This window comes from Anolis carolinensis, chromosome 1 (genome assembly GCF_035594765.1).
Source record: "Anolis carolinensis isolate JA03-04 chromosome 1, rAnoCar3.1.pri, whole genome shotgun sequence".
In the NCBI taxonomy this organism is placed as follows: Eukaryota; Metazoa; Chordata; class Lepidosauria; order Squamata; family Dactyloidae; genus Anolis; species Anolis carolinensis.
In genome coordinates, this window is record NC_085841.1 from 96,153,100 (window position 1) to 96,297,278 (window position 144,179).

Below are 144,179 nucleotides of genomic sequence, written 5' to 3' on the forward strand. Positions count from 1 at the left end.
GATTCTTTTCTGCAACACTGAATGCAGTGTAGACTTTAAAAACTGTATTTTTCAATGACATAAAGAAGAGGCAACATTCAAAGGAATTTATAGGGCCAGAAACTGGAGGAGAAGCATAGTGAAATCATCTGTTGACAAGTGAGATCAGCAAGACCCTGCTTGAAAGCAGAAGGAAGGAAGGACTCTCAGGAAGAGAAATGGGATATGGACTGGAGTAGGAGTGAAAAGGAGAAGGCATAGCCTCAGTATAAAAATCCAGGATGCAGCCATAATTATTATTATAATTATTATTATAAAGATTTATTTATTTATTTATTTACAGTATTTATATTCCGCCCTTCTCACCCCGAAGGGGACTCAGGGCAGATCACATTACACATATAAGGCAAACATTCAATGCCTTTAACATAGAACAAAGACAAGACAAACATAGGCTCTGAGCTGGTCTCGAACTCATGACCTCTCAGTCAGAGTGATTTGTTGCAGCTGGCTGCAGCTGGCTGGCTGTTCACCAGCCTGCGCCACAGCCCGGGCCTACCTCTTCCTGCAGCTTTTAATAAAACAGTATTAAAATACATACAACAAGGTACACAGAGTTGAAATAGAAGCTAAAATCCACTGATAAAGTGCAGATGAAAATTCACAACTTAAAATTGATCGGGTGTGCCTACCAGGAGGGATAAATCTTCAATTGAGACTTATTAACTGATTTAGTTATCAAATTTCTTCTGGCAGGTTGTTCCACAGTCTTGGGGCAAACGATGAAAAGATCCTCTGAGTGACTGTTGCCAGAGGACAACATGGACTCAGTTTAGAATGTTTTAGATAGGATGAAGGCGATAAGAGATAAGCATGTGCTTTATTATAACCTTCTCTATCCATAGAGGCTGTCTGGGCAAGGTCAAGCTCTGAGTTTACAGCAACATAAATGGCAAGGAGAGCCGCCTACAGGAAGCTCCCTGCTCCACAGTCAACCTCCACATTTGGGGAGGGACAAGGATGCAGTGGAAGAGGAGTGAGTTATCTTGCTCTGCCTCCTTATTTGCAGAGAAACCATATTAAATACATTTGAAATTCAATGTTCAATGACTGTAAATTCCATCTTTTCCACCACTGGCTATGTGGGTTAGGGATAATGGATGGGCCACCAATTGCCCAATCCAGGGAACAGGGCCATTAGAATGCTAGCAATTAAACTGCCATCATGCCATAATGTCTTGTTTCATACCAGTAAATGACAATATTCTAGAGCTGAATCTGTACTACACATTAGATGCAACTTCATAGGGCATCTCTGATTTCATACCATTTTGTAAACTTTCTCCAACTTTTTTCTATATATACAATTTTTTAACTACAAGAGCTTTAATTTTTTCCTTAAATTTTCTATACAATGACTCAAGATAACATGGGATAATTTTCCCCAACTTTCAGAGATTTTCATACATTTACTGATTTTAGGGATTTTTAAAATATTTTGATAAAAACATTTGTTAAGCCACAACAGCTATCTCATTGAATGTCTCTCATTTTATTATATAATATTATATGGTACATGATAGAATCATAGAACTGGAAGGGACCACAAAGGCCATCCAATCCAACCTCCTTCTTTCTGCCATGCAGTAAAAGCACAGAGCACTCCCAACAGATGTCCATCCAGCTTCTAAATAATAATAATAATAATAATAATAATAATAATAATAATAATAATAAATAAACTTAATAATAAACTTTATTTATACCCCGCCACCATCTCCCCAATGGGGACTCGGGGTGGCTTACATGGGGCCATGCCCAGAACAATGCAATATAACAAAATATAAATAAAACAACAAATCATAACGCATTAAACAATACAATAAAAAATATACACTACAGTAAACAAAATCAAAAGAACAGTAGAACAATAAAACCAAGGGCGGGCCACATGAACACTAAGTTAAAACTCGGGGTGAGAAAGGAAGTAGGAGTAAAAACCACAGAGAACAGGGTTATAGAGTGGTGGGGCAATCTGGAGGACAGATATTGGAGGAGAACAGCAAAAGGGATATATGTAGCAATTACTCTCCAAAAGCACAGCGGAAGAGCCATGTTTTCAGGTCTTTCTTAAAGGCTGCTAGTGTGGGGGCTTGCCTAATCTCACCGGGCAGTGAGTTCCACAATCGGGGGGCCACAGCAGAGAAGGCGCTCTCCCTTGTTCCCACAAGGCGGGCCTGAGACATCGGCAATGGTAACAGGACAGCCTCCCCTGACGATCGAAGGGATCGCGCAGGTTTATAAAGAAAATATGTTCCTAGTTTAAAATGTTATTTCCTGTTTAATTGTGTAGTTCTTACTTTGAAAGTTGTTGTTAAACTCCAGAAACTTTTTTGTGTGCCAAAACTTATGTTAAATTGGTGGAGACTCAAGATACTAGAGCAAAATGTGCTATAGCAGGATGCCCCTTCTGCAAAGACAAAGGTTTTGCAGTTTAATAAACTTTCCCCATGTTTTTATGATAGAATAAATTAGGAAATGACATTTATAACCCAGGAACAAAAATCATAGTGTAGAATATTAACCAATTTATTGGAACTCTGGCTGGCTACGGAGTGCCAAATCTCTCTCTGCCCTATCCTGATTGGGGCTTTCTGATGCTGACCACCGCATTCTGCAAAATGAAGTTTAGGGCAGGGCCTTTTGAATTCTCTGCCATAGGGCTCTTCACCCTTCCAAACGACATTTCCCAAAGTTCTGTGCTTCTTCACGGGGAACTCTACTTTCTCCCTCAATTAAATTAATGGTGAGAGGCCATTAATTTACAGGGGAAAAGCAACCTTTTTGGCTTTACTTCCTTGTACTGAATATGAAACTGCCTTTGGGAGTCTTCCAAAATTTACAAAACTAAAACGAAAAAGTATGGGGTACGTTTCAATTCTTAAGTTTTGGGAAGGGGGATTCCCACGCTTCATAAATAGCATCGTAAGTATTAATCATTACCAAACTGATCCAACTTACAAAGCTTTACGATTTTTTTGCGCAAGCCTAGTGACCATCACAGGAGGTACCTTGGAAGGAGCGAGTTCATGCTTGAACGGTAATGCCAGTGGTCCTCACCTCACCCATCTTCAGGGTCAGCCTCCATGGCATCACTTCTGCTCCTGCTGTTTCTGCAGCTTTACACTGTGCAGGTTGGCATCACCTCCTACAGTAATTTCCTGCTCTTCCCTTCACCCTACCTGTTTGGTGCTCAGGAAAAGCTAGAAAAGGCTACATATCCTAAAAGTATCAGTTCCTGTCTGATTTTGGAAACTTGGTAGAGCAAACTCTGCTTAGTTCATGGTTGAGAGACTACAAAGGAATACCAAGTACTGTAGGCTATATTCCAGAGGAAGGAATTGACAGAACCTCTGAGTATTACTTGTCCAAGAAAGCTCCACAAAGTTCATGGAGTCATTATAAGTTGATGGGTAAGTTGAAGGCATATAGAGACATATGTATACATGGGACCAGAACTGAGTTAAGTTACCATAAATACAAAACAGTATTGCTCTGAAAGACAGCAGCGCTAAACAAACTCACAAAAGTTGTTTAATGATGCCCTCCTGTGGCCATGGATAGTAGCTGCTATTGCTTTGGGCATGCCATGTACCATTAAAAGGACCTTGTCGTTTTCACTGACCATCATTCCCCCCCCCCTTTTTTTTTCCTACAAACACATTTGGTCCAGAACCAAGGGAGCACTAGAAGTACATATCAGGTGGTATACAATGTCTATTTCCTACTATGTTAGGCTAATCCGTTTATCAAGATGCAGTGGCAGTCTCAACCTGAACACTTGTAAAAGGGTATCAGACAGATTTGTAGAAGGTAATACTATTGAGGGCTACTAGTTACAAAAATTATATACTATCTACAGTAGCCCGTTACCTGAGAAACATGAGTAAGAGGGTAAGATAGCCCTTATGTCCTGCTTGTGGGTTTCCCAAAGGTATCTGGTTGATCACAATGCAAACACAATCATAAAGTTAGACAGGTCTTTGGTCTGATCTGAAACATTTCCTCTCTGTGTGCTCTTAATGCATCTTCAATGAAAGACAGACAGACAGAAACATTATATACAGCTCAAATGAAATTTCAGAATACAGATCTTTAGATATATCAATTAGTACATCTGTTTAGTTTGTGAAACATAGGACAGGCCAGTGTAAAATCGGAGGATTTGGGATCAAGTCTCTACTACTATCTTCCTTCCAGTATTCTTGGAGTGGGGCAAAACCTTTCTGTTTTTGACAAATGGATAGGTTCCTAATAATTGTTTGAAGAACTGAACATCCCTTCCTAACTATCCCATACCTTCCAAATGAAAACAAGAACATGTATAGGTAAGTGACTTCAGAGTGTGGTCCAAATGTCAAAAGTTATCACTGATGAAGAACACAAAAGTTTGGAGAGGCTGCAGACATTTGCTTTTGGCTGAACTTACTGCCAAGGGCAGATTTCTGCTCCATCCTCTCCTCTCCCCATTGCTGAGCAAATTGAGTGCAAAGTATTTCTGCATAGTGAACTTAGTTGACAGCAATCAAAGCACAATGAAGCAGGGGAAGATGGTGATGGAGAGAGAAACTGGGACATTTTAAAAGCTGAATAAGTGGGACAACAGAGGAGATTAATTTGGACAGCCCCTTCTAAATCAAGACAGCATGCTATCTGGACCTCTGAAGAAGAGAAACTCCTTTTCCCTCTCCAATGTTGTACACAGTAGCAGGCCATCTTGGAGTGGGAGCAACATAATCAAAACCATCTTTCTTCTCTATTTCCATATTTAAATTAACAGTGAAATCCTATGCATTCCTCCTCTGAAGTAAATGCCAATACTCTGTATTGTGTGCTCCACACTGCAATCAGAGCAGAGGGGATTCAGTGCAACAGAAAAAGAAAAAGGCAGGGGAAAGTGGCTTCTTTCTGAGGTGGATAAGGAATCACATAAAATCCCACATTCCAAAAGCATAGCAAAACAGTGGATGAGATTGTTTCAGTTTGTGAACTGGGAATAAGGGTGGCTGAAAGGAAATCATAAGAGATCAGGCCTCTGGTGGCCTAGGAAAGATGTGTGGTTTAATAAATTTACAAGGAGGAGGAGACCCAGACAAGAAGGGGGAGTGAGGGAAAAGGCTGGCAAATGATCAAGGCAACTGGAAAGAGCTGTTGCTGTTCCCAGGCCTGGAAAGGCAGACACAGTCAATAGAGGCAGAAAAGTGCAGGGCTGGAAGATATAACCTTCTGCAGTTTGAACACCAGTTGGCTGTGGGTTTACTTACTGTTCTTTGGCACCCAACGCTGCTCCTGCCATGCTGGCTGCAAGTGGGGCACGTATCCGTCTCCAGTTTGGGCGCCTCCTGGCTGAAGGGCAACTTGACTTTCCTCCACGATGGCCTCCTCTTGTACACAGAAGCCTGGGTCCCACATCACTATTCTGTACTGGACAAAACTCAAACCCAAAGAACTCAGGTGAGTAGCTTGAAAGAATTTTTTTTTGAAAGAAAGAGGAAAAGAGGGGACCTCCCTTGATTTGGAGATGCCTGCCATAGATGTGGGCGAAACGTCAGGAGAAAATACTTCTGGAACATGGCCATACAGCCCGGAAAACATACAACAACCCTGTGATCCCGGCCATGAAAGCCTTCGACAACACATCTTCTCCCAAATGCCACCCATGTCTGCCGTAGAGCTAGTGGATACAACTCCCCCCCCCCTCAACTTGGGCAAACAGAGGGCTGTTCTGGAAGCTATCATACTCCCATAAGAAACTTTTCAAAGTTTAGGTTTATCAAGCATGACCCTCAGGAGCAATCCACTACCTACCACCTAATTCCAAAATATGTTTTCTTATTTGTTTTTGCTGTGTGTCTTCAAGTTGTTTTCATCTTATGGGGACCCTTAGGTGAACCTACCACAGGGCTTCTTGGCAAGATTTTTTTTTATAGTGGGGCTTGCTATTTCTTTTTACTAAGGCTAAGCCAGTGTACCTTGCCCAAGATCTCCCAGTGAGTTTCCATGGCTGAGCAGGGAATTGTGTCCTGGTTTTGCAGAGCAAGTCACAGGCAAGTTGCACTTTCTTACCTTCAGAGGAAGACAAAAGCACCCCATTTCTGAACAAATCTCACCAAGAAACGTCTGTGATAGAGTTGCCTTAGAGTCACCATAAGTTGGCACACAATAACATGATCAGAAGTGGGGAACTGATCTTCCAAATGTTTTGGATGACAGCTCCCCAAATCCCTTGCCATTTACCACATTAATATACAACTCATTTTAAGGGACAAAGTTACCTTCTATTATAAGGTTTGAAATTGTGAACCAATGTCTGTAATTCTGTTCTGGGGAGAAAAAGCCAATCACTGGGGTGGTTTTCTTGCCATGTTATTTGACTTACAGTTTAATTCAGAACTCAAGAAAACTTTATTACATTGATTATGACTCTCAAGCATGAATTTCTTTGCTTATTCACAACTAAAGTAGTCATACTGAATCAACTATTGAATGACAAACTAGCACCTAAATACATTCCATTGACTGATGTCTATTTTAAAATGTATATCCCCCTCCTCCTTACACAGGATCTAAAGCAGGTACTAAACACTAAAAACATGGTACATTCAAAAAAAAATAGTGATATAAAGATTTGGCCTTCACAAAAAACCCCATTAGGTTGAAAGAACCCAAATTAAAACACTTTAAAATAAAACAAATTAAAAACACCATCCTATTAAAATACTTTATGTCATATAATTTATCAGGCAAAAACCTGCCTAAATTAAAAGGTCTTAACTAATGAGTTCACTGTGTTTGGGGCTGTGAGTATGATTTAAGTCCCCCTGCCATGTTTGCTGAAAATATTTGGTAGATGACAGCCAAAAAGTTCTATTTCTAGATTAATCACAACAGATAATAGATGTTAGTCACTTAGAAAGTGAAATTATTTTTGTCCTAAAGATTTCACAACATTTCCCAACAAAGACAGAATCCTAGTGGTTCCTACACTGTTGTAGTGATCCAGTATGAAATTAAAGCACTTTGAGAAGGGTTATATAATGTGGGGAGCAGAGAAAGCTGTCACCATCTCTAGAAAAAAGCTGCCCTGGGAGTTACCTGTCCGTTTGGGAGTAGATCAGCTTTTTCCCCTTCCAGAAGCAGGTTTGGCAGCAATCCATCCATCCTGTTGTTGCAACATACATAGTTATTTTACCCTTGTTGCCATATTGCCACCTATGTTGATGTTGTGGGAATCAGTGGCATCACTAGGGTTAGAGTCACTTAAATGGACCTCCCATACCACAATATTGTAGCTAAAATGCCCACCAAACTGACCAAATTGGACACTATTTAAAAAATCCCTAACAGAAACAAAATAAGAGTTCATGCTTGTAGCACATGCAGAGAAAACCACATGATTAAAGGTATCATTGTAATTAATTAGCTAGTAGTGATAGCTGTGATCAGAGCACATGCACATTTGAAGGATCAAAAAGTAAGAAATAATAGAGAGCATTACCCTTGTAGGCATATTAATACAGTGCATGTAAGCTGAGCTTGAGAAAAGTGTTGTTGTGCAGGAATATTTGAATAAAAATATCTGCTAGTAAAACATTGTACAATAATTCTATAGACAGTCATTTTGGTGTGTGCCCATCTGATGGTGTCACCTGGTGTGGTTGCACACACACACTAACACCACTGACCTGAGGAAAAAATGAAGGGGCTGCTGTACATTTCATAGTGCTTAATCTTAAATAGCATAAAAAGTAAAACATTCTGAAATGCCGTCTTCTGCACAACCATAGACGGTTCAGGAGCCAACTCCAGTTTTCAGCCTTGCAACCCTAAGTGCAGTCTAAGGAGTATAAACAAAGAGGAGAAGTAGGACTACACTTTGATGCTGCAACATTAACCCTAAACCTTCCCCTTTCCTCCACTACTCTCAGTACACAAACTGATGTGATGCTTTGTCTACTGGATCTTTAAGCTGAGAAGACGTACAAAGTGCCCGGTGGCCACAAACCTTCCACGTTTGACAAGAAAATTCTTCTGTGGACTGGGCGCTTCAAGAGAGAAGATGAGATTCCTCTGAGGATCCCGTAAGTATTTCATTTTATCCAGCAGTAGATGCTAATTAGGGGAGAAACAGCCACCACATTTAAAATTTATCATGATTGTATTTTTTTTTCAAAATTAGGAGGAAAACAATGAATCAAACGCTTTTACTGAGGAAGCAGTGCTATCTCACTAGCTCAAGTCACTTGTCTCACTTATTTCTGTAAGTCTTGAGATTCAATTTGGAGGCAAGAGTAGACACTAGAATATCAATTTTAAAAAGAAATGTTAGAAAATAACCAACATAACTGGGGAAGAAAATCACAGAATCATAGAATCATAGAATCATAGAGTTGGAAGAGACCTCATGGGCCATCCAGTCCAACCCCCTGCAAGAAGCAGGAAAATCTCATTCAAAGCACCCCTGACGGAGATTTTGGAGATTTTGTTGAAGAAAGGGAGTTGAAGCCATGGGGAGAGGGAGAAAAAGAACCGAGCAGGAGAAAAGTGAAGAAAGACCATGCTGAAAAATATAAGTACCTGACTAATATCCTACAACTAAGAAGGTCAAGAAAATCATGGAGTGCTATTGAAGCAAAATTGTTTACAAAGTTTAAATGTTACATCTGTGTCAGGATTTACTTGCCGCTCTCAAACATGTCTGCCCCCACTCCACTCCTCTACACAATTAACTTTTTATTCAATTAACTCTGTACAAGATAGTGTCCTGTTTTGTTAGGAACTGTTTTTGAATAGTAAGAAACACATGCACACAAACACGTGACCTGTGGCCTAAATCCAATTGCTAGTCTCAGCTAGAGTCAGTTTATTGAATGAAATGGATTACAGATTGCAAGTGTTGACTTAACATACAATAGTTGATTTAAATAGGTCTGCTCTAATTCGAACTGACAACTTGAATCAGGTTTATTTCTTAAAGTTCAGAATGGCAAACTGCTCAGCATTTCTAGAAGATGCATCTTTGGAGTTAAGACTAAGAGCGCATAGATTAAAGACCAAGACAATTGTTGGCTTTTATTCTTGAGTCACACTATGACTGGCATTCTGTTAGTGACATAGGTAAGCATAAGTCCACCTGCACTTGACTTGATATTTTCTTCCTTTCTGTACAGTAATCAAATCCCCTTCATTGGTGTTACTACAGAGTTGCTGCAAGCCTGTCCTTTTTATTCAGTACCTGGTGGAAAGCAGGGTGTGAAGGTTAGAAAACCGTTTAGCTATATCCTTGTAGCCAGACTAAAAATGATTACATCATCTGCTAGGACATCAAGAGGACCTCAACTGGACAAACACCTGGCTGTGTCCTGTAGCCATTTTGCAATTGGCTACAGCAGTGGTTCCCAACCTTTAGGCCTCCAGGTGTTTTGGACTTCAGCTCCCACAATTCCTAACAGCTGATAAGATGACTGGGATTTCTGGGAGTTGAAGTCCAAAACACCTGGAGGCCCAAAGGTTTTGAACTACAGAGCCACAGCCAGATGTTTGCCCAGTACCTTCTTAAAGTCCTTGGAATGGCCCGGGGGGGGGGGGGGGAACTCTTCATTAAGTCATGGGATCCGGGAATGGCCACTGTAGCTTAGCTCTGCATGTTGAACTATTACACTACACAGTCATGTAGGATGCCAACCTATGTTTCTCCTTTGTAGATGCACCCCAAGGTTTGTGCATATGTGTATGTGTGTGTGTATCTCAGAGTGCAAGGGGGAGATTAAAAATCTCCATGTACTAATAGTTCCTTACAACAAAATAATAAAAACAACAACTGGGATTGCAACACATAGCTCTCCAGATACCCATAAGGAAAATGTAAGTTTCACTCAGAGAAAGACAGGATGTTGATGTTTGACTGCACATTTAAAGTTTTGTTGGGGTGGGAGAGAAGGAATTAAATCAAAACAGACATTAAAAACAATGGCAATCTTTTTTTTAAAAAAAGAAAGAAGTAAATGTGTATGAGTTTGTGGAGAGAAAAAAACAACTAGCAAACATCTATGGCTGCTTTGATCAACCCAACGCTTAAGATAATGTTTAGGTTTCCTCTATCACACTTCATGTTCTGTAGAGGCAATTGATTACTTTCATAATGATAATATAGTATACTAGAACAGTTTTGCAGATAAGAAATGTTATTTTGAATACAGAGTAAAAGCCAAATATATATTTACACAAAGCATGGAGCAATTTAGCAATGATACACTAAAGCACAATGGAACCATCCTTTTACTCTGCTTTTTTTAGCATGAGTGCCCATTGTTTACAGTGGATCCTTGTTATCTACTAGAGGTTTGGTTCCAGGATGCTACATGGATAACAAAGCCAGTGGATCCTCAACTCCCATTATATACAAGGGCATAGTAAAATGGTGTGCCTTCTATAAAATGGGAAAAGCAAAGTTTCTTCTTCAGAATGCCTTGAGCTCCAGAACCATATGAGATGCACAAGATAATCTCTACTGGTTTCTAGTTAGTTGGAATAATAGTATCAGAATGTCCCATTGTCATATAACTGTAATTTCAAAGCTGTCCCCATTACCTGTCACTTCTGAATAGCAGCAGGTTGTGGAACAAATATAGCCCATTTGATACTGTTGAACTGCAACTTTCACTGACTGATAGGAGTTGTAATGCAGCAATATCTGGAGGATGACAAGCTTTCCAGCCTTGCAAATCAAAAGACAAAAGGGTTAAACAGTGGTACTCAACCTGGGGTCCCCAGATGTTTTTGGCCTACAACTCCCAGAAATCCTGTTATGATTTCTGGGAGTTGAAGGCCAAAAACATCTGGAGACCCCAGGTTGAGAACCACTGGATTAAAGGAAGAGTAGGAAACAGTGCCAGGTAAGCCATCTGCATGTTAGCTTAAAGACAGATATAACTGAGTTTCTGATGCCTGAGAATATCAGTACATTGCATCTCTAGGACCTGTATTCATGTACTAATCATCAATTCCATCATTAATTTCCTTGAAAAAAAATGTTTCTATCCTGTAGTTAAACATTACAAAAATGTTCTAAACTCTTGTAACATTTGCTGTTGCTCATTCCTAACTGAAGAGAACTGTATTTGTTTTGTCTCTTTGTGTTCCTGTTTGCACGAGAAGATCATCATCTGTAACATTCTGAACTTAAACAACAAAAATGGTTCTAGCACAGTATTTCCCATGACCTTAAAAAAAGTTAAATAGGGTTTCTTTCCTAACAAAACCAGTGAGAGTTATACCACTTGTATTTTTATGGACAGACTCAATTCCATTTATTACTAGATGTCATGCATAAAATTGGTCTGTGCTGTCCTAATTTAAGTGTTTTGATCATCCACACCCCAATAAAGAAAAAAAGTTGTTTAGCAGCAAATGTCTTTTGAAACAAGAATTTGGAATTTGCTGTCTCAGTACCATCAGGACAAGAGCACAGCTGTGTGAACCTTTTATGAGAATGACAGTGCTAGAGCTCTTCCACAGAGAATTATTTCCCGCATCAAATTACAAATCCCAAGACACTAGAAGACAAAACAATGACTGTTAAAACTGTATCCAATTATTATTACTATGTAGTTTATATAAAACTCCTCTGAGAGCTTATCTACACAAATAAACTCACATCAAATCCAGTACAGATTGCCTCCATGGCACATGATGACTATAAGGAAGTTTCCCAAGTCATTTGCCCTTATTGCTATAACCTTGCTCCACTTTAAGCAAATTCAGGGAATGCTCTGGAGTTTACAGAAAATTCTAGCATATCTGTGGGTTTTGCAGTTATCTGGACCACAGAATCAGGTTATAAATTTGTAATAAATACTATTGATTAGCCCTTAGGCCATATCGCAATACCAAACCAAACAACAAGGCTTGATAGGACTTGATTACATGCTATATAGAAAGTTAAAATAAGACACTTGTACAATAAATAAATATGATGAAACTGAATATATACATCATATTTCCTTATGATCCCAACAATTTCCCCTGATCAGTCCCACATATGTGGATCTCAAATGTGGATCAGGTCTGTTTTGACCCAATTCACTGTCCAAATCAACAGCAGCAGCACCATTCCTAACCAGCACACAAGAAGATAATGGGTCATCCCTGTATCAACATCCTGGCTTCCTGATGGCCAAGGAACACCCTGCCATTAGCTGGTGCTCACAACCACATCTGCTGATGTCAGAATGAGACACCTGCATGATAAGCAAGAAGGAGGCTGTCACTTTACCTCCTCCTTTCTGGTTTCATGGGTGCCCCATTTAGACACCAGCAGACAGAAGCACTATATTGAGGTGCTCCAATACATAGAAGGTCACAGATTCACTGTCCCTACTCTTATTTTCTCCTCAAATACCGTGAAAATCAGGTAGTTAATTATACCCGCCCCCTCGCTGAGGAATTAATATTTCTGGCAGAAAATTCTATTTTATCTATAAGGAAATATTTTTCTGCATGGAAAAGGATGCTTTCTGTACAAGCATCCTTTTTGTTTCCTGAATTGTGGATAGTCTTCAAAAGCTGCCCAGTTTTTTATATTTTTTTCCTGCAGCAAGAAAAATTGGAAAATCATTTGTTCTTGCCTGTAATAGATTTACATTCCAAAAGGACAAACTAGTTTCTCAGTGAACAATAACTTCCTAGAAGTTTTTGGTATCTGTGAACCAAATGTCCAGGCCTTGGTGCAGGATAATGATGATGAGTCAATGTGGTGTAGTGGTTTTAGCACTGGAGTATGTCTCTGGAGACCAGGGTTAAGTCTTTGCTTGGCCATGGAAACTCACTGTGATCTTGGGCAAGTTACACTCTCATCATTGAAGGAAGCCAAATGTAAACATTTTCTGAACAAAGTTTGCTAAGAAAGATGCTAGAGTTGCCTTAGGATCTTTGTAAATTGGAAATGGCTTGAAATGGCCATCTATAAGAGGCGGTCTTGATGCTTTTCAGACTGAGATAAAGTAAAATAAGTTCAGACTCCCAAACTACAGGAAATAAAAATAGAATTGCAAATTCAGTATTTTACTCCCCAGAACAAAATGGGGGATGGAGGGCACCTAATCTACAAGACTATTTTGAAGCCTGCCAATTAACAAGATTGTTAGAATTAGATTTTGATGACTCAAAAAGATGGGTCAGAAATGAAAAAACAATGAACGGATGGCATAATTGCCTGTGTTTAAGAGGATGGGTGGACAATAAAACTCTAAAAGAAATCAAAGGAGTACCAATGATCTCATCCATGGAGTGCTGGAAAAATTGGCAAGGTAACTTACCAATACATAAAGTAGATATACTTCCAATAGGGCTTTTAGATAATAAGAAGGACCAGATATTTGGTAAAGTAATAACAAATTTACAACAAAATGGAATGAAATTGATATTAGACCTCCTAAACCCAGATGGGACAATTAAGGATTGAGAAACGATAAAAGACAATTGTGGTCAAAGTAACTGGCTTCTTTGGAATTGACTGAAACAAAAGATTATGAATTGGAAGAAAAAGGAAGGTCAGAAACAGATTTTGATCAAATTTTAAAGTGGAAATTAGAAAAGGAGAAAGGCCTGATGGGTTTTATATATAAGAAAATAGTCAAAAACAATATGAATTGAAACAAACATTGGCTGAGATATGGAAAGGGGACTTGAATATCAATGACTCAGACATTGAATACTGGATCAATTCAATAAAATTCGAGCACATAAGGATTAGAGAAACACAAAGGAAAATACTGACTAAATGGTATAGAACCCCAAATAAATTAGCTCATATAACTAAATCAATCACAAAATTGTGTTGGCATAGATGTGGAAAAATTGGCTCATATATGCATTTGTGGTGAGAAAAGTACAAAATTTTATAACAAGGTAAAGAAGGAAATGGAAGATTTAATAGGTCACAAATGGTATTGAAAAATAAAGAATTCTTCACCCAGATATTAGACAAGAATGAAAACACTAAGGATTGGGGGAAATTATAAAATACATGATAGTTGCCTCTCAAGCAACTGTTGCCTTGGGTTGGAAAGAGTTAAGAAAGTAGGAAGTTAAAAAATGGTATGGCTACTTAGCTGATTTTATGCTTTAGGATTACATCCTTGAAAGGAGAACCAAATATACATCAGGCCGAATCAAAAAGAACTGGGATCTGAAATGGGGAAGATTGATAGATAAAGTCAATAGACAAAGAAAATATAAAGAACATAATAATAATAATAATAATAATAATAATAATAATAATAATAATAATTTTATTTATACTTCAATTGGGATGGTTAAATCTAATTACGAAGACTCAATCCCGACGCTGCCACCAATTGTGATGGTGCTAAAGCCAATTGGGAAGACTCAAGCCAATTGTAATGGTGTCAAAGCAAATTGTAAATGCTGTTTCCACTGCTGAGGGGATTATTGAATCTTTTAATCCCTCTAGATTATATATATATCACCTTTATATGAGGGGAAGGATTACAGGGGGTGATCTTTATATCAAGATCCCAGCCTCTGTCTCTGTAGTTAGGGATTTCTGTGTTGTTGTTCCCTTTCTGAGGTAACTGTGACTATTACTCTTCCCCAATTAGGTGATTTATTAAGGTAACTGCCACCAACGTGAGGCTTTTGAATTATCACCGACGAAATTTGGCTCCACAGACACAGATGAGATGAAATGAATCAGTTGTTAACAAAAAAAACAAGTTTATTGCGTACAAAGCTTATGGTTGCAGGTTGATTGATTTACTTATGGAACTTTAGATAAACAAGTGGTTTAATAACTCTTATAACCACCACAACAGTAGTCTCTGGTGTAATTCCACTCTCATTCTCCTACTGATGATATAAATTGTAGCGAACTCTAACCTCAGCTGAGCTCCTTAGTGAACAATGTCCCAACTACAATAAAAGCCTTTAATTTGATCTACTACCGATCAAATTCCTGATCACTAGTCCTTCCCAACTAGACATCTTGACTAGGCTCCCTTTAGTCTGCCTTGACTAAAGATTTTGGCCAGGCCTGTCTCCTCAGCCCTTCTTGACTGAAAAGCCTCCAGCCACGCACTCCTGGCTTCTTTTAAAACTCCCCCTTTTTCCTTTTTGTGGCTCCGCCCACTTCTCCCTCTGTTGAGCTAGCCAGCTCCATCTTCTTGGTAACAGCACTACTGTGGATTGAAACAAGATGGCTTCTGTTTCAGCTACTGTGTCAACTAAACACAAATACATACTCTAACAGTTAAAATTAAACATAATAACTATGACTTCTCCACACCCCGCCACCATCTCCCCACAGGGACTTGGAGCGGCTTACATGGGGTGAAGCCCAACCAACATAATTAAGCAGAGAGACAACAACATAAATGTAATTCACAGTATAAAAGATAAAAACAGTAATACAATATAAAACAGGAGTATTATAACAGTTAATAATATCAGTCAACCACCAGGCACAATTCTGTCGACTACATCGGTGAAGAGAATGAAGCAGCTATACAAGAATAAAATGATAAGTTAATGTGCATAGATAATAAGGATCTAATAAATACAGGTGCCAGGTTCAAATCCCTGAGTGCCCGCTGTTAGCCCCAGCTCCTGCCAACCTAGCAGTTTGAAAACATGGAAATGTGAGTAGATCAATAGGTACCGCTCCGGCGGGTAGGTAACGGCGCTCCATGCAGTCATGCCGGCCACATGACCTTGGAGGTGTCTATGGACAATGCCGGCTCTTCGGCTTAGAAATGGAGATGAGCACCAACCCCCAGAGTCAGTCATGACTGGACTTAACGTCAGGGGAAAACCTTTACCTTTACCTTAAAATACAGGGTAGGGGTATTATACCATCTAGGGCAAATTATCCAATGGTTGTCTCACCAAAGGCCAACCAAAACATCCAGATCTTAAGTTGTTTCCTGAAGGAGGATAGAGAGGGAGCTAACTTAATCTCCCTGGGGAGGGAGTTCCAGATTGATCAATTAAAATAATATCTGAATGAAAGAAAGTACTGTTCCCAGAGAGTGGGGGGAGGGGGTGAAAAACGAATAGACACAAGTGGGAGATAAAGGTGGAATTAGCAAGGATAATGTTATTAAGAATATATAATTTGAAATGTATATTGAAATGGTGATGGATTTTGATATTACTCTATCTGTGTTTACAATAAAAAACATATTAAAAAAAGGAATTTGGAATTACAGCAGAATCAAAATAGTTCTGAAATATGTTGCAGATGTGCTTCTCCAAGTACGTAAGACATCAGTTTGGTATAGCGTATGACTTGCTTCACTTATATACCTTTTCTTATATGTCACTTATATGTCATTGGAAGATAATTTGCATTTCTGATTGCTAGTGCAAACATCTCTGGGGAAATCCCATTGTGTGGTAAGGGTGATGGAATGGGTCAATCGTGTGGAATATTTGTTTGCCTTATCTTCAAATTTTGTCCAAAGAGATTTCTTTTTAAAATATATAGGGACATTCACAAACAGAAAGAACTGTGCTTATCTTCTGAGTGAACAATATTTATATGTTCTAGTGATGCATATACTGTGACACTGTTTACAAAAAGGCTTCTATTTGATTAAAGCCCTTAGGAGCAAATGAATTGTATTCAATTTGCAAAAGTGCCATAGTTGGCATTCCTTTAAATTGTTTTATCTGGTTTTAAGTGAAAAGATTTCATACATTTTTAGTATTTTAAATTATTAGTATTGTTATGTATTGTCTTTAAACGGAACTGCCTGAGATCTTCATGTATAGAATAAGAGGCAGACAGACAGAATAATTGTTTGATTCTGTCAATGGATTTTGGAGGGGAAGAAGGGGGATTGGCTGAGAAATCTGAAGGAGGAGGCAAAGAAGCTTACATCTCTTTCCCATAAGATTGGCTAAGCAAACTGAGCTTTCCCAGGGATTTATTAGGCCAAAAAGATGTTGGCGTAAAATCTAACCAATGAAAAGGGAAGGGGGATGCATCTCGTTTTCCACAATCAAACAAGCCTTGCTCGTTGTACCTTGGAAGCAAAATGCAGCTATGACAGGAGTAAGGCTGAGTTGAGATCTAAATGGGAGGCAATGGAAAGAGATAAAGATTAGGGCGAAGAGGCTGAGCACTGTACAATGGGATAGATTTTCTGTTCCTCTATGGTATTATTGAATTGTCTTTTCATTGAATGATTAAAATAAATTATATTATAAACATTTAATTAAATTTAAATTCCACTGTTGAATATTGGAAACCCTTGAACATCCCTGCCTGAGTTCCCCTGGGACTTGGCAGATCCTACACTCAGCAAAAAAATTACAAGGGATGATAAGGTCTGTTTTGCAGCTTGCTGTTTCTCTGGTTAAAAGTACTGATCTGTGGCGTCAGATCTGTTCTAATTAGTGTGTCATGAAATATCATTAGCAGACTTAAGCCAACAACCTCAATGTTTTGTTTCACTTACTTCGAGTGACTTCCAGATTAATTGGTTTAATGTGCTTTGCCTGGTTTAGATTTGTTCATGTCTAAACGCATTAAGTCCTAATGCTGTGAACTCCAGCTGCCTAATTTCCTTACCTGTGTAAGAGAGAAACTTTGATTCTTCTGTCTCAGTATTCTTTCTGAATTTGCATTTTTGAGGTAATGAAAAGGATAGAAGACTACAAAACCAAAACTTTGAGAATGTGACCTAAACAATAGAGTACCCACTGTCTTGTATGCCGAATTTCAGTAAGAAACATTTGAAAGTAGTCCACCACCTCTGAATAAAAATTGCCTAGATTTACCTTATGGTTGCTATAATTCATAGCTAAATATAAAGTAAAGTAAAGGTAAAGGTTTCCCCTGACGTTAAGTCGTCATGTCTGACTCTGGGGGTTGGTAGTCATCTCAATTTCTAAGCCGAAGAGCCGGCGTTGTCTGTAGACACCTCCAAGGTCATGTGACCAGCATGACTGCATGGAGCGCCGTTACCTTCTCGCTTGAGCGGTACCTATTGATCTACTCACATTGGCTAAATATACATACATTTATATAATAGAGAATTCTGGTCAATATGCTCATGCTCCAAAAAAGTTTGCTGTGAGCTAAAATACTGTTTTAAGCTAGAGAGTCAGAGTGGTATAACAATTTGAATATTGCACTATGATTTCCAAGGCCAGGGTTTGAATCCTCACTCAGCCATGGGAACTTAGAAGATGACAAAGGCAATCTGCCATTGAAGAAATCTTGGCAAGAAAACCCTGTGATCTTAAGTTGGAAATGACTTCAAGGCAGTTTTTAAGCCTAACATGGTTATCAAAAGCCTAAAACAAATGAAGATATCATTCAGATGCATATTGTATTTCTGCTTTAAGCAAGTACATTGAAACCCTGCCAAGCTATCTCAACTAAAATGGGCCCAATCATATTTTTATTACAGGCCAGAGATGCTGGATGCTGCAAGGAACAAAGCTCGAGTCAAGGCTTGTTACATCATGATTGGCCTTACAATTGTGGGTTGCTTTGCAGTGATCGTCTCGGCTAAAAGAGTACGTACTGCTTCATGGTGACTTCCTCTCCATGCTGGTGGGGGAATTTTGAAAGTTGTGATCTATACATTTTATTTTTTCCAAGCACAGACAGCACAGGATTCACATCTTAAAGTAAGCAGTATTATGGCCAGAGCTGAGGAAAGTTACTGGTTTGGATTAGACCTTTCACAACTTCCTAGCAAATGTGGCCACTGCCCATAATAAGGCATTCTCAAGTTGTAATCCTAAAAAGGATGTTTTCCCAACTGTGTTTCAGGTGTACTGATCTGACCAAACTGCTTCCCTTCAGCAGAGGAATTGAACTAGCCCTTCTTCAGTCCTTAACACAATAAAGGGCCATCTAAGGGTGCATCAACCCTATAGAAGAGAAGCCACTTCAAGTCTTCTTAGTGGAGAGAAAAGGCGGTGTATAAACATAATAGATTTAATGCAGTTTGACACTTAAACTGCTGTGGCAAAATGCTATGGAGTCACAGATGCATTTTTAATCTCCGTCTTCTAGATGTCATTGGGCTCCTATAGGACAATCAATATAGCTGATGGTGAGGAATGCTGGGAGTTGCAATCCAACACCTGGAGAGGTTGATGGAGAGACTATGGGACATTTGCTAGTGACAACTTACCTTAGGATTTCCTAGAATATAAGGAAATATATTTTCAAGGCAAAGCAAGTTAGTAGGCTCACCATTTGTTTGTGCATTTTGTGTACAATACTGTTTTCAAAGAGTTCAGAGACCATGAATTGTCTTTTCCAGTTATCCTCACATTTCTTTAGCTGGAGAGCAGCAATCCTAAAGTGTGTTTTCTACAATTTTGACCCCATCTTCCTCCGACTCTTTTAACTACTGTACAACACTGACCCTATATATTGACAAATCTATCCCCTTAATCTTTTCAAGGATGCAACACTAGGAACATTACCACAGAATGGCATTGTGTGTAGAATAATGCCATCTAGCCACTCTTAGCTTTGAAATCAAACTGTGTGACTGAAGTGGTTGCTCCATTTTTACAGGCTGTTGAACGCCACGAGTCCCTTACAAGCTGGAACTTAGCAAAAAAAGCCAAATGGCGTCAAGAAGCTGCATCAGAGGCAGAGACAAAGACTAAATAGTCATGTATGCTGTTGAAATTGGAAGTGTGCTTGGAAGAAGGAATGTTTTCCAGCAAAATGGATGAAATTCTACCCCTGGTGAAAAGGATAAGGAGAAATTAAATTCAATTTATTACTAGCAACCTTCATTTGCACTAGCGAGAGAGGATGTTTCCATGTCACAAGTAGCAAATAAACAGACTTCATCTGCTATCTGACACAATCTGATTCGTTAATAACTATGAATATATTAGTGGGGCAAAGAACATCTAGTATAACTGATAAAGTGAGTCTTGATAGAACAGACAGGTGGTATTAGATCTTCAGAGTGAAAAATGGAAATATGTGTTTTAACAAAGATGAAGAACTATTCAATTTCTGAAACAAAGCAGAACACATGCAAGCCAGTTCTATTTTCTACTATAATTCAAGCAAATGTTTGTAAAGTATCAGGTAAACAAAATGCCCTGGATTTTCCAGGGTCATTGCCCCACATTAATCTGTCTGGGTTGTACCAAAATCATCTATGAGCAAAGTTCCTTCTATGTTATGAGAATATGGAGGATTTATTTTTTACAAACACTCCTGTACTAACTGCATGCAACACTAGAAAGTGGGATTTTTTAAAAAAATAAATGGTGTTTCAAATACTTTACACCTTTTATTCAATTCCATTTCAAAAACTGCATTACTTCTGAAGACATACTGTAAGTAATAAATTGAGAAGACACATGCCACACTTTTGTAAAATGCCTTTATTAGTTTTGTATTGTAACAGTTGTTATATTTGAAGTAATAACATTCCTTAATATTGCATACTGTTCATATTTGTAGATTTGTTTAGTTAAAGCCTTCAAATGCAACAAATTACAGAGAATCATTTGCAAACACAACAAAAATAAGTAATAACCATTCTTAAAGTATATGCCAATCTTTTGTTAGTTTCATAAGATGTATTTTATTTTCCAAATAAATGTAAGGGGCTTCAACGTATAAATAAGGCTCAAGCAAATAAAAGCAAGTCAGATAATGTAAAAGTAATTGTTTTCTTTTAAGACATTAACCCATCTAAAAATGTTTTCTGAATGTAAACCTGTTTGGGGAAAAAAAGCTCAGCATGGTTTTGTATCGGAAATACATACTTGGCATGATTGCATAGATTAAAGTCATGTCATGTGCAGGCAATTATGTAAGAATCTTACAACCTGTGCTAGGAAAACATGAATTAAGTTGAACACTCTAAAACTTTTTTAAAAAATCCCCAAATATCTAGCTTGGTCTTCATTACTTTGCTGTAGACTCCTATACAGATTGTGATGCCATTAATATTAAGAAGAGAAACCTGTTTCTATAAGCGTGCAAGTCTTCTCAATTTTATATGTTATTTGAATGTAAATCAAATACTGTTCTTGAAATGAAAAAGTAACCACACCAACATTACATTCTAAGAAACAGAATGAGCATTCTGAAGCTTTCATTTTCATGGTACCGAAGATACCATTCAGAATGTTTACATACTTTAAAAATTCTACTTCTTTTTGATGTTTTACTAAAGCTTATCCAAAAATGGCTTATGGAAACAAGGATTGGTTGGAAAGCTTCAACTGAGACCCCTTTTTCCCCCATGATAACTCTTTTCGGGACTGAATTTCGTTTCTGAGGGAGATTTATCTCACTTCCTGTTGTCTCACACCTGTCCTTAACTATGCGTTAACTATAAGTCGGATGTTTGTAACTCGAGGACTGCCTGTACAACTAATGCTTGGATTTCTCTCAAATGAAAATATTTAGATATCATCACTCATTAGATAGTCAAACGAAGAGCAGGCACAACTGGTAATTTCTCTAAAACAACAATGGAATACCCTGTCAACCCTGAATGTTTTTGTTCTATTAAAATCATTCTGATCATTATAATTTTCTTCAAGGTATATCTTGGAGGGAACTACATAAAACCTATTAGTAAGAGGTAAAGCATGTATTACCACAATATATAAATAAATAAGGAGGGTGGGGAATGCTTAACACACTGAGGGTTATGTAATCCACTGTGCTTTTGTGTATTCCTTCACTCTAAGAAATATCTAACTGCCAGAAATTGAGGATGCATTTTCCTTAGTTATATTTCCCTATTTATTAATGCATAAGCTACAGTTCACTATTCATCCTTCAAAGTCAAGCCTGAACTTCATAAAGTTTAGTTTGTGGAAAACTAAAAGCTGCTCTTATGACACTTTTGTAAAAACTAAGCCCATGTTTCACAGCTGAATATACAAAGCAAGGGCCTTCCAGTCACAACTCGTTTGAGGCTGAATCAGGCAACCTCTGAACTCTGATTGGGAGCTCATTCCCTTGTTGCTGATCTATTCTCCTTGTGCTGATCTGGCACTGGGAATATATTGGATTATGTATTATAATATCCAGGATTCACCAGCACATTGCCAGCTGTGCCTCTCTTCTCTACACTAGAACAGGCTTGCACAGCTCTGAGATTTCAAAAATCAGTAATTTTGAACTTGTTTGCAGATACAAGATAATTTGCTCCTTTCAAAGATTTCAGAGTGCATCGGTTTTTAATAGCTGTACAATACTATGAAAAAGGCAAAAAACCTGCTACTATTACACACAACTTTTTTAAAAAGTTACACAACTCAAGACATTTCTGGTAAGCAAAATTAATCAGAGTACATTAATTGTGCTACCAAAAAATGGGGGAAGAAGGGAAAACAATGTTAGGTTAAAAAAGGAGCAACAATGTGGCCTTAAAAAAATTCTGAACATTATATAAACTTAAACATTTTGCATACATTATCAAAGATAACTCTATACAAGACCTTACTACAGTATATACAACAAAATCATTTCCTTTTTCCTAGAATTATCAGGAAAAATATTTTCTCAATTCAGTACTATTATAAAGTCAGAGCAAGAAATGCCTTAGTAACCTGTTTCAAATAAAGTTTGCTTGGTTTTTTTAAAAGACAAATCCTGCAGCCAAAGTCAGTTGCAATGCCTAATGTATTTGGTCAAAACTGAATACAGGAACTGCATGAATAAAACCAATCATCAGTGTTTCAAGAAAGTGGGATATTGCAATTTTACACACTTTGATGCATTTAAGTTAAACATAGAAATCTCTACTCACAGTCCTTGGCATGCAATTATAGAAATCTTCCATTGCCCTCACAAGAATCAAATGGTCACTACAAAATCGTAAACACATCCCTCAATTCATAATCTGGTTTGCAACAGACCAGGGAAAACAGCAGCTCTTGTGCCTTTCACAGCAGTCTGACACAGAAAAACCACACGTTTGCAACTTGAACATAATTCTCTTACTGCAAATGAAATTACTGTCAAAGGCACAGCTACAATGGCTAACGGAAAAGGTGGCAACCTCATTTGCAATACTGCTGAAGAAATAAAGAGGGAGAAGGATCCTTCCTAGTATACTTTTGCAGCAAGGCTCTACATAAATTATAAATCTGAACTAGCAACCATCACTTTTCACACAGCGGAAAAATGTTTTGTCTATATTTTAATGTTATGGCGTGTACAAGTGCACCCCAATGTGTTATGCTTTTAAATATAAATATATTTCAACAGTGTATCGCAAAATTTCACGCATAAAACTATACTTTCACTATTTAAATAAATAATTTTCACATTCTATGTTTAGCGTTTACTAGGAGCTCATATGCATTACCCTTCAATTCTGAAATGTCTATTTTTTTTTTTTGCTCCTTGGTAAAGAGGTAGTTTTAGTGGGCTCATGAACCCTACTGCCAAAATTCAAAGTATCAACAGTTGTGTATGCATAATGATGCACTAATGTCTGACTGAGGTCATTTCTTCAAGCTTTGTAACATTTTTTAGCTGTGATTAGTCAGTATTTTTGAACACATGACAATGGAAATGCACATATAAGAAGAATGAAAATACAGAAGTGCAGGAGCTGCTTCCTTATCTGTCTTCAGGAAAACCTTCCCTCCTTTCCCGAGGCTGGCCAGCTACAACTGGAATCCTTCCATTGGAGCCTCCTGTTGCTGAAACAGAAACTGCTGCTCATTTTCATCCACTTGTGGTACAATATTTGCATCCTCCTCTTCCACGCCAAAATAATGTTCAATCAAATCGAAAGCTTTTTGGTAGATTTCTTGGTTTTCATGACTTTGAAGGATTTCAATTTTATCTAGTCCTGAATTAATGAGAGAACGTATGCAATTTAAAATCTGTACTCAATCAGGAACAAGTAATAATGCATTGAATTGGCTGTACTATAGCTCTTACCCCACAAAAAAAAGACATAGGAAGAAATACCAAATATATTCTTTTCTATATGTTGGACTCTAGGCTTCAATCCATAACTGACTTCTGCCAAAAAAAATTCTAGCAATGTTAGCCAGATTACTCAAGAGGATTGTGGTTTTTGTTTTTTTAAATTTCTTTGAATACAAAATATCAATCTAACTAAAGCTTTAATGGCTGCTTGCATAATAAGAAAATGAATGAAAACTCAGCCACCAAAAATAGCAAAATTCTTAAATCTGAACTATTAAGAGTGCTTAGAATCACAAGGCTTTCACGTTTTTATGAATGACAATGAACACACTGGCGCTTGCTGTCACACTTCGCTAAAAGTAGCAACCAGCCTTTGGAACTGCAGAGGTCCAAACTAGATCCCTGCAGGTATGTTACATTCCTTTTTCCTTCTCCAGTTATCAGGCAGGAAAGGGGGGACTGTCTAATCAACTGTGGAATAAACAAACTTGCAACTCCATGTCAAACTTTTCTACTGGGAGGGCTGCTATGTGCTTCCTAGACTGCTCCTAGGGGGTGCGCTAGAAATAGCTTCTTTTACAATAGCCGTACTGGCTCCACAGCTTTCCTTGGAACAAAAGTTGGCCGGGGGGGGGGGGGGTGTGAAACAGTGCTGAACCAGGTCTCAGCAATCTAAAATTCTGGCTTGGGCCAGTAAGTCTTCTCACTGTATTATGTCAGTCACACATGAGTTCCCATATAAGCCAATAAAGAATTTCAGAGTCTTTTAGTAAATTAGCAGTCCTTACAAAACATAATGGCTCAGAACACTCCAGTTTAGCAATGCTTCTAAATTCAGAGACAGACTTCCTTCTGCCTGCAGTTCTATCACCCAATAGCAAATACCAACGAAGCATCACTATAACATCTGTATGAATAAACCTTTGCAGATTCTACCAAGTAATACCACAATTTGGAAAAGGCAAACAGAGCAGGGACTTTCTTATGTTATTTAAAATTAATTTTGGGCCATAAATGTAGAACATTTTCCCTCTAGTAACACATTAGAAGCCTAACAACTTAATGTTATACATATTTATTCATAAGTAACCTTCACTGTGTGTTTAATGGGGCTTGATTGAGATCTCAGACCTATTTCTAAACAAGAACAATTCTTGTGCTACAACAGTAACTTAAGATTTTGGTACATAGTAGCATTTCACAATATCAATTTACATAAATAACAGAGCTTCTTACCATATGCTTCCTCTATACGAGCACAGTAAGGATTAACACCAATTCCGTTTTGCTTGGATTCTTGTTCTCCATGTCGTAGAATGTTTTCCAGTCCATTTAAGGCCACCTGGACTATTTTAGAATCCATCACAGTCAGAAGATCACAAAGAGGCTTGGTACAACCTAACGCAACCAAGTAACTTTGAAAGAATGGGAGAAAAGAAGGCAGAAAGACATCTTATCAACATACACTCATTTAATCCAAGCCCCATTTTGATCCTTTTCTTTGCTACTTTTCTGATACCAGTTTTCCCTCCCAGGTATTGTGTGATCCTAGCTAATCAGGAACCACTTGACAGGAGGATGTCTTGCAAGTATGCAGAATGCAATGACTTATAGTAGAGTTTTTCAAACTGTGCTTCTCCAGATGTTATGGACTTCAGCTCCCACAATTCCTAACAGCTGGTAAGTCCAAAACACCTGGAGGGAGCATTTTGAGAAACACTGATTTATAGAATACAGTAGAAGTGCGAGCTAGGCAAGAAAAAAGAACTAGAATTGACCTGAATTTACAGTGTGCCCACTGAACTTCTTAATATTTCAGTAGGACAAAGGTATAAGCACATAATGCATTGAGCTTTCATCTCTCTACATCATCACTGAGAACTACCATCTGTAGTACTACAGTCACCAGTCTAGAAGATTTTTAACTGGCTGGCTACTGACTGAAGCAACTTAAAAAAAACTAGCTTAGTAAATGAAAAAAAAACTCAGTATCTTCACTAGCATAATACCTATTAACCAATTTCAATTTATTACCTAATTTGTTCAGGAGTCCCCCCAGACGTTGCGTTAGTGATGGCCCATGCTGCTTCCTTTATAGTACGAAATTCAGCTTTCTGAAGAATTTCAATCAACACTGGAAATATATTTGCATCTATAACAGCCTAGGAGGGGAAAAGAAATGTAAACAACACTAAAATCTAATTTAGGTCAACCAACCTTAACTGAAATGTAAATTTTCGAAGTTATTACAAAAAAAGAAACAATATTCCTGAAAATAGTGAAATAAGATCAGCAAGTGGTTACTTCTCTAAGGAATCTGAAAAATTCAAAATGGGCTTTATGGACCTATGAGTAGAAGACAGCTGACTCTGCAGTAAAGGCTAGTGCCAAAATAGACAATGGGGTATCAAATGTTTTCCTTCATGCCTTGGTGCAGAACTAACAGAAGCCTTAGCCATAATATATTGGTTCCATTTTGGAACTATGAAAGAACTTCGTAAAACTATAAGAAACCACTTTGCTGACTGCTGAGTTTTAACTGAGCCATCAAAAGCCATTAAACACAACACACTTTACCATCTCATCCTTACAAAGCACAGTACAAGATAAGCCAGCTCTCACAGGTCATAGAGGAATAACTGCAATACAGGCCAGCTAGTAACAGGATGAAAGTATGGTCTCCCAGCCTGGGCATAGCTGTAGGAAGTCTCTGACTTAGTTCATGCTGGGAAAGCCTGAAAGAAACACCCCCAAACCTGAAAGGCATAACAGAGCTGCCACTGTTGCCATTTATTGAACGGATGTTTCAAAGGGCCAGAAGTGGTGCCATAGTGATGTATAAATCAAACCAAGTTCTTTGGTACTTCAATACCTTTACTGCAAAGATGATTTAATAACACGAAGATGTTGATTTTTTTTACATTTCACATTAACAGAGAAGTTTCAGGTACACAAAAGATGGCTTGTTCCCACTTGAAGCCCTCACTTTGCCAATCTCTTCAACATGTACGAACAGAAGTAGCACCACAATGCTGAACTATGAAGGACAGGAAGTACAAACATTTTACCTGTATTTGGGCTCTATTTCCTGCAGTAATATTGGAAACTGTCCAACATGCTTCTTTCCGAACAGATTCCTTGGGACTACTCAGCAAATGTAAGAGACAGGGTAATGCAGAGCAATTTAGAATTACCTAAAATAATTTGAAAGATGAAAAGTTCTGCCTAAACAATGCAAAATAAAGCACAATCCATACATCTAAAAGAAATATTTCCACATTCACATATATAGTTATTTTTTCAGTCAAATTTACATATTCTTTCATGCTACAGTAGAGTCCAACATAAACGGGCCGGCAAAACATTGGATAAGTGAAAATGTTGGATAATAAGAAGGGATTAAGGAAAAGCCTATTAAACATCAAACTGTGTTATGATTTTACAAATTAAGGACCAAAACATCATGTTTTACAACAAATTGACAGAAAAAGCAGTTCAATACACAGTAATGTTATGCAGTAATTACTGTATTTATTAATTTAGCACCAAAATATAGCAATGTATTGAAAACACTGACTACAAAAACATTGATTACTAAAAGGCAGGCTGTGCTGGATAATCCAGGACGTTGGATAAGCGAAAGTTGGATAAGCGAGACTCTACTGTACTTTCAAGCAGCTATATGTAATTGTTACCTGCAATTAAAGTAGATCCATTGAATCAAAATGATTCACACAACTGTTAACGTATTGTTTAAAATTTGATTTAGTAAGTCTGCTATAGTTAGGATCAACAATGGATTTTATCCAGTGTCTTTATAGTAATAAGATGCCATTTTAGTGTTACACAAATTGATTGCCTATAAAATTAATGAGATCGACTTAAGCTGACAGGCAGCTCAAAGACACAAACATACATAATGACGTTAATTATTCTATCTTATGCTTCTCATTTTGCAAGGCCACTACTATCTTTATAGGAGTTACAGCAGTTTCTTTTCCCTCATAAAATACTGTATTAACAAACCATGGGGAGCAGAAGAGACAACTTACATGCAAAAGGGAACCTCACTTCAAAATATTATTTGAAATACAGAGAAGACAAAATCAGATCTTTATTGCTACCACAATTCTAAAGAAGTAGCAGTATAGAATGTGTATTTGAATTGTCAAAAATATTATAGATTGGACAACACGAAAAAACAGCAAGTTCTAGCTTTAAAAGGGTTCAGACATTCAGACAGAAGGAGGGATGCATAAGGACAGATGGAGATCAAGTCACTGCATAATGTAGACATCTTCCAGCTTAAAAAATTATATTTTGCTCAGATATTAAATCTTTAATTCACACATAACCAATGAACATAATGGCAGGCTTTTAAGTATAGTTAGAAGGCTGAGGGGACTTGAGTCTTTGGTCAAAATCAACTTGGTATATGAATGTGCAATTAATTTGCTGCCTTTTAATTACAAATTCAGTAAAGCGGGGGAAGTATTACTTTACTTCAAGAAGCTCTTTTCATAGTCTCTGAACTGTCTTTTTAGGTGTAGAAATATAATCATATTTTCCTCGGCTGTACACCAGCCTGGTAAACAAAGACACTGGAATCAATGTAGTTTTGAATAATTTATAGCCAATCCTTTTAGATTTAACAGGACAATGCTTACCAGTTTGGTCTTTTGTCTCTCTCAAACAACATCACTACCAGTAACATTAATAAAAAATGTGGTTACTGAAGTTTTGAAAAATAAAGAACTCTTACCTGTGTTTGGATATCATCACCAGTCACAATATTTCCAACTGCTCTTAAGGCAGGCGATACCACTTTGTAGTCATTGTGCCTTAGAAAAAATAAAACAGTATGAGGTTCAAACTCGTGAATTATGGTTGGAAAACTGATGCACTGTTCTTGGTGCAAGAATCACTTTACAGAATCAAATGCGTTTGCTTATGTGTAGTATTGCTATTAAGCATTTATATTATATAAATCAATAGGTACCACTCCCGCGGGAAGGTAATGGCACTCCATGCAGTCAAGCTGGCTACATGGCCTTGGGGGTTTCTACGGACAACGCTGGCTCTTCTGCTTAGAAACTGAGATGAGCACCAACCCTCAGAGTTGGACACAATTAGACTTAATGACCTTTACTCTTACCTACTAGAAGTGTTTGTTTTAGATATTGCAAAATACCTCTGAAAGGTAATCTATTATAATCCTCATACTGGGGAAGTAAGGCTGAACTGAGTGAAATAATGGCTGCCTTACTTTTTCCTTCTATGCTGCTTGCAAAAGAAGCAAACACAGAAAGCAGAGTTTCAGTTTCCTCAGAAAGTTCCATGAAATGCCTGAACACAAACTGTGGGAATTGTCTATGAACATTATCATCTTGCATAAAAAAACATTACATCATGGTACTGGAGTAGGAAAGCTTTTTTTAGCCACCTTAGAATTTGGCAGAACATCTACTGATCAAAGACCTAACATACATACATTGGCATCATTTGAAAGAATGATCTGACAGATTAGAGAACCGTATGGGGCATCAGAGGAGACTTTGCCTGCAAGAGCCACTACAACAGCCAAGTGATCCGCTCTGGCAGCTGGTACAAAGAATGCTCCGTCAACCCCATTTTGTTACTGGGGTAGAAAGCTGTCCCTCAAAGCATTAACATGCTTCCTGCAACTAAAGAACAGTAGCTGTTTAACTTCAAGGTTTACATTTGTTTCTTAATTTTGAGGTGGGGGAGAGGATCAGAAATGCTGTTTTGAATTAGAAATAGCAGTAATAGTTTTAAGGCATGGGTATTTTGTTGGTTACTTTTTTGGTAAAGGAGGACCAAGAGCTATTCAAAACAAGTATTCAACCTCATGTTTTTGTGGCTTTGAATATTTGCATATTGTGCAACTACAAACCCTGGAAATCACATGACATCAAAATATCACAGAAGTCACTTCATACAAGCAGCTTAAAATATCTGGATAAGAGTTAAACAGAACGTACATCAGAAGTTCTACCAATCTTCGACAGACTCCAGAATCAATAACTGCTTGTATTTTATCATTTGGTCCATCTGAAAGGTAAGAGAGGGCCCAGCAAGCATCGGCTAATACATCTGGGTCACTGCTAAATAACAGTCGTGACAGAACACCTAAGCAAGGTCGAACCTTAAGAAGGTAAAAGAAGAGAGAGTCATTGTCAGCAATGTCCTCTTTTTTAGAAGTTCCACTTTTACTGCAAGACATTTTCTAAAGAGCAAAAACCACATAAATATCTGAAAATTAACTGAATACAATCATTTTTTTTTTACAAATCCTGTGCAACATTTACAATGCAATGAGGATGTGAACCTCTAGACTTTAAGATCAAATCTGAGGATTTTGAATAGAATACAAAGAATGAGGTTCACATTACAAAAGTAACCAATTTCTGGTCAGAAATGAACCAAACAACTAAGACTCCTGAAAAAATTGTCTTTATATCAGTGTTTATATATGTGCTTGGTCAAAACACAGCATACATTTTACTACTATGGCATTTTTGCATAGTGAAATATAAGAGTTTACCTTGCTGAAATCTGGAGGTGGATTCTTGCCTCTACAGAGGTTTGAGAGTGCCCACACTGCATTTCTAGTTGTTGTGAGTCTGTTACAATGTGTTAGTAGTCTGCCAAGATATTAAATTGAAACAGATTTTTTTCTTTCCTTTAGGTAAGACAACCTTCACTTTGCATCACATGGAAATTACTAATTTTCTTTATGCTACCAACATTTTATTACGATTTGATTTAAAAACAGAGCTCATAATAGCAAATAACTGCTTTTATCTGTATGGCCTCATCTATCTATATATATATATATATATAAAAGGGTAATGAAATTTCAGCCTAGGAAAAAACAACAAAACTACACATCCTAGAAACACTAAACTTGGCAGCACAACCCCTCATCCATGACTCTACGTTCATACAACAAAAAGAAAAGAAATATAAAGTCCTACTTAGAGGGAGAGGAATAATTGTTTTTATCCAATTGCTGCCAGTTAGAAAGCTAAGCTCCACCCACTTGGTCTGCTGTCAGTTAGAAGGCTAAGCTCCACCCACTTGGTCTCCTAGCAACCCACTCAACCCAGGGCCACTTCAATTAGGCCTCTTCCACACTGCATATAAAATACAGATTATCTGATATCAATTGGATTATATGGCAGTGTAGACTCAAGATAAGCACCAACCCCCAGAGTCAGACACGACTGAACTTAATGTCAGGGGAAAACCTTTACCCTTCACCTTAACTACCACCAATTCCTCAATACTTTATTTCCCATACCACCATACTTTGCCACAGCAATGCGTGGCTGGGCACAGCTAGTATTATATATATCACAAAACTATGCACATCTATACCCAGAAATATGTTTTAGTGAGTTTACTGAGGATCAGTTCTTGGAAAGGGTACATAAGATTATTTTACTAATAACCAAATTTTAAAGTTCTTAATCACATGTAGATATTGCAAAAGTTTAAATATGAATACAATTTGATTTACTGTTAGGTATTATCGATACTTACTGCAAGAGTGGGGGAAGTATTCCGCAGCTTAGCACATAATCCCTACATTCCGCATTGTCTCCAGCAATATTACCAAGAGCCCACACTGCCTTAGAAACAAAGAGAAATCCATCTTATATTTTTCTACAAAGCTCTTGATCCACACCATCTGCACCCCTTGTACACTACACTCCTCACATAATGAAACTAGTACATTTTGTCAAATAAATTAAATGTATAAGAGTAAAAAAAAGTATAAGGTGATGCTAGTATATAATGAACTCTGTCTGTATGAAACAATGAAAAACACACTGTGATTCATTTTTTAAACCTGCTGTAATATTACAACAGGACTTGACAGTCAGAAAGAAAACTGACATAGTCATGTACCAACACAAAATGTAAGTCTACGGATGGCACTCATCCGTAGCAGTCATTGAAAGAAACATATAATAATAACAATAATAATAATTTCTTTAAAAAAGTTATTTATATCTCGCTACCATCTACCCAAAGAGACTCAGGGTGGCTTACAAGGCACATTGTATATTATTGCCAGGTACAAAGGTTTCATTAAAAAAACCTTAAGTTAGTCATCAATATTATATCCTAAGCAGTCAGTATAATAGTCCAGCATATGCCTATTTTAATTAGAGTGATCCCAATGACCAGTGGCTAAAACTCTATGAACAATGATACAAGAAATGCTGCTTATACCAAGTAAGAATCATATTATTAATACAGCAGAATCTGACTTATCCCTCAGTAAATTGCCAATAATAAAATCATAACATTCAAGGAGAGGTCAACAGCTGTGATTTCAATAGGATTTGCTTCCAAGTAAACAAGCATAGAGGCTTAAATGAACAAAATAACATTTCTAAAATATGTAAAAGAATAAATTGGCCTCATGTGAGTATACTTAACATTTTAGTTAAGTATTATGTCAACGAGGCATGGGCTTGTGAACTATTTCCTACCCTCTACTCCTTTCTCATGGCTACAAGGAAGACCTAAAAGCTGTTACCATAATAGACTATCCATTATGTCCTAACCCAGGCAAACCTCAGTTAACTATCATTAAGGGGAAATTTTAGCCTCCAAGTGTGTCAAATAACAGCTCCTACAATCTCTCACCATGGTCATGCTGGTTGGGGCTTTTGGAAATTGACAGCAAGATTCCCAACTCCTAATTTAGACGAACAAGCTGGCTGTGTACCAGAGTTTACAATTCCAGGTATTTTCCACAACGATTTAACACATTTTCAGTTAAATGAAACAAAAATTTCAGATATGAACATAATAAACAGTAAACTGAAAAATCTTTTCCTTTTGACTGTTCTGGATGAGAAGGAAAGAAATAGGTATGCACACATAGTACTGAACCCAAGTTTAAAGTTATGTTCAAGCTAGATCTGCATGTTGACATTAGACTTCTTACAACTATATCCTATTTTTCCTGCTGTTCTTTAAAGTTTAAAACAATCACATTGACAAAGGTCCACAAAAAGTTACCTGCTCCTGGACATCTTCATGTTCAGAATTTAACAACTTAATGAAAATTGGGACAGCTCCAGTCTCAATCACTACTTTGGTGTGCAAAAATGTTCCAGATGCTATATTTGTAAGAGCCCATGCTGCTTCAAACTAGGAGACGAAAAAATTGTTAGATAAAGCACTGTGCAATATACTCTACATATTTATTTTTAAGTAGTTTACATCTCATTTATACACTTTTCATTGTTTGGGAAAAAACCCTCTGCAAAACACCATCATCTCCCAACACATGGATCTGAACTGTTAAGAGTGTTGATGTTTCCTAAATAATAGCAAATTATAATGTGAACTCACCTGAAGGGTGCAATTGTCATTTGTTTCTAGAAATTTCACAAATCTTTGCACAACGCCTGGTCTTTGTATGACTTCATCTATTGGAGGATTGGGTTCTGAAAATAAAGTTTATTCAACTTATGAAAACAAAACTTACGTCAAAGTTAAATTCAGGTAAAAGTTTAAGCAGAGGGCAAATACAGAGAAGAGGTAATATGGCACAGTTTCAAGAAATGTTGGACCTGTTATGAAGAAATTCAAGTTTATTTATTATTTAAACTTATATGCCGCCACTCCCCTAGGGCTCGGGGCGGCTTACAAGAAAGGCTAAAATCTAACAATTTAAAAACATCTTTAAAATATCTTTAAAAAACATATTAAAAACACTCCCCCCGGGCTCGGAGTGGCTTACAAAAACAGCTAAAATCAATTTAAAAACAGCAATAGTGGAGATCAAAAGCCTGTAAGACAGGTGTGTCTTACATGCCCTGCGGAAGACTGATAAGTCCCGCAAGGCACGAACTTCAGGCGGCAGAGTGCTCCAGAGTGATGGCGCCCCTGATGTAAAAGCTCTACGTCTAGTTTAAACTTATATTAACCTACAGAACCCACGGAACGTTCTTAAACAAGTTGTTCTTAGTCTAACATATCTCAGAGAAACACATGAGGTTAAATGTTACTATGCAGTCCCTTAAAAGGTTAAATATAACAGATATTCTGTATTTTTCTATTTAGTGTAAGAAATGCATCAACATAGGGAATTACATAAACCAAGAAAATCTGGTTGATTAATCAATTAATCCACCAGCTGAAAAATAATTTGTAATTTAAGTTATTGTATGCCTTACTGTCTATATGCAGTCTGAGGACTAAAAATGTAAGAGCCCAGGTAGATTGAATGAAAAAGGCATCTAAACCAGCATGCTGTTTCTTGTGACTAGACAAACACTTCCAGGAAGCCGATATGCAAAAACTCTTCTTCATTCCTGCCCCTCACTGTCTGTGAAGATGGATTGCCTATTACAGCTAACAAGCACAGCTAAACCTTCCACTAAAGCAGTGGTTCTCAACCTGTGGGTCTTCAGATGTTTTGGCCTTCAACTCCCAGAAACCCTAACAGCTGGTAAACTGGCTGGGATTTCTGGGAGTTGTAGGCCAAAACACAGGTTGAGAACCACTGCACTAAAGTATCTAATACTCCTTTAATTAATCTATATATATAAAAGAGTGATGGCATCACGGCGACCCACAAAACAACAAAAGTACAGGCCCCCCAACCTCGAAATTTGACAACACAACCCATCACCCACGCCTCAGGGTTGATACAACAAAAAGAAAAGAAAAATAAAGTCCTAATTAGAGGGAGAGCAATAATTGTTTTTATCCAATTGCTGCCAGTTTAGAGGGCTAATCTCTGCCCACTTGGTCGCCTAGCAACCAATTCAGCCAAAGGACAGCCAGGATTCAGTTAGGGGACAGGCAGATTTAGGCCTCACTTAGGCTTCTTCCACAGATTATCTAATTTGCACTGGATTATATGGCAGTGTAGATTCAAGGCCCTTCTACACAGCTATATAACCCATTTATAATCTTATATTATCTGCTTTGCACTGGATTATCTTGACTCCACACTGCCATATAATCCGCTTCAGTGTGCATTTTATACAGCTGTGAAGAAGGGGCCTCATATAATCCAGTTCTAAGCAGATAATTTAAGATTATCAATATACAGTAGAGTCTCACTTATCCAACATAAACAGGCCGGCAGGATAAGTGAATATGTTGGATAATAAGAAGGGATTCAGGAAAAGCCGATTAAACATCAAATTAGGTAATCGTTATACAAATTAAGCACCAAAACATCATATTATACAACAAATTTGACAGAAAAGGTAGTTCCACGCGCAGTAATGTTATGTAGTAATTACAGTAGACTCTCACTTATCCAACACTCGCTTATCCAATGTTCTGGATTATCCAACGCATTTTTGTAGTCAATGTTTTCAATATATCGTGATATTTTGGTGTTAAATTCATAAATACAGTAATTACTACATAGCATTACTGCGTATTGAACTACTTTTTCTGTCAAATTTGTTGTATAACATGATGTTTTGGTGTTTCATTTGTAAAATCATAACCTAATTTGATATTTAATAGGCTTTTCCTCAATGCCTCCTTATTATCCAACATATTCGCTTATCCAACATTCTGCCGGCCCGTTTATGTTGGATAAGTGAGACTCTACTGTACTGTATTTACAAATTTACCACTAAAATATCACAATGAATTTAAAACACCGACTACAAAAACATTATGAAAAGGCAGACTGCGTTGGATAATCCAGAACATTGTATAAGCAAATGTTGGATAAGTGAGATTCTACTTTGATATGAAATAATTTCTGGGATAGAATAATGCAGAACAATATAATCTCGAAAACCAGGACAGTAAATAAAGACCCAACAGTCTGAAAGCGGGGAAATTGGAAATTCCACAAAGGAAACAATCAGGGCCAGCTAACACCTCCCAAGAAAGGATTCTTCCAGAAAGGAAGCTGAGAAGGGAGTGAAGCACTGTGTATTACCAAAGTCATTATTATTACTATCATTACTATCATTACTATTATTATTATTATTATTATTATTATTATTATTGTGTTGCGGTCAACCGTGAAAATGAATACAATCTGGCTCCAAGTATTCAAAAACACTAAAATCAGAATATATAAAAATTAATGTGGTATAATAAAACAGAACAATACAATCTCTAAAATCAGAACACTAAATAAAGAACAACACTCTGAAAACAGGGGAAATCCACACAGGAAACAATCAGGGCCAGCTAACACCTCCCAACAAAGTATTCCCATCATCAAAGACTGGCAAATCCTCTGTTTTCTTAGGGCCACAGACATTAGAAGCACATAAAATATCGCAAACAACACCACTCTGAAAACAAGGGAATTCCAGACAGGAAACAATCAGGGCCAGCTAACACCTCCCAACAAAAAAATCACTCAGAGGAAACAGTCAGGCTTTAAAGCTGCAAGGCCATTACATCCTAATCATTTTTCCTAATTGCAGCATTCATACTTGCCTCCAAGAGACAAAAAAAACAAAAAAACAATCAGAAATATTGTATATTCACAACTTTTAGGAAATAATATCCCCTGATGGCGCAGCGTGTTAAAGCGCTGAGCTGCTGAACTTCTGGACCGAAAGGCCGTAGGTTTGAATTGGCGGAGCGGAGAGAGTCCCCATTGTTAGCCCCAGCTTCTGCCAACCCAGAAGTTCAAAAACATGCAAATGTGAGTGCATCAATAGGCACTGCTCCGGTGGGAAGGTAACGCCGCTCCATGCAGTCCTCCCACATGACCTTGGAGGAGTTTACGGACAACGCCGGCTCTTCGGCTTAGAAATGGAGATGAGCACCAACCCCCAGAATCAGACATGACTGGACTTAACGTCAGGGGAAAATGTTTACCCTTTACCTTAACTACCACCAATTCCTCAATACTTTATTTCCCATACCACCATACTTCACCACAGCAACGCGTGGCCGGGCACAGCTAGTGTAATCTAAATGTGCATCCATATCGTAAAATTAATTCAGTTTGATAACACTAACTACTATAGCTCAATGCTATGGAACCATGGAAAATGTAATTTATAAGGTCTTTAGGCTACTCTGACAGTGTTGGTGCCTAACCAAACTACAACTTCCAGGATTCCATAGCACTGAGCAGGCATTAAAAGTGGTTTAAAACTGCATTAATACTACAGAAAAGGTGCATCCTAAAACAGCAATTAAAAAATCGCTTTCTAGGTGCTTTGGACTGCAACTTCAATAGTCTTCATTCCTGAGCTATTCGTTTACAGCACAATTTTATTTGGGAATCCAAGTCCTTTGGGGTTGACTTTGGCCTTCCAAGGGTCCCAATACTGCCTAGGTTGCCCAGACCAATACCCTATTTCTCACTATACTACGTATAATGTGGTGGTTTTGAAGTATTTTATATTGATTTCTTCACTAAACATTTCGAGCTATTGATATTAAAATATGTTAACATTTCTGAAACCGTGCTCCCCACCTCTCAATTGCAGCCTCTAAGAACTTTCAAAAAATAGAATTTGGCCCCATGGCTGCAAAGTGTTCCCTGCCTTTGCTATATATTTACGTAGAATAAATACCAGTGAACTGAACAGGAGTCAGTGCCACATAGTAGTTACAGGAGTCCAGTCTTAGTTGTTATTTTATCATCAAAAGCATTTAATCCTAGAATACACTGCAAAGAGGTATGCATCTCATAGAATTGCTCATTGTCTTAAATAACAAAGTTCTTCATAACAAAGCAGTTTAGCATTGTCAACACATTCCAAATACCTACTGTCCTTGAAACAAGGACATTAAGTCCTTTCCCTAAAATAAATTAGCCAATAAATGTACTATTATTCTCAAACAACAGTTAGCAGCCTCTTTACAAAGCATAGTTCAGTTAGCTCTCTTCCTAAATATCGTTTCACAAGCGTTGAAGCAAAGAAATTTACAACAGTAACAGAATACTCATTTTCTTCTGAAACTTAAAAGCAAATCCCAAAGAGGATATTTAATATCAAGTCATTTCACAACTTACAGTAGATCAGGGAATAACAATCCAACACAAGAGATGTATGCACTTACGATGATACTATTCAGTTTGCTTTTGTCTATTCGAGTGTTTTTTTACAAAGTGAGTTTTGACACCCAGCCATTATTACAATATCAATGTGACCACTCATGTCAGGAAAAAAACAGATGAAACAATACAACAAACTGTTTTGAACACAGATCTCTTTTTTCCAAAAGTATCCTGAATGTGAATGTGTGGAAATAACACACAAAACATCCATTTAAAAAGACAAATCACACAGTATCCATTCACCTTTTGAAAGCAGTTTTCTAAATCTCTGGGTTGCAGCAAGCTGTTGGTTGGGATCATCAGAGAAAACCATCTGTACCATGTCACATGTAATTACATCTTCCTAAAAATGAAAAGTCATTGTCACTGTCTGAATTTTTAGTCACCTTCATCAAGATATTTCCAGTCAAGGTGGTGTTTTTACCTCAGGAATAGGTACAGTAGAGCTCACGTCAGGATCCTGGATTGGACTTTCTTGCATTGACTCTTCATTAACCAACAGAGCAACATTTCGCCGTTTAAATAACTAAAAGAAAAAAGTGAAAGAACTCACATCAGGGATGTGTATATAGGTAACAAAATTCTGTTTGCAATTTGTTTATTTGAAAAACACAAAATGATCTTTATGAGCTCCTCATTTATAAAGTCCATTTGAACAACCTCCCTCCCATATCTGTTTTAAACATGAAACCAAGTTATGCTCTGAAATTCCATTTAAAATCCCTTTCACAATCAGGGTTTTTAATGCAAGCATAACTAATTGCATTTTAACACACTCTGGTAACAATCATATACGATGCTGACAGTTCTTAAAGAAGAGTAGAATTGACTTTGTGTAGAAGAAGAAAAGCATCATATATGATCTAGCAACCTGTACCTCATTTCTAAATCCTTGCTTCCATAGGTCTGAACTATGCCTAAGAGATCTTCCAATTTAGAAGCATCAAGGTGCAATATGTCACCACAAATCACATAATTTAGCTGTGGATTGTGAAGTTGTTTAAGCAGTACAGCATAATAGCTGAAGTTTCTCAATCTCTGGAAAATTTCCCAAAAATCCAAGTATGTCAAATTTATTTATCGTGTCAGAAGCGAATTGCGGATACAGTTACGATGTATCTCTGTAGATCTTAGGAAGCTGTTTCTTGATTTAAGATGTTGGCATGCTGGTTGATATCCGAACAGAGGATGGGCCAGAGATGTCAATGCCTTGGCCCTTTTATTACTGGCTGCTACTTTTCAGTGAATATCAGGTGGTGCAATATCGGCTAAACAGCATAATTTCTCCAGCTGTGTAGGGTGTAGACATCCTGTGATAATGCGGCATGTCTCATTAAGAGCCACATCCACTGTTTTAGCGTGGTCAGATGTATTCCACACTGAACATGCATATTCAGCAGCAGAGTAGCAAAGCACAAGAGCATGTCTTCACGGTATCTGGCTGTGATCCACAAGTTGTGCCAATCAGCTTTCATATGATATTATTTCTAGCAATCACTTTTTGCTTAATAGTCAAGCAGTACTTCTTGTAGGAGCAGTCCACAATAACTCCCAGGTATTTTCGTGTGCTGCAATACTCCAGTGGGATTCCTAATATGTCAGATTTATTGTGGGGAAAAACTGCTGTCTTTACAGGTATTCTCAAATCTCTCAATATTCATTAAACAACAAATACTATATACATCACTACACCTGATGCTGATAACATAATATTCAGAGGAAATGAGTGGGAGGGAACCAGCCTACCAACCAGGCACTCTCCAACAGCTGTTGAGAGACCCTCCTGCCATCTTTAACTGCCATTCCACCGGCCGCTGAGTGGGAAGGAACGTTTACAAACCAGGCACTCTTCAGCAGCCACTGAGAGACCCTTCTACTGTATTTACCGTGCCATGACCTCACCACTAGCTAGCCATAGCCTGAAGTTACTTCAAGTCACGGATACCTTATCAGATGACAGTACTGGGGAATTTTACCAACCAGCCCATCTTTGACCATCAACTTAGTACTCAAACCAAGTTTGGCTTGGGGTCACTGCCGACATTCACCATTCAACTCTGTTCCTCCTAAGCTTTAGTGGGGACTTTTGTTTTTGCTTTCAGATTTCATTTATTTATTTATTTGGTGGAGACTTCTCTTAATATTCTTGTTGGCTCATGTTTATCACTGATGATTGAGCTTAGTGACATATAATATTTAACTGATGAGTCTCCATAATCATTGTAATTGGGTTTAAATGTTTTTTTTTTTGGGGGGGGGGGGGTTTAGTATGCTCGAAACCAACTTTTATTGAAACAGACAAACCAAGAACTCTTTGCAATTCATTAGGCACACATTTCCTTTACTTTTCCCCCATTTGCCAAAGTTTTTTGTCAGGCACAGGTTGGACTCTCTTTGTCATCTTGTTGTAAAGTCTCTCCAAAAATTCATCTGTTTTTAATGCTTAATATTTTATTTATATCTTATTTTTGGACATTATTATGCCTTGTATGATTTGTCTTGTATTTTATGTTAAATGTGCTTTGATTTGGTATTGTATTATATTTATACACTGGCCACTTCAGTGCCACATTGCAAATGCGTTGAGTTCCCTTCAGGGTGAGAAGAGCACGACAGAAATATAGTAAATAAATAAATAAATAGGCTGGTCACTGGTAAATTAAAATGCTGGGCTTCATGAATCTGAGCTTGATCTAAGAAGACAATCCTTAAATATCCTTGTACTCTAAAACTAAAATTCCTACATTCAAAAAAGAGCTAAAGTCACTGATTCAAAATAATCAGTTACTGTTAACACTGTATACAAAAGTTGAGAAATATTTTAACCATAACTCAAATAAAAACCCCTTGAATGCTAGAAGATAAGGGCTCAGAAACAATTATGACTATACATTTTAAAATGTATCATCACAACATTTTTCCAACTGTTATTAGTTTAGCAGGCCACATGTACCCAGCCATATCTGTGCGCACATGCCTTTAAGGTGCCTGTTGACTTATAGCAACCCAACACATTCCATCAGCTTTTCGTAGGCAAGGATACTCAGAAGTAGTTTTGCCAATTCCATCCTCTGAAATGTAGCCTACAGCATCCATTCATATACAAGTGCGCAAAGCGGTCTCTTAATCTGCTTTATTAAAGTCAATTATATGTATGTCTACTGAGAAATGAGTGTACTGATTTAATCGAAGCTTATTCCCAGATATGTGACTGTGGTCTGAACCTTAAAGACTTACTTGTTCTTCTCTCTTCTGTTTCCGTAGCTGAATACCTTCCTCTTCTCTTCGTCGCCGCATTTCTTGTGGATTGAGGGCATTGTTTTTATAACTTTTCATTCTGTAATGATCTTTTTCTGGGCTTGCCATGGTATCTAGAAAAAAAACAAGAAAGATTACACCAAACCTTTTCTTTTCTGGATTGCCAGGAAGTTTGAGAAAACAAGTCAAAATAACTGATAGATGAATAAATACAGTGGTTCCTCAGTATCCACTGGGACTTGGATCCAGGATACCTGTTGGATAGGATACTAAAACTGTGGATGTTCAAGTCTCATTACATACAACGATATATACATTATATACAACTTCGCTATAAAAGAGCAAAATCAAGATTTGCTTTAAAGGATTTTTCTGTATTTGGAAGTTGTGGATTCCTGAATGAATGCAGAATCTGTAGATATAGAGGGTTGATTTTATGAATATTTACTGTGAATGTATACATAGATTTTCCTGTCACATAGTTTTTGTCAAATATAATTCTGCAAAATTTCTAAAATTCTCTAAATTCTCTAAAACTTTTAACTGTTGTAATCTAATATTGGAGTCACATTAGGCTATACAACAGGCATCTCTTTTATCACTATTAGTAACTTCCTAGTTGCAATTACATCTGCTACACCTTTTCCTGTATTTATTGAAATATCAGTATCAGAAGAAACAAATCTTTCAACTATTCCATTCACTATATGGACTAAAGATCAGATGCATTCTTATCAATCCATTTTTCTCCAAGCTGAAATACATGAGGCATATAGTCACTCTACTATTATTCATTTACATAGCACTTTTTATATCCAGAGCACTTCAGTCTTTATGTTTCTTTTTGCAATAACCATTATGCAATCTGAAAACTAGCATTTCCATTAGTACAACAAACTGAACACTTGGATGTTTACAAAAATTACATCACAGGGGTTTGATAAAAAAGAAAAGAAAATAGGTTTGATAAAAAAAATGCCCATACAAACAATTCTTACAACATAATCACATGCCTACTTAGAATGAATATATTTCCCATGGGCTTAATTTCAGACAAATGGTTTTTATTTGTAACAAAATAATCCATCCAATCAGCATAATAGAAACTGGCAGCTGCACCTCAAAACAGGAAACATCAACAGCAGTAGGAAACGCATAATGAAATGCAGCCAGTTATGGCAGCTCTAAAACTTAAAAGGAAAATACCATCATGTGCTATACCCAATCACATACAAACAGCAAGGAAGGTAAAGGATTATGAGCGCATCTACTCTGTAGAATTAATGCAGTTTGATGCCACTTTATCTGCCATTGCTCACTACTATGTAATCTTGGGAGTTGCACTTTCAGAAGGTCTTTAGCCTTTGCTGCCAAAGAGTGCTAGTGCTTCAACAAAGTACAAATCTCATGATTCCATAGCACTAAGCCATGGCAATTAACATGGTGTCAAGCTACAGTATAAATGCACCCTACATTCCCTTGGAGCAAGTTCCATTTGCACATGTAGCCACTAATAACGGGGAGGACTTGTGCAGCAGGTTTGTCAAGCAAGGTGTCAACCCTGATGTTACAATGCAACACCTTGTGTAGGAAAATACAAACAGTACATTTTTTACATTCTTCCCTATATAAATGCAAATAATTTAATACTGTTTATATTATTGAGAACATTATGGTCAGATGATTATGCCCTTGCCCTCAACTTTTATTATTTTGTCAATGTAAACATTCACATGATGGTTCCAGCATGTCCTACTGTGGTCAAAACAAGATAAAACAGGCCAGCCTACTCATATGCTTTTAGCAATAGCTTAATGCAAAATAGCATCCTTCATCTGGAATTTAAGCAGAGCCTGCCCAGGAGGGTCCTTGGAAGAGAGACCACCAATTACCAGGTTCTATATTTGAAAGAAAAGAGCTGCCAAGACCAGCTCTGAATATTCCTTGCCTAAGAAAACACCATGAAGAAGAAACCATGAGCATAAACACAATCTAGCAACCAGTATTCAAAAAAACTCTAAAATCAGGACAGTAAATAAAGAACAACACTCTGAAAACAGGGGAATTCCAGACAGTAAACAATCAGGGATTGCTAACACCTCCCAACAAAGAATTCCCACAGGCAGGAATCAGCCAGGCCTTGAAGCTGCAAGGCTTGTCAGTGCTAAGCAGGTTGATTAATTGCAACATTCACACTTGCTTCCAACAGACAAGAGTTCTTTCTCCCACTCTGGACCTTCCACAGACATATAAACCTCTCTAGTGCTATATACCTCACAACCTCTGATTATGCCTATCATAGTTGTGGGCGAAACATCAGGAGAGAAGGCTTCTTGAACATGGCCATACAGCCCGGAAAACTCAAAGTAACCCAGTGATTCCATCAATGAAAGCCTTCAACAACACACCATGAAGTACTTGTGGGGTTGCCACAATCCAGAATCTATTGGTTTGGAGTGGGCTATTTATTCAATGTCTTTGGGTGCATCTACATTGTAGTTTGAGATCATTTTAGCCACTATGATTCAGTGCTATGGAATCCTTAGAGTTGTAGTTTTACAGGTTTATAGCCTTTTCTGTGAAAAAGTGATGGTGTCTCACCAGAGTACAAATCCCAAGGTTCCTTTGATAAGAATCTCTAAGTGCACTTACACTGTAAGACTAACGCAGTTTGACACCGCTTGACCTGCCATGGTTCAATACTATAGAATCCAGGGAGTTTTAGTTTTACATGTTTTTTTATTCTTCTCTCTCAATGAGTGCTGGAGCCTCGCCAAAGTACACACCCCGGCATTCCCCGTGCAGCCTTGGCCCGCCATGGCTCAGTGATATGGAATCCTGAGATGTATAGTTTGGGAAGACGTCAGCGCACTTGGGCAGGCCTGATTTTTTTCCGTGTCAGGAGCAACCTGAGTCGCTTCTGATGTGAGAGAACTGGCCGTCTGCAAGGACGTTACCCAGGGGACGCCCGGATGTTTTGGTATTTTCCCATCCTTGTGGGAGGCTTCTCTCATGTCCCCGCATAGAGCATCCGCGCTCTCCCCGGGTGGGATTCGAACCTGGCAGCCTTCAGGTCAGCAACCCAACCTTCAAGTCACAAGGCTTTAGCCCACTCCGCCACCGGGGCAGGCCTGATAAAACTACGACTCCCACGATTCCGCAGCACTGAGCCATCGCAAAGTGTTGCCAAGCTGCATTCAATATGCACCCACAGAGCAGTTGTCAATTCAGATGAAGCGAAACCCCGGGGTCCCGTTCTGCAGGCGAAAACGGCGAGGGGGAGAACTTGCAAAGAAAGACGGAACACCTGTCCCCACAACTCCCTCCATTGAAAGCGGGAGCAAAGGCCCTCGGGGGCCGGAGAAAGACGAAAGAGATGTCAACACAGGCTTTGCAGGCCAGTCTCGCTGCCCAGCACCTCTCGAGGCCTCCTTCGGGCCAGGGGCCTTACCCTCCCTCCCCTCAGGCTCGCTCGCTCGCTCGCTGGCTCACCCATCGGGCCCGCCCCAGCCGGGCAGCCGCTTCGCCCCTCCGAGTTGTCAGCTTCGCAATCCAAGATGGCGGCCCCAAGACCACCGTGTCCCCGCCCCTTTTCCCAACAGCCCCCCGCGCGCCACAGAGATAGATGCGGTTGAAAAGGGAAGAGTGACACGCAGCGATCAGTTTCCGAGTGCAGTTAAAAAACACAACTCTTTCTCTCCGGAAACGTATCATTCTAAATCAGACATGGGCAAACTTCCGCCCTTCGGGTATTTTGGACTTCAACAGCCGGTAGGCTCTTAGGAATTGTGGGAGTTGAAGTCCAAAACACCTGGAGGGCCGAAGTTTACCCATGCCTGTTCTAAACGCATTAGGAATTTGCTGGCTAATCAAATCCCTTAACACAGTCAAATAACTTGACTTCTGTCATGTGTTCTAATCGCAGCCTACTTGACAATGGCAAAACATTTTCTAATATTTACTATTTAAAACTGTAATTAAAGTCTGTAATCCGAATGCAAATATAAGCATTATCTTTTGATTAAAGGTAAAGGTTTCCCCTGACGTTAAGTCCAGTCATTGTCTGACTCCGAGGGTTGGTGCTCATCTCTATTTCTAAGCCGAAGAGCCGGCGTTGTCCGTTGACACCTCCAAGGTCATGTGGCCGGCATGACTGCATGGCGCGCCGTTACCTTTCCGCCATAGCGGTACCTATTGATTGGCATGTTTTCGAAGTGCTAGGTTGGCAGAAGCTGGAACTAACAGCGGGCGCTCACTCCACTCCCGGAATTTGAACCTGGGACCTTTCAGTCTGCAAGTTCAGCAGCTCAGTGCTTTAACACACTTCTCCACCGGGGCTCCAATTAAAGCTTGCTTGATTATAAAAATCCTGGGGAGGAAATAAATTGTTGGCTATGTTCAGATTGACTCCTTTCTGTATTGGTAGTAAAGATCCTACTAGGGGGGGAAAAAGGAATTTGCAGGTTTACTTGAATTTCTGAGTTGCTGTGAGTTTTCTGAGCTGTATAGCCATGGTCCAGAAGCATTCTCTCCTGACGTTTCGCCCACATCTATGGCAGGCATCCTCAGAGGTTCGGAATTGCATGCCAGGACACTCAGCTCACCCCACATCTGCCTTTAAAACCCTCAGCTATCAGCACTTAATCAATGTGATTAATTGCAACATTTACAATTACCTCCAACAGTCAAGAGTTCTTTCTCCCACCCTGGACCTTCCACAGATATATAAACCCCACTTGCCTAGTTTCCAATATACCTCACAACCTTTGAGGATGCCTGCCATAGATGTGGGCAAACATCAGGAGAGAATGCTTCTGGGACATGGCCATACAGTTCGGAAAACTCACAGCAACCCAGTGATTCCTGCCATGAAAGCCTTCGACAATACTTGAATTTCGCCTTGAATTTCATATGGAACCCAAACACATTCCACTCTGAATCAGGACAGTTTCTGACTAATTCTAACTCATTTTTTTATTTCGTGTCAAAAGCATTGCATACATAATAAGTAAGTTTAAAGGTGATAAAATAAGAGTCACAAGCAGCTAAAATAAAGGAGTCATAAGTCCCCTCGGGTGAGGAGGGAGGGGTACAAATGCTGTAAATAAGTGAATTTCGGACACGACTAGACTTAATATCAGGTGAAATCCTTTACCTTTACCTCATTTCCAAAATATCTTATTATGAACATACAGGAAAATATAGGTACAGTATTCCAAAAATTCAGAACACTTCGGATCTCAAGATACTCGTAAGAGAAACTGGAAGCTGCTACGGAGCTACGGAGGGAGCGCCGGGACAAATTGGAAACTATAGTGTTGCGGTCCTTCTTTCTACGTCACGAGAGAGCGCAGAAGCGAGTACGCATGCTCAGTGGTCCCTGTTGGCACATACTGTATATAGGGTTCTCTTTTCCTCCCGCTCTCGAATTTGAGTTCTCAGAGTTACGCATGCGCGGTGAGTGAGGCGCTGGGTCCTTGGTCTTCAAGCGGAGGGCGTACGGCGCTCCCGTTGTTTGGCCGGCGGAAGATGGAACGGGCGGCCAGCAAGGACTGGAAGGCAGCACCGCGGCTTCTCCCCTCCGCCGCCCGCCCCTCCCCTCCGGCCTGCGGTGAGTGAGAGAGAGGACGAGCCCCCACGCCCCTTAGCCGCGTCCTCACGTGACGCCGAGACCTGCAAATCCCTCTAGGGCGAGGAGGGTGGGCTACTCCTTAGGCCTTGCAGGAAGATTCCCCATGACAAGTCTCTAGTTCAGGCATGGGCGAACTTGGGCCCTCAAGGTGTTTTAAGCGGCTGAGGGGGAAAAGGAAGGGGCCTGAGTCTGTCTCAGGAATGGTAGGAGCTGAAGTCCAAAACACCTTGAGGGCCCAAGTTTTCCCATGCCTGCTTTAGGTGCTTCCCCATTTAGAATTAACGTAGTTTGACGACACTTTAAGTGTCAGAGCTTAAGGCTATGGAATCCTCGCAGCTGTCATTTAATGAGGCACCAGCATTCATTCATTGCCAGAGAAGGATAAAGCCCTGTTCAAACTATAACTCCCAGGATTCCATAGCAGTTAAGGGGGCATCAAACAGCACTCATTCTCCAGTGTAGATGCACGCTTGTAAGGGTGTCTTGTGTGAATGTTTTCCATTGGAAAACCAGTCACACTGCTAAAATCCTGGCCTTGTCGTCTCTAAGAGGATGTCACATCATCTTAAGCCCTCCTTTACTGGTACCATTTCCCCACTTATACGCATATATACATACATACACATATGCTTATATTCATACCTATATTACACCTAAACATTATAATTTCTCCAGCAATGTAGGGCATAGACATCCTGTGATAATGCGACATGTCTCATTAAGGTCCACTTCCATTGTCAGATGTATTCCACACTGGGCAGGCTTACTCAGCAGCAGAGTAGCAAAGCGCAAGGGCAGATGTCTTCCCAGTGTCTGGTTGTGATCCCCAGGTAGTGCCAGTTAGCTTTCATATGATATTAATTCTAGTGTCCACTTTTTGCTTGATAGTCAAGCAGTGCTTCTTGTAAGTCATTGCATGGTCCAGGGTAACTCCCAAGTATTTTGGTGTGCTGCAATGCTCCAGTAGAGTTCCTTCCCAGATAATCCTTAGAGCTCAAGATGCTTGTCTGTTCTTAAGATGAAAAGCACACATCTGTGTTTTAGATGGATTAGGAATCAGCTGGTTTTCCCTGCAATAGGCAGTAATAGCACCTAAAGCTTCAGACAGCTCCTGTTCAACCATGTCAAAGCTCCCTGTTTGGGCAGTGATGGAACGATCGTCAGCATAGATTACACTCTCTGTCCTTTCTGGGTCTACACCCCGCACCACTGGAGAAATTATACTGTTTAGCCACTATTGCATCACCTGACATACGCTGGGAAGTAGTAGCCAGTAATGAAAGGACCAAGACAATGGCACCTCTGGCCCATCCCGTTCAGATATCAGTCAGCAAGCCAATGCCTTAAATCAAGAAATAGTTTTCTAAGATTTTCAGAGACACTCTCTGGAACACCTCAGCAAGCAAGAGTCCAAAGTGACAGGCTAAAACTCGAAACATCAATTCATGGCTGATACTGAATGAGAGACTCCCTTCTGGGCTCACAGAAGACTGGGTGACTTGGAAGGTGCTGAACAGACTGTGCTCTAACACCACGAGATGAGGAGCCAAACTTAAGAAATGGGGCCACAAAGTGGAGTCCACAGCATGCGAGTGCTTCTTATAGCAACACTAGAGGCACTTCACGTGGCCAACTACTGCTCAAAAGACATTTAGTATAATGCCAAGTTCTTAAACTTTGTTTGTGTTTTTAAATACATTACAACTGTACCCTTGGATCCCTTCTGACACGACAAATAAATACCTATACATACACACACACACACATATACATATACACATATGCACACACACACACATATGCCCAAATATATACACATATTTACATACATACACATGTGTACACATACACACACACGTGTACTCATATGCTTATTATATATACACACATATACACATACTCATACAGAAAGAAGACAGAGCTTTGTGGTTGGTAATTGCCTTTAAGACGACTTACGGACACCCCATGAATGAGAGACCGACTAACCACCCTATCATCAGCAGCCCTCCTCAGATCTTGCAGACTCAGGGCTGTGGTTTCTTTGGCTGAGGCCATTCATCTGGAATGTGACCTTCCTCTTTTCCATGTTCATTGTTACTGTGTGCCTTCAAGTTATTTCCAACTTATGGCGATCCCAAGGGGTTTTCTGGTGCTGAGAGAGTGACTCACTCAAAAGATGCTGGGGTTTCCCAAGGTGGAGCAGAGATTGAACCCTGGTCTACAGACTCATAGCCTAGTACTCAAACCACCACTACGCCTTCTATCTTGCCAAGCGTTATTGCTTTTTCTAGCGGGTCATTGTTTTCTCATTATAAGTTTGACAGTCTCCATTTAGCCATCTTGGCTTCAGGTTTCATTTGCTCTAGAACCCATTTACTGGTCTCTTCAGAAGTCTACAGTATCTGAAGAACTCCTCTCCAACACCACATTTCAAATAAAGTGGTTATCTTCCTATCTGCTTTCTCCACTGTCCAGCTTTCGCAACCGTACATATTCATAGAAATTGGAAATATGATGACATGGACAATTCTATAAATACCACCCCATTTCTTCTTTTATTTTCAGTTCCTGAGTAAGACACTGCATAATGATCTTACTTAGAATTTCTCATTCCCATCTATTTTAGCTTGTTCACCCCAAGTATTGCATTGTTTACACCAGGGGTCCTCAAACTTTTAAAGCAGAGGGCCGGTCCACAATCCTTCAGACTGTTGAGGGGCCGAATTATCACTTGGGGAAAAAAACCAAACCAATTCCTATGCACACTGCACATATCTTATATGTAGTGCAAAACAACAACAATACCAATGAAAAAACAATACAATATTTAAAAATGAAAATAATTTTAACCAACATAAACCTATCAGGATTTCAATAGGAAGTGTGGGCCTCCTTCTGGCCAATGATATAGTCAGGTTAATTAGGATTGTTGTTGTTGTGTGTCTTAATTAGGATTGTTGTTGTTGTGTGTTGTTGTGTGTCTTTGGGTGACCCTAAGTCCAAAATTATTTATTTATTCATTTACTACATTTATTTACTACATTTATATCCCACCCTTCTCACCCTGAAGGGGACTCTGAGCAGCTGTATGCACATACAATATATTATATTATTAGCATAGCACAATATTAGCATTATATGTTACTATTGAACTATACCACTATACTGTAATATTATATGTAATATATATCATACAATTAATATTATTATATATTACTAGTATTATATTGTATAACATTATATTATTATCAATATTATATGTGTATACAATATATTATTTAAAATGATATAAAATATTATATGATAAAACTGAGGGCGGGGGCCAGGTAAATTACCTTGGAGGGCCGCATCCGGCCCCCGGGCCTTAGTTTGGGGACCCCTGGTTTACACCTTCCATTTAAAAAAAATTCCTGTCTCTAGTTTTCCCTTCTCACAATCGTTGTTCCCATATGTGTTTATAGCTTCGGACTTTCCTTTAGAGTCTGAGTACATCAAAAGCTAAACATCTTTTTGACTTGAGCCCATTTGAATCATTAGCCACAGCAGTACTCATGGTTGTCCTCAGTTGTAACACATTCTCTCAGAAGTCAGAGTCCCAGCTTCAAAAGAAGGCAAAGGCAATTCCTATCTGACTAAATCTTGCCAAGACAGTCACCTGCTAAGCTTCCATAAGCCAGAAACTACTTGAAGGCACACAACAATAGCTTATGGGGACCTAAGCCTTTCCTTTTTGTGTCACTGACCCTAACAATATAAACAATATAAACAGGGTCTTCCAACAGAAAATGATGAGAGTCATATAAGTTCAACAGAAGCATTTCTTTGTGAGAGAAAGGCATTTATTTATTTATTTCCATCATTTCTATGCCGCCCTTCTCACCCGAAGGGACTCAGGGCGGCTCACAATCTGGCAAAATCCAATGCCGATATACTGTACAAAAGATAAAACATAAGCAATTAAAACAATCAATTTAGCATAATACAAGAAATACATTTAAAACATTACGTTTTTTCAGTAAGTTCTAAGTTATATGGTGTGGTGATGTGGGTATATGATGGAGGACTGTTGAATGATGGACCTTATGATTTATCCTGAATACTTCTTCATACAGGAAATGGTCAGCAGCTCTATGAATGCCCAATATGCCAGCTCATTTGCACAGATTACCCAGTTCTACAAGAACACGTTGAACTCCATTTGGAGGAATGCAGCTTTTTAGAAGGTAACTATAAAAGGATTTGCAAAGAGAATTATTCTTTTTCTACTGATTGGAAATGTTTGTTAGAATTGACAAGGCGTTGGATCCTACACAAGTATATGCTTTTCTTGACTTTTTCACTGTCATGCCAGTGGAAGAGGAAATCTTCATATGTCATGACATATGTCTCAAGTTTAGGGGTGGGGGGTGGGAAAATGACCTTGGAGGCTTAGTTTGGTGACCCCTGGTTTAAAGCATTTGTTATTGTAGGTGCCCAGGGGTGAAAAGCTGAATATCCTGAAATAGGTTGCTAATGAGTCTAATGAGTGAGAAAACTTAGCTCTGACCCAAGAATGGAGAGAAATCTCCCCTTCCTCTGTTTACCCCAGTGTAATCTGCAGTGGTTCCAAACATTTTGGGGGCGGGGGTCCTCTGTGGAAATCATGCAAAATCTAGGGAGGAAATGAAGAGGATTTTTATTTTATTTATTTATTTACATCACTTTTACCCCGCCTTTCTCTCCGAAGAGACTCAAAGTGGCTTTCCGTAAATGGCAAAAATTCAATACCTAAAAACAATGTAAAAACAACAATTCATATAAAACAATCTACAAACAACAGTTCATATAAAACAGATACCATTATAAAATAAAATCACATTATATAAAATTTTAAGAATGTCCAAGAGTAAAATCCATTCATCCAGAATCCTCAAGTCTTCGTACGGGTCATGTAAAGTCCATGTTCTCATTCATTAACAGCTTGTGTGCACAACCATGTCTTTAAGGCTTTCCTGAAGCCTAGGAGAGTTGGTATCTGCCTTATGTTGCTGGGGAGGGTGTTCCACAGCCGAGGAGCCACCACCGAGAAGGCCCTGTCCCTCGTTCCCACCAGCCTTACCTGCGAGGCTGGTGGGACCGAGAGCAGGGCCTCCCCCGATGATTTAAGAGTTCTAGAAGGCTCATAGGGGGAGATACATTCAGACAGGTAAGATGGGCCAGAACCATTTAGGGCTTTGTAGGTCAAAACCAGCACTTTGAATTGGGCTCGGTATCATATCGGCAGCCAGTGGAGCTGACTCAGCATGGGAGTAGTACGCTCCCTGTAAGCCGCTCCTGTTATTAGTCTAGCTGCCGCCCATTGTACTAGTTGGAGCATCCGAGCCGTCTTCAAAGGCAGCCCCACGTAAAGCAGTAGTCCAAACGAGCTGTAACCAGAGTGTGGACCACCGTGGCCAAGTCAGACCTCCCAAGGTATGGGCGCAGCTGCATTGGTTCATGGTACAGACTATCTCTTATGTCCTGGGGTGGAGTTAGCGCTTTCCCTTCTTCAGTGAATAGCCCTCTACTTGTCCATAGGTCATATCAAAATCCATAATTTTGACCCCAAAACCTGCCCTCAACAAAAAATGACAGTGACTTACACAAATATATGGTAATTGTTTAAGAAATACAACCAGAAAATGTGGTTTTAATCTGTCATTGAGCAACAACTAATTTAAACTGAATTAATCAGTTCTGCCTGGATCATGCAAAAGTAATGTACATTGCTGCAGTTCTGTGAATTAACAAGATATGTACTATTTATTCCTGAGTAAACATGAATATGATTATACTGCAAGCTTAGAGCAGTACACTACTGAGATGTGTTGAAATATTTGGGGGATAATTAGATTATCTAACATTTTCCAAGATGGTGAATTGTTTCTATTTTTTTTTTAATGTGGCTTAACAATAGGAAGAAACTTGGGTGACTTGGAATTGGCACAACAGCTGCAGAATGAGGAAGACAGGCAAAGAAAAGAAGAAACAGCAAGACAAGAAAGACAAGAGTTTCAAAAGCTACAGGTAAGATGTTGGGGATCTTACAGTTAACATTTCTGCCATCGTACTTTATTAATGAATCTAGATAAACACGCAAAAAGTGCCATAAAATATATGGTAAATGTGCACACTTGTATCTAGTAAACACTTTTGCTTGGCACAAATATATGTTGTGTCGTTGTTTCAGGCTTGTCCCTGTTGTGAGCCGCCTCGAGTCCCTTCGGGGAGATGGGGTGGAATATAAAAATAAAGTATTATTATTATTATTATTATTATTATTATTATTATTATTATTATTATTATTATGTAATATGAACAGATTGAGCAGAGAGGTTTTTTTTCCTTTCATCAAGATCTGTTTTATAAATTGCTGTATTGCAGTTTCGTTTCTTCAGCATTCCATCAGTAGCAGTTCCTCTTGCTGCATACTTGTCAATATGCACAAGGCTGAATGGATTGCGACCAAACATCCTGTTTGGTTTCATTTAATACATATAAGTATTTCCTGTCCCTGTTATCTGTGTGCAGCTGTTATGCTCAATTTCTGTTGCTGGCTCTTCAGGAAATGATAGTAAGTTGCAACCCTCCCACATTTCTCACTGCCTCCCCTTTTTTTCACCAAAGAGTCATTACAGCTATTTCCCACAAGGTGGAATCACTACACAGTACCTCTGTTTGGAAGCACCTGAGTCTTGCTTTATGAGCAATGGAGTACAGTACTTAGTCTAGTAAAGTATCATCCACTGGGTTATAGTAGTTATGTGGTTACAACCAACAGCCAAAATAAAGTTGGTTACTCCTACTGCTTTAGATAACACTTGCCTTTAGTCTCAAGTTTTGTTTTGTAATGAAGGAGGTATGGTGGGCCTGGCTCATGAAGATCCCGCTTTACAAAGCTGTGTCATGTTCCAGACTTCCCATATCCAACTTTCTGCATCAGATTATGGTCAGCTCTGATTTATAATATTGCTCAGGCAACTAGTTTCTCTCTAATCAATTCACATTTCTCTTTGACAGAAACAGTATGGGTTGGATGGCTCTGGAGGATACAAGCAACAGTCACTAAAGAACATGGAAAAAGATGTGGCTTTGGGAAGAATGCAACCATCTGAATATCACACAAAGAAAGTTGATATGATGGAATCTTTGGCTTTTGGCATTGATGATGGAAAGACGAAGACTTCAGGTCAGTAACTATAACATGAGGCCTAAATGTGATATCTAAAAATAATTATGGTTCAATGCGAGATGGACAACTTTTGTTGTTATGGGGTCACAGTGTTCCCCAGGGTGCATAGAAGGCTGCATGCATCCCCAAAATGTTTATATTCTTCTTGGCCCTTTTTGGATCATTCATTAATCTTGCTCTAATTGCAGATTCCTTTCAACAACAATGGGGTGAATTGCAGCCCTCCAGAGCAGGGGTCCCCAAACTAAGACCCGCGGGCCACATGTGGCCCGCCAAAGCCATTTATCCCCCCCCCCCCGGGGGTTACTCGTTCTGGGTGGGGTACGGGCAGCCAAGAGGAGGAAGGCTGCCGCCGCTGCTGCTGCTTCTGAAGGCTGTTGGCAGCGAGTGGGCGGGCAGGCGGGGGGGGGGGACTTCAGGAGCCCCCTCGTGTTCTTCTCCTTTCCTTCCTTCCTCTTCTTCTGAAGTAGCAGGCAGGGGAAGGACGTTAGGAGCCTGTGTGTCGTGTCGTCCTTCTCCTCTTCCTCTCCTTCCCTCTCTTCCAAAGTGGTAACATGACTGCAGGCTGGGTGGCGTACTTTCCTCTCCTTCCTTCTTTTCTTCCAAAGCAGTGCTTTCACCATGGCTTTGGATGAGGAAGAAGACCACGCGATGTCTCTTTTGCCCATTTGGAAGAGGAGAGGAAAAACAGGAGACCGGTGAGCAGGCTCCTAAATTCTCTCCCCCGCCCATGCTTTGGTAGTAGAGGAAGGAAGGAGAGCTGGGTCCTAAAGTCCCTCACCCTACGCTGCTTCAGTAATAAAGACAAACATTATTTTTGAAGGCTTTCATTCGTGGAATCACTGTGTTGCTGTGAGTTTTCCAGGCTGTATGGCTATGCTCCAGAAGCATTCTCTCCTGACATTTCACCCACATCTATGCCAGGCATCCTTAGAGGCTGTGAGGTCTGTTGGAAACTAGGCAAGTGAGGTTTATATATCTGTGAAAGCCTCTGGTGCCTGGGATTCCTTGGCAGACCTTTGGGGATTGATTGGGGAAGGGTCTTCTTTTTGGACTGCCATTCCCAGAATCCCCCAACCAGCTGTGCACCTTTTTGAGCAGTTCTAATCTACAGCATTGAGGGGAAAGATCTGCATGTATGGACTTATGGCAACCCTATATATTTCATAGGGTTCCTTAGGCTAGGAATCCCTTGTGTACAAAGCAAACATTTCTCTTTTGAGTTGTGGAAAGCTTTCATGGCCAGAATCACTGGGTTGCTGTGAGTTTTCCAGGCTGCATGGGCATGTTCCAGAAGCATTCTTTCCTGACATTCGCCCACATCTATGCCAGGCATCCTCAGAGGCTGTGAGGTCTGTTGGAAACTAGGCAAGGAAGGTTTATATATCTGTGAAAGGTCCAGGGTGGGAGAAATAACTCTTCTCTGTTAGAGGCCAGTGAGAATGTTGCAATTAATCACCTTGATTAATATTGAAAAGCCTTGCAGCTTCAAGGCCTGGCTGCTTCCTGCTTGGGGGAACAAATATGGAACCAGACGTTGAGCATCTTATTAGCCAAAAGCAGTGTCATAAGATATGTGCATAGGAATTTGTTTATGGTTTTTTTTAACTATAGTCCGGCCCTCCAACGGTCTGAGGGACAGTGAACTGGCCCCCGGTTTAAAAAGTTTGTGGACCCCTGCTCCAGAGGTTATTGGAAAACAACTCTTTTCAGCCTTCGCAGTTTGTTGTGATGGGAGTTGCAGTTTAGCAATTCTTGAAGAGCTGCACCACCTTTGTAGGATCCTTTCAGACAGCGCCAAAATCCGCATTTTATAACGGAGGCAAAAAATCTCGGGACCTGACAGCAGGTCCACACACAGACCTGTCAGTCCCAGGAAATGGTCCCTCACCATCCTCATAGTCTTCTTTTGAAGCAGATCAAGATGGAGGGCAGATGGGAGACATCCGGCCAAAGTTTTTTTAAAAATTCACTCCGTTATGCACTTGACCTCGTATGCGCTCATGTGAATATCTTAAAGTAAACACAAGCAGATTCTCATGTGTGCATATGAGGTCCAGTATATAATGGAGTGGTTTTAAAAAAAAATTCTGTCCGATCTCTCTTTTTCCCAATTGTTAATTCAAGCTCTCTTTAATATTATAAAGTTGAAAAGACTTTCAGAGTTCTAATTGCTTTCCCATTTTGCTTCCTTTGAGCCACCTGTGTGTCCGTGGCCCAATCATCTGTTTCAGGCCTTTAAAAAGCGCACGTGTGCTGGATCAGTCCACATGGAAGGGAAGGAAAGTGCCTGTTTTGCGTGACTGCAAGGTTATACGGTCATGAGGAGGTACACATTTTTGGGTGGAATCAGGTTTTAAGTACAGCTTTTTAACAAATGCTTTTTAGCTGTTAATCTGATTTCGCCCACACTTTGGCTAAATGTTGTTTAGCCATCCCACCCCCCTTTTAGCCCGGTTAATTGCAGATTTTTGGCCATGTGTATAAGGGCTCCCAGTCTTATTTGGAGCAAACCCTGAGACTATTTGCCCGAAGTAATATACTGCACTCACAGCTGAAGAGTACACTAATGTCTCCAAAGTTAACATCTTAACGGGTTATCCAGTAAATCATGCTGGCTCTGTGCTCTCTTCAGAATCCAGGAATTTCTTGTTGCCTAGAATATTTGTTCCATCTTTCTTCATCATATAAGCCGTGTGACAACTGTTGTATTATAACCAGTGTCTCTTTCTCCCCCTCTCCCTGCACTTTCTTTTCATCACTTAGGAATTACTGAAGCATTATTTCAGTACTACCAGAATGAATGTAAAGACATAAAACATGTATGGCTTTCCACAGGAGTGGATCACTTCCACTTTTGTTCTGGAGACAAAGGCTGGGGTTGTGGTTACAGGAACTTTCAAATGTTGCTTTCTTCTCTCTTGAGAAACAGCATCTATAAAGACTACTTAAAAGGTTTGTATTTTAAAACATTGCATTGCCGGTGCCACATTTGCCAGTGGCACCGGCACTGTATAATGTACTCTGTTGTTGGCGTATACTGCATTCTCATCTTTATCTCTGTGCAATGTGATCTGAATAATAAGCAGGTTTAATGCAGGACTCAATTGACCAGTTTTGTTGATTTATAAGGACTCAAGGCGGCTTACAAAAATTGGCAAAATTTAATGCCCAAAATACAATTATAAAAACAAAACAATAACAGATCTATTAATAACATTGTTAAAACACATTATAAAACCTTAAAAACGTATATATAATTAATTCCATTCGTCCGAGATCCTCATTCTACATCCTTAAATCAGTCCATGTCAACTTTGTCATTTACTCATCAAAAGCTTGGGCACATAACCATGTTTTCACGGCCCTTCTGAATCCCAGCAGGGTAGGAGCCTGTCGGATATCTCCAGGGAGGGCGTTCCACAGCCGGGGAGCCACCACTGAGAAGGCCCTGTCCCTCGTTCCCACCAGCCATGCCTGTGCGACAGGTGGGACTGAGAGCAGGGCCTCTCCAGATGATCTTAGTGATCTTACTGGTTCATAGGAGGAGATACGTTCGGACAAGTAGATTGGGCCAGAACCGTTTAGGGCTTTATAGGTCAAGACCACCACTTTGAATTGGGCTCGGTAGCATATCGGCAGCCAGTGGAGCTGGCTTAGCAGGGGGGTTGTGCGCTCCCTGTACGCTGCCCCAGTTATTAATCTGGCTGCTGCCCGTTATGCTAGTTGGAGCTTCCGGGCCGTCTTCAAAGGCAACCCCACGTAGAGCGCGTTGCAGTAGTCCAAACGAGCTGTAACCAGAGCGTGGACCACCATGGCCAAGTCAGACCTCCCAAGGAACGGGCGCAGCTGGCACACAAGACGGAGTTGTGCGAAGGCTCCCCTGGCCACCGCCGAGACCTGGGGCTCCAGGCTCAGCGATGAGTCCAGGAGGACCCCCAGATATTGATGAACCAACCTATGATATTGATGAACCAACCTTAAGTTAACAATAGAGTAGTACTATTGCACGTTAACGGCTAATTTAAAGTCATTCAGAACAGTAACAATCTACTTTATCTAAGATGGCTAGTTTATGTTGATAAGAGATAAGGTTTATGACTCCATGATTTGGGAGGGAGGAGTGGAAGGAAGTGGTAGAGGGAGATAAGTTTTTTAAAAAATTACAATATGTACCTCTATTGGAAGAAAGAATCATAGAAGATAGAAAACACCTGTACTGATCTGTGTCGTTTCAGGCTGCCAGCAGATGCTCATACGTGCAAGTTCCCCCACATACACACCTAGATTTCTATGGGAAGAAAGTAACCATACATTGTAGAACCAGTTTTGCTACAACGTAGCTTTCAAATTTGTATGACAGAATATTGCATGAACATTATGTGTATCATTTTGATATGAAAACTGTCCAACTAGTTCATTTCACCCAGGGGTGTGTACTCTGGCTTCAAGCTCATAAATAAAATGGCACAGGCCATTTTGTGCCTGCAGTGAGGTATAGGGAATATTGATTTCTTATTTTTGTTTGCTGTGGTTCATGGCTGAAATTAGAATTAAACTAGGATCACACCTGGTGGCACTACACTGCCAAGCATGAAGGCTACTCTGCTTATTTATCATTAGAAATATTAATATAGCTTCAAAATTGATAATTACAATCTTAACATATATTACTTAGGTGCTAGTCTCATTAGATTCAATGGCACTGATGTCTGAATAGACATGTGTAGGGCAGCATTATTCATTGCTTTCTGGGTAGGTGCACACTTCTACTCTTTGAAAATGTTTCTTCTTGGTTAATAGGGTCTTCCCTCCTCCCATCCATCCCTGCCCAAATGCAGATTTTCTACATTATCAATTATTAGTTTTCCGTTGCTTCCATGTACTTACAACAATTTGATTCAAGGCAAGACATTTGATGGTTAATTAATGGCATCTATAAGAATGACACTATTCAGACCTTTTGAGCCACTTCAGGGCCTGATCATATTATGAGAAAATAATGATTGCAGCTTATTGCCTCCAGGAATTATTTTAGTGACTTCCACAGTTCAGACCTCAGTGATGGCTGTTGATCCTTCAAAAGTACACTTCACAAATGTGTCCATTATCTTTTTTTTAAATAGAGAACTCATCCATTCCTTGTATTCCAAAAATTCAGTCATTGATTGAAGACGCCTGGAAGGAAGGTTTTGATCCCCAAGGAGCTTCTCACTTCAACAGCAGATTACATGGTACTAGGGCATGGATAGGAGCATGTGAAATTTATTCCCTGTTAACTTCTCTCAGGCTAAAGTAAGTGTGTTATTTTAAGGGAAGTAAGTTTCTGGAAACCTCCTCATTCCCATTCTTGTAATCTTTCAATTAAAAACAAAGAAAATGAAAAATCACAGCTTTATACTTGCTCATCTGTTCTGCATGTGAAGAATAGCTGCTACTGGCAGTAGCAAAATGTTCACTTGTGAATGCATTTTTTTCTTTTCAAGAACTACATTTTAATTCAAGGTTGGTAATAATTATAATTAAGCTGATAAAAGAAATATTAAGTGGGAAAACCGTTTTGAAAGGTGACTTCAGGAGACAAGATTGCCTGGATTTTGGATTTCGGCCTTGGAGGTACCAAAGCTACAAGTTAAGGGAAGACTTTCTGTGACTATAAACAAATGAGAAATGGCTCTCATGGGTTACGTATTAGAGATATAAAAATTAGCAACCTAAGACATAGATGGATTTCTTTAAAAGATATTAAAAATCTCCATGAATTATCTTACAGGTCTCAGATCATTGACTTTCACCAGCCAACTGGCCCTTCAGGAACTCATCCTCGTTTGTTTGAGTGGATATTGAATTATTATTCTTCAGACAAGGAGAACAGTGCAAAAGTAGTGTGTTCCTCCCGGCCACCTATCTACCTCCAGCACCAAGGTTGGTTTCAGCTTCCTACTTTGTTCTTTTATAAAACATACCTGGATATAATATTACATTCCTGTTCTATATCTATTTCCTTTTTATGTACCATATGAGTTCATATATCATTACAGAAGTGGGGAAGAACTTGTAATCCTTTGGTGTGGTTGTAGGCATTAATGAATGAATGCTTGATTTGGGATTCCTCTGTTGCTCTCTTATTTCAATAAGATTCATTTAAACTTGGTTTGACCTCTAGTGAAGCCATGTATCCAGTTAAAAACTGAACATCTTATGTTGTTGAAAGTAGCTTAATGTGTCCACTTCTGAAAACAGATCCTGTAAAAATGAAAGCTATAGAATAATGAGTATAGCAGTAGGTAATGTAAGATATTAGTATGCTATCCCTTGCTACCCATTTTCTTGGAGTGGAGGTTGAAGATAATGCCTTTTATAGCAGAATAATCTAAGGGAACAGCTAACTATGTCAGCTTTTTCTCCAGTATGTCCATACCATGCTTTTCTTGTAAGTGTTCTATAATAATAATAATAATAATAATAATAATAATAATAATAATAACTTTATTCTTATACCCCCGCCCCATCTCCCCGAAGGGACTCGGGGCGGCTTACATGGGGCTTTGCCCAACGCAACAGTACAAAATCAAAACAAAAACAATAGACAAATCAGCAACCATAAAAACATCAGCATAAGAAAAACAGTCATAAAAAGTCGATACACAGAATAATATTAAAATCATGAATTGGATCAAAAGATCTGGGCCAAAGTGCGGAAAAAATATCAAGTCATCAGGGAGGGGTCTATATAGACATATTCGGCTGGAGTTAGATTTTTAAAGTACAAAAATTCAACGTAAGAACAAACTTACCAAACCTATCTTGTTCGTAACTTGGGGACTGCCTGTACAGGCATCCATCCATCTATCTAATGTCTTATGGGAAATATAATTTTTTTCAATAAAATCTTGTCCTGAGTGTTCGCTTTTTGTTTTCATGTTTTCTGTGTGGGGCGGCAGATGAGTAATGCAAAATTACCTTGTAGTATACTCCTGTTCCTTGTTGTAAAAAGGTGATAAAACTTTGCAAAGAGGGCAAGGACCATCTACTGCTGGAAGAGAGTAGTTATGCAGAGAATATGAATTTCAAACACTTTTAGAAGCTAGTGTAGGTCGATAGGATTTATAACTTAAAGCTTCCCACTCACAAAGTACAGGATGTTTGAAAAAGAACTCCCTAGGTTTAATGTGTTTTATACCTAAAACTAGGGAGTTCTTTTTCAAACACCTGTATTGCATCACCTTCCCTACCAGAATAACTTGTCATGTTGAACTTGATGTTCACAGAGGTCTGTGCAACATTTTAGGGCTTTGTTAAGAGATTTGTAGTTAAAGCACCACAGAAAAATGAATGCATTCTCTAACACAATTTGTTTCCACTTAGGCCATAGTCGTACTATTATTGGCATAGAAGAAAGGAAGAACAAGAGCTTGTGTCTACTAATATTTGATCCTGGCACCCCCTCACAAGAAATGCAGAAACTCTTAAAAGGCATTGATGGGAACAATCTCAGATCACTTCGAAGATTTGCTGGAAATTTAAAACATAATCAGTATCAAATAGTAGCCATAGATGGTGTGCTGTCAGTGGAGGAGAAAATTGTAAGTATGCTAGAAAGGAAGCTCCTAACTAAGTGGTGTGAGGAAATATAATAATGCTGCATTCTAATTCTCCTTTCCATTCATAAGGTTCGCAGGAAGGCTTCACAACTTTTCACAGCTCAAAGAATTCCTTGAAACCCTGAAGAATCCAATTGAAAAAAGTTGCAAGAGAGATTTCTGGACTGTTCACATAGACTCTTGAGCAATGTACATGCGATATTTTTAATCATTTCAAAATAAATGCTGGGGGGGGGGGAGAGAGAGACAAAGTCTCTGAGTGTGATTTCTCTCTGATACTAGATTATAAAGACTAGCATCTCAGTGCCCCAAATTACCATAATGGGGAATGCAACTTCCAACAACTTGAGGAACAAGTTTTTCAGCTCTTGGGAGCCAACTTAGATCATGTCAAAGCTACTGCTAAACATGTTTTTAAAACATGAACCAGATATATCCTGGTTTAAAACAATACAACAGCTCCTGAAAACCTTTTAGAATGAAACAACTTCTCCAATAGAAATTTTATTTTCATTGCAGAGGATTCCAAATGGGACAAGTAGACAGCAAAAACTGCAGTGGAGGTCGCATTGTTTCAGAGAACTGGAGACTGCTCATGCTAAAACACTACAAACTTATATATTAGGGATTTTTTTTTCTTTAACCCAGATATCTACCCCATAGCTGAGTCTTACTACATACGAAATAGCTAGAGGTATGAATATTGTTTTAATTATAGTAATTTTTAAAAATGAAAATGACCTTTAAAGTTATTCTGGCAACAACAAAATGAAAATATCTACTCACAAAACTTGGACATGAGGCCTAACGGTGGGGAATGGTTGGAATTAGCACTGTAAGCCACTGCAGGAGCATTTTTGGCTGAAAGGTGGGATATAAAAAAATAAATCGGTTCCCAAACTTTGGTCCTCCAGATGTTTGGGACTTCAGTTCCAAGAATTCCTGACAGTTGGCCAATTTGGTTGGGGCTTCTAGGAGTTAAGTACAAAACACCTGGAAGACCCAAGTTTAGGAACCACTGGTCTAAATAGTTTGGTTGGGACACCAGTACTTTTTTTTACCCCAGCAACTGGAAATGTAGGTAGTTCGTTGTTGAATGAGGTCTCATTCTCCTTTCATTTTGTTTTGATAACTAATGAAAGCTGAGGAGTGGGGCTCTGTTGTCCATTAATTCTATAGTGTAGAATATGCACTTTTAATTTTCACACAGCAGGCCTATTGAAAAGGTATATCTTGGTAAGAGCAGTGCCCATTGGGTCCTGGGTACCAACTATTGCTTTCAGACACTTCTTATGACATAGATCGCTTTGGGTAAACAAATGCTCAACTGGTCGGTGAGGGTGAGTTTTTAGCAACAAACCATAGTGTGAATGGAGCAAGGGGAGGATGGGTAACTGAAGGCAATAATTCAGGGTGTACACTGTGCCATGACTTACTCTTCATTATGAGATGTACAGACTGTTGTGGATCGAAGCAACAGATAGGAGTCTGCTTTTGTACTCTTCAGGCACTGCATTTCTTCCAGGCCCCTCCATCTTGAAAATAATGCACTGTGTTCTACTGACAACATTACTGATGGAAAATCCATTTTTCATTTCTTTGGCTCTAGAATCATGCTCCTTCCCAACTGCTTTTGCCCTGCTGAATTGCTGGTGTGTTTACAATGAGACATAATCTCTCTAATAGCTTAAGATACATTCAGAAACTATGTCATCTCTATTTGCTAGCAGTAGTAGCTGCTTGGGTGTTCACTGTGCCTAACACTATAATTAAAATTAGATTTTGATGTTTTGCTTCTTGTTCAAATGATAGGCTACATCTATCCTTTTCTTTTAATAGCTGCACTAATAAAAGGGAACTTTGTGTTGTCAAAGGCTTTCATGGCTGGAATCACAGTGTTGTGTGTTTTCCGGGCTGTATGGCCATGTTCCAGAAGTATTCTCTCCTGATGTTTCGCCCCCATCTATGGTAATACCTCACAACCTCTGAGGATGCCTGCCACAGATGTGGGCGAAACGTCAGGAGAGAATACTTCTGGAACATGGTCATACAGCCCGGAAAACACACAATAACACAAAAGGGAACTTGTAGCCCAAATTTTGTTTTCCACTCACCTTGCCTCATTTGGAAAACTTTACAATCCAGATTATATCTTCCCTTTGTAATCGCCACATGTTGGTCCTACTACTACTGACTTTTCTTCCACAATCACAGACAAATCCTTTTTTTAAAAAAAGAAAAGAAATTAAGATAAATCCATTTGAAAATAGCTTTAGTGTCCACTACCAGCATAATCTCTGAAGATTTACTTGCAATAATAATAATCCTTCATTTAAATACTCCTCGAGAGGACTCAGGGCAGTTTCCAACATGTATGCAAAAAACTTTCAATAGTCAAAACATCATAGAGCAGCATGAACATAACAAACATTAATAAAAACAACATCCTAACAGTTAAAAAACAGTTCAATTAAAATGAACAGTTACAGTTCCATATTAGTATCAAATTGTTCTGTAGTTAAATCTATTATAACACTGATTTACACAATGGTAGTCATATGCACAATTCGATTATTATCGTTTCAATATCATGGAAAGAATACATTTAAACACAAATTATTCAGTCATGAAAAACAAGAATTTCTACAACTTCTTGAATCTACATGGGATTTAACTTTAATTACACAACACTATATAGAAGAAACAGAGTTTGAACTTTAATTTAATATCTTTCCTAAAAAGAAATAATGAGGAATTGTAGAGAACTCACAATTTTGTGAATGTGAACTTAATGTTTAATATTTATTATGGTTGTTTTTCATAATTGAACAATTTGTCTATATGCATTTTTCCCATGATACTGAAATAATAATCAAATTGTACATTTAACTAGCATTGTGTAAATCAGTGTTATAATAGGTATAACTACAGAACAACTTAATACTAATACAGAGTTATATAGGTATCTGATGAACTATATATACAGTTACAGTTCCAATTAGTATATTCCATCAAGGAGTCAAATACCAGTAATCAGGGCTGCGAGGTAGACATAGCAGCCCTTAGAATCGATGACGTCGATTATAAGGAATAAAGACTTGTACATCAGTGTATCATAGGGCCTGGGGGTGAATAGTGTGCAGAGCAGGATCAGCATGTTAACTGAACTAATCTTGCTCAAAGACCTGCAGGAATCACCAGGTTTTCAGTTCAGTGAAAGGGAAGGGACTAAAGAGAGAATATGGTGGAAGAGTAGCCCAAGCCTACTGTTGAGCTGCCAAGTTACTATTGCCTGCTCCACAAAGTGTAGGAAAGAGACTGACTCACAGATGAGCAAGGATGATTCAACTAGATCTGATAAATATCATGTTATATAATGAAAAGACAGGTGTCTAAAAACGTTTTAAGCAAAGCCCTTTGAAAGTTCTATGATGTATTGTTGTATGCTAATGTAATACAGCACAGAGCACTTTGCCAAAGAAGTGCTGCTAAACATGCTATACCAAGTGATGCCAATTTATGCTGTGACCGAAAAACCTGATAAACCCATGGCATTCTTCAGCATCTTTAACCTGTGCACTATTACCACTCTACCCTTAGTAGGTAGTTTGGTTTTATACATGGAATTTCTTTATAGGCATGTACAGCCTACCTTTACATCGCAAAATACTCTGAACAACCTAATTTTTCATCTGTTGTAAGTTATTTCCTCCAGTAAGGCTTTTCATAGAAGTCACCTTTTTTTGGCCATGTGAAGACTGGGGGGCCTTTCCACACAGCTGAATAAAATCCCACATTATTTGCTTTGAACTGGAATATATGGCAGTGTGGACTCAGATAACCCAGTTCAAAGCAGATATTGTGGGATTTTCTGCCTTGATATTCTGGGTTATATGGCTGTATGGAAGGGCCCTGAAGGTCCTTCCAGGTAGGCCCTTTATCCCGGGATCTGATCCCAGGTTTTCTGTTTAAACTGGATTATATGAGTCCACACTGCCAGATAATCTGTGATAACCAGAAAACCTGGGATCAGATCCTGGGATATATGGCCTGTCAGGAAAGGCCCCAAGACAAAGTACAGTAACATTTAAACTCCGTGATTTCTTTGTCTTTTATGAAGCCACATCACAGTCCCCATGTGTCCAAAAGGGAGTGATCTCTGCCTACATTGACATCCTTCCGGATCAGATGAACAGAAATACCTGACACAAAATACAGGCCTGAAACCTCAACACCATTTTTTCCTTTTTTCAATTTTTAAACATATTTTGCTGGAGGAAGCCAATGGCACATCAAAAGTGTCCAATTTTGTTAACCAATAACATCATTGCTCTTTTATGAATTCTATTTTGATTTAATGTATGGCTGACACAGCTACTCCTGAATATGTTAAGATGACATAATTTGCATTATTTTCAAAGATACCTTCTTATTTAGGAAATAATGATATATGATTGTGTCCATCTTTACATTCCTTTTCAGGCTTTAGGGGAGCGATAAGTAGGAAATCTCTTTGAACAGCATTTAAGCCGAAATGTAGGTGTTAATCCCAGCTAGAGGAGACCAGTGAAACAATTGGAACTTGGGAACTCTATACTTGGATAATTTCTGTTTATTCATAGAGTCTGTTGGGACTGAGGCCTAAGTTACGCATTTTGTAAATGTTACATAAGATTTCACATTTGTTATTGCAACATTTGCTGGCTCATACTGGAAAGGCGAGAGATGCTGAAGTCCAGATCATTAACAGTAATTGGAGGAACAGAACTTCTATCTTGGCTGAGCGGATCAAAATCCTCTTTTAGCAGTGAACCTGTCCAATGAGTCAAAGACCAGAAGATTAAAAGAGGAGCCGTTCAGTAAGGAGACAGAGGTGTTGCCTCATAGAGGTTAAACATCAACTAAGCAACTTTGCAGGTGGTATTACTGTCCTAAACCTTCCTAAATGAGATTCCAATCCAGAGCAGGTGAAGAGTTTACTGTCAATCTCACAAGTAAGAATAAATAATCTCATGCTACTAGATGGGGATGCCAGCACAGGCTCTCATGAATTTCCAGTGGGGTATGTACCTTTATTTGGAGGGGGAGGTCTTACTTGGTGATTTACAGTATGTCCAAAGAAGAGATTGAGGCAGTAGGGTGAACCTGCCAAGCAAAAAAACAAAAAACAAAACTTTCCCGTTGTTCCACTGAGGATTCAAACAAACAGATAAGGAAATTCCAGTTAAAACTAGGAAATATTTGATGGTCTAACTATTTGGCAACAGAATATATTGTCTTGGAAGGTAACTTGGGGCCCTTCCACACAGCCCTTTATCCTAGAATATCAAGGCAGAAAATCCTACATTATTTGAGTGTGGACTTAGCCCAGTTCAAAGCAGATGTGGGATTTTATGCCTTGATATTCTGGGATAAAGAGCTGTGTGGAAGGACCCAGGTTCCTCTTTGTTGCAGGTGTTAAAATATTAGCCAATAAATGCCTTGTGGAATGCTGTAACTATAGATCCTGCATAAATAGGGCATAGGATGAGACATTTGAATTCCCTTGTCAGTTCTGATTCTACTTATCAAACGTGGCATATCCATTGAAGGGTGTGTATGTGATCTGCTATTTAATGATTTCTAAAATGTTGCAAAACAAATCTTGAATGCCTGCAGTACCCAATGTGCCAAAACAGCCTAGGGCGGTATATTTTTGACACCATCCTGCAAGTGCTGAGAACCTAACTGGAACTAGAAAGCTGTCCTATCATCTAGTTCCAGAATTTATTTATTTTATTATTTTAGCTCATCCAGAAATCAAGAGGGAAGAGCAGGGAAAAACCTTTCAGAACTATAAAATAACAGATGGCTGTAATTAATTCCTTCACCGTGTTTAGAAACAAGATCATGGTAGTAGTTAAGATATTTAGCTATGCAATCTAACATGTAGGAACACAAGCACTAAGCTTTATAAAGACATCTGGTTGGCCATTACAAGAAAAGAAGGCTGAGTAGGTGGGCTCTTCGCCTGATCTTGCATAACTAAGGATGTTTCATGCTATACTTCAAAGCAATAGCCTAGACCATTTAAGAGTTAGGAACTAAAACTCAGGGCCCTTCCACACAACCATATAACCCAGAATATCAAGGCAGATAAGCCACGAAATCTGCTTTGAACTAGAATATCTGAGTCCACACTGCCATATAATCCAGTTCAATGTGGATTTTATACAGTTGTGTGGAAGGGTCTTCAGGGGCAACTGCAGTATAGTTAATACTAGCAAAAAGAAGTGGTTTCATTGATGCCACCTCTTTAAGTCACACAAGACTCCTCTGAGATTTAAATCAGACAGAATTGTGCGTAGGGTGGGGGCAGGGTTGCCATGTTTATCCAGTCCCTTGTATACAGACATTTTCTGTACAGTTGCCTTAACAGAGCCTATGTCAGGTGCGGGTTATATAATGCCATCCATGTTTTTTCACACAATAAATCAGTCTTCCCACTCTCTCCTAGTGTTTATACTTTGTACACAGTGACACGCCCTGGCCAACCACTGGGTGTGTGGGAGGAAGAAGAAAGAGGAAATGGCAGGAAGCTGAGGAATTTGGCATAACAAATTGAACTAAAAATTTCCCAGACAAAAACTGTCAAAACAAGTCCATTTAATAGCAAAATAGTGCAACACAGCTTGTTCTGACATATTTTTAATACAGCCAAAGATGAAGTCAAAGCCTTAGATGAATAACTAGATAGAGAATTAAAGTTTCTGCTTCAGTTCTTTAAACTTATTTCTGGCAACCTTTTAGTTTCCCAGGAAAATCCCTAAGCAGTTTTTAAACCTGTCAGTTCCATTACTGCAAATGACTTAATTCTCCTGTAAAATTAATATAGTAGTAATACAATGCCCATTCAATATCCCATCCAGACACCTTATCAGCCCATCTGCTGTGTGAAGGGGGGGGGGGGGGGGGCACAAAGGCCCATATACTTTATAACTGCCATGGCTCAATGCTATGAAATCCTGGGAGTTGTAGTTTGGTGTGGCGCCAGCCCTCTTAGGCAGAGATGGCAGAAGACCTTACAACTTGCTCGATTCCATACCACTGACCCACAGCAATCTAAGTGATGTCAAACTCTTGTTGAAGGTTTTCATGGCCGGAATCACTAGGTTGCTGTAAGTTTTCCTGGTTGTATGGCCATGTTCCAGAAACATTCTCTCCTCTGAGAGTACCTGCCATAGATGTAGGAGAGAATGCTTCTGGAACATGGCCATACAGCCCGGAAAACTCACAGTAACCCAGTGATGTCAAACTGCTTTAACCCTATGGTGCAGATACACAACTGGGGAGGGATAAAACATTGCATTACTTAGAAAATGTCAGAAAAGAAATCCTGAGCAAAAAAAGGCCTGCTGCCTTTATTGTGTACACTGTAATGCATCACTGTCAATACAACACAGGCATCAGGCCTTCTTTGAAGAGCATCACCCTGTACACAATACAGTCACCAGGTCTTTTTTTTTAAAAGGAACATCACCATGTTTGCAATACAGGCATCAGTCCTGTCTTGAAAGAGCATCATCATGTATTCAATACAGGCGTCGGTCCTTTTTTGAGGGGCATTACTCTGTACGCCTCAGTCTTTTTTGGAGGCTTTCAAAAAAGGTGGCTGGATGGGTCGGTAGATGGCAAACTTGCTGGAATAAAGCGTAAGGGCCCATTTTGGGATGGTGAAGAACCCGGGGATGAGGCGGAAAAGGAAGGCCAGCTTGGGCATGGCTTCAGTGAGGATGGCCCGGATGGAGACGTAGTTGAAGACCTCTTTGCCGTCGACATCCCGGAAGCCGTAGTGGCGGGCCAGGTCCGGGCTGAGGAGGACCTTGCCGGAATGGCGCATGACGTCGGGGTCGGAGGCCAGAGCCACGATGCACTTCCCACTCACTTCGGGGGACTCTGCCATGGTGGCCAGCCTCTCCCTCAGATCCTTGTAGAAGGGCATGGAGCCTGCTTTGGCCTCCTTCTCCAGGCTCTCGGTGCGGACCAGGCCTGGCCACAGCGCCACGCAGGCCACGCCGAAGGGCCCGAGCTCGACGGCGCAGTCGGCGGCCATCCTGTCGCAGGCGGCCTTGCCCACGCCGTAAGGAACGTCGAACATGTAGCGCAGGCCTCCGGGCGAGGAGACGATGGCGATGAGGCCCTTTCCGGCGGGGACCATGAGGCGGGCGGCGTAGACGGCGCAGAGGTAGTGCCCCCTCAGCCCGGCGTTGTTGACCTGGTCCCAGAGGGCGGTGTCGCTCTCCCAGAAGGGCAGGCCCATCTCCCCCGCGATGGCGCCCACCCCGGAGAAGGCGTTGTTCACCAGCACGTCCAGCCGGCCCCCCTGCTCGGCCTTCACGCGCTCGAACAGCGCCGCCACCTCCTCCTCGCGCGACGAGTCGCACACCGCCGCCACGCACTTTCCGCCGCGGGCACGAGCCTCGCCCGCCGCGCGCTCCAGCGCTTCCTTGCCCCGCGCCGTGATGTACACCGTGGCGCCGGCCGCGCACAGCTGCAGCGCGATGCCCTTCCCGATGCCCCGCGAGGCGCCCGTCACCACACACACACGCCCCGACAGCGGGCGCCCCGGAGCTGCCATCTTGCGCTTCTGCAGTGCTGCCTGCTTGCCTGCCTCCCTCCTCGGCGCCCGGCTTATATACCGCCCTTATGCTTCGCTGCCCGGCCCACCGCTGACAAGGCTTCAGAAGGGAGCCTGGGCAAGCACCAGCAGGCGTACGCATGCGCAGAACACAGCCAACTGTCAGCTGCTCGCTGTAGGAGGGAGCGTTGCCAAGCAGCAGCAAGCAAGCGCATGCGCATAACATACTCTGTCAACCGCTCCTTGCTTTAGAGGCGAGCAGTTGCATGCGTCAACTGCTTGCTTTTGGAGAGAGCCTTGCCCAGCAGGGGCAAATGCGCCCATGCGCATAATATACCACACCAGGCATGGGCAAACTTAGGCCCTCCGGGTGTTTTACACGTCGCTGTTAGGAATTGTGGGAGTTGAAGTCCAAAACACCTGGAGGGCCCAAGTTTGCCCACGCCTACACTGAACTGTCCGCTCAAGGAGGGGCAAACGCGCGCATGCGCACAACACTTACTTTAGGAAGGCGCCTTGTAAGCAGGAGCAAGTGCGCGCTCACACACGCAGTACTCTGTCATTTCTGTGCCAGTGTTTTAGCCTAGTGGTGTATCTACACTGAAGAATTTTATTTAGTGTGCTTTCATGGCCGGATTCACTGGGTTGCTGTGAGTTTTCCGGGCTGTATGGCCATGTTCTAGAAGCATTCTCTCCTGACGTTTCGCCCACATCCATGGCAGGCATCCTCAGAGGTACTGAGGTCTGTTGGAAACTAGGAAAAGTTTGGTTTATATATCTATGGAATTCCCAGGGTGGGAAAAAGATCTGTAGCCTGTTTGAGGCAAGTGTGAATGTTGCAATTGGCCACCTTGATTAGCATTGAATGGCTTTGCAGCTTCAAAGTCTGGCTGATTCCGGCCTGGGGGAGTCCTTTGTCCGGTGGTGTTAGCTGCCCCTGGTTGTTTCATGTCTGGAATTTCCCTGTGAATATCCCAATGAGAGGCCTGGCTTCTCATATGCTTCTGCAAAGATGTTTAGAGTGGCTTGTAGATCTTCTTCTGATACTTACAGAATATCATCAGCGTATTGGAGTTCTGTAGCAGATGTTGTTGTGACCTTGGATTTGCCTTTCAGTCTGCTGAGGTTAAATAGCTTGCCATCTGTCTGATAGATGATTTCCACTCCAGTGGGAGGCATCCTGTCAACAACATGAAGTAACATTGCAATGAATATGTAAAATAAGGTTGGGACAATAACACATCCCTGTTTCACACTTGATTCCACCTTGAATTGATCACTTTGAGAGCCATTGGATATCAACAGGATACCAAAATCCACAAATGCTCAAGTTCCATTACATATAATAGCATACGGAAGTAACACTTCTTTTTAAATACATACTTCCAGTTAATCCACATGTTGGTCAGTTTGCCACCTTGCTTACAAATATGGGAGCTTCCACTTATTCCACCACTTTGGCATCAAAGTTACCACTGCTGTCAAATAAACTTTACCACAACAAGCACCATACGTCTGAATTCAACCACTCCAACTGCACTGCCATAGCATTCTCAGTGGTGTGAGCATGTATCATGAGAACAACTCATTAAACAGTAGTCTATTATATAGTTAAACCTTTGTTTCCAATGCAGTTTGGATCCAGGACCAGTCCAACCCCCTGCCAAGAAGCATGAAATCACATTCAAAGCACCCCCGACAGATGGCCATCCAGCCTCTGCTTAAAAGCCTCCAAAGAAGGAGCCTCCACCACACTCCAGGGTAGAGAGTTCCACTGCTGAACAGCCCTCACAGTGAGGAAGTTCTTCCTGATGTTCAGGTGGAATCTCCTTTCCTGTAGTTTAAAGCTATTGTTCCATGTCCTAGTCTCCAGGGCAGCTTAAAACAAACTTGCTCCCTCCTCCCTATGACTTCCCCTCACATATTTATACATGGCCCTCATCATGTCTCATCTTGGCCTTCTCTACTACAGGCTAAACATGCCCAGCTCTTTAAGCCACTCCTCATAGGGCTTGTTCTCCAGATCCTTCATCATTTTAGTTGCCCTCCTCTGGACGCATCCCAGCTTGTCAACATCTCTTGATGTGATGTCTATTATTATCTATTGTATTACTTTTAATTATGTTATGATATGCTGTTTTATATTTTATTATATTGTATTGCTTTGGGCATGGCCCCATGTTAGCCGCCCCGAGTCCCCGCTGGGGAGATGGTGGCGGGGTATAAATAAAGTATTATTATTATTATTATTATTATTATTATTATTATTATTATTATCTCCCATCAAAAGGGATATCCCTTTCACATCACATCTGCTGAGCAACCCTCTAGGCAGCCTCTGTAGTAAGTACTTCTACAGATCTCATTGTACACTGCCTCTCCAAAAGGCTGAAGGAATGTATGGGAGCATCTTCCCAAGAGTTTTATTTTTTTTATTGGGGGGGGGGGGGGGAGAGGAAGAGGAAGAGATGGTTGCTTTGTTTGGCCGCTATTGAAGAAGAGATATAGTTTGATTCACACCATCAAAAAGGCAGTGCTAGTTGCTTGTTGAGTAGGGCACACACACACACACACACACTGTTCTAAGCCTAGTAGACAGCCTAATTGGAAAAACTCCAGATACTGGGGGTGCGTCCTTCCCTTGTCTCAACATACATTTGTACAGGATGACGCCTAAGTAAGGAAGAGGAGCTGTGGGCTTCTTTTAGCTCATTACATTTGGATTCCACCCTTCCTCCAGGTAAGACGAAGCAGCAAACAACACGGAGATATCTTTGCTTTGTATCTTTCCCACAAGTCTATTAGATGGATTCAAACGTTGTCTTACAGTCCAAAGTCACTCATTCAACTTGATGACTGAAGAACTTGAACTGCGGTCCAAGGCCAAGATGAAGCTTATCTAATCAACAGGAATGATATTAAAACTGCAACCTTCTCATGTTATCGCTACAAAGATCAAAATACAGCAGCAATAGAATACAATCCTGCTGGAAATGTTGGGTCTTCAGTTATGTCTTAAATTCTGACAACTCATTTAACAGTCGAGTCTCTCCCACCTGGTAATTCCACAGTCAATGGAGCAGCCCATGAAAAGGTCCTCTGGATGACTGTCACCAGTCGGGTTCAGGCTAGTTGGAGTAAAAGTCCCTCAGAGGTCCTCAGTGTCCTAAGGGGTAGATTATATGGGAGAAGGCAATTCTGTAGGTAACCTGGACACAAATCACCATGTAGGGCTTTAAAGATTATAACCAACACTTTGCAATTTGCCTAGAAGCAAATTGATAAACCAGTGGAGTGACTTTAATATGGGTGCCATATGCTCACTACTAGATGTTTCTGTGACCAATCTGACTGCCATGTTTTGAACCAATTGGAGTTTCCAAACTTGGTACAGAGGTAGCCCAATGTACAGTGCATTACAGAAGTTCAACCTTGAGGTTACCAGTGTGTGTACTACCATCTTTATGTATTCTAAATAAGTAATAGTCCTACCTTAAGACAATGCCCCTTTTGTCCATAATCAAGTACCAGTATAAATTATAATATTAATTAAATGTTAATCCATAAATTGAAAAATGATCACTATTTGTATCACTGTCTTCCTAAAAGGGAATGCCGTCCATTTAAGAATCTGACTTGATGTTGCATTCTCGTCTCTTTCATCTATATTTTGTTCACAACTATACATGGTCATGCTTAAATTCCAAGTTGAATATAAATATCCCTCCAGTTTTAAAGCAATAGATGCCATTATATTCTTGGTCTGATGTATGTGGAGTAATGCAGAGTCATACCTGCACCAACCTACCTCTTAGGTTTTGCATAATTTCTTTTTTGGGGTGGGGTGGGATGGGTTGAATTCATAATGGCAGTATTATTATGAAGACATTACAAAATTGCTTCAGAAGCTTGCACAACTATGCTGTGGCACATCTCTTCCAAAGCCCAAGAGGCAAATTGTAGTGTGTCAGCAGCTTACAAATGTGTTCTTATTGAAAAAGTATCTAGATAAAATAAAAAAAGGATTTTTCTTATCTTCTTACATGCATGAAATTTCTTCAGCACTCTACTTATGAGCTCAGTTTAATTAGTCTTACACTATAAAATATCACAGAGTTGCTGAAAGTCAATGAGAGTTGTTAGCAGCATCACACTTTGTTGTTTGATGTTATTTTCCATCAGGTCAGCTATGACTTAACAGTGATCCTATGAATGAGAGATTCCCATGACACCCTCTTATTAACAGGCTCACAAAGGCCTTGCAAACTCAGGACAGTGTTTTCGTCAATTGAGTCAATCCAAGTGTGGTGCAGTCTTCTTTTCCTACTGCCTTTCAATTTACTGAATATTACTTGAAGGATATGCTTGCAATGGACCAAATGCTGGGCTCACAAAATTCCATCAGTTGTTCTCCTCATTCATTTTGTGATCCTAGGCCAATTTTTCTGACAATGCTTAGATAGTATAGTTCATGTTCCTTAATTATGACAAGTTATAGGGGAGCAACAATTAGTGGGATCCCTTTTTTCTGGATCATTTGATAGACATATGATATTTAGAAATCTCTGATTTTATTGAATTATATAAATTTAAAAGGTATGCCTACAAGAGGATATCCTCCCCAAATTACCCAAGATATTTTGAAAGGCAGGTGCCCACAGGTGCTTTTCTGTGTCGCAAAACAGTCCTTTGCCACTTTTGCATGCCTCCTAAAAGGCAGCCATCCGTTTTTTCAAAAGCTGTTTGTGTTATTTTATTTACATACAAATATAACTTAGATTATTCTCACTGGTAATACCCAAGCCTTCTTGAAATACCCAAGTCTTCTTGAAAGAAATGCAGGAAAGATGTATTCCACAGCTTTATAAACTTCCACCGCCAGAGAGCTGTCTCCTGCTCTTTTAACAGCAGGTACTGGCATTCTTGCTGTTGAAGGTGCTTCTTTTTGCTACACACTAAGCTTATGAACGCTAGCCTGCATTTATAAGGGAGAAGTGTCATTTCTTGAATCTACTGTGGGAACATTATGTTCAATTAATAGGCTAAACTTAAAATTAAGAGCTTTCTATGTCAACACAAGTTACACAATGGCATGAAATTGCAGTGGTTAGAAACCCTTGGCTCAATAGATACATTATTTGGATCATATGGGTGTGTATGATGTCTTAAATAATAGTTAATTAATACCAGCTTGGTACTGAATTGTAGTCAGAGCAATTGCCAAATTTGTTTATTTAGTGTAACAAACTTATTTAACCCCTACAATCTTGCCCAGAGACCTGGTCCCTAACCTAATTCAATAGGAGTCCATTGTAGCTAACCTAACTCCCCAGCCCAGAGATGTTGAAGTTCAGTGAAACAGTGTCACAACAAAAATGTAAAATGTGCTGTTTTATATTGGTTTGTATGGGCATCTAATTGTTGCCACTGTTGTAAGCCGCCCTGAGTCCCTTCGGGTGAGAAGGGCGGGATATAAATGTGAGAAATAAATAAATAAATAAAATATAAAAATATGTTCTTCTTTCCACCTAGTGCCAAGGAAGCTGTCCTGACCCTAAATCAGTGTCTGTCATCAGTAATGGATTGGATGAGAGCAAATAAATTGAAACTTAATCCAGGCAAGACAGAGGTACTCCTGGTCAGTCAGAAGGAAGACCAGGGAATAAGGTTCAGTCTGGGCTGGAAGGGGTCACATCTCCCCCTGAAGACACAGGTTTGCAGTTTGGAGATCTTCCTGGACTCTGCACTGAACCTGAAGGCCCTGCTGTTGGCGGTGGCCAGAAGGGCTTTTTCACAATTAAAACTTATATGCCAACTGCACCCATTCCTTGAGAAGCTAGATATGGTCACGGTGGAACATGCCTTAGTTACATCCTGTCTGGATTACTGTAACATGCTCTATGTTACAGAGGGGCTGCCTCTGAAGAGTGCCTTGAAACTTAAACTGGACCAAAGAGCTGCAGCCAGGTTGCTCACTGGGGCTGGCGACAGGGAGAGGACAAGCCCCCTCTTGCAGAAGCTCCACTGTCTGCAGTCTGTTTCCAGGCACAATTCAAAGTGCTGGTTATGACCTTTAAAGCCCTATACGGTTCATGCCCAGGCAATTTGGCTGAACACATCCCCTGTATGAACCTGCTCAGGCCCTGAGAACTTCAGGAGAAGCCTTCTCTCAGTCCCACCATCATCTCCAGCTCAGTTTGTAGGAAAGAGAGTGTCCTTCTTTCTCGATGGCTGCCCCTGAACTCTGGAACTCCCTGCCCAGGGAAGCCAGAATGGTCCTCTTCTTGTTATGTTTCCGGCAGCAGGCTAAAACCATTATATTCAGGCAGGTTTTAAAGATGAAGGTGTTTAAGATCATTTCGGGGGGTGCTGTGATTTTTAAGTTTGAATTTGTTTTAATGGTTTTTAACTGGGAAATTTTAATACTGTTTATGTTTAATCTTGTTTTAATCTTCATATATTTGTATATTTTAAATGGTTATGCTGATACTTGCATTTTAAGCTGCTTTGAGTCCCTCTGGGGGAGATAAAGTGAAGTATAAATAAATAAATAATAAAACCTCATGATCGTATTTAAAAACAAAGTATGGATCGTCGATGCTGCAATTCCAGGTGACATCAGAAGCAACAAGAAGCAACTGTAAAAGCTGATGTGATACAAGGATTTAAAGATCGAACTGCAAAGATTCTGGCACAAGCCAGTAAAGGTGGTCCTAGTGGTGATTGGCACACTGGGTGCAGTGCCTAAAGACCTTGGCCATCACTTGGCCAGCACTTGAAAACAAAATTGCCATCTGTCAGCTGCAAAAAGCCACCCTACTCAGATCTACAAGCATTATTCGCCGATACATCACTTAGTCCTAGACACTTGGGAAGTGTCCGATGTCTTATCCAATACAAAAACCAGCAGAGTGATCTTGCTTGCTGTGTACTAATCATGTTGTATATCAAATAATCATAAATAATAATAATAATAACAATAATAATAATAATAGATGCTATAGGCTTAGCCCCTAGTCAACTATGTATTTTTTTTGTCACATACACAGCACAGGATTGAAGCAATTATTCATGGCATCATGATGATCAGGATTGTGCTATAAGACAATATAAGTGCTTCTTTGTGTTGTTTGTTTCTGTATGTACAGTAGAGTCTCGCTTATCCAACCTTCACACATCCAACATTCTGTATTATCCAACGCAGTCTGCCAGATCCACAGCTGTTTCTCTAAACAAGCAAGGATCACAGATTTTTAAAAATCTTCACAGGATGGAACTTTTTACAGATTTAACTTCTGACAACGTTGTTACTGTAAGTTCATTTTATGCAATTCTATACTTATTTGTAGTCATTTTTTAGTAGTCAATGTTTTTGTAGTCAATGTTTTTAATACATTGTGATATTTTGGTGCTAAATTCGTAAATACGGTATTTACTACATAACGTATTGAACTGCTTTTTCTGTCGATTTGTTGTAAAACATGACATTTTGGTGCTTAATTTGTAAAATCATAACGTAGTTTGACTTTTAATAGAATTTTTCTTAATACCTCCTTATTATCCAACATTTTCACTTTCACTGCTGGCCTGTTTACAGTGGATAAGCAAGACTCTACAATATAAACCAGGAGACTGCAGGTGCTTCTTTTGAGTATTTTTACCAGTATTCTACAAGATTATCTGAACATGCCTATCTTCCATGTATGGTTTAATAAAAATTATTATATAAAAAAAGATTATCTGAACATGTCTAACATAGTGGACAGGATCCCAGAGAATCAAATCACACAGAAAGGAGCCATGGCATGAATGTGTTTACAAACACTAACACAATAACTTTTCTTATATTTTTCAAGAGAGTAACATAAACCATCAAAAAAATAAAAAACCCACAAACAATAATATAGAAAATAAGATAAAACAGAAAAATAATATTTAAAAAGAATCCTATATCATTCCCACCCCATTTCTGCCATCGCACCTCTATCATCTAAAAAAACCAAACTGTAGCCCATTTTATTTTATTTTAAAATTATAAACACAAATGACTCCTCATCTCCTCAGACAAAGGTATCTATGATACACTGTCCAGTATCAAACTAGAGCTGAAAGAATGGTTGCCTCCTTCTTCAGGATCCTGGGGTTTGTAGCTTAGGGAGGAGCCTTTAAAATGCTCAGCTAAAGGTCATCACAGGTACACCAGGTCATCACATTAATAGAAAATTGTCAATTTAAGTTCAATATGTTTCTCCCATCTAAATGGACTTCCATAGACTTTGTCTATCTGTTTGAACAGAACTCAAAGGCTTCTTCCATCTAAATGGGCTCTCATACCTTTGGTGTAAACTCTGTCTATTTGAACAAAGCTTAAAGGCTTAAACATATTTTCTTCTATCTTTTTTTGTAGCCTTTTTCGCGTCTCCTTGGTCAATCTGTTTTGTGAATTCTAAAATGTTCATAGATTCTTTTACTATAACCTTAAGGTCTTGTTTAATTCTAGCTGCATTGAGATTCAATTATTGTGTGAATTGTGATTACAATGACAAAATCTGGATTTTTGCTACGCTTATTCACGTGTTTTCTTTTATTCAACACCTTTTAGTATTTTTTTTCATGAATAGCAAAGTAAAAGCAAAATAATGAGAAAAGATATAACTTTTCCTCTACCATGTTTTCTAAAATCAGTTCTTGTAAAATAATACAAATACTGTAAATGACAAGCTGAGAAAATTGCTACACTTTTTGTTTTCACCAGCAGAGGCCATAATTTGTTCATTTGTTGAAAATGGTTTGCAAGTCCTTTATGCAAATTCCAACTGAAAGCAGAAACAGTGACTGCGCTTCTGATATGAAAACAATCTTTTATTCTTCTTTAAAAAAACTACTCCATGTTGATTTACAATTTTTATAGTTCTAAACATGTCATCTTCACCTTTATCTTAGCTTGGTGTTTTTCAAGAAGTGTTATGCAATTAATAATAAAGTGTTTTTTACTTGCGATTCTGTCTTCCCCTTCCTCCAACAAAGAGTTTCATTTCAAAATTCTGAGTGCTCTCAACTAAAAAAGTTCACTCTTGTATCTTTCTGGTAAGATTTAGTCAGAAGTATTTTTGACAAGTAAAAAAAAAGAGCTTAAATTTGAGGAGGATCTTAATGTTCAATCTTTTATAAAAACTGATATATTGTTTCAAAGGAAAGATACTTTTCCAGCGGTTTATCTAGCTTAAAATCTGGGGCAAATTCCATCTCTAGTCTCTTATCTTTTATGTGATTGCTATTTCAATATAGTTTCCTGAAACCATTTTGGAATGCCAGAACTAGCTTTTCTTTGTTCCTCCGTCACATCAGCCCAATATAAACTTTACTCCAAGCCATGCCTGTAGTCCAGACCAAGTCAGATTGTGAACAGTCAGCACTGGTAAGAATACTGGGTGACTAGATAAGATTCTGGATTTGATAGCAGATTGGGGCATGTAAACCTTTCATGAAGTACTAATGTCTCCTATACTGGCAGTCCCTGAATTACACATATCTGACTTACAAATAACCCACAATTAAGAAAGGGGGGGGGGGGGGTGAGACAACAGAAAGTGAGAAAAATCTACTCTCAGGAATGAAAATAAATTCCTGAAAGAGTTATCATAGGGAAAAGGAGCCTCCACTAAAGTTTTATCACCAATCCTTGTTTCCACAAGAAGCCAAATTCTTCAAAATCTAATTCTCATAGAGACAGAAAGTGAGATTAAATCTTCTGAACAGGGGCACAAAAAGCAAAACAAACACCACAGGAGTGTTAACCCTTCCCCATGCTATCCAAAGCTAAAAATGTGTGTGTGTGTGTGTGTTTGGCAAGAGTTACACTTTAAAAATGTACCTGTTTTGACGTACGAACAAATTCAACTTAAGAAGAAACATATAAACTATGAGAACATGCTTCCTGAATTAGTAGATCACAGTAAAGGACACTTTCTTGGCAAAAGTAAGTCTGTGGCTCATTAGTCTCATTGATAGTGCTTACTAGGCTAGAGCAAATTTTTCGTTATTTCGTTAAATTCGTTAAAAATTCGTTTCGTAAGCAATTTTGAATTAATATTGAACCATCTGCTCACTGCCCTTACAAATATTACGAATTTGAATAATAAAAGTACCTTTTTTCGTTTGTTTCTGATGTCTTCAGATGAAGCTGTAGCCCCTCTGAGAGGAGAAGCCATGTTGGCATGCCTCTCAGCCAATCAGAGCGGAAGAGGGAGGGAGGGAGAGGCATGGACATCGATCTGCTAGCATTTTAAAAAAAATGTTGCTTCAAAAATCCCCAAAAATCAGTGGATGGGTCAAACATTATGAAACTTGATAGGCAAAGAGTACTTACTTTTTGCTTCCATTCTGGCAAATTTCATCATAATAGCTTTCATAATGCAGGAGAACGAAGCCTCTGAATATTGACCATTAATGAAGCAATTCGCCATAACGAGAGAAAAAACTCCATTTCCCAGAAGCCTTAGCAAGCCAATCAAAGTGGAAGGAAGAAGGACAGGGAGGCGTGGCTATCGATCTGCTAACATTTTAAAAAAACGTTGCTTCAGAAATCCCCAAAAATCAGTGGATGGGTCAAACATTATGAAACTTGATAGGCAAAGAGTACTTAATTTTTGCTTCCATTCTGGCAAATTTCATCATAATAGCTTTCATAATGCAGGAGAACGAAGCCTCTGAATATTGACCATTAATGAAGCAATTCGCCATAACGAGAGAAAAAACTCCATTTCCCAGAAGCCTTAGCAAGCCAATCAAAGTGGAAGGAAGAAGGACAGGGAGGCGTGGCTATCGATCTGCTAACATTTTAAAAAAAATGTTGCTTCAGAAATCCCCAAAAAATCAGTGGATGGGTCAAACATTATGAAACTTGATAGGCTAAGAGTACTTAATTTTTGCTTCCATTCTGGCAAATTTCATCATAATAGCTTTCAAAATGCAGGAGAAGGAAGCCTCTGAATATTGACCATTTATAAAAGCATTGGGCTGAAGCCAACGTTTCTCCAATAGTACTATGCCCACTTGCAAACTACAATTCCCAGGTGTTCCAGGCCCTCTCTCCTCTTAACATTCCCCACCCCCTTTTGTCCTCACTTAGAATCATAGCGTCATTGAACAGTAGAGTTGGAAGAAACCTCGTGGGCCATCCAGCCCAACCCCTTCTGCCAGGCAGGAAGACACCATCCAATCCCTCCCAACAGATGGCCATCCAGCCTCTGCTTAAAAGCCTCCAAAGAAGAAACCTCCACCACAGCCCGGGGAGAGAGTTCCACAGCTGAACAGCTCACAGTGAGGAAGTTCTTCCTAATGTTCAGGTGAAATCTCGTTTCCTGTAGTTTAAAGCCATTGTTCAGTGTCCTAGTCTGCAGGGCAGCAGAAAACAAGCTTGCTCCCTCCTCTCTATGACTTCCCCTCACATATTATACATCAAGTCTCCTCTCAGCCTTCTTTTCTGCAGGCTAAACATGCCCAGTTCTTCAAGCCACTCCTCATAGGGCTTGTTCTCCAGACCCTAGATCATTTTAGTTGCCCTCCTCTGACCATCTTGACCAAACTTTCATACAGTATGTGAATTCTTGGAAGGTATGAGAAGTTTAGAGAGAAGGAGGGAGGAAGAGGTTTGAATTTTGGACTCCAATTGTGGCATGATTCCCCACTCTGCCACCCACTTGGGCAAGTCACACACTCTCAGCCCAGAAAAGCCAATGGAACAGGAAATAGCACTTTCAAACCAGGAACTAATTTCCTTATTCAGAGGCTGATGGCCATCTGTCAGGAAGGATTTGATGGTGTACTATGATTTCTGTTCCTGGGTGATAAATGTCATTTCCTAATTGGTTCTGTCATAGAAACATGGCAAAATCTATGACACTGCCTGAACTTTGTGCAAGCGACATGGATGTCACATATTATGGTTTGGTCCACCAATTTAACAAAGTTTCAGCCACAAAAACAAAGTTTCTGAAGTAGAACAATGACTTTCACAGTAAAGACAACCCAATGAAACAGGAAATAAGACTTTCAAACCAGGAACAGATTTCTGCAATTATTAAAAAATGGTTTATTATAAAAGCTATGAAAATTCGCCAAAAATCAGAGGATAAGGGAAACGTTCCAATTTTTGGTGGCCTATCAGTGTTAAATGTGTTCTACCACTGTACCAAGTTTGAAGAAGATCACTCAAAAAATGAGGGCGGGAGAGTCCTGTAAAATCTCCCCTCGTGCTGTTTTTTTTTGGCCACTGCGCATGCGCGTCCGCCATTAACGAATTAATTTAGAAAATAACGAATTTTCATTAATTTTGAATTTTTTGGGGGGCAAAATTCGGAAATGACATCAGAAACGAAACGCTGGCGCCCCCTACTTTTGAAACGAGTTTAGAATCAATTTTTTCATGGATCGCTCAAGCCTAGTGCTTACATATAGCAAGATGTGCATATTCTTGAATAATTAACATGAATGTGCCATCAGAGCTGCTCTAAGGGTGAATCTCTGGGTGAATCAGATTATTCATTCTGGAGTCAGGAACAAAAGGTTCATTGGAGGTTCCATGTAGTTGGCATGAGTTTTAAGAAAATCCCAGGAGATCCAGCTACAGTGCTCTAGTGCATTGTGACATTTCTATCTGGCATCTCAATGGGCATGGGTTAGCAGGCAACATACTTACATATTTTGTGTATTTTTAAACCCCCTTCCCATTCAAAATATGTGATAATAACCTTTTCCAACTGGAGACTGGAAAAACATGATAACTGTGGCACAGAGTAAAAAAATTGATAATGTTTTAAGAGAGGATGGAAAAGCTGTCCTTGAAGTTCTTCTGGGATATCAGTGAGGAGTTATGACACCTGTTTCAACAGTTGCCGAGTAAAATGAGTTGAAAAACTTTTATTGCAATGTCTCAATGCTGAATACAATTTTTTGAAATATGCACAGTTTTGAGAAACATTTTCTTCCCATTCAAGTTGGAAATCGACTCATGTAGTTGGAATAATTTATTATTGTATCTTCTATTTTCTAAAATTTGTTCCTTAATGTACAATTTTTATTTGGCCAGAAGAACCAAATAATTTAATCCAACACAATATGGGCAAAAATAAAAGGATAATTGCATCATGATCTGTGTGTCTATTTTGGCAATGTGAATTGGAGCCAATTCCTATGAAAAATATATTTAAAAACATGCATTAAATCAATCAGTTAATCCTACTTTTTTGCCCTGCTCTCTGATCTGTTAAGGTCATTTTGGTGTTAATGTCATCCTGTCCTTTGGGATATTAGCTACCCCTTCCAATTTGGTGTCGTCTGCAAATTTGATCAGCATGCCTTCTAGTCTGTCATCCAGATTATTGATAAAGGTATTGAATAGTACTGGGCCCTGGACAGAACACTGTGATACCCTTTGTTGTGTTTTTGTTCTTCTTGCTCAGTTCTCTCTATCTACCACATCACATGGGGCTAAATTCGGTGGCATGTGCCAATTTAGCCTTGATCACCTACTGAGCCGGCCAGTTATTATTTATTTATTATTTATTTATTTATTTTATATACTGCTCTTCTCTCCCAGGGGGACCCAGACCCAATTCCCATCACATGATGCTGCACCGGCTCTATGGGTGAAGGAAAGCAGAGTCGGCATATGCCACCAGCAGGGCAACACAGGAGGGCTCCCATGTTGCCATTGCAATGCATGGAGGAAGCCACATGCATCATGTGTGCTCATGCTAATCCTCATCTGCAGCCAGGCAATATGGGGTGTGGGGCATCAGATTACCCACACCCCTCAACAAAACAGAGCGACCTCGGCAGCCATCTGACAAGGTCGTATAATAGCCTCCTTACTGTTCCTGAAAACTTCCTTTCACTCTGTGGCATGGAACCCCCCCCCCCCCCCAGTCCAAAGCACCATTGTGTCATTCCTAAGCGCCACAGAGTAAAGAGAAGCCTCCAGGAATAGTGGCACTAGCCAGACCTGTCCATGCCAGGAGTGCATCAGCATGGCTGAGCACATGACTACCCCTCCACACCAATGAGGCAGGGTTAACCCCTCACGTGCGGCTTCCAAATGGAACATGAATATACATTTTGGCCAGTGTGGAAGGCTCCTTAGGCTGGATTTACACTGTCATATAATGCAGTTTGGAACTTTTGTTGTCGTTGTTTGGGAGCAAATGCATACAGACAGAGGCCCCTTCCATACTGCCATATAATATCCAGATTATCTGCTTTGAACTAGAATATATGGCAGTGTAGACTCATATAATCCATTTCAAAGCAGATTATGTGGATTATTTGCTTTGATAATCTGCATTATATGGTAGCGTACAAAGGGCCAGAGTAGAGGTCACAATTCCACACTCTTTCCCCAACTGGGCAGTCCCTTGGTTAGACCTGAAAAAGTAAAATGATACAGAAATGCATCTGAGTTGCTGCAGAGCTTGGAGTGCATGTGAACCAGAAGCAAAAAAGTATGGGTATATGTTTTAAAATACATCAATTTAACTAATACCAAAACAGAGAAACATATCAAAGAAGATTTATGGGTGGTATACATCAAGACCAGTGATCCAATACAACAAATACAATAAATTTTGGGTAGATTGATTTAATGACTGAGCATTTGATTTGACCTGGGTTACACTAACATCTAACTTTTCTACTCACGTGTTCATTCTTGACAGTCAGCAGCGTTTGTGTACAGGAGCTTATGTAATAATGACGTTGCTCATGCAGTGATTTACCAGGGCACACCTTTTTATTACAATATCAGTATACAATAAAGTCATTTACACTCCCTAAGAATATGCTGTTAAATAGTGGCTTTCTGGAAAGCAACAAGAGCAGTCTTGATAATTAAACTGAAATAGTACAAGCAAAAGAAGATTCTTTGCTGATTTTAGCAAACAAAACTAACAAGGTAAGTGTTGTTTGATCATAATTATTTGTATGAACTTTTGAACAAATAGACAAACAAAATGCAAGTCAAAGTTTTATGGAAATGCTGTCGCCATCATCATCATCTTTTCTTCTCCCAAAATTGGGACTTAAGGTGACTTTCAGGACATTTTAAACTTTGTATCAAACAAAAATGCTATTGTGGATTTTTAAAAATGAAATAAATTCTAATTAAGTCAAAACATTCACTGATAGACTTTACCTAGTAAAATAACTGTAACACTGACTTCTAAAATAGATTAGGATAGAATGGGGTCCAATGAGGCCACTTAGCGTCCTACATCTATCAGCTACTAGACAGCCCAGAGATTGAACCAGGAAGCCCTGAGATGTTTTTAGGGTCCTTATTTAGGTTACAATATGTTTTGAGTGTATATGTGTGGAGGGGGGCGAAGAAGTTGAAATAAAGATTTGTGTTAAGTTTGTCTACGTGCAGATACTTGTAGGGAAGAAGAAATTCCTTTTACCATATGTTATCACTGAGCTCAAAAAGGTTTTTAAAAAACCCCATACATTATAATTGAGGTTGATAAAAGGTAAAAACAGACAATATCTATTTGTTTCCAGACACTCAGGAAACCCCTCTGCATCATTTTCTTCTGATATTCAGTATGCCAGGGAATTATTCCATATAGTTACTCAGATTTTTCCCTGTATAATTTTTCTGTAATGAGAGTATTAATTATGAAATAATACATTTTATTTCTTACCTGTCTCTCTTCAAGGCTCGGGACAGAGTACAACATAGTTGATATACACAGATAAAATACATAAACAAAAATATAAAGCCATTAAAACATATATTAAAAGACACAGACAGGTTGACTGGTTAGGCCTAAAGAGAGAGGTCTTTAGTTTTGTTTTACATTCTAGCAACTCATTTAGCTGTTGAATCTCTTCTGGGAGGTCATTCTGCAGTCTAGAGGTGGCCAATGAAAAGATCCTCTAGGTGACAATTGCCAGTCGGGTTCTGGCTGCTTGAAGTAAATGTCCCCAGAAGACCAAATTGTATAGGAGACAGAGATCCTGCAGGTAGTCTGGGCCCAAACCATGTAGAACTGTAAAGGTAATGACCAACACTTTGTACTTTTCCCAGAAACTAATTGGTAGTCAGCGGAGTGATTTTGTTCTAGGATTGATATGCTAGTAACTGTACTCATAACCAATATGGCTGCCATATTTTGAATGAACCCGAGTTTCCGAACTTTGTACAGAGATAGCCCAATGTGCAGTGCATTGCAGAAGTCCAACCAGTGTACTTCCATCTTTAGGTCTTTAAATTCTAGAGAGGGGCACAGCCAAAGCTGACAATAAATACTCCTGAGTGTAAGAACTGTCTGGAGAGACAGATCAGGAGCGCTCCCAGGCTGTGAACACAGTCTTTTGTGGGCAGCTTAACCCCATCCAAAACTGGTTGAAACACTTCCAACCCCAGGTTATTAGCTGTAGAGCTATTCCCCATGGTGTTCTCCAACTGTATCCTTTGTTCATACTATCTTTCTATGCTCTCTCCAGTCTCTTTATTCCCCAAATTCTTCCATTCACCCTGAGAATTGCTCTTTTGTTAGAATATTCTTCTTAGATTTTGCTTTGGGAAATGTTCTACTTAGAGAAAAAAATATTTTGGGGACTAAACCATTTATGCTTACAGAAATAATAATAATAATAATAATAATAATAATAATAATAATAATAATAATAATAATAAAACTTTATTTCTAGACCTCCCTCTCACCCCAGAGGGACTGAGGATGGTTAACATACATATAAATGGCAAACATTCAATGCCACAATTTCTTCATTAATATCAAATGGTCTATACAAGGAGATGCAATTTGACAAATAGCCTGGTCCTGAGCCATTTAGGGCTTTATAGGTAATGACCAGCACTTTGTATTTTAGCTCAGAAGCAGACCAGCAGCCAGTGGAGTTGCCATAACATAGGAGTTGTCCGCTCCCTGTATGGCACTCCAGTTAATAACCTGGTTGCTGTTCGCTGAATTAGCTGTAGTTTCCGAACTATCTTCACAGGCAGCCCCACGTAGAGAGTGTTGTAGTAGTCCAAATGGGATGTGATTAAGGCGTGGACTACCATGGCCAAGTCAGGCGTCTCACGGTATGGATGCAGCTGGCGCACAAGTTTTAGCTGTGCGAAGGTGCTCCTGGCCACCGCAGACACCTGGGGTTCCAGGGTCAACAATGAGTCCAGGAGCACACCCAGACTGCGAACCTGTGTTTTCAGGGAGAGTGCAACCCCATCCAACCCATGTTGTAACCCCACACCCTGATCCGCCTTTCAGCTGACCAGGAATACCTTGTCTTGTCTGGATTTAGTTTCAGTTTGTTGGCCCTCATCCAGTCCATCACTGATGACAGGCATTGGTTCAGGATCAGGCTTTTGATGGAAAGGAGTAATAGAGTTGGGTGTTGTCTGTGTAAATTTGACACCGAACTCCCACAGGCCAGGGAGTTCAACAGGAGTTCCCCAGCTCCACCATCTGGGGCCGCCCCTCCAGGAAGCACCAGAGCCACCGTAGAACAGTGGCCCCAAGCCCCCTCCCAGAGAGACAGCCCAGAAGGATACCATGGTCAATGATATCGAAAGCCGCTGAGAGGTCCAGGAAAACCAGCAGTGACACACTCCCTCTGTCTAGTTCTCTTCATAGATCATCCACCAAGGTGACCAATGCTGTTTCAGTTCCGTAACCAGGCATGAAACCAGATTGAGATGGATCCAGATAATTGGTGTCTTCCAAGAAACTTTGGAGTTGTGAACCCACCACCTTCTCTAGAACCTTGCCCAAGAAGGGGAGATTTGATACTGGCCTATAATTATTCAGGTCAGTGGGATCCAGTGCTGGTTTCTTTAATAACGGTCTTACAACTGCCTCCTTGAATCTAATTGACATTATGCCTTGGATCAAGGAGGCATTAACCAGCACTTTCACCCACTCCACCAGTCCCCCCCCCAACCAGGCTGATTTTATAAGCCAGGATGGGAAAGGGTCTAGAGAACAAGTAGTCGGCCTCATTTCTCCCAAGATCTTGTCCGTGTTCTTGGGTCAAACTAACTGAAAGGAATCCATTAAACAGGGACAAGCAGATACCTCAGTTACATCCACAGAGGCTGCACTAATATTGGCATCTAAGAGCGGATCCGAGCGACTTTATCCTCAAAGAACCTAGGAAATTCATCACAATGAGCTGCCAATTGGTCAGGGGTCCCTGGATGGGCATGGTTTAAAAGTCCCCATACCACTCGAAACAGCTCTCTTGGGTGGTTCTTTGCAAATGCAGTGTTGGAGGCAATGTACATTTTTTCTGCCACCTTCATTGCCACGGAATAGGCAAATAAGTTCTAGAGCGTGCTCAGTCGGACTCGCTGCATGAAGTATGCCAACACTGCTTTAGTCTCCATTTCACTTGCTTCATCGCCACCAGGGGGCTGACTTAGACCTGCGCTGTGAAAGAAGACACTTAGGAGCGATTGTGTCAACTGCCCTGGCCACCTCCGTGTTATAGAGGTCTGCCAGGGTTTTGACAGAATTATCTACCAAAGTGGCAGGAAAATCCCCAAGAGCCGTCAGGAATCCATCAGTATCCATAAGCTTCCTGGGGCTGACCTTGCTAATTAGTCCTCTACCCCTGCGGAGGTTTAGAGCCCCAGTGAGTCTAAACCTGACCAGATAGTGATCGGTCCATGACAAAGGAACTGTGGACAGTTCCTCCACAGTACTGTCACCATCAACATCCCGCCCCGAACAAACAGCCATCATCAACACATATAACATAAAATCAAAACAGCACATTTTAATGTGCACATTAAGTAACACAAAAAACATATATGTTTGTTTTATCCAGGATGCATATTTGATTAATTCCCTAGATTTAAGGGGATATTTGATCCTGGGTACACATCAGGAAATAACACTGTTCCGGAGAGTCTCATGTATATATGAATATGTGTACACTGTCTGTGATGGGCATGTCCTCCCTTTCTCTCCCCCCTCATGTTATTAATGTCAATTAAAGAAAACGTGAATGAATGTCATGTAAATTTAGAATTAAAAATTATTTTAATATTACTTTGTTGTTTTTCATTCCACCCAACTAATTGAAAGAACTATCGACATTTTTTGTATTGTCCTGTTAGCAGCACCAACAATGGAGCCATCAAGCAAGTACCTGTTCAAACACAAACAAAGCTATTTTCCATCAGATTTGGTTACACCAGAATATATTGATTCACTGGAGGATTTTGAAATCAGAGACAGCGATATATTTCAGGTCACATTTCCAAAATCAGGTAGGAATTAATTTTTTTTTATTCAGAGAACATGATATTTTATATGATTTCATATGAATACTGAATGGATCAAAAGTTTAAATTGATTAAATCATGCATCATCATTTTGAGTTGAGAGGAGTATGTACAATATAAAGGGGAGGGAGAGAACAGAAAACACTTGGAGTTATGGCATTTTTGTCAAGGTGCTATTGGTGGGCTTCCTTTCATATGAACTGCTTATGACTGGAGGAAAATACCAAACAAAACAGAAATCTGGCAAACAAACATGAAGAAGCATGAAAAAATGATGGTCCATAGAAAGACATATCAGAAGAAATTACAAAAGGAAGCACAGACCCTGAATATACAATTACCTGGATGTTCAGAAATGAATTATTCCAGTCTGTTTATACTCACACAGGAACCATATGGACACAGAATATTTTGAGCTTGATTCTTCATGAAGGTCATCGAAATGGAACTGAAGACATGGACCTAGCAGACAGAGTTCCATGGCTAGAGTACAACGTACGCAAAAGAGATTATGTTAATCGTCCATCACCTCGCCTCTTTGCTACCCATCTGCCCTATAATTTAGTTCCAAAGGGATTAAAAAATGGAAGAGGAAAGGTAAGGACTTCTAGTGCACTCCTTTCATTAACTAAATTTGTTGTCATTACTGGGGAGGAAATTTTGCTGTAAAGAGTCTACAAAATGTTTCAATGTAGGTGTGAGAAGGATTTAAAAAGTTAGATAGAAAGGTCTTCTGAGAATAAGCATCGCTAGCAAAGGAAGGCATGCTGTTCAGTCATTGCCAGAAGCCCAATGATCAGGGGCTTCAAAAACTGAAGTATCTATAATTTTCCATAGTAAAAGTTCTTGACACACATGCTACAAAAGTTATGATGGATTGTCACTGTTTGTCTCTCTTTCATAAAGAAGGGGACATTGAAACAGATTTGCATGTTTCATGGACTTATGGAGCATGTCTCTTGTCTATTGTTGTGTTTTATATTGCTATTGTTTTTATTTGGGCTTGTAAGCTGCCCTGTGTCCCTTTTCGGGAGATAGAGGCGGGATATGAAAATAAAGTTGTTGTTGTTGTTGTTGTTGTTGTTGTTGTTGTTGTTGTTGTTGTTGTTATTCTAAGGGAGTGGGTAACAGTTGCTTTATTAGGAGAACATACTTTTCTTAAATCAGTAACAATTGTTGGAAGGTTTCCTTCAAGGTTCTTGGAATACAAAAATGAGAGCAAACAAAAAAAAAGATAAAGGGAATTACTGGATGGTGCTAGTATGTAATTAATCCCCCTCATTCTTATTACAGAAACTCTGCGTTGTTGCAAAAAGTTCACTACTTATGAAGGCCTCTGTTATTTATGTTTCCAAGATAAACCCCACAGCTGAGTATCTTCAGACAAATCTTTCACTTTGTTATCAACAGTCATGTTTCTACATGTGATTCTGTACCTCCAGCAGTTCTCCCATCTCACACTTCCCTCCCAGCTGTGCTTGGCTTCCTGCCTCTTCAAGGGCTATTCCCTGGCCCTTCAACACATGCTGCCAGCCATAATCTTTTCTTTCCCACTGACCACCAGCTTCCTTTCATTTCTGGAGCCTCCAGCTTTGTTTGCTTCCTCTATAAGGGCAACCCTAACATATGGGCAATTGGAAAATGTTCAAGAAGGGATGCTTTATTCTTAATCTATCTGTTGAAATAATGTTTTCTCACACTGATATACCTGATAGAGTTGTGTAATTCAGAATAAATGCGTACCATTTTCAGTGCTGATTTTTGGTCAGCCCCTGTTCCTTTTTTCGGGAACTTCTCGAAATCAGGAGGGGGAAAATACTGTTTCTCATTCTGTCAGCCAGAAGTACTGTTTTCATTCCGGGAAGATCCAGCTCATTGGTGGCAATGGGGCAACTTCTGACTTTCCCTTTCTGTCATTTTTGGGGCCATTGGGACATAAATGGCCACACTTGGAGGACACATTTATGACTGTAAGCTCCCAAGTTTCAAAATGTTTGGGTCATGCATTGATTTTTAGGAAATTCCTAAAGGTGAATTTGGGCAGCAGTACACACTAGGCCTTGCAATTAATGAAAAAAGGTCTCTTAACTAAATTAGAGGGGGAATTGTTTCTAAAGTGTTTCCAAAATATCCCAAGGGGTCTGTATCATAACTATAATGATATAATGAAAGTTTTGTTAAGTAATGGCACAAGTGGGGATACTTCTGGGGTTCCTTTCTCCCTCATTTTTAGAGCTACTGGGATGAAACTTGCTACAATTATAGAACACATTTACTACTGCCCCCCCCCATTTTCAAAACATTTCACACATCCACTAATGAACAACATTTTTTTTAAAAAAAACTACAAGAGTTATCTCCTTGAATTTATATTTTCAATGATACAACATAACCAGGACATTGTTCCCCCAAATTTGAGAAAGACTCAAGGGAGTCAAGCTATCCCCACCCTTCCCTAGACCCTCCACCCACAAAGATAAAAAATATTTAACAAACACCCCCCAAAATGCCCTTTCACATCCCCTCCCAAGTGCATTGCCACTCTGACCTCCCTAGTGAAATACTTTTAAAAACAAGGACTGAAAGATAATACGCTAAGAAAATTTAATAAACTTGCCAAAGAAAAAGTTTGTAATTGAGTCAAAAAGTGACCCTAAGCAGCGATGGCACTGAGATAGATCACGGAGCTAGCTAGCACACAGTCTCTCTCTCTCTCTCTCTCTCTCTCTCTCTCTCTCTCTCTCTCTCTCTCAGAAGCCAGAATGCCACAGGAAAATGGAGGAGCTTGCCCTGGTATATATAGACCATCTTGGCAAAAGACACATGATCTGCTTTCTTGCTCAGATTTCCTCACCACCTTGTCAATGCCTGTGAGGCTTCAGTTACTGGTGTCATAATAATAATAATAATAATAATAATAATAATAATAATAATAATCATCATCATCATCATCATCATCATCATCATCATCATCATAATCATCATCATCATCTTTATTTATACCCTGCCACCATCGCCCTGTGGGGACTCAGGGCAGCTTACATGGAGCAGAGGCCCAAACAACATAAGGACAAAATGAACAGCAACATAATACAATTCACAATATAAAAAAGATAAAACAGTAATACAATATGGAACAAGAGTATTATAAAAATTAAAGCCAATCAATTAATACAACAATACAAGGATAAAAAATTGCATTTTAAACACATAAATGGTAAGGCCATAATAAATACAGGATAGATTATTAAAAACCATCTGGGGCTGATTAGTTAATGATTGTCTCACTGAGGGCCTGCCGAATCATCCAAGTCTTCAGTTGTTTCCTGAAGGAAGATAGAGAGGGAGCTAACCTAATCTCCCTGGGGAGGGAGTTCCAGAGTCGGGGGGCCATGACCGAGAAGGCCCTCTCTCTCGTCCCCACCAAACGCAGTTGTGAGGAGGGTGGAAGCAAGAGGAGGGCCTCCCCGGAAGATCTCAGTGTGACATGACAATCATAACATAGACCTATATCAGTGGTTCTCAACCTTTGGGCTTTCAGATGTTTTGGACTTCAACTCCCAAAAATCCCATCCAGCTTATCAGCCGTTAGGAACTGTGGGAGCTGAAGTCCAAAACACCTGGAGGCCCAAAGGTTGGGAACCACTGACCTATATGATACAGAGTGGGTGGATGGGATGATGCTGGAAACAAATTCAGCAATATGGGGAAGCAGGATGTTACATACGCTCCACACGTGCATTCAGTTATCTCCAGTTGGGCATGCTAACTAATGAATTCCTTAAAGAGGAGTAAAATTAGTCTGAAACCTGATGACGCTATCAAAAGAACTCAATTAGTGAGTCTAATTACTAGATAAATTGTTTGGGAGATTGAAACCTTTTTTCCAAACTAGATTTTTAATATAATTTTAATATCATTGCTTCTGCAGATTATTTATGTGGCCAGAAATCCAAAGGATGTCTTGGTCTCCTACTATCATTATTCCAGAGTTTCTGTCCTCCTTGAAGAAGTGGAAGACTTTGAAATGATTATGGACCATTTTCTGGCTGGTAAAGGTACATTTTGATAGATTTAAAAGAGAAAGGAATAATTGCATAATGCCGAACAGATAACAAGTAGTGGGCAATTTGTTGGGCAGAGGAAAAATTTAAGTTATATTTATTTCCTTGGAAGGAGAAAAAAGGGCAGCTATGGGTATAATACATAATTTCTAAACAACTAATCATAACTTCATGGCATCCAGCCCTAGAGATGTAACAAGGAGACCATTCCCAGACCTTCTGGTTCAGTATGTCCAAGAGAGCTGATTCATGCAGGCTTGTCATAGGTACATTTGAATATGGTGGCCACAGGAAAGTTTGGGATATTCCTCATTATATTTCTGGTTCATTATTTATCAGCTAACCAGGTTCACGTATCTTCTGTATTATGTTAAAATGAAAGACATTGAACAACTGTATATCTGAACATTAGCAAATAGTTACATCCCCCATAACATCATCATAATTCATAGATGATTTTTGGAGTGGAAGGTGCTTGAGATAATGGTGATGGCCTAGTTTTAGGTCCTCTTGGAAGTAGATCCATCTAGTCCACCAAATTTATATAAGGGATTTATTTTGAACAAAATTGTTCTACTTTAGTTGAGACAAAAAAAATTAGGCTTACATTTCTAGTCTAGCTTCAACCTAACTTAGTTTGGGAACAGAACAATTCTTCGTTGGCCTAATGAATAACTTTTGTTTAGAAAGGGATTGTTCCTTTCATCGGGGTATTTTAATCTAATGATTTTATCTTATATTGCTGCTATAGTCCCCCCCCCCCCCCCCCGCACATTTGAAGTTGACGGATTTGCATTGGTGGTTGTTTGATATTATTACTGTTGTATAAACCTTTGTTTTAACTTCTGTTTTATCATCTTCTTGTGTTTTAAACTGTGTATATTGTTTAATGTATTTACGCTGTTACTTTTGTAATGTTGTGAGCCGCCCCGAGTCCCCACGGGGAGATGGTGGCGGGGTATAAATAAAGCTTTATTATTATTATTACTGTTGCTCCGGCTCTTGGTGGGTTTACATACCATTGACCACAGAAACCAACTGGATGTCACTGCATGTTGGCAATTCAGATACATTTTATGATTGTTTGGTTGCTTACTTGTGTTACTAGTTATGGAAAATAGCACTGAGATTACTAAGCTGAAGCTACACATATGACATGGCATTATTCATTACAGTAGAGTCTCGCTTAGCCAACCTTCACTTATCCAACATTCTGGATTATCCAACACAGTTTGCCTTTTAGTAGTCAGTGTTTTTGTAGCCAATGTTTTTAATACTTTGCGATATTTTGGTGCTAAATTCGTAAATACAGTAATTACTACATAATGTTACTATGTATTGAAATGCTTTTTTCTGTCAATTTGTTGTAAAACATGATGTTTTGGTACTTAATTTGTAAAATCATAATGCAATTTGACGTTTAATAGGCTTTTTCTTAATCCCTCCTTATTATCCAACATTTTCGCTTATCCAACATTATGCCGGCCCATTTATGTTGGATAAGTGAGACTCTACTGTATAAAAAGCAATGATGATTACTAAAGTGGAAAGCAGTAGAGACAGAAACATACTTCATTATGCATGCATAAACTCAGTTAAAGAAGTCATGGTCCTGAATTGGTCAGATTTTAGCACAGATGTCAGTAAGAGGGGGTCTTGGAGGTTAGGGTCTAGGCACTTTTGGGATCTCAAAGGGATTTTACTCCTTCTTAAGAGCAGGCAGAGACATGGTTTGGTGATTGCATCCTGAGATTTGAGTGGCGCCCCAAATGACCACAGTGACAAGAAGCTTATACTAAGTGCAAAATGTGTCAGCAAGGTTATTATATTAAGTAACTAGCCACACTGTCATATTGCCCCAAAATTTCTATAAAGATGAAATAAAGTATTAAAATGTTTTGACAAAATAACATTACATAAACCAATCTTCAGTGCTGTTACAGAAGTGGAGAGAAAGGGCAACATGCTGGTCCTATCTGCTCATTCTAAGTACAGAACGATAGTATGGTTCCCTGACATGAAATTCAGTAATAGGCCTAAATAATTGTGCATAGCAATACCATACGCCATTTTGTGTTTCATTGGGTTGGTTCAACAGCTTATTCAACATGACATTCTGTGTGTATCATTCCCAGTCTGCAGGTGGAAAGGACCAGGCCCTGCACAGAATTTAAACATTCAGTCCAGATCTGAGTCCAAAACTGCAACCAGGGCCTTAGCCAGAAGGGGGGAGAGATTAAAAGTACAACCCCTCCCCCCCGAAATGTGTCAGATAAAAATAATGGTTTACTCATAAATTGGTTAACCAGTTAGAATTCATGAGTAAATCAAGATTTTTTTTCAACCCGAAACATTTTGGGGGAGGGGGTTGAACCCTTAGCCCACCCCACCCACCTCTGGCTACTGCCTTGACTACAACTTTGCAGCACACAGTGCAGCAATCTATGATGTCAAAATCTGTTTTGAAGTATTCTGACATTTATTCTATCTCTTACAAGTTATAGGTGATTTATGGCTGGACCATGTAGAGGGCTGGTTTGCTCAGAGGGACCACTTGAATATTCTCTTTCTTATGTATGAAGAAATGAAGAAGGTAAGGCATAACCTTTCCACTTGGTATTAAAAAGCCATGCAGACCTGCTCAAATTTGTCAGAGAATCTAGAGCCAAGCGACAGGACAGGATGTTCAAGATGAGTGAGAGCTTGTATGGATACAAAATACCAACAAATGAAATCCTAATATCATGGATGTCTGCCTTTCCTCACCAGTTCCCTCCTTGTCATTACACCAGTTCCCTCCACCTGTTCTCTGGACCCTTGCCTATCCTGGTTCATTAAATCAGCCGGGGGGAGGAGAACTGGCAAAGTAGGTGAAGGTGCTGGTAAACGCCTCTCTGACCCAGGGCATAATGCCAACTAGTTTCAGGGAGACAGTAGTAAGACCCTTATTAAAGAAACTTAATCAATCTTGGCCTTAATTGCATTTGTTCTGATGGCTTGCTCCTGGGCTGCAAGGATCAGGACTTTTTTCTCCTTCTTCAGTGTCCCATTCGTGAGCCATAGCCAGGTCTTCTCCTTATCAGCTTTGCCTTCAATTTTGTCAAGAAACTTTCCATGCAATGTTTTGTTGTGCCAGCTGTCAGCTCTAGTTTGTAGTGCATTTTTCTTGTACTGGTTTTTTGTCTGCTGTGCTTTGAGGAGTTTCTGATTTTTGACTTCAATCAAAGCAGGTTCTTCACTTTGCTTTACATTTTCTGCCAGGGCATGTTTTTCTTCTCTGACTGCTTGTTTTACTTATAAGAGTCCTCTGCCAGCTGATTTTCTAGGCAGATATAGCCGGTCAACATCACTGCAAGGGTGCAGGGAATAATGAATGGTCATGAGTTTTCTTGTTTTTCTGTCCAAATTGTCCAGTTCCACCTGTCCAAATTGTCCAGTTCCACCTGTCCAGTTTATGATGCCAGCAGTATATTTTATGACAGGTATGGCCCAGGTGTTTATGGCCTTGATGGTGTTGCCTCCATTGAGCTTGCTTTTGAGAATTTTTCTGACCCTTTGTGTGTAATCCTTTCTGACCAGTTTTCACATGTTCATGCTTGATGTTGTCCAGCTGTAATATGCCCAGATATTTATAGGCCTCTGGCTGGTGATACTTGATTGTTTGGCCATTAGGCATATTTATGCCCTCACTTTCGATGATGATGATGATGATGATGATGATGATGATGATGATTACAAACCTTTCTTTTGAGATTAATTGACAATTTGCATATATTTCATGGTTGAACACATGTAGCAGGCCTTTCCTATGTCAGCAGAGTCTCTTGGAACAATTACCTTATGTTCACCTAACATATTACAGTGAATGGCAGAGACTACAGTTGAAAATAAAAAGCATATTCTGAAGGTTAAATGTGATCTTTGCAATTACCAAGTATCTGAAAAGACAATCATTAAAACAACAATGTAATAAAACACAAGCCACTGAAACAATGCAACAGTAACATCAAAGTAGCCACAACAGAAGGCATTCTGACTTGCTTCCTTAACATTAGACTAGAATATAAAATTAGACTAGCATAAAATGTTAAGGTTCTTTAAGAGGCTACAGCATGAGTTCTTATCAAACTCTTTTACTTTCCAATATAACCTATAATGTGAGTAGGCTGTGTGGTGATTTCCAGTTATGCATGGTGTCATTTCTAAACCTTGTCCCATTTTAGGATATGAGAGGCTGTGTAATGAAAATATGCAACTTCCTAGGAAAGAGACTGACTGAAGAGGAGATAGATGATGTTGTGGATAAGGCTTCATTTGGCAAAATGAGTATGGATCCTAGAAGCAATTATACCGCCACACATGATAACCTCCTAGATTTAAGCAAAGGACGTTTTATGCGCAAAGGTAAATCAGTGGTCAATGAATGCAGTGTAGTGGACCCTGTCTGAATATTCCATAATCTTGGCTGACTTACTATTTTCACATGTTTTGGATACACAGAAAAAATATTTGCAATTTTCCAGGTTTGGATGAACATTCTTTATTGTGTTGGATTATTTGTAAGAATTTAAATCAGAGGTGAACACTTCCACTATGGACCTCATCACAAAGGACTATGGATTTGCTATACATCTTGGTAAATACATGGTCCCATAGAGAGGCATAGGGAACCTGTCTCCCCATGTCCCACATCACCCAGCTTCCCCCCATTGTTCCAAAGGCAACACAGAAAGCCCCTCATGTTGCTGAATGGGCGGCATCTGCTGCTTGCTCTCCCCTTTTGGCATGAAGCCTGGTCAGAAGTTCCTGTGCGTCGTGTAGTGGGATTTGTGTTGAAAGTGTAGAGCAAGTGGTGAACGACAGGCAAATCAGCTGGTTTGATGAAGTTGTAAGTCTAGAAATCAATTTTTTGCCAAAATTTTTCCAAGGGATACTAAGAGTGCAAAAATACTAAGATAAACCAAAAGTAAGAAGGGCTGGAAGGCTGCTTCTGGTTTTTTTTTTTTTTGGGGGGGGGGGGAGGGGGAGCATTGTAGGAGAGCTCTAAAATTTGCTCTAATTGAATTGAACTGTCATTCTAGTATGCTTCCAAAGGGACAATCATTCTCCTCCCTGAAAGGTTAGGCTGGGGAACATGAACATGCCACTAATGTTATTTTTATTGTGTACCTTCAAGTTGTTTCTGATTTAAAAAATAATAATGTCAGAAGTGACTTGAGAACATACTGCAAGTTGTTTCTGGTGAGAGAGAATTGGTCGTCTACAGAGACGTTGCCTAGGCGATGCTTGGATGTGTTACCATCCTGCTGGGAGGCTTCTCTCATGTCCCCACAAGCTAGAGCTGACAGACGGGAGCTCACCCCATCTTGTGGATTTGAACTGGCAACCTTCAGGTCAGCAACTCAACCTTTAGGTCAGTAGTCCTGTGGCACAAGGGTTTAGCGCATTATGCCACTGTGGCTCTTATTGTTTCTGACTAAGACAAACTTAGCGTGGGGTTTTCTGAGTTTGAGAATGTATGGCTTACGCAAGGTCACCCAGTGTTTCCATTGCCAAGCAGGGAATTAAGCACTGGTTTCCAAAGTGGTAGACCAAGCCCCAAGCTCCAGCTTCTACAATGCATAGGAAGATATAATATCTGGTTGAGTCAAATGAACCACACTAGAATCAAGACCAAAAAATGAATTTTGGGTTCTGTGTTTTTTGTACCAACATTTCCCTCTTTCAAGCACTCCTGCTACAGTCCTCAGCAGCTCTGTGATATTTCTAGCTGATCTCACAAGCAACGTGGGACAACAGGTAGTGGTTCGGTAGAGTCATACCAAATAGCATCAGTTCTCCACAGTAAGAATTTAGCAACTACCCTGTCTCCCTTTTGAGTAATGAATGCTAACCATCATTTTCAACTTTCTTTTTCTCTGAACTCTACATCAGGAACTATTGGAGACTGGAAAAACACAATGACGGTCGCACAGAGTGAAAAATTTGACAGTGTTTTTAAGGAACGCATGGAAAAGCTTCCCTTCAAGTTCTGCTGGGATATCAAGGATGAATTATGAATAAGGATCAACAAACCTGACTCTTTTGCCTTGTAAAGATTTGTCTCAATTTGTCAAGTCAGTTTGCAAATTTTGTTGGATAAAATGGGCATGAATTTAACAGGTTTCTCATAATACCCAGATTCTGAATACCCTTCCCAGAATATACATATTTTTTGAAGAGAACAGGATAGATTATTACTTGTAGGAAGGTGTGGGAAAATTATAAATTCTCTGTTTCGTGTCATATATTTCTTCCTGCACAAAATTTTGTATTTTCCTTTGGTCTGAGATAACATTCAGATCATTGCAAAGTTCAGAGAATTGCAAAGGATAAAAAGATACCTGTATTATGGATTGTATAATGTTAATAAAAATGTGACTTGGATCAGATCCTATAAAAATATGAACTGAAGGAATTTCTTTCCAAAATTCAATCAGCTGTTCTCTGGCTTCATTTTGTGATGTTAGGCCAAATCTTCACACAAGTTAGTTATGCCATTTCCTAATTTTGCATTCTAAGGACATGTTACTCTTTTCTTTTTCTTGCCAAAGCAGAGAGAACAAATCATTTAATTCCCAAAGCCCAGACTGGTTTCAAATGTCATGTTGTCCAAATATTTACAGTATTCAACTCTTGAGTGGAGCTGCATTTGTTTAGCCACTGTTTGTGAAAGCTGGAAAAATAAGGACTTGGGCTTTTTCCAGGAGCAAATACACAATTTTTAGACTTCTAAAACCAATTTCTCTTGCAAAATGAATTTTTAGACTCAAGTTCCATTAGTAACTTACACCAGTCTTATAGCTACCAGCACTTTTAAAACATTTTTTCTTTTTCTGCAGTGGTGCCTAGCACCAGCAAGATTATGACAGAAGAAACAGTTGGGATCTCTCTTCTAAGCATTAAAGAAAGTGAAGATATGCTTTCTGCTGCACTACAGCTCTTCTAGGAGAGCATAAGCATTTCTCGGGGAATAAAGAGAAACATTCAAAGAGGCCTCTGGTAACAGAAATCTAGGAGTAGATAAATTCTTTCTATTTATAGATGATCACTAGTGGCTGGATATGATTGTCTTCCAAGGGTAGAATCTTGGCAACAGGTCCATAAGTGACTGTAGAGACCAATTCTGGGTCCGGATGGTCTTTCACAATGAGAACACAGATTTCCAGATGGAAGGCTGTTCACCATAAGGGTTTGCTTGATGTGCCTTCATGTTGGCACTTTTCTTCCTTTTGACCTTTACTCATGTGTCTTCAGAATCCAAAGGATCATTGGTAACAACTGACCTCTGGTTACAATGCTTGGGGGCCAGGACTTCCCAGTGCTCGGTGTTTAAGGTATTCCACATTTTTGAAGGTTAGCTTTAAGCCCATCTTTAAATCTCTTTTGCTGTCCATGGACATTCTGTTACACGTTCTTGAGCTGAGAGTAAAGTAACTGCTTTGGGAGACAGTGACTGGGCATTCTGACAACATGGCCAATCCAGCAAAGTTGGTGGCAGAAGATCATTGCTTCAATGCTGGTTGTCTCCAGAATGCCATTGTTTGTCTGCTTGTTTTCCCAAGAGATTTACAGGATTTTAAGGAGGCAATGCTGATGGAATCATCCTAGAAGATGAGAGTGATATTTGTAGATGACCCATGTTTCACAGGTGTACAAAAGAGTTGAAAGGACAATAGTTTATAAACAAGCATCTTGGTATCCCTACAAATGTCCCAACCCTCGAACACTCTCTGCTTCATTAAAAACAATGCTATGCAGGGGGATTGGTTGGTGCCTACTGCTAATGCACTTTGGTTTTCTTGATGTTTAGTGAGAGAACAAGCTTTTCATATGTTTCTGCAGAGATATTTAAAGTGGCTTGTAGGCCTTTCTCTGAATAAGCACAGACTACATTATCATCAACACATTATAGTTCTATAACAGAAGTTGTTTTGACCTTGCTTTTGGCTTTCAGCCTGCTCTCTCCGCAACAGCCAGGAGCTCTCTGGGTGTCCATGGGCAGTGTCACAGCAACAAAGAACCAAACAAAAAAAGTTAAGTTCCATTCCCTTTTTCCCTCACCACAAAGTGTGGGGGAAATGAAATGGGAGAATTGGCTGATATGTGCCGGTTTGAATTACCTGGTTTTACCCTGCTGTAGGGCCTGAAATGTCCAAGAGTAACTTCTGGCCCATTTCAGGGTTTGGGGCCTGTGTAGAAACCTCCATGCAGAAGATTTAGGAATGAAGGCTGCAACTTGTGCAAAGCTTATAAGAATATGACATGTTTTATTTATTATTAAGGAGCTCCACTGGCTGCCGTTCATTTTCCGATCCCAATTCAAGGTGCAGACCATCATATATAAAGCCCTAAACGGTTTGGGACCCACCTACCTTCGTGACCGTATCTCCTACCATAAACCTGCCCGATCTCTGCGATCGTCAGGGGAGGCTCTCCTGTCGCCACTGCCTTTATCCCAGACCCGCCTTGTGGGAACAAGGGAGAGGGCCTTTTCGGCTGTGGCCCCCCATTTGTGGAACTCATTGCCCATTGAAATCAGGCAAGCTCCCACTCTGTTAGCCTTTAGGAAAGATTTAAAAACATGGCTCTTCCGATGTGCTTTTGGAGAGTAACTGTTACACGCTTTTTGTTACTCCCCCCATCATTTATCCCCTAGACTGTTTGCTATCTTATGTCCCTGTTCCCCATGGTTTTATTCTTATCCTTTTCTCACCCCGAGTTTTAACTGAGTGTTCATGCGGCCCGCCCTGTTATATTGCTTTTTTGATTTTGTGTTGTACTGTACACGATCATTTATTGTATTGTTGTAATTGTATTATGATATGTTGTTTTTTTAAATATATATTTTTATTGAAGTTTTACCTTATAAGATAGAGTAAATTAACATTGAAAGAGTGAGAACATTTGATTGTATAGAAAGTGGGAAAACTGAGATTTAAAAAGGATCAAAAAGAGAGAGAGAGAAAACCAAAAACCAAAAACAAAGCTAAAATGTCCATATTTATATAAAAAAGAAAAAAAAATCTGAACAAATGGCGATATAAAAATGCAAAGTACTTGGCAAAGAAATACACCAAAAAGCAAAAGCAAAAAGCTCACTGTTTCACAACCTGTTCACAAGCCACCAGCAATTGTGAACTGTAGTTCTTTTTTTTTCTTCATCATGACCCTTTTTTTTTCTCAGAAGGAAGTTAAACGAGTGGTGAAAATTAAAATTTATAATAGTCAAATTTGAAACCCCCACGTTGAAATGGTCTTTCCTTCTAAAAACCTTTTGAAGGGATCCCAGACTTTCCTAAACTCAGAAGGGTCTTTTGACTGGAGATACCCTGTCAGAATGTCCATTTCAGCCACCTCCGTCACTTTCACGATCCATTCCTCCATTTCTGGTGTTTCCTCCAATTTCCAGGCTCGTGCATAGACTACAGCCACAATTAAAAAACACTTGCTGGAAATGTAAACAAGCAACAGGATCATTTTTCCACATGTGGTGGACTTGTAAGAAGGCAAAAAACTTTTGGATTAAGATTCATAAAACCACTGAAAAAATACTAAAGTTAAAAATACCCATGCACCCAGAAATATTCCTACTAGGAATAACAGATACATCACTGCTGAAGCCACATGATAAACTCTTCACTTTGATGACAACGGCTGCGAGAAGTCATCAAAGTGAAGAGTTTATCATGTGGCTTCAGCAGTGATGTATCTGTTATTCCTAGTAGGAATATTTCTGGGTGCATGGGTATTTTTAACTTTAGTATTTTTTCAGTGGTTTTATGAATCTTAATCCAAAAGTTTTTTGCCTTCTTACAAGTCCACCACATGTGGAAAAATGATCCTGTTGCTTGTTTACATTTCCAGCAAGTGTTTTTTAATTGTGGCTGTATTTTGGCTAATTTAACAGGTGTCATATAAGCTTGATAAAACATTTTGTAGAAATTTTCTAGAAGGGAATAACTTCTGAAAATTTTTATTTTTACTCTCCAGAGGTATTCCCATTCATCTATGCTAATCGAGCGACCAATGTTTTTAGCCCATTTTACCATACACTCCTTGATATATTCATCTTCTGTGTGTAATTTTAACAGGAGACTGTAAAGCTTAGATAGTTGTTTATTTCTTGATTGAAGTATCTTATCAAGGTCTGTCTTTTCTTCTTCAAATCCTGTATGCACATCTTTTTGATATTGTTGGTGTATTTGTGCATATTCAAACCAGTTCATGTTATAGCCCTGCTGGTTTATTTCTATCAATGATTTCAGTTGGAGGTTATCTTGTGTTTTCTTGAGTATTTCCGCATATGTTGGCCATCTTTTATTGCCCTTTGAATTTCCACTTTGTTTGAAAGCTTCTTGGATCGAGGTCCATTGTGGTAATTTTCTGTAAAAGAATTTTTTATATTTGTTCCAAGTATTCATCAGAGTTTTCCTAATTGGGTGTTTATTAAAGTTTGAGTCTTCTGCCACTTTCCCATAAATTAAGTATGCATGTAAGCCAAATTTTAAACTATCTCCTTCCAGAGTTATGAGACTCTGATTGTCAAGATGGATCCATTCTCTTAACCAAATCAATATAGCTGCTTCCCTGTATAATTTTAGATTTGGAAGAGCCAGTCCTCCTCTTTGTTTAGTGTCTTGTAAATTTTTCATCTTTATTCTCGGTTTCTTCCCTCTCCAAATAAATTTTGTAAGTTCAGCATTCCAATTCGTAAATTCTTTTTCCTTGATGTCAATTGGAATGTTCTGGAACAAGAAGCATAGTCTAGGTAAGATATTCATTTTTATTGTAGCTATCCGTCCTAGGAGAGAGATATCCAGATTCATCCATTTTTTCAGATCATTTTTTATTTTATTCCAGGTTTTTTCATAATTATTTTTATACAGATCTTTGTTATTCATTGTTATGTTTATTCCTAAATATTTTGCTTGGAGAGCTATTTCAATTCCTGTTTCTTGACTTAATTCTTCTTTTTCTTTATTGCTTAACTTTGTCGCTAATATTTTTGTTTTGCGTAGATTGATTGAAAGACCCGCAACTGATCCAAATTGATTGACCAGGCATATCATTTTGGGAAATTCTTTCTGTGGATCTTCTGACATTAAAATAATGTCATCTGCAAATAACTTTATTTTATATTTTTGGTTTTTCACTTTTATACCAATCAGGTCATCATCTTGACGTAGTTTTCTTGCTAGGATTTCTATTGCAAGTATGAATAGTAAGGGTGAGAGGGGGCATCCCTGTCTCACACCTCTTTGTATTGGAAACATTTCAGTCATATCTCCATTAATTTTAATTTTGGCTCTTTGTTCTGTGTATATGGCTTGTATTCCATTAATAAATTTCCCTCCATATCTTAGGTTCTTTAATAGTTCAATAATGAAATTCCAGTTTAGTCGGTCAAAGGCCTTTTCAGCATCCAATAATAAAAGTGCCCCCTTTTTGAGTTTTGTGTTTTGAATATGTTCAATTATATTCAAGATTATTCTTGTGTTATCTTTAATTTGCCTTCCAGGTAGAAAGCCTGCTTGGTCAGCATTGATCCAATTACTCAGTGTTGATTTTAATCTGTTTGCCAATATTGATGAAAATATTTTATAGTCTATGTTTAGCAGAGAAATTGGTCTGTAATTTTGAATCTGTTTTTCATCTTGATTTTCTTTGGGGATTAGAATAATGCTGGCCTCCTTCCATGTCTCTGGTATTTGATTTGTTTCCAGTACTGAGTTCATTATTTTTTGTAGTATCGGTGTTATTTCATCTTTCATCATCTTGTAGTATGTTGCTGTATAGCCATCTGGGCCTGGGGATTTATCTGTCTTTAAATTATGAATTGCTTCATCGATTTCCTGTACTGTTATTGGTGCATTCAGACGTTCCTGCTCTTCTTCAGGAAGGGTTGGGAGCTTTTGAGATTTTATGTATTCTATTACTGCTTCTGTTGAGCCTTCTTCATTTTTGTATAGATCTTCGTAAAAGTCTTTTAGATGTTATTTTATCTTTTGTTCTTCTTTAATTTCTTTATCTTTATGTTTCAATGAGATTATGTATTTATTTTGATGTTGCTTTTTTAATTTATTTGATAACCATCTGCCTGGTTTATTTGCATGTTGAAAAAAATTCTGTTTACTAAATTTCAATATTTTGTCCATTTGTTCCACCAAAATCATCGATGCTTGGATTCTTAATAGTTTTAGTTCTTCAGCTAGTTTTTTTATCTTTTGGTTGTTTATTATATTCAAGTTCCTTTTCTTTAATTTCCAATTGAATCTTGTGCAATTTGGTTTGTTTCTTTTTCTTTTCTATTATGTTGAGTTGTATTAATTTACCCCTCATATAGGCTTTTGCCGTATCCCAAATTGTATATGGTGACATACCTGGTGTTGTATTTAACTGTAAAAATTCTAGAAGGTCTTTTTTACATTTCTTTAGGATTTCTTCCTTCTTGAGTAAATTATCGTTGAGCCTCCATGTCCATTGTCTGACTTGTCGTTTTAGTTGCACCGAAATGGGGGCATGGTCTGAAACCAATCTTGGATGGATATCAGAACTTAATAACTTTGTAGTAAGGCTTTTTGTGGCCCAGATCATGTCAATTCTTGAGAGCGAATTGTGTCTGTCTGATCTAAATGTAAAATCTTTTTCGGGTCCATGCTGAAATCGCCAAACATCTATAAGCTCTAGATCATTTGCTAATTTCCAAAAACTTTGTGGAAGTTCTTTTCCTTTGCTTTGTTTTTTCTTCATGTATTTTCTGTCTATGTTGTGTTCCACTACTGCGTTGAAGTCACCTAATATAATCAGTTCATCGTAGTTTATATTTTCTATTTCTTTATGCAATTTGGTAAAGAAGACAGACTGTCCATTGTTTGGAGCATATATATTGGCTAATAATATTTTTTTGTTGTCTAGATCAATTGTGCTCAACTGAAAGCGCCCTTCTTGATCTGCTTTTATTTCGGCAGGTAGTAGGTTTTCTTTTATATATGTAGCTACCCCTCTTTTCTTAACATTGTCTGATGCAATGTGGACTTGGCCTAATTTCTTAAATGTGATCAAATCTATATTTGATTTTTTTGATGTGAGTTTCCTGGATAGCTATTACGTCCGCCTCTGTTGATCTTAGGTATTGAACGATTTTTTTCCTTTTCTTTGGTGAATTAAGACCGTTGGCATTCAGTGATAGTATTTTTAAAGTCCTCATTGTGAAAGTTCTAGTGTGCGGATAACCTGGTCGTCGTCTTCCCTGGGTTCTTCTGTTTCCTCTTCTTGGTCTAGGTGTTCTGTTGCTGGTTTCATATTTATTTTCTTATCTTGAGGGTTTCGATTTCCTTGAATATTTTGATTGGTGATTTTCTGCAGTTTTCCTTTTGATGAGCTACATTCATCCTTGTCCAAAACCGGTTCTAGATCTTGAATTATAGTCTTCATAAAGTCTTGGGCTTTCATTTCTGACGTAATCCAATGTTTCTGTTCTTTATAAGTAGTCATTACTCCTTCAGATGGTAGCCATTTAAATCTTATGTTATGTTGTTTAAGCTTCTCAGTTAGAAAAAATACTGTTTTCTTTTCTGTATAACTGATGGTGGGAGGTCTTTAATTAATGTTACTTTGTGATCTTCCAATTGTACAGGTGTATTCAGATGGTTTTGATATATTTGGTCTCTGATCTTTTTTCTTGTAAATGTGACTATTATGTCCCTAGGCAGTTTATATTTTGATGCATAGGTTGATCTTACCCTAAACACCTGGTCAATTTCTTTTTCTGCTTCTTCCTCTGTTTTCCCTAGTGTCTCTGCTGTTAATTCCAATATTAGTTGTTCAATCTCTGTCATCTCCTCCGGGATGCCTCTGACCCGAAGGGAAAAATCTTTTTGTTTTCTTTCAAATTTCTGGAGTTGAGTTTTTGTACTTAGTAATTCTTCTTGTATTTCTTTTTGTTTTCCTTCCAATTTTGTTATTATTTTCCCCTGATTCTCTTGTTTGTCTTTTAATTCTAAGATGGATGAGGAGATTTTTCTTAGTTCCTCCCTTACTTCTGTTTGGCTTGTTTCCATCTTTTCTTCAATCTGTCCCAATTTTTGATTCATTTTAGTAATTGCTTCTGTTAGAAATTTCAATTGATCTAAAATTGTTTGGTTTGTATCTTCAGCCTCATCCTTTTGTGTTTTGGGCTGTTTTGAGTGGGTTGCCATCTTTGACATTGTCCTGTTGTTCTATTCACAAGTATAATATTCCCTGTAATGTTACCTTCCCTAAGAGTATTCTTCCTTTACTTTACTCAGTCTTCTCTTTTCTGTTTGTATTTGTTTACATTCAGAGAAATAGATACTCGGCAGTAGTGTTCTATAGTAAAGTGTAGTATATTAATTGATATAATATTCTTTCTACTCAGTCCATTCAGTGTGGTATTGCATTCATGTTTCCTTATTTTATTTTATTTTATTTACACAAGGTCCTTGCTGAGGGCAGAGGGGTAAAGCAATAAAGTAATAAGTCACTGTCTTGCTCACAGTTTGCTATCTCTGTTCCACTCCTCTCCCCTCCTGTACTCACTATTAAACCTTAATTAATCTCTTCTCTTCTTTTCTTCTTTCTTAACAAGTAAAGCAAATCTCTCTTTGCTTTTACAAGTATCTAAATTTAGATTGTTAAGTTTTTTGTTGTTTTAAAAGGGAAATGTGGTCGGCGTTTTTGCCATATAGGCAGCAAGGTAATTAGCCCTGGACGCTTCTCAGCCTCTCCGGTTTCACTGATTACTCCTTGATTTAGGAGCCAAGGGTCGTAAATATAGACACCAGATGAAAGCTGTGCGAAGCCCCTCTGATTCTCTCTTAACCCAGAGAGAAATTGGGAGAATACAGAGCCCTGTATTCAGCTGACTAAATACCTTGCAAACAGCCTCTTTCGGACGCTGTCTTCACGCCGCCATGCTCTCCCGGATATGTTGTTTTTATATTTTGCTATATTGTATTGTCCCGGGCATGGCCCCATGTAAGCCGCCCCGAGTCCCCGTTGGGGAGATGGTGGCGGGGTATAAATAAAGTTTTATTATTATTATTATTATTATTATTATTATTATTATTATTATTATTATTACATCCTTTGTATCTATTTAGTTTCAAGGAGCAATGAACCAGGTATATTACCAATTCGTTGATTAAGCATTTGATTTGACCTGAATTACACTAACCCTTGGCTTTTCCCACTTATGTATTCATTTTTGGCGGTAAACTGGAACTCAACAGTGTTTGTATATAGCAGCTTATGTAATGATGGAGCAGCTCCTGAAATGATTTACCAGAGTCCAACCCTCCATTAAAATTTTGTGATGCAGTAAAGTAATTTAACAGTATATTCTTAGGGATATACTGTCCTAAGAATAGATGGTTAAATAGTTGCTTTCTTGAAAGTTAGAAGATTAGTCTTGATAGTTAAGTTGAAATAGTCCTTTGCTGACTTCAGCAAACAAAATTGAGGAGGTAAGTGCTCTTTAAATAGCTGTTTGTATTAGCTTACTAAACAAGCAAACAAAAAATGCAAGTCAAAGTTTTGTGGATATTGCATTATTACTACTACTGCTACTATTGTTGTTATTCAATTCTTCTCTCAAAATTGGAACTAGAATTAAGAAAATTTGTATCATGTGAAATATTATTTTTGCCCTTTCTGGTGTCAGAGAAAATGTGCCATGAGCTTCTTTGAGGTAAAGCAGGATATGACTGTCAGAGAAAGAGAGAAAATAGAAGTGTATACATTTTACAATACAGGTACAGATTGTCAACATGTGTATACACATGTGTGAGAGAAAGTATATTCTTGATTATTCATTTCGTGATGAAAAACCTATTTCTTTCTAGTTAAAAAGCCTTGTTGAGATGAATAATCGAGAGTGAGATTTTTTACATATTGTTATCCTACTATTCAAACATCTTGATGTGTTCTAGGAGATGAATCTGTGCAAAAAACCACATCTTTTTCCCCACAAAAAGAATCTTTCGCAGCCAAAACCTTTTTTGCACAGAAAAAGCATAAGTAGTACTGCACAGAATAATAACAAAATAATATAGACTATGAGTCTACTATTACCATCATGTTTTCAACTTCTTATCAAACAAAAACTCTGTTATGAAAAAAGTAAAAATGTTTACTATCAGACTTAGGGTGCATCTATATTGTAGAACGAAGGCAGTTTGATGCCACTAATTGCCACAGCTCAATTCAATGGAATCATTCCTGCTGGGGAAGGTTTGGAGTGGCAATGGTTATCACGCTACTGACGGTCCTACTACTGTGCTGGTTTGCCACCTCAATTCAGTAAAGTCCACATGTAACAAAATTTGTACATTTTTCTGTTCTTGATTTGAAAGTGTTATTTCCTATTTAATTGTGCAGTACTTCCTTTGAAAGCAGTTGTTATACTATTACTATTATACAGTATAACTCACAACCTTTGAGGATGCCTGCCAAAGATGTGGGTGAAACGTCAGGAGAGAATGCTTCTGGAACATGGCCATACAGCCCGGAAAACACACAACAACTCAAAGTTTTTTGCAGTTTAATAAACTTTCTCCATGTTTTTATGATAGAACCAATTAGGAAATGACAGGTATAACCCAGAACCAAAACTCATGTGACATAGTTTAATTTATTATCAGCGTAAATCTATTAATAGGGAGCCATCATCAGCAAGTTTTAGAACTTTGCAGTGTCTTGAGCAATTCAGTAGCTTTTTGGATTCTGAACTAGGTACGCCCTTACCTTCTCACTACCTTGATTTTTTTTTTGTATTTTTGATAGTTAAAGAATGACTGGATTTCATGAAAATTTAGATTTAAAATCATTTTATATATTACTTTGTTGCTGATTTTCATTCTACCCAACTAGTTGGAAGAACTGTTGTCATTTTTCTGTATCGTCCTGTCAACAACACTAGCAATGGAGCCAACAGACAAGTACTTGTTAAAACACAAAGGGTGTTATTTCGTTCAAGAAGCAATTACACCTGAATATATTGATTCACTGGAGGATTTTGAAATCAGGGACAGTGACATATTTCTGGTCACTTTTCCAAAATCAGGTAAGATTGGACATATTTTCTCAGAACATATTTTTCTAAGATTTCATATGAAAGATGAACAGTTTTTGAACTGGTTAATGTTTGTATTTGGGTGAGGAAGGATGTATAGGACAGAGGGGTATTGTGAGGAAGGAAATAACAGTGAAAATATTGATGGAAAAAGATTCCATATTGGAGTATATGTGAATTAATAGCATTTTTATGGAGCTGCAATTGTGGTTCTTCCATTTATGTGGACTTCTTATGAGTGGAAGAGAATACTATGATAAAGAAACAAACAGAGATCTGGGAAATAAATCTAAGGAAGCATGAAAAGAATATGATGATTCACAGAAAGATATATCTGAAGAAATTACAAAAGAAATCACAGATACATTTAGAAACATGGCATGTAAACTTATTGCATCTGAGAGTTACCAGAGGAAAGAAAAGTATAAAGCTTGCAGGATATATTCTGTGCATTTTTGGTTGCTCCAATAAAGGTATTGCTGTTTTTGGATTTTGAATGTTATTGGGTTTTGATGAAAGGGCAATGTTGCTGCCTCTTGATATTTTTTTTGGATTTAAGGATATTGTAGCTATAGTAGAAGAAGCTTAAGGAAGAGGGGATCAAGCCCTACAATATGTGAAGCAGCCTCCATTGGCTACCAGTCTATTACTGGGCACAATTCAAAGTGCTGGTTATGACCTTTTAAGCCCTAGACGGTTCAGGTCCAGGCTGTTTGGTTGACTGTATCCCTTTTTACGAACCTGCCTGGGCCCTGAGATCTTCAGGAGAGGCCCTTCTCTCGATCCCATCTCCATCTCAAGCTTGGTTGGTGGGAACGAAAGTGCAAGACTTCCTTCTCGGTGGCTTCCTTCTCAGTGCCAGAATGCCCCCCCTCCCCCCGCTGTCCTTCCGGTGACAGGCTAAAACCTTTTTATTCAGGCAGGCTTTTAAAGAAGAAGGTTTTTAAGATCAGTTCAGAGGGGGCTGTGGCTTTTAATTTAGGGGTGCTGTAGATGGGATTTGGGAAAATAAGAGTTTAAATGTCATTTTAGTATTTTACAGTATTTTAATTTTGTGTTTACCACACTGCTACTACTTAATTGTTTTGTTTTTTTTAAAAAACTTTTGTATTGCATCTTTTAAATTTTCCTAGCATGGAGTATTAGCTGCCTTGAGTCCCCATGGGGAGAAAGGTGGGGTATAAATAATGATAGAATAATAATAATAATAATAATAATAATAATAATAATAATAAGCACAATACTCCTGACCTCACGATCGTGTTAAAAGACAAAGTATGGATTGTCGATGTTGCAATCCCAGAGGACAGCAGGATTGAGGAGAAACAACTGGAAAAGCTGACACGATATGAGGATTTAAAGATCAAACTGCAACTGACTCTGGCACAAGGCAGTCAAGGTGGTCCCAGTGGTGATTGGCACACTGGGTGCAGTGCCTAAAGACCTTGGCCTGCACTTGAACACAATTGGCGCTGACAAAATTACCATCTGCCAGCTGCAGAAGGCCACCTTAATGGGATCTGCACGCATTATTCGCCAATATATCACACAGTCCTAGACACTTGGGAAGTGTCCGACATGTGGTCAAATTCAACAGCCAGCAGAATGTCTGCTGTGGACTCATCTTGTTGTGATGATAATAATAATAATAATAATAATAATAATAATAATAATAATAATAGACACAATAATTTCCTTTGAAAGTAAAAGGCACCTTGATGTTCAGGAATTAATAATACCCGTGTGTTCATATTCACACAGGAACCATATGGACACAGAATATTTTGAGCTTGATTCTTCATGAAGGTCATCGAAATGGAACTGAAAATATGGACCTGTTAGACAGAGTTCCATGGCTGGAGTACAACGTACGCAATGTAGATTATGTTAATCGTCCATCACCTCGTCTTTTTGCTACCCATCTGCCCTACTATTTAGCACCAAAAGCGTTAAAAATCAAAAGAGGAAAGGTAAGGGCTGCTACTTCTATCATGTCATTCATTTAATTTGGTGTCATAACAGGGATGAGACCTTATTGTAAATAATCTACATAGTAAAAGTTCCTGACATACGTGCTTCCAAAGCAGCATTTGAGTCTACTTGTGGAGAGAAAAAGCAGGGTGCAAATAAATATAATAATAATAATAATAATAATAATAATAATAATAATAATAATAATAATGTTATGATGGGGCAATAGGAAGATTCTCAAGAGAGCATGCTTTATTATTTTTAATCTATCTGCTGGCAAGGGGGGCAGGAAAGCATCCACCCTGAGCTGGGCAATCCTATGCCACCCTTCAATCTCCAGGTACCTTAGTGGGATTCCGCATATCTTATCAATGCCTGTAATAACCTCTTCAGATGGGGCTAAATTTGGTGGCATATGCCAATTTAGTCCCAGTCACCCACCAAGCCAGCTGGCTCCTATCTGTGGGTGAAGGAGGGCAGAGCTGGTGCATGCCACTGGCAGGTCAACATGAGAGGGTTCCCGTGTTGCCATTCCAATGCATAGGGGGAAGCCACATGCAACACGCATGCTCACGCTTCCCCCCATCTGATCGCTCTCAGCTGAAGCTAGGCGATGCAGGGATGGGGCACCAGGTTTCCAATGCACTTCTACAAAGAGCAGCACCTCCTGCAGCCGTCCAACAAGGTCATAAGGCACTAGTAACTAATGCTCTTGATCCAGAACCCATGTCTATTGCCACAAAAAGTGGGCAGGGAGCCCCTTCCCAAACTTGCCAAATCATTCAGCTCCATTTAAGTTACTGTTCTTCTTCCTCAGCAGTGTTTGTAACTCACTGACTCTTTATCAAATACAGATACAGGGGGAAAATGTGAAAGAATGAGACATCACCATTGCTAGGACTATGATTTAAAAGGAGTAAAATTAGTCTGAAACCAGATTGTACTATCAGAAAAACTCAATTTGAGAGAAAATCCCACTATTAAGCATATTGTTTGGGTGATTTTACTTCAAGGCTTTCAAAAACCATTGGTTCTGCAGGTTATTTATGTGATGAGAAACCCAAAGGATGTCTTGGTGTCCTACTATCATTTTTCCAAAGTTTCTGTCAAACTTGAAGAAGTGGAAGACTTCGAAATTATTATGGAGAGGTTTCTGGCAGGTAAAGGTAAGCTTTGATAACTTTAAAACAGGAAGTTATTTTGGTTTTTTTTAATATTTATATAGCTTGATGAAAAATTGAAATATGGGGTTGGGAATAATTCACAATGCCACACATCTTGAACACAGGCAACAAGTAGTGGACAAGTTGAATTTATTCAACATGGAAGGGAACAAAAATGAAAGTTATGGAAATAATATACAGGTTGGACTTACACTGCCATATAATCCAGTTTTAGAATGCTGAGTAACTGCTTTGAACTGGAATACATGAGTCTACACTGCAATATAATCCAGTTCAATGCAGCAAAACTGCATTCAGAAACTGTATTATATGGCAGTGCAGATATGGCCACAGTTCCTAAGCAACTGACCACGACTCCATGGTATCCTTTATCCAATCTTGGAGACAGAATAAGGTTCCCATTCATAGACCTTCTGGTTCAGTATGCCCCCCACCATGAAGTGAACTGGTCTCAAATAAGCATGTTCTGTCTACATATAGTGTAGACAGAAAGGCTTTAGATATTCCTCATTGTATTTCTGGTTCTTCATTTACTAGTTAACCATCCTCACTTATCTTCTTTTTTATTTTAAAGTGAAAAACACTGTGCAGCCATATACCACCTTAATAACAGCAGCTGTATAAAACCCTACATTATCTGCTTTGTACTGAGTTATATGGCAATGTGGACTCAGATAACTCAGTTCAAAGCAGATATTATGAATGATCTGCCTTGATATTTTAGGTCAGTGTGGTCCAATCTATGGCCAGCGGGCCACCTGCAGCCCACAAATTCATTTTTGTTGGCCCTTGCCCTTCTTACTGGAAAAAATATTTTAATTTAACATTTGGAAAAAAAATAGTTTACCCTTCTTACTGCTTTAAGTTTTTAAGAAATCGTTTTCTTTCTTGAATGTCTCTGGCCCTCACATTCCTATACTAAAGTTTGATTGGCCCTCAGGTAACTAAAGGTTGGACCACACTTTTTTAGGTCATATGGCTATGTGGAAGGGCCCTAAGGTCCCATTTATACTGCCAGATAAAATTTAAATTATCTGCTTTGAACTGGATTATATTAGTCTACAGTGCCATATTATCCAGTTTAAAGCAGATAATCTGGATTTTACCTGGCAGTGTAGATAGGGCCTAAATCCAATTCAAATCAGATGTGGGTTTTCTGCTTCAATAACCTGGATTATCTGACAGTGTAAAATGGACCTGAGATTCTGCCCTCCCTTCAGGAGCAGACAGGTTTATAGTCTGGCAATGATATAGTAGACCAGGGGTCCCCAAACTAAGGCTGGGTGGCCATCTGTCAGGGATGCTTTACTTGTGCTTTTGGTGCACAGAGGCAGAAGGGGGTTAGACTAAATGGCCCAAGGGGCCTCTTCCAACCCTCTTTTTTATTATTATTATTATTATTATTATTATTATTATTATTATTATTATTATTATTACAGTAGAGTCTCACTTATCCAACATAAATGGGCCGGCAGAACGTTGGATAAGCAAATATATTGGATAATAAGGAGGGATTAAGGAAAAGCCTATTAGACATCAAATTAGGTTATGATTTTACAAATTAAGCACCCAAACATCATGTTATACAATAAATTTGACAGAAAAAGTAGTTCAATACGAAATAATGCTATGTAGTAATTATTGTATTTACGAATTTAGCACCAAAATATCACGATTTATTGAAAACATTGACTACAAAAATGCGTTGGATAATCCAGAACGTTGGATAAGTGAGTGTTGGATAGGTGAGACTCTACTGTATTAACATTGAGGCTGGGTGGCCATCTGTCAGGGGTGCTTTGCTTGTGCTTTCGGTGCACAAAGGCAGAAGGGGATTGGACTCAATGGTCCCAAAGGGTCTCTTCCAACCCTCTTTATTATTATTATTATTATTATTAATAATAATAATAATAATAATAATAATAATAATAATAATAATAATTGCTCAGTGGCCAACTATAGTCCGGCCCTCCAACAGTCCGAAGGATCGTGAACTGGCCCCCTGTTTAAAAAGTTTGGGGACCCCTGTAGTAGACGTTTGAGTACTATGATAGTGAAAAGGAATCCCTTTTACCAGTTTCCGCTTATACAATAATTATGGCAATTTTTGAGTAAAGACAGGTTACCCAAGGTGACTCATGCCTTGATAATAATACATCTTGACTACTGCAATGCAGTCTGTGCAAGGATGTGTGTGGTTCAGAAGCTTGTAACAAGCACAAAATGTCTCGGTAAGGTTAGCTCTCCATACCTGTAAATATTATCTCTCAATATCTCTCTGACACAAATAGTAGGAGACTTAAATAATATCAATACCCAGTCCTCAGCAGAAGGTATTTACACTTTCATATTTAGCTTTAAAGTAATCTGACTGCTGTTCACAGATACTGAATTTGTTGTTGTCTTTTACTTTGCCCACCTATTACACCTAACAATAGCTATTCCAACTTAAAAGCTCATTTTTGTCTTTATAATTTTCTATGTAACCTTGTGGAATTTTTCTTCTTTTTTATATGACCAGCATATTTGGTAGTACGATCCTTCTTATATTTTGCATTCCAACCTTTATTTTCAACCGCTTGTATTTTTTGCCAATTTTTCTGATGAGTGGAACCAGAAAAGCAGAATCTTATAAAAAACTTTTTCTGAAGTTGTTAGACAGTGGGAACTTTAATCCTCTCTGCCAAACTACCCAATCGTTCAATTTTTATATTATATCCAAAGTTTTGCACCAACTTTTCCTTGCAATCTGTCACCTGTTCTTCTACCTCTGATCTTAACAGTAATTTATAGGCTAAAAATCAATCAATCCTTTCCATAAATATCTGGAGTTGAAATTCTGTTTTTGAAATTCAAAGCCACCTTGTTTTGTATCCCTTTTATAGCTTTCTATATTTGTCTGTGGTGAGACCATTAGAAATGAAAGCCTTCTAATGCACAAAGCACAAAAATCTGTGATGCCAAAATCTGTTTTCAAGTATTCTAACAGTTACTTTGTCTCTTACAAGTGGTAGCTAATTCATGGCTAGATCATATAGAAGGCTGGTCTACTCAGAGGGACAACTTGAATATTCTCTTCCTTATGTATGAAGAAATGAAGAAGGTAAGGCATAGCTTCCCCATTTGGCGTTAAAAAGTCACGCAAACCAGCCCAAATTTGTCAAGGTGTTTAGAGCTGAGAGAGGGGACAAGCAAATGGGGATGTTCAAGGTGAGTAACAACTTGTGTGGATATTAAACACCAATAGATTAAAATCTAATGTCCCATTTTAGAATCTGAGAACCTCTGTATTGAAAATATGCAACTTCCTGGGGAAAAGACTAACTGAAGAGGAGTTGGATGATGTTGTGGACAAGGCTTCATTTGACAAAATGAGTGCAGATAGTAGAACCAATTACAGCACCACATCCCCTGATGTCCTAGATTTCAGCAAAGGACGCTTTCTGCGCAAAGGTAAAACTGTTGATAAAGAGAAATTGTGTGAGTATCCCATAACCTTAGTTGACTTCTATTCTCCTACAGTGCTCAAAGTTTTATGACATTTTATATCTCACAGCAAACATGAGGCAGCAGTTAGTAGCACACCAATCATCATCAGTTCTTCACATTAGAGAATTATGGTTTTGACTCCAATTCATCTCTCTTTCTCTCTGATTTCTTCATCAGGTACTATTGGAGACTGGAAAAACATGATGACAGTTGCACAGAGTGAAAGGTTTGACAGTGTTTTCAAGGAACGGATGGAAAAGCTGCCCTTCAAGTTCTGCTGGGATATCAAGGATGAATGATGAATTATGATGGACAAACCTATCTCTTTTACATTGCAAAGCACAAAAGATAATTGCATAAGTGATTGTGTATCAGTTATGAAATGTGAATTGGAGCAGAGCCTATGAAAATGGAAAAGAAAGGATTTTCTTCCCAGTTAGTAATGAGAAGCCAATGCCAAATTAAAATAGGAACTGATTAAATTAATTATTTTATTTGATATGGTGGACCGTGTATTGAATGAAAATTAAATGGAAGGTGTGCATTATAAATTCTATATGATTTTAAAAAGTATATTGGGTGAGATAATATGATAAAGCAAAACGTCTTCATAATCTGTAATGGTGAGCCAACACTAGCTTAAAATGAGAGAAAAAAATATGCCATTTTTATATTTGATAAAAACACTCTTAAAATAATCCTTCTGTAGCGCCCTAATTCTGAAATACAAAACGTGTGCAGGCTGATCCAGTTTATCCTGGGGAAAAACACTTAATGCAGCTGGACCATAAGTAAAAAACAAAGAAACAAACAAACAAAAAACACAGGGAATCCTCCACCAGGATTCAGGCTTTCCTGGCATTCCAGCAGCGTAGATACTCACAGCCAATTCCTACAGTATGCAGAATCGGTAATGAGTATCATCCGACATAAAGGTGATCCTATTCTGCAAGCTAAGTTATGATGCCCGGTTCAATCCTATAACTTCTTAAGGGTGATCTATCTACCATCGTCTTGTCAGAGTGCTGCCTTTCCAGAGGGAACTGCCAAGTGGAAAATAAAGACAGGGGGCATGTGAATGGAAGGGTGGTTGGTGAAGCATGGAAAAGCAGAGCGGGACAGAAAGAGTTAATAGACAACAGCAAGTGAGTTCAGACAGAATGGTGAAGAGGGGAATGGGGCCTGGGAGAACGCATGGAAAGACCAGAAGCTGAGCACAGCTGGGTAGGAGATTTGAGCCAGGATGAGAATGGCTGGAGGTACAAAAAAGAGGAATCAATTTTATTTATTTACAGCATTTATATTCCGCCCTTCTCACCCCGAAGGGGACTCAGGGTGGATCACATTACACATATAGGCAAACATTCAATGCCTTTTAACATAGAACAAAGACAAGACAAACATAGGCTCCGAGCAGGTCTCGAACTCATGACCTCCTGGTCAGAGTGATTCATTGCAGTGATTCCTTGCAGCTGCTCTCCAGCCTGCGCCACAGCCCGAGCCCAATCAATGACAATGGGATTGCTGATACAAAGGGAAGGAGTTGGCTAAGACATTGGATCTTGCAGCCATAGCGTTTATCTTGGAGAAAGATAAACAATAGGGACTTTGGTGAGTAAAGAAACAGGAGAATTGATTACACACTAATGGTTCCCTATATTGTAGTTTCAGTCTTATGTATATCTTACAGCAACTGAAAAGGGGATAGGTTTCACCTGCATACGCCTGTATCATTATTGATTTAGCAGAAACATATTCACCCAATAAAGTACCTGTTACCCACTTTGGTAGAGTCTGTGCCCTTGTGAACTATGTGAGCCAGAGGATTCAATGTTCCTTTCCATATGGAAGAGGGAAAAACGGCAACATTCCCAAATGTACTTACCCACCGTCTAATATCATGTAGCTTGTTCTGTGGTAGCGCCACAGAATACTATTTCTGCACATTAAACACTGACCTAGGACAAGATCTTCAGCTTTCTGCAAAATGCCATAGGATCTATTAAGACTGTATAAGCTGCTCATGTAGCACACCAAAAGGAAGTTATGCAATTAACATGCAGCACTAATTACTGTGTCTGACATTTGACAGAGAGTCAGTTCCAGGAATATTGTACATTTCTCCCCGACACAGAACACCCCATTCAGTGCCTGTGTAAATCATTTTATCAAATGGCTCAAAGTCCAAAGTGGTTGAACAGGCATTAGATAAAACATTGAACTGATATCACCTTTGGTTCAGTTTGAATCTGACTCTGCAAAATCTCACAATCATTATGGTCATGCTGAAGGTCATGCATTGAAGTATGCAAAAGTAATTGAGAATGGCATTACTCTTCAACTATCCCATTTTGGTAGGGAGAATCCTGATTAATCCTCTGTTGTCTGACATTTCAAAATCCTTTTAAAATGTCCCAGTTTCTCTTGCTTCCATTGCTGTAACAGAGAACTTTATCAGACTAGCATGAGATTGCAAAAACCCTTGTATAATGCTGCTATTTTCTTGATTCTTGATCCTGCAATGAGTCTTCCACATATCCTTTTTTCCCAGAGATGCATTGCTTGAAGTTTGGAGGCTATCAACACTCTTCTACCAGGCCATGTACAAGGAGAAATATGGCAAACAGCTACTGGTTCTCCCAGTGATGTTGGATTATAAAAATATTACTCCAGTCCTCCTATTGGCCATGATGTTTGGCAGGTAGAGATAGGAGTGCAACTATATCTGCTTTAGATCAATAGAGAGGAATTTGATAGGAAACCTTTGAGGGTGTTAAGGCAAAGCCTAAAAGATAATAAATTGTCACCTTGAAGAGTTTATAGCTCAGATGGGCATTAAATTATGATCCTTTTAGTACTGAAATCAATCCTATTGGGCACATTACTATTTTTTCCAGGTAGAGAATCACAACATTGTGTGACTTGCCACTGGTGACCTTATCAGAAAGCCCAGGCGAAGCATCCTGTTTTGCCTGGCTTTCACGAGGAAAGAGAGAACAGCAGGGCAAATCTCTCACCCCCCACACAATTCCCTCTCCACAGTGCTTTCCCGTGAAGTGTTGCCCTTGCAAGAGGCCCTGCTCCATTAAAGCCAGCACAACACGGGAAGCCTCCCATGTAGGGAGTGTCCGGCGACGCTTTCACCCCAATGGTAAAAACACTCTATGATGTTAAATGCATTGATTGGGCCTGGTCCCCATGTGACCCGCTCTGAGTCCCCGTTGTGGGAGATGGAGGCGGCATACAAAAATAAAGTTTTTGTTATTATTATTATTATTATTATTATTATTATTATTATTATTATTAGGGACAGGGCCCACACAGGAAGTCACACAAAGTTGTGTAATGTCTGAGTGGGCCTCCGTTCTCCAGATGGGGTGAAATCATCCTCCTGATAAGACCATAAGTTACTATCACTCTGTCATGGTTATTTAACTAATGAGTGGCAAAATCTATTTTCATCTGAACTTTTTCGACCTCTGTGGTGCCTAATTCTCTCTTTTTTAATATAACAGAGTATCTTTAAAGTTCTTTAACAGATTAGTTTTTAAGCTGCATGTTTGTAGGTTGTACTACCGTTAACTAATGTACTGGGGATTTATTTCTTGTACCATCATGTACCTATATACAGCAAATGCAACAGCACTCACAAAAATATATAATCCATTTTCTAATGAACTTTTAAATGCTGATTTTTTTTTTAAAAAAAATCTTTTTCATATTTTGAGTTACACACAGAACTAGGAGATTGATTTATAGCTCCCACATTGATTAATCTACTGCCATTATCAATATAATAAACTTTGGACGCCCAATAAGGCTAGAAGAATGGGAGTCAATATGGAATAAAAAATTAAAATATACATATTCTTCAGCCATAGGAAGACTGGAAAACTGGCTTAAGATGTTTCATCACTGGTATCTAACACCAAAGAAATTAGGATCAATGTACAAAAATACTAAAAAAAAAACTGCTGGAAGTGCAGAAAACAAGAAGAAACTTTTTACCATGCATAGTGGACTTGTACAGAGACAACAAAATACTGGAAAAGAATTCATGAAGAAACACAAAAAAAATGAAAAAGACATTTCCTATGAAAGCGGAATTTTATCTTTTAAGATTAACTGATGGAATGATGGATTTAAACCAGAACGAAGACATTTTATTTAACTATATAGCTACTGCGGCAAGGATAACCTTTGCAAGATGTTGGAAAACACAAGAAATCCCTACAAATGAGCAGTGGCTAGATAAACTAGACGAAATCTGTGACATGGACAGATTAACCTTCTTATTGAAGGAAAGTGGTGGTAAACCACTAAAAAGGACAGATTGGAAGACATATGAGGAATATAGAAAGAATGTAAAGGACTAAGTAAAGTAAATAAGAGTCCCCGAGGAAAGTATATAAAAAGAGACCAGAATATAAGAAAAAGAAGATTATTTCACAAGATGAAACCGCAAAGAGAAAAGAATGGAAGCCCGAAAATATTTTTACACCTACTTTTTTCTCTATTCTATCTTAGCTTATTCCTTTTTTTTTTCTTTTGTGTACCCTTTTAATATATACCTTTTACCCCTTTCCAAATCACCCTGTCCCTGGTTCCTTACCTACACTTTTTTTTCACATTGTACTTCTTTTTTAACTACGTATCACACTTGGAAAATACTTGAATAAAAATAAATAATAATTTTTAAAAAATGACACAGGGCTACAGCAGGGCTCATACAAGAAGTCGGGGAAGACATGGGAGAAAGCCGGCAACAGCACGGAAACATTGTAGGATGGGATCCCACGGCCACCGATGGTAAGGGGATGAAGCTTTATGCTGTCCCATAGTTTTCCTTCCTGCCCCCCTGTCTTCCAGCTTCTTGAACTCCACTTGATGAGGTCCATAATGTTGAGGAAAAGCCTTTTCCTAAGTTTAGAATGGTCAAGGGAGGACTAAAATGTGACAAAACCTTTCTTAAAAGTTAGGAATAATGGAGGGCAATCTTCCAAGACCCCTACAAGAAATTGCAGCACCCCTAACTTCTACCATTAGAAAATGTTGGTGTTGAAGGCAAAATATTTATGAGCAATATGGATGTGATTTCTTTACTAAAAATAGGTCAGGACAAAATTTTTTAATTGAATGCATTACATAGGAGCCCTGGTGGCGAAGTGTGTTAAAGCACTGAGCTGCTGAACTTGCAGACCGAAAGGTCCCAGGTTCAAACTCCGGGAGCGGAGTGAGCGCCCGCTGTTAGCTCCAGCTTCTGCCAACCTAGCAGTTCGAAAACATGCCAATGTGAGTAGATCAATAGGTACTGCTCCGGCGGGAAGGTAACGGCCCTCCATGCAGTCATGCCGGCCACATGACCTTGGAAGTGTCTATGGACAACGCCGGCTCTTCGGCTTAGAAATGGAGATGAACACCAACCCCCAGAGTCAGACATGACTTGACTTAACGTCAGGGGAAACCTTTACCTTTACCTTGCAAGAAAGAAAGCAGTGCTCTGACCAAAATAAGATCTGCTCTCCTTCATGCTCTAAGCATTTTTAAAGGCATTTTAAATGGAACTTCAGACAGTTTCATCTACAGATTTCTGTCCTGAGACAGGATATTGGTCTGAAATGTTTACATGGAATCACCATTTGAGCTGCTGTGGGAAATATTATGGCTGCTGTCAGTTAAGATGTTTTTTCTGGTGGCCACAGCATCAGTAAGAAAAAATTCTGAACTTAATTCTCTGTCAGTTAATGAGATGGTTGGGAAGTTAATAAGAAATCAAATAAGTGAAGGGGGCACTACAGCTAGGCTATGGTAACAAAAGAGGTAACAAAAAAACAACAAAACAACAACAATTGCCCAATAGTGACATGGAGATTTTGTGCAGAGGGCTTTGCTCAAAATAAAGCAATCTTGCCTTGTGTCCTCCAATTCCTCCACCCTCAAAAAACCCAAAGGGAAAGCCTCCTTCCTTTTTTTGGAAGCTGCCTGTTTCCTTTTTCACCTGCTGTAATAGCACATCAGAGATTTAGAAAGGGGAGAGAAGTTTCTCTCTTCAAAGGTGAAGAAGCAAATGGACAACCTCCATGAACTGTAAGGAGGCTTTCTCTTTGTTTTGTTTTTGTGGAACAGGGGACATGGAGGGCAGGGTGGCACTAGTCTAGGCTAGGAGCCTCTGGTGGCCTCAGGGATAAAAGCCTTGTGACTTGAAGGTTGGGTTGCTGACCTGAAGGCTGCCTGGTTCGAATCCCACCCGGGGAGAGTGCGGATGAGCTCCCTCTATCAGCTCCAGCTCCATGCGGGGACATGAGAGAAGCCTCCCACAAGGATAGTAAAAACATCAAAAACATCCGGGCATCCCCTGGGCAACGTCCTTGCAGACGGCCAATTCTCTCACTCCAGAAGCAACTCAGGTTGCTCCTGACACGGAAAAAAAAAAAAAGCTTAGAAATGGAGATGAGCACCAACCCCCAGAGCTGGACACGACTGGACTTAATGTCAGGGGAAAACCTTTACCTTACCTTTGCCTTGTGTGGAAGCACCTTGATACTGCTGTCACAATTATATTCTTTTTTTCCAACTGGGCCAACCCCTTGGTTTGGACCTGAAAAATGAAATGATACAAAAACTGTATCTGAGTATCTGCAGAGCTTGGACTGCATGTGAACAAGATGCAACATGGAGCTGGTTTATGTTCTGAGTAAATACATTGATTAATTAATATTAAAATGAAGAAACAGTGCCTTCATCAAACAAAATTTCTGAGTGGTTTACATAAAGACCAGTAACTCCATGCAATATAGGTTGTTGGTCAGTTTGAATTTGAGTTGATTTACTGACTGAGGGCCCTTCAACACAGCCATATAACCCAGAATATCCCACAACATCTCACAGAAAATCCCACAATATCTGATTTGAACTGAGATATGCTAGTCCACACAGGCATATATTCCAGTTCAAAGCAGATAATGTGGGATTTTATTCAGCTATATGGAAAGGGCCTTAGTGTTTGATTTGACCTGAATCACACATACCCTTGTCTTTTTTTTACTCACATGTTCATTCTTGGCAGTAAACAGGAACTCAACAGCAGCTTATGTAATCATGGAGTAGCTCATGTAATGATTTACCAGCATTAGCTCATTTATTTAAATATCAGGATGCAATAAAATGATATTTACTCCCTAAGATTATTCTGGTAAATTGTTGGCTTGTTGGAAAGTGTCAAGATGACCAAACAGGCACAAAGAAGAGATATAGTAGTCATGGGCGATTTCAATTATCCCGATATCTGCTGGAAAACAAACTCAGCCAAGAGTACAAAGTCCAACCAATTCCTCACTTGCCTTGCAGATAATTTTATGGTCCAGAAGGTAGAAGAGGCAACAAGGGGATCTTGATCTAATCTTAACAAATGTGGAAGACCTGATCAATACAGTTGAAGTGGTTGGATCCTTAGGGGCAAGTGACCATGTGCTCCTGCAGTTTGCAATACAAAGGAATGCTGAAACTAAGACAAGTCAAACACGCATTCTGGACTTTAAGAGAGCTGACTTCCAAAAAATGAAGGAATTACTGAGCGGCATTCCATGGACGCTGATATTAAAAAAACAAGGGAGTTAAGGATGGATGGGAGTTTTTCAAAAGTGAAATACTCAAGGCACAAATGCAAACAGTGCCAACAAAGAATAAAAATAAGACAAGTGCAAAGAAGCCAGAATGGATGTCCAAAGAACTTCTAACTGAGCTAAAGCTCAAAAGTGACATGCACAAGAAGTGGAAAAGGGGAGAAATCACCAAAGAAGAATTCAAACATATAGCCAACACCTGTAGGGAAAAGGTTTGCAAGGCTAAAGCGCAAAATGAGCTCAGGCTTGCCAGGGACATAAAAAACAACAAAAAAGGCTTTTTTGCTTACGTTGGTAGAAAAAGGAAGAAAAAGGAGGCGATAGGGCCATTGCAAGGAGAAGATGGGGTGATGGCGACAGGGGACAGGGAAAAGGCAGAACTACTTAATGCCTTCTTTGCCTCGGTCTTCTCACAAAAAGAAAGCCATCTTCAACCTCAGCAACATGGAATGGACGAAGGATTGGGGGAAATCCAACCCCAAATAGGGAAACAAGTTGTCCAGGAACACCTGGCCACTCTAAACGAATTCAAGTCCCCAGGGCCAGATCAGCTACATCCAAGAGTACTGAAGGAACTAGCGGAAGTTATTTCAGAACCACTGGCAATTATCTTTGAGAGTTCTTGGAGAACAGGAGAAGTCCCAGCAGATTGGAGGAGGGCGAATGTGGTCCCTATCTTCAAGAAGGGAAAAAAGAACGACCCAAACAATTACCGTCCAGTCAGCCTCACATCAATACCAGGCAAGATTCTGGAAAAGATCATTAAGGAAGTGGTCTGCGAACACTTAGAAACAAATGCGGTCATTGCTAATAGTCAACACGGATTTACCAAAAACAAGTCATGCCAGACTAATCTGATCTCTTTTTTCGATAGAGTTACGAGTTGGGTCGATACAGGGAATGCTGTGGATGTAGCGTACCTGGATTTCAGTAAGGCCTTCGACAAAGTCCCCCACGACCTTCTGGCAAACAAACTAGTAAAATGTGGGTTAGACAAAACTACGGTTAGGTGGATCTGTAATTGGCTAAGTGAACGAACCCAAAGGGTGCTCACCAATGCGTCGTCTTCATCATGGAAAGAAGTGACAAGTGGAGTGCCGCAGGGCTCCGTCCTGGGCCCGGTTCTGTTCAACATCTTTATTAACGACTTAGACGAAGGGTTAGAAGGCACGATCATCAAGTTTGCAGACGACACAAAACTGGGAGGGATAGCTAACACTCCAGAAGACAGGAGCAGAATTCAAAACGATCTTGACAGACTAGAGAGATGGGCCAATACTAACAAAATGAAGTTCAACAGGGACAAATGCAAGATACTTCACTTCGGCAGAAAAAATGGAAATCAAAGATACAGAATGGGGGACGCCTGGCTTGACAGCAGTGTGTGCGACAAAGACCTTGGAGTCCTTGTGGACAACAAGTTAAACATGAGCCAACAATGTGATGCGGCTGCTAAAAAAGCCAATGGGATTCTGGCCTGCATCAATAGGGGAATAGCGTCTAGATCCAGGGAAGTTATGCTCCCCCTCTATTCTGCCTTGGTCAGACCACACCTGGAATACTGTGTCCAATTCTGGGCACCACAGTTGAAGGGAGATGTTGACAAGCTGGAGAACGTCCAGAGGAGGGCGACTAAAATGATTAAGGGTCTGGAGAACAAGCCCTATGAGGAGCGGCTTAAAGAGCTGGGCATGTTTAGCCTGCAGAAGAGAAGGCTGAGAGGAGACATGATAGCCATGTACAAATACGTGAAGGGAAGTCATAGGGAGGAGGGAGCAAGCTTGTTTTCTGCTGCCCTGCAGACTAGGACACGGAACAATGGCTTCAAACTACAGGAAAGGAGATTCCACCTGAACATCAGGAAGAACTTCCTCACTGTGAGAGCTGTTCGACAGTGGAACTCTCTCTCCGGGGCCGTGGTGGAGGCTCCTTCTTTGGAGGCTTTTAAGCAGAGGCTGGATGGCCATCTGTCGGGGGTGCTTTGAATGCGATTTCCTGCTTCTTAGCAGGGGGTTGGACTGGATGGCCCATGTGATCTCTTCCAACTCTACTATTCTATGATTCTATGATTCTAAGATCAATCTTGACAATTAAGCTGAAATAGTCCAAGCAACAGAAATCTTTGAAGATTTTGGCAAAAATACTAAGGAGGTAAGTATTGTTTAATAATAGCTATTGTATTAGTTTACTTAACAAATAAACAAAATGCAAGTCAAAGTTTTGTGGAAATGTTGCTGTTGTTCCCTTTTCTCAAAAATGGGCCCCAATATGTCTTTCAGGAGAAAATGTTTCTTTAGATGTATGAAAAATCATGTCATATGAAATACTCTTTTTCCTTTTTGGTGCCAGAGAAAATGTACCAGGAGCTCATTTGAAGAAAGCAGGGTATAAACATAAGAGAATGAGAGAAAGTTGAGTGTTCACATTTTACAGCATAAGTTAAGACTTTCTCAAAGTGTTTCAGAAATTTTTCCATATCGTTATACAGATTATTTTCTCGGTTAAAATAATATTTCTGTGCAGAACATTATTTCTGCATAGAAAAGAATTCTATATTGTTAAAGGCTTTCATGGCCAGAATCACTGGGGTGTTGTGTGGTTTCCGGGCTGTATGGCCACGTTCTAGGAACATTTTCTCCTGATGTTTCACCTGCATCTGTGTCTCGCATCTTCAGAGGAGCTGAACCCTATATTTCTTCACATTTCTGCATTTCTTCACTGCAGCCCTTGAAAATGTTTGAATAAGAGTTTATTCTGCCTGTGACATTTCATCCCTTCAGGTGTTGTATTGCTATGAAATTTCTGAAACTAGAATAAAATGCTAATTAAAGTAAAAACATTTGGTGATAGAATTTACTTTGTAAGGTAATTATAAAATTGAAATGTAAAATAAATTAAAATGGGATTCACTTAAGGCAGTGTTTCTCAAACTCTGCTTCTCCAGGTGTTTTGGACTTCAGCTCCCAAAAATCCCAGCAGTTAGGAATTGTGGGAACTAAAGTCCAAAACATCTGGAGGAGCACAGTTTGAAAAACTATCACTTGCGGTATTGAATTTGTCTGTTGCTAAACAGTTCTGGTTTAGAATCAGGGACCCCTGAACTATTTTAAAATCGCTGGGTTTAACACTGTAGAAAAATTGCAGATACTTTTACCTATATATACATGGGGAGAAGAAATTATTTTTCCCGTACATAATTACTGAGTCCAATAAAGTTAAAAAAAATCAATTATTGAACAATTATCTATGGTAATAAATGTGTCAATAATATTGTCCTGTTACTATACAGCCCTGGACTAGAATGAAATTCTGAGTTTCATTTATTTATTTATTTACAGTATTTATATTCCGCCCTTCTCACCTCGAAGGGCCTGATCCCAGAAGGGCAGTTGGTTCTCGCAGAAGCAGAGGAAGCAGGAGGACATTTTTGCTCCCTGGCTTCAGGTAGGATTTGGCTAAGATTTGGCTAAGATTTTAAACTGAGTTTGGGCTTGGCTCCTGTGGTCAAAGTCTAACTGTTGTGTGGCTGTTGTGTTGAAAGAGAGCCAGGTACTTAAGTTGATTGACAGCAGGCATTGTCCCCTGTTAATTGAGTTTCTGGGAAAGCTTTATTTGCCAGTGTGAGTTTCTGCCAGAGCCTGATCCCAGAAAGGCACCTTTACTAACTATCCTTTGCAGTACATACAGGAAACAAAGCAACATAAACAAATACACAAAGACGTGGTTTGTTGCAGTCTGCACATAAAGTGCGTGCATATTACTTAACTGTACAAAGATCCCACTTGGCCACCACGCTCACCAAGAGATGCAACAAAAGCAAAACATTCCCATCACATGCACCAGCTGTGGCATGTTCCGCTTTTTCACACAAAAACTAGACAACTACATCTGCTCCAAATGCAAACAGATGACTCTGATGGAGCAGAGGATCCAACAGCTCGAGCACCGTATTAAGACCCTTAAGGACATTCAGGCACTCGAGCTCTTCTTGGACACTGCACAACACGCTGCTGTAGATCAGCAGCCTGCATCACACCAACACCACCAAGACCATGATCAGGAACCTTATGGGGAGATCAACTCAAAGGTAGACAACCCTCAGGCTTGGAAGGAGGTCACCCATAGAAGGAGACGCAGGACCAGGCAGCCTCCGCAGAACTCCTCTGCTCAGCTGCATTTACACAACAGATTTGAAATTCTTACATCATTAACATACAATCAGGAAACACATCTTGTGGAGGACCACAGTTTCTTAGATACCACTCAGTGGACCATCCTGGATCAATGCGCAGGGGATAGCCCTGACAGGGACAGTGCATCACCACAGTCACACTTATGTAATCATGCAAATGCTCCATCCCCAATCATAGACCAGGAGCAACAGGAACATCCTTGGGAGAGTAATGGGCTCTCGGATGTATCTCAATGGATTGTCATTGATGAATGCACTGGGGATGTTGAGGAGGAGGACAACACTTTACACCTACATGATTCACTTCAACAGGAACACTCTTCAGGGGACATACACACTGTCTTGCACAAAAGGGACCCTGTCAATCCTCAAAGGAAACAGGTCTTGGTAGTAGGTGACTCCCTCCTTAGAGGAACGGAAGCCATCATTTCCAGACCGGATGGGATGGCTCGAGAAACATGCTGCCTCCCGGGGGCAAAAATACACCATATCACTCAGAGGCTCAGCAGGCTCCTAAAGCCCCATCACCCTCCCCACCTTATGTTGATTCATGTAGGTACCAATGACACCGCTAGGCATACTTTTCAAAAGATCACAAATGATTTTCGAGCTCTGGGAACAAAGCTAAAACTGTATAATGTACATGTGATCTTTTCATCCCTCCTCCCCGTTGTAGGACATGGCTCTACAAGGGCCGGAAAAATAGTACAGGTCAATAACTGGCTCAGAAAATGGTGTCAAGAGGAGCATTCTGGCTTCCTTGACCATGGTCTACTCTTCCAAGAGGATGGACTACTGGCAAGCGATGGGGTGCATCTCACACAAGTAGGAAAACATCTTTTTGCACACAGACTCACAAACCTCATCAGGCGCACTTTAAACTAAATCCACTGGGGGAGGGGAACAACAGCCTGGCGAACACTATATTACCCACGACCACAGGGAACCGCCGTAAGGCTAAACGGAGGGCTGCACAAACACAGCAAGGACCAAGTACAGAGAGCACAATAATCCCAAATAAACAGTTCGAGGGGAGGTCACAGGGGCTTACATGTCTTTACACTAATGCTCAGAGCATGGGAAATAAGCAAGACGAACTCCAACTCCTAGCACAGCACCACACATACGATGTCATAGGCATCACTGAAACCTGGTGGGATGACTCCCATCACTGGAATGTAGCCATGGAGGGCTATAACCTCTTTCACAGAAATAGAACAAAGGGGAGAGGAGGGGGAGTAGCTTTATATGTCAAAAACAGTTACGTTGCAGAAGAAATGCAAGACTGTAATCCGGGAAACCAGCTTGAAAGCATCTGGATAAGAATCAAGGGAACCGGGACTCAAAAAGATCTTGTCGTGGGTGTCTACTACAGACCTCCGAGTCAGGATGAAGGACTTGATGAAGCCTTCTGTCAACAGCTGACCAAACAGGCACAAAGAAGAGATATAGTAGTCATGGGCGATTTCAATTATCCCGATATCTGCTGGAAAACAAACTCAGCCAAGAGTACAAAGTCCAACAAATTCCTCACTTGCCTTGCAGATAATTTTATGGTCCAGAAGGTAGAAGAGGCAACAAGGGGATCAGCAACTCTTGATCTAATCTTAACAAATGTGGAAGACCTGATCAATACATGTCACGACCCAGGCTGCAGAGCACCAATAACCATACACAGAGGCCAGAATCTATCTAATATCTTTATTGAAGGAATATATAAAGTTAATAAAAACAAGTGTAGAAAATAGTTCAGAATTAGACCTTTCAGGAAAGGTCAGAATTAGTCCAAAAAAGCAATGTCCAATAAGAAATATTAAGGTCCAAAGTTGTAATCCAATAACCGAAACACTCACTTTGCCAAGCAAAGTGAGGGGAGATGACAAGGTCCTTTAGTCCATGAAACTTGAGCGAGGCTAGGAAGTAACTTGATACTTAAAACAAGGCTTGAACGTGGAACAAGGTAACTAAGAACAAGAACAAGGTCCGTGGAATAACTTGATAAATCCGTGGAACAAGGCAAGGATTGATCCTGGGAAACAAGGCAAAGTCCGTAGATAAACAAAGGCTGGGAAGCAAGGCGAAGGCTGGATAGCAAGGCAAGGCTTGAGCAGGAGCGAGGCTTGAACCGGAGCGCGCTGTCCAGACACAACTCGCTCCGTAGGCTGACGAATTGACTCCGCGAAGTTACTACGCGGGTAAAACACCTAAATAGAGTCTAGCTTTCCCGCCGAAGCAGTTCTCTGGGAATCAGAACCGAAAGCTAACTCTGAGACCAGATGTGAGACTCCCCAAAGATTCTCACGAGAAGCAGTCTTAATTGGCCACATTCTTAGCTGCAATCCTCGCACTCCTGCGCGAAGCTGAATCCAAACTTCTCTGTTGTTTACAAAACTCCCGGCGCAAGAATACGGGAGAAGTAGGCTCTGGGCTTGTTTGACATACTTCTGGGAGACAACTTTCTTGCAGGTGCAAGGTTCCCAGATCTGCCTGGGAAAGATCTGGCTGAGAGGAATCCAGTTCAGACTGGGAAGGTAAAAAACCCAAGTTTTCATCTTCATCAGGAATTACAATGTCCTGAGCAGGACTACAAGGCCCATGGGTCATCACACTATCCCCCTCCTCAAGGCCCCTCCCAAACTGGGGCCCTCTCCCCGAGGCGCGAGGTCGTGGTTTGGTGGGATAGGTCTGATGAAAGCGACGGGTTAGATCAGGAGCATGGACTGTGGAGGCGTCTTCCCAAGAGCGTTCCTCAGGGCCAAAACCCACCCAGTCAATGAGATATTGTAGGCGGCGGCGGTGAAAGCGAGAATCCAAAATGTCCTCAACCTCGAACTCCTCCTCCCCATTCATCAAAACAGGAGGGGGGGCCGGTTGGTCTGTATCAGGTCGCACACCATCCGCCGGAAGGAGCAGGGAACGGTGAAACACGGGGTGAATGCGCATTGAACGCGGAAGTTGGAGTTTGAAAGTCACGGGGTTTAATTGCGCCACCACTGGATAGGGACCAATGAAACGGGCATCTAACTTCCGGCAAGGGCGGTGGGAGGGCAGAAAGCGAGTGGACAGGAAAACCCGATCTCCTACCTTGATTTCGGGGCCCGGCTGGCGATGTTTGTCAGCGTGGCGTTTATAGTCCTCCTTGGCTTGGTCCAGTTGCTGGAGCAAAAGTTGTTGCACCGCTGTGAGTTCCTGCAGCCAATCCTCTGCTGCGGGAACCTCTGAAGTTTCAATGACAGGGGGGAAGAAACGTGGATGGAAGCCGTAGTTTGCAAAGAACGGCGTTTCTTTTGTAGAAGCTTGAACTCCATTGTTGTAGGCAAACTCAGACAGTGGTAACAGAGAAGCCCAATTGTCCTGTTGATAGTTTACATAACAGCGAAGATACTGCTCCAAAGTGGCATTGGTGCGCTCCGTTTGCCCATCTGTTTGGGGATGATGAGCTGAAGATAAGCGAGAGTCTATGCCCAATAGTTTTTGTAGTGCCTTCCAAAAACGACAGGTGAATTGAGATCCACGGTCTGTGACTAAACTCTTGGGCAATCCATGTAGTCTGAAAACATGTTGAAGAAATAGATCCGCAGTTTCCTTGGCCGTGGGGAGGCCTTCGCAGGGAATGAAATGGGCTAACTTGGTGAATAGGTCCACCACCACTAAGATCGTGGTGAATCCACAGGAAGGTGGTAGGTCAGTGATGAAATCCGCGGAAATTATTTCCCATGGGCGAGATGGGGTAGGAAGGGGGTGTAAAAGTCCTGAGGGCTTCTCCCTTCGTATCTTGGAGCGCTGGCATACTGGGCAGGTGTTGACATATTTTTCCACATCCTTGCGGATCTTGGGCCACCAAAAATCCCTTAGGATCAAATGCATAGTTTTAAATAGTCCGAAGTGTCCTGCTGGTTTGCAGTCATGACACAGACGAAGCGCTTTTTCCCTGCCCGGTCCGGGTGGGATATAAACATGATTTCTATAGCAGAGCAGCCCATCTTTAAGCGAAAAGGGGAAATGCAGACCTTGGCGAAGTTGGTCCTGCGCCCAGGCATCTGCTTGCTGACTAGCCCTGATTTCTTGAGCACAGATGGGTCCTGGAGTAGGGGAAGTTGAACCAATGGGAATGGATTTGGTGTTCCCCACCGTGAGCGTGGCAAAGTTCTCAGGTTGTAGCAGTTGGGATTCAAAGGTCTCCTTGCGTCCTGCAGCGTATTCCGGTTTACGTGACAGGGCGTCTGCTTGCTTGGTTTGGGCTGGGGTCACATAATGGATCTGAAAGTTGAAACGTTCAAAGAATAAAGCCCAACGTTGCTGCCTCTGATTTAGTTTGCGGGCAGTTCTTAGATGTTCTAGATTACGATGATCAGTGTGGACTTCAATGGGAAATTTGGCCCCTTCTAGCCAATGTCTCCAAGTTTCAAAGGCTGCCTTTATGGCCAGTAGTTCTTTTTCCCAAATGGTGTAATTCCTCTCTGGTGTGGTTAGTTGACGAGAATAAAAGGCACAGGGGTGGAGGTGATCTCCCACCGGTTGTAAGAGTACAGCCCCAATTGCCACATCAGAGGCGTCCGCTTGCACCACAAAAGGGGTTCCAGGATTTGGGTGCTGTAGAATTGGCTGGGAGGTGAATAGTTTCTTTAGTTGCTGGAACCCTTTCTCTGCTTGATCAGTCCAGCGGAAAGGCTGCTTTCCACGGATGCAGCTAGTGATGGGGTCGGACCAGCGGGCAAAATCTGGAATGAACTTGCGGTAGTAGTTCGCGAACCCCAAGAAACGCTGCACCTCTTTCTTGTTAGTTGGCGCCCGCCATTCCAATACTGCTGAAACTTTGGCTGGATCCATGGAAAGCCCTAGAGGCGAGATGCGGTAACCAAGGAAATCTACCTCTTGTAGATCAAAAGCGCATTTTTCCAGCTTGGCATAAAGTCCATGATCCCGCAATCGTTGTAACACCATTTTGACGTGGTTCTCATGTTCTGATTGTGATCTGGAAAACACCAAAAAATCGTCCAGGTAGATTATCAAGAACCTGTCTAGATAGTCCTGAAAAATGTCATTGACAAAATGCTGGAACGTTGCGGGGGCTCCGCATAAACCGAAATTCATAACTCGGGACTCAAATAATCCGAATTTGGTCTGGAAGGCGGTCTTCCACTCGTCCCCTTCCCTGATGCGAACTAAGTTGTAAGCCCCCCGAAGATCCAGCTTGGTGTAAACCTTGGCTCCTCGAAGCCGATCCAGTAGATCCGAGATTAAGGGCAGGGGATAGCTGTTCCGCTTGGTGATATTGTTCAATGCTCTGTAGTCCACCACCAAGCGTAGTTCCCCTGACTTCTTCTTCACAAACATCACTGGGGAGGCGGCTGGGGATTGAGAGGGTCTGATGAATCCCTTGCGAAGGTTTGTCTCTAGGAATTCCCTGAGAGCTTCTTGCTCTGGTTCAGTCAGGGAGTAGAGATGCCCTCGCGGGATCGGGGCCCCCTCCACCAAGTCAATGGCACAGTCATAAGGTCTATGTGGGGGTAATTTTTCGGCTTCTTTCTCATTGAATACATCCCAATACTCGGAGTACTTCTTTGGCAAGGTGATGATGGGCTCGGTGTCTGTGGCATGGCATACCTTGGCTACGAGGCAATGGTTTTGGCAGTACGGTGAAGCAAACTGCAGTTCTCTGTTGGACCAGGAAATGTTAGGGTCGTGGAGAGTCAGCCATGGAATTCCCAAAATCACAGGGAAATGGGGGACCTCGGTAACAAAGAAGGAAATCTCTTCCATATGTTCCCTTATCCACATCCTGGTGGGTTCCGACCACTGACTTACGGGGCCCGTCTTGAGGGGACGGCCGTCTATGGCTTGCACCACACGGGCATTCTTGAAATCATGATATTGTAATCCCAGAGAGTCGGCATACTCTCTATCGATGAAATTGTTGGTAGCTCCAGAGTCTATCATGGCGTGGATCATGACGGGTCCCCTTTTTGCTGACCATAATGTGACCACGAGAAGGAACAGGACCCCGGTTGGCGGCTCTTGGATGGATTTTTTGACCGGGTTGGCGAGCCTCTCTACACCCGGTCGTTGGCTTCCCCCGCCGGCTGTGTGCCAGTCGGCTCAGACGCCTTCGTCTCCGTGGAGGACGCCGCCGCAAGACGGGCGGCAGGCTTCCCTTTGGCTGGGCACTCTCTGGCGAAGTGGCCCCCGTTCCCGCAGTACCAGCAGAGGTTTAAGCGTTGACGACGGGCCTTCTCGGCGGCATCTAGTCTGGGACGCACATTGCCCAACTGCATCGGCACCTCCTCGCCTCCTCTGGGGTATGGGGTTGGCGGTGGGGGTCTCCACACCGGACGTGGCTGAACGCTGGCGGGAGCGGGGGGTTTTGCCCCGGCTCTACTGCCCTGGCCTCGAACCCACTGTTTTCTGTTGGCAATCATGACTTCAGCCCGTAAACATTGATCAATGAGTGCCTCGAGGGTCTGGGGAGGATCCACCTTGGAGATTTCTTCCAGCATTTCAATGTTGAGACCCTCCCGGAATTGTCCCCTGAGGGCTACATCGTTCCAGCCGGTGTTGTGGGCCAGCACTCGGAACTCGGCTATATACTGAGACATAGGTCTGTCTCCTTGGAAAAGGCGACGGAGTTTGTGACCGGCTGCCTCCAAATTGTCCTCGATTCCCCAAGTCTCCTTGAGGTGGTCCAAGAAGTGTTGCGCTGATCTTAGGTGTGGAGAGGCTTGGTCGAACAGTGCCGTCGCCCAGCTGGCCGCTGGCCCGTCTAGAAGACTGTAAACCCATGCCACTTTGATGTCTTCTTGGGGAAACTCGGCAGCACGGGCCTCCAGATAAGCTTGACATTGGCGACGGAAGACATGAACCTTAGAAGCTTCTCCAGTAAACTTGGTTGGCAACGCCATGGCCGGAAGACGAACTCCGCGTTCCTTCAAACCCCTTATTTCTCCATCCTGTGCATTGAGCTTATCGCGGATTCGGTCCACCTCTTCCTTGTCGATGGTGTAGGTAATCGGCTGGCCGCTCGGCCCAGGTACGACTCCGGTAGACATTCTGGCCGAGGTTAATTGGTGCTTAGGGTGGCGGAGTCAAACTGTCACGACCCAGGCTGCAGAGCACCAATAACCATACACAGAGGCCAGAATCTATCTAATATCTTTATTGAAGGAATATATAAAGTTAATAAAAACAAGTGTAGAAAATAGTTCAGAATTAGACCTTTCAGGAAAGGTCAGAATTAGTCCAAAAAAGCAATGTCCAATAAGAAATATTAAGGTCCAAAGTTGTAATCCAATAACCGAAACACTCACTTTGCCAAGCAAAGTGAGGGGAGATGACAAGGTCCTTTAGTCCATGAAACTTGAGCGAGGCTAGGAAGTAACTTGATACTTAAAACAAGGCTTGAACGTGGAACAAGGTAACTAAGAACAAGAACAAGGTCCGTGGAATAACTTGATAAATCCGTGGAACAAGGCAAGGATTGATCCTGGGAAACAAGGCAAAGTCCGTAGATAAACAAAGGCTGGGAAGCAAGGCGAAGGCTGGATAGCAAGGCAAGGCTTGAGCAGGAGCGAGGCTTGAACCGGAGCGCGCTGTCCAGACACAACTCGCTCCGTAGGCTGACGAATTGACTCCGCGAAGTTACTACGCGGGTAAAACACCTAAATAGAGTCTAGCTTTCCCGCCGAAGCAGTTCTCTGGGAATCAGAACCGAAAGCTAACTCTGAGACCAGATGTGAGACTCCCCAAAGATTCTCACGAGAAGCAGTCTTAATTGGCCACATTCTTAGCTGCAATCCTCGCACTCCTGCGCGAAGCTGAATCCAAACTTCTCTGTTGTTTACAAAACTCCCGGCGCAAGAATACGGGAGAAGTAGGCTCTGGGCTTGTTTGACATACTTCTGGGAGACAACTTTCTTGCAGGTGCAAGGTTCCCAGATCTGCCTGGGAAAGATCTGGCTGAGAGGAATCCAGTTCAGACTGGGAAGGTAAAAAACCCAAGTTTTCATCTTCATCAGGAATTACAATGTCCTGAGCAGGACTACAAGGCCCATGGGTCATCACAATACAGTTGAAGTGGTTGGATCCTTAGGGGCAAGTGACCATGTGCTCCTGCAGTTTGCAATACAAAGGAATGCTGAAACTAAGACAAGTCAAACACGCATTCTGGACTTTAAGAGAGCTGACTTCCAAAAAATGAAGGAATTACTGAGCGGCATTCCATGGACGCCGATATTAAAAAACAAGGGAGTTAAGGATGGATGGGAGTTTTTCAAAAGTGAAATACTCAAGGCGCAAATGCAAACAGTGCCAACAAAGAAGAAAAATAAGACAAGTGCAAAGAAGCCAGAATGGATGTCCAAAGAACTTCTAACTGAGCTAAAGCTCAAAAGTGACATGCACAAGAAGTGGAAAAGGGGAGAAATCACCAAAGAAGAATTCAAACGTATAGCCAACTCCTGTAGGGAAAAGGTTCGCAAGGCTAAAGCGCAAAATGAGCTCAGGCTTGCCAGGGACATAAAAAACAACAAAAAAGGTTTTTTTTCTTATGTTGGTAGAAAAAGGAAGAAAAAGGAGGCGATAGGGCCACTGCAAGGAGTAGATGGGGTGATGGTGACAGGGGATAGGGAAAAGGCAGAACTGCTTAATGCCTTCTTTGCCTCGGTCTTCTCACAAAAAGAAAGCCATCTTCAACCTCAGCAACATGGAATGGACGAAGGATTGGGGGAAATCCAACCCCAAATAGGGAAACAAGTTGTCCAGGAACACCTGGCCACTCTAAACGAATTCAAGTCCCCAGGGCCAGATCAGCTACATCCAAGAGTATTGAAGGAACTAGCGGAAGTTATTTCAGAACCACTGGCAATCATCTTCGAGAGTTCTTGGAGAACAGGAGAAGTCCCAGCAGATTGGAGGAGGGCGAATGTGGTCCCTATCTTCAAGAAGGGAAAAAAGAACGACCCAAACAATTACCGTCCGGTCAGCCTCACATCAATACCAGGCAAGATTCTGGAAAAGATCATTAAGGAAGTGGTCTGCAAACACTTAGAAACAAATGCGGTCATTGCTAATAGTCAACACGGATTTACCAAAAACAAGTCATGCCAGACTAATCTGATCTCTTTTTCGATAGAGTTACGAGTTGGGTCGATACAGGGAATGCCGTGGATGTAGCATATCTAGATTTCAGTAAGGCCTTCGACAAAGTCCCCCACGACCTTCTGGCAAACAAACTAGTAAAATGTGGGCTAGACAAAACTACGGTTAGGTGGATCTGTAATTGGCTAAGCGAACGAACCCAAAGGGTGCTCACCAATGCGTCGTCTTCATCATGGAAAGAAGTGACAAGTGGAGTGCCGCAGGGCTCCGTCCTGGGCCCGGTTCTGTTCAACATCTTTATTAACGACTTAGACGAAGGGTTAGAAGGCACGATCATCAAGTTTGCAGATGACACCAAACTCGGAGGGATAGCTAACACTCCAGAAGACAGGAGCAGAATTCAAAACGATCTTGACAGACTAGAGAGATGGGCCGAAACTAACAAAATGAAGTTCAACAGGGACAAATGCAAGATACTTCACTTCGGCAGAAAAAATGGAAATCAAAGATACAGAATGGGGGACGCCTGGCTTGACAGCAGTGTGTGCGAAAAAGATCTTGGAGTCCTCGTGGACAACAAGTTAAACATGAGCCTACAATGTGATGCGGCAGCTAAAAAAGCCAATGGGATTTTGGCCTGCATCAATAGGGGAATAACGTCTAGATCCAGGGAAGTCATGCTCCCCCTCTATTCTGCCTTGGTCAGACCACACCTGGAATACTGTGTCCAGTTTTGGGCACCGCAGATGAAGGGAGATGCTGACAAGCTGGAAAGCGTCCAGAGGAGGGCAACTAAAATGATTAAGGGTCTGGAGAACAAGCCCTATGAGGAGAGGCTTAAAGAGCTGGGCATGTTTAGCCTGCAGAAGAGAAGGCTGAGAGGAGACATGATAGCCATGTACAAATATGTGAGGGGAAGTCATAGGGAGGAGGGAGCAAGCTTATTTTCTGCTGCCCTGCAGACTAGGACACGGAACAATGGCTTCAAACTACAGGAAAGGAGATTCCACCTGAACATCAGGAAGAACTTCCTCACTGTGAGGGCTGTTCGGCAGTGGAACTCTCTCCCCCGGGCCGTGGTGGAGGCTCCTTCTTTGGAGGCTTTTAAGCAGAGGCTGGATGGCCATCTGTCGGGGGTGCTTTGAATGCAATTTCCTGCTTCTTAGCGGGGGGTTGGACTAGATGGCCCTTGAGGTCTCTTCCAACTCTACTATTCTATGATTCTATGATTCTATGATTCTATGAAGGGGACTCAGGGCGGATTACAATGAACACATATATGGCAAACATTCAATGCCAACAGACAAACAACATACATTAGACAGACTCAGAGGCATTTTTAACATTTTCCAGCTTCACGATTCCGGCCAAAGGGGGAGCTGTTGCTTCACCGTCCAGTAGTGGCTGTACTTCCGCATTCCTTTCCTCGTGTTTTGCTGGCAGTTTTATGGTGTTGTAAATTAGCCTCCCGCACAAAGCGTCCCTAAATTTCCCTAATTGACAGATGCAACTGTCTTTCGGGGCTGCATAGGTCAACAGCAAGCCGGGGCTATTAATGGTCAGAGGCTTAACCCGACCCGGGCTTCGAACTCATGACCTCTCGGTCAGTAGTGATTTATAGCAGCTGGTTACTAGCCAGCTGCGCCACAGCCCGGCCCCATCTATAAACATATCTATTACAACAAGTTAAAAATAATTTGTCCCAATAAAATTCCACTTTGAGATTAATTGTTTAAAATTGACTGGTTAGACCTGCTGGAAGAGATAGGTCTTTAATTTTGTTTTAAATTCAAACAGGTCATTTAGCTGTTAAATCCCTTCTGGCAGGTCATTCTGCAGTCTAGAGTTGGTCAATGAAATGGTCCTCTGGGTGACAACTCGGGTGGATTATATGGAAGAAGGCAAACCTTGTTGGGCTTTAAAAGTAATAACCAACATTTTGCAAAACTAAATGGCAGCCAGCAGTGTGATTTTAGCATAGGTCTGATTGTGCCCACTCCTAGATGTACCCGCAACCAATGTGGCTGCCATATGTTGAACTAATTGGAGTTCTGAACTTGGTACAGAGGTAGCTCAATGTACAACACATTGAAGACGACCCAATTTGAGAATGCTAATATGTGTACTATTATTTTTAGTTCTTCTGATTCTAGGAAGGGGTGCAGCTGGTGTATCAGCTCAAGGTGATAATAAACTCTCCTGATCATCACATCTATCTGGGCTATCATTTGGATAGACGGATCCAGGAACAGACCTAAGCTGAAAATACATTCTTTCAGGTAGAGTGGAACCCCATTCACAACTAGTTGACAAACCTCCAACCTCAGCTCCCCTACCAATTGTTCCCATTCTCTTTCTTTGCTCCACTCAGTCTTTTTATGGCCTAAATTTTTCCATTCACTCCCAGAATTGCTCCACTGACAGAATATTGCTAGAATTTTGGGGAAATATTTTCTCCTTAGAGATCAAAAGATTGTAGGGACTATACCTTACATGCTTACAGAAAGTGAACGTGTACACATAAATTAACACAAAAATATACGTGCTCATTCCATCCAGACTGCATATTTGATCAATGCCCTACATTTAAGAGGGTGTTTATTTCTGGGTACAAATGAGGAAAGATTTGGGTACAAATTCTGGGTACAAATAAGGAAAGAATAGTAAACCTGAACGTGTGCACATGCAGTGCAAACACATGAACAGTGTGCCTTATGAAGAACACCAATGAGAACAGGTCTTGTTTAAGCTGAGGTAGGAAATGCTTGAACTTCAATAGCCAGGAGGGCCAGCCAGAATGGTGAGCAAAATATGAAAGTTGGGTTGTTGTATGTCTTTCGGGCTGTGTGGCCATGTTCCAGAAGCATTCTCTCCTGACGTTTCGCCCACATCTATGGCAGGCATCCTCAGAGGTTGTGAGGTATGGATAAACTAAGTAAGGAAAGGAAAGAATATATATATCTGTGTAGAGTCTGGGGTGTGGCAAGGGTCCTTTGTCACTGGGAGCCAGCATTAATGTTTCAGTTAATCACCCTAATCAGCATTGGAGATGTTTTTGTTCTTGCCTGGGGGCATCCTTTGTCAGTCAAGCCCTCAGAGTTTTGGTTCCCATCTACTGTTTTGATTTTGTAGTTTTGTAATACTGGTAGCCAGATTTTGTTCATTTTCATGGTTTCTTCCTTTCTGTTGAAATTGTCCACATGCTTGTGGATTTCAATGGCTTCTCTGTGTAGTCTGACATGATAGTTGTTGGAATGGTCCAGCATTTTTGTGTTCTCAAATAATATTCTGTGTCCAGGCTGGTTCATCAAATGCTCTGCTATGGCTGATTTCTCTGGTTGAATTAGTCTGCAGTGCCTTTCATGTTCTTTGATTCTTGTTTGGGCGCTGTGTTTGGTGGTCCCTATGTATACTTGTCCACAGCTGCATGGTATCCAGTAGACTCCTGCAGAAGAGAGAGGATCCCTCTTGTCCTTCGCTGACCGTAGCATTTGTTGGATTTTCTTTGTGGGTCTGTAGATAGTTTGTAGGTTGTGCTTATTCATCAGTTTGCCTATGCGGTCAGTGGTTCCCTTGATGTATGGCAAGAACACCTTTCCTCTGGGTGGATCTTTGTCTTGACTCTCATGGCTTGTTCTTGGCCTTACAGCTCTTCTGATGTCTGTGGGGGAGTATACATTGGCCTGTAGAGCCCAGTTTAGGTGGTTTAGTTCACCTTGGAGGAGGTGAGGTTCGCAGATTCTTTGTGCACGGTGAAAGTTGAAAGTTGTTGTCTGAAAGCAAATAGGCCATTTCTCTTGTTATGACTTTATTTGATTTGGAGGACTCTACATGTAAAATTTTCTTCTGTATGATATTTACAATTTAAGTAGCTTTCCTTAACTTGTAGTTAGCAGACAGAATATCCATTAGAGGTGATTGTTTTCCAGGAATAATGATATATAATTTTAATTGGTACCAATAAATTTCTGTTACCTAATCTAGTTGCTATTCTTACTGAAAGTAGATTCACTGAATCAATGCAATTGCTAAACAAGTCAATGTCCCTACTATAGTTGTAACTAGCTGTCAGCTAGTTTTTATTTATTATTTTTAGTTATTACTTATTATTTTTTAATCATTTGTAACAATTGGGCCATATCCTAAAACGATAAACAAAATATTGCTCATAATACTTTTAATGAGGTTATTCATAATATATTATGAATGTAGGCGATCCCTCGTCGTTCGAGGACGATAGTCTTCCAACCTTGGTATCTTGGGCGTGTGTTCTTAGGTGACTGAAGAGACCGATTCTTGACCCGCATATTCTCCCGCAGTGAGGACATCGGTTTCCAGGTGGAAGGCGGTCCCGGTCGGGGTTAGCTTGACGCTCCTTCCTCTTGGCACGTTTCTCCCTTAAGCCCTCCGTTCGTGCCTCTTCGAACTCCGCAGCACTGCTGGTCACAGCTGACCTCCAATTAGAGCGCTCAAGGGCCAGGGCTTCCCAGTTCTCAGTGTCTATGCCACAGTTTTTAAGGTTGGCTTTAAGCCCATCTTTAAATCTCTTTTCCTGCCCACCAACATTCCGTTTCCCATTCTTGAGTTCGGAGTAGAGGAGCTGCTTTGGGAGACGGTGATCGGGCATTCAGACAACGTGGCCAGTCCAGCGGAGTTGATGGCGTAAGAGCATCGCTTCAATGCTGGTGGTCTTTGCTTCCTCAAGCACGCTGACATTTGTCCGCCTGTCTTCCCAAGAGATTTGCAGGATTTTCCTGAGGCAACGCTGATGGAAACGCTCCAGGAGTTTGGTGTGACGTCTGTACACAGTCCACGTTTCGCAGGCGTAGAGCAGGGTTGGGAGGACAATGGCTTTATAAACAGGCACCTTGGTCTCTCTACGGATGTCCCGGTCATCAAACACTCTCTGCTTCATACGGAAAAATGCTGCACTCGCAGAGCTCAGGCGGTGTTGTATTTCAGTGTCGATGTTGACTTTTGTGGAGAGGTGGCTACCAAGGTAGCGGAAATGGTCAACATTTTCTAATGTTACACCGTTAAGCTGTATTCCTGGCTTTGCAGAGGGATTAGCTGGTGCCTGTTGGAAGAGCACTTTGGTTTTCTCGATGTTCAGTGAGAGGCCGAGCTTCTCGTATGCTTCTGCGAAGGTGTTTAGAGTGGCTTGTAGGTCTTCTTCTGAATGCGCACAGACTACGTTGTCATCAGCATATTGGAGTTCTATAACAGATTTTGTGGTGACCTTGGTTTTGGCTCTCAGTCTGCTGAGGTTAAATAGCTTGCCATCTGTCCGATAGATGATTTCCACTCCGGTGGGAAGCTTCCCATCAACAAGGTGAAGTATCATAGCGATGAAGATGGAAAATAAGGTGGGGGCAATAACACATCCCTGCTTGACACCTGATTCCACCTTAAATGGGTCACTTTGGGAGCCGTTGCTGTCCAAGACTGTTGCCATCATGTCATCATGGAGGAGCCGCAGGATGTTCACAAATTTGTCAGGGCACCCGATTTTTTGGAGGATGGTCCAGAGAGCGCTGCGATTCACTGTGTCGAATGCCTTTGCAAGGTCAATGAATGCCATGTACAGAGGTTGGTTTTGTTCCCTGCATTTTTCTTGGAGCTGTCGAGCAGTGAAGATCATGTCCACTATTCCTCTGGAGGGTCGGAAGCCATTCTGGGATTCTGGGAGGGTATCTTCTGAGACAGGGAGAAGGCGGTTTGCAGGGATTCTTGCAAGGATTTTTCCGGCCGAGGTTAGAAGGGAGATACCACGATAGTTCCC

At 40.1% G+C, this 144,179-nt stretch overlaps 6 protein-coding genes across 12 annotated transcripts; 4 read left to right on the top strand and 2 right to left on the bottom strand.

Annotated features, from left to right (window-relative positions):
• Positions 1-5,013: 5,013 nt before the first annotated feature.
• Positions 5,014-20,718, top strand: fam162b (family with sequence similarity 162 member B). Its single transcript, XM_003215569.4, has 4 exons — positions 5,014-5,493; positions 8,009-8,120; positions 18,477-18,585; positions 19,604-20,718. Exons 1-4 carry the CDS (start codon positions 5,334-5,336, stop codon positions 19,700-19,702), a joined length of 480 nt encoding a protein of 159 aa, XP_003215617.1. The 5' UTR covers positions 5,014-5,333; the 3' UTR covers positions 19,703-20,718.
• On the bottom strand, positions 20,419-44,884 carry kpna5 (karyopherin subunit alpha 5). Its single transcript, XM_008120419.3, has 14 exons — positions 44,769-44,884; positions 41,256-41,389; positions 38,443-38,544; positions 38,262-38,361; positions 33,359-33,453; positions 33,023-33,154; positions 31,529-31,617; positions 30,528-30,627; positions 29,965-30,128; positions 28,725-28,803; positions 27,031-27,156; positions 25,997-26,124; positions 25,199-25,377; positions 20,419-23,879 (listed from the first exon to the last, which is right to left on the bottom strand). Exons 1-14 carry the CDS (start codon positions 44,770-44,772, stop codon positions 23,692-23,694), a joined length of 1,620 nt encoding a protein of 539 aa, XP_008118626.1. The 5' UTR covers positions 44,773-44,884; the 3' UTR covers positions 20,419-23,691.
• A 1,771-nt stretch (positions 44,885-46,655) lies between these two features.
• zup1 (zinc finger containing ubiquitin peptidase 1) lies at positions 46,656-63,508 on the top strand. Of its 3 annotated transcripts, none has more exons than XM_062979661.1 (10): positions 46,656-46,887; positions 51,021-51,131; positions 52,844-52,953; positions 53,947-54,115; positions 54,727-54,816; positions 56,885-57,073; positions 59,245-59,413; positions 59,892-60,043; positions 61,487-61,704; positions 61,792-63,508. In XM_062979661.1, the coding sequence occupies exons 1-10, from the start codon at positions 46,806-46,808 to the stop codon at positions 61,837-61,839; spliced, it is 1,338 nt and encodes a 445-aa protein (XP_062835731.1). In that variant the 5' UTR covers positions 46,656-46,805; the 3' UTR covers positions 61,840-63,508. The 3 variants fall into 3 exon arrangements, with proteins under 3 accessions (XP_062835731.1, XP_062835735.1, XP_062835744.1); XM_062979665.1 differs by having other exon boundaries at positions 54,730-54,816; XM_062979674.1 differs by lacking the exon at positions 54,727-54,816 and having other exon boundaries at positions 46,659-46,887.
• A 4,839-nt stretch (positions 63,509-68,347) lies between these two features.
• dhrs1 (dehydrogenase/reductase 1) lies at positions 68,348-70,494 on the bottom strand. The gene has a single exon (XM_003215603.4). It carries the CDS (start codon positions 70,337-70,339, stop codon positions 69,341-69,343), a length of 999 nt encoding a protein of 332 aa, XP_003215651.1. The 5' UTR covers positions 70,340-70,494; the 3' UTR covers positions 68,348-69,340.
• A 14,633-nt stretch (positions 70,495-85,127) lies between these two features.
• On the top strand, positions 85,128-100,156 carry LOC100564432 (amine sulfotransferase). Of its 3 annotated transcripts, none has more exons than XM_062979712.1 (7): positions 85,128-85,289; positions 89,481-89,633; positions 90,037-90,245; positions 93,580-93,700; positions 96,211-96,305; positions 97,936-98,116; positions 99,647-100,156. In XM_062979712.1, the coding sequence occupies exons 2-7, from the start codon at positions 89,492-89,494 to the stop codon at positions 99,769-99,771; spliced, it is 873 nt and encodes a 290-aa protein (XP_062835782.1). In that variant the 5' UTR covers positions 85,128-85,289; positions 89,481-89,491; the 3' UTR covers positions 99,772-100,156. The 3 variants fall into 3 exon arrangements, with proteins under 3 accessions (XP_062835782.1, XP_003215618.1, XP_016853182.1); XM_003215570.4 differs by having other exon boundaries at positions 85,129-85,289; positions 93,580-93,706; XM_016997693.2 differs by having other exon boundaries at positions 85,129-85,289; positions 89,484-89,633; positions 93,580-93,706.
• An 8,923-nt stretch (positions 100,157-109,079) lies between these two features.
• LOC100564631 (amine sulfotransferase) lies at positions 109,080-117,989 on the top strand. 3 transcript variants are annotated; one of them, XM_003215571.4, is made up of 7 exons: positions 109,080-109,239; positions 110,645-110,837; positions 112,608-112,816; positions 113,857-113,983; positions 117,010-117,104; positions 117,274-117,454; positions 117,668-117,989. In XM_003215571.4, exons 2-7 carry the CDS (start codon positions 110,696-110,698, stop codon positions 117,787-117,789), a joined length of 876 nt encoding a protein of 291 aa, XP_003215619.2. In that variant the 5' UTR covers positions 109,080-109,239; positions 110,645-110,695; the 3' UTR covers positions 117,790-117,989. The 3 variants fall into 3 exon arrangements, with proteins under 3 accessions (XP_003215619.2, XP_008118661.2, XP_008118655.2); XM_008120454.3 differs by having other exon boundaries at positions 113,857-113,977; XM_008120448.3 differs by having other exon boundaries at positions 109,085-109,239; positions 110,694-110,837.
• Positions 117,990-144,179: the final 26,190 nt, after the last annotated feature.

What these genes read in the sequence shown, in the direction of transcription:
- kpna5 (XM_008120419.3), bottom strand. An exon ending in AACAGAAGAGAGAAGAACAA is followed by an intron (nt 38,545 to 41,255) that starts GTAAGTCTTTAA and finishes TTTTTCTTTTAG; the next exon opens with TTATTTAAACGGCGAAATGT. An exon ending in GAAATAGAGCCCAAATACAG is followed by an intron (nt 26,125 to 27,030) that starts GTAAAATGTTTG and finishes TTCCCCTCCTAG; the next exon opens with GCTGTTATAGATGCAAATAT.
- dhrs1 (XM_003215603.4), bottom strand. Translation starts at nt 70,339, where the DNA reads ATGGCAGCTCCGGGGCGCCCGCTGTCGGGGCGTGTGTGTGTGGTGACG.
- zup1 (XM_062979661.1), top strand. Translation starts at nt 46,806, where the DNA reads ATGGAACGGGCGGCCAGCAAGGACTGGAAGGCAGCACCGCGGCTTCTC. An exon ending in TATCTACCTCCAGCACCAAG is followed by an intron (nt 60,044 to 61,486) that starts GTTGGTTTCAGC and finishes GTTTCCACTTAG; the next exon opens with GCCATAGTCGTACTATTATT. An exon ending in TGTCAGTGGAGGAGAAAATT is followed by an intron (nt 61,705 to 61,791) that starts GTAAGTATGCTA and finishes TCCATTCATAAG; the next exon opens with GTTCGCAGGAAGGCTTCACA.
- LOC100564432 (XM_003215570.4), top strand. Translation starts at nt 89,492, where the DNA reads ATGGAGCCATCAAGCAAGTACCTGTTCAAACACAAACAAAGCTATTTT. An exon ending in GGTCACATTTCCAAAATCAG is followed by an intron (nt 89,634 to 90,036) that starts GTAGGAATTAAT and finishes ATACTCACACAG; the next exon opens with GAACCATATGGACACAGAAT. An exon ending in TGTATGAAGAAATGAAGAAG is followed by an intron (nt 96,306 to 97,935) that starts GTAAGGCATAAC and finishes GTCCCATTTTAG; the next exon opens with GATATGAGAGGCTGTGTAAT.
- LOC100564631 (XM_003215571.4), top strand. Translation starts at nt 110,696, where the DNA reads ATGGAGCCAACAGACAAGTACTTGTTAAAACACAAAGGGTGTTATTTC. An exon ending in GGTCACTTTTCCAAAATCAG is followed by an intron (nt 110,838 to 112,607) that starts GTAAGATTGGAC and finishes ATATTCACACAG; the next exon opens with GAACCATATGGACACAGAAT. An exon ending in TAAAAATCAAAAGAGGAAAG is followed by an intron (nt 112,817 to 113,856) that starts GTAAGGGCTGCT and finishes TTGGTTCTGCAG; the next exon opens with GTTATTTATGTGATGAGAAA.
- fam162b (XM_003215569.4), top strand. Translation starts at nt 5,334, where the DNA reads ATGCTGGCTGCAAGTGGGGCACGTATCCGTCTCCAGTTTGGGCGCCTC. An exon ending in CTCAAACCCAAAGAACTCAG is followed by an intron (nt 5,494 to 8,008) that starts GTGAGTAGCTTG and finishes TGGATCTTTAAG; the next exon opens with CTGAGAAGACGTACAAAGTG. An exon ending in TGATCGTCTCGGCTAAAAGA is followed by an intron (nt 18,586 to 19,603) that starts GTACGTACTGCT and finishes CCATTTTTACAG; the next exon opens with GCTGTTGAACGCCACGAGTC.